Source organism: Medicago sativa, chromosome 6 (genome assembly GCF_051527215.1).
Source record: "Medicago sativa cultivar Bolivia chromosome 6, Bolivia_mono, whole genome shotgun sequence".
Classification (NCBI taxonomy): Eukaryota; Viridiplantae; Streptophyta; class Magnoliopsida; order Fabales; family Fabaceae; genus Medicago; species Medicago sativa.
The window spans coordinates 86,845,054-86,985,741 of record NC_140754.1 but is presented as its reverse complement, the minus strand read 5'-3'; the positions used below and the strand labels follow the sequence as shown (position 1 = coordinate 86,985,741).

The following is a 140,688-nucleotide window of genomic DNA, read 5'->3' as shown; positions in this document are numbered from 1 at the left end:
AAACCCTGAATGTTAAAAGTTGTCGCAATCTCAGAATTATTCCACCTCTCAAGCTGGATTCACTAAAAACACTAGAACTTTCGGATTGTCATAGTCTTGAGAGTTTTCCACTTGTGGTGGACGAGTATCTTGGAAAACTTAAAACCCTGGTGTTTTATCTTGGTTTTCGGGTGTCAAACATAGATTACATTTGAACCTTTTAACCAGTGATATCTTATTTTTTCTTGGGAAGGGAAAAAGTAAGCAAAACCCTTGAGAATCGAGGTCCGGGAGTTGTTTTCGCTACGGGAAGGTGTTAGGCACCCATAACGACTATAGTAACCTATAGGAACCGTCTTTAATTTCTACGCGCGCGCTCTATTTTTAAATGCTATTTTGAAAGATGTTGTTAGACCTAAAGGGATTCTAAGTGAAGAATTGGGGGGAGAAGAATGTGTTTGAATTTTTATTTTAATTGAATTGAAGGAATTTTGTTCCTTGCCTACGTACCCGATTAAGGGATCAAATCCACCGTAGTTCTCTCTCAAAAAATGTTTTTGTTTTGGTTGGTTGATTTTAAGTTTGAAAATGGATTTTGAAGAATAGAAAGAGGCCTCGAGGGCATGAGATTAGGAAATAGTGAGGTTGAATTAGTGAATTGCAAAATATGGTCAAAGCGGGATTAGAGTTCATTGAAGTTTGATTAAGAAAATGGAAAAGAAAATACAATGGGATGTTGGATCCCAAGGTTTATTTGGAAAAGATTTGAGTGAAGTTGTTCACATTTGTTTGGAAAATTGGTTTTTTCTAAGTATAAGTCCTAGGCATTCATCTAAACATACAATCCTAAACATACATCTAAACATGCATATTTCTAGCTATATAGTGATGTGTGTGCATGTGTCGGTGCTTGTGTCGGTGTACATCTTTAGAGTCCATTGTCCTTTACATCATACCCTAGATACATTCTATGGCCTCTTTGCCAAGAAAATTAAAAGTGCATAAAGGAAAATATTACAACTCCTAAGTGTTTACATTCTAACTTTGGTACAAATTAAATTGCATGAAAGAAATAGAGATGAATATGGGATGAAATGAAGATGCTTATGAAATGATGGAACATGAAATGAAAGGAGTTAGTAGCACAAGATATAATATGGTAAAGATAAAGCAGGTAAGATACCATAACAAGTGCAATAGAAATCAACACAAGACAAAACCAAAACAATGCAAAATATAGCCAAAATTCAAACAAACAAAATGCAAGAATCATATGGCTTATAATTCTCACAATTCAACATATTTTCCAAAGGCACAAACTCAGGTTTTAGAAGGAGAATTGAAGCAATATGATAAGCTTTGCATTTTGAATGAATTTAGGCATATTTACACTATTTATTTACAAACATGACTTGTAAACCAAGCAATTAAGAAAAATTCCCACACATGCAGTCAAAACCAAATACAAACAGTAGCAATAAACGCACAAAATTCAAGTAACATGTATCACCAACAATTATCAAGAACTTGAAGTAGAATTAGACAATTTTCATAAGACTTTTTCACATGAAACCAAGAAATAACGCAAGAAAATGTGATAATATTTTTTAACAAAATTTTCAGTAAACAAAATGCATAGAAACGTCACAAAAATAACAAGAAACATACACGAAAACTTTTAGAATTTTTGAGGGATTTTTAAAGGACTTTTAGACTTAATATGTGCAAGAAAATCACCAATTTTAACAAGAATAGTAAGAAAAATGCTACACATATTTTTATCAAATTTTATTATGCAAAAATGTTATAAAAACATCAAGAAAGTTATCAAGAACTCATGGAAACTTATTTGGAATTTCTTAAAGCAATTTTGACATGCAAGAGGTGTAAAAAGCATGCAACGTGGTGCAAACAGCAAAAAAAATGAAGAAACAGACAAAATCCAGCAAAAAAGAGACCCAGGCCCATGGTCTTTGATGGATCCTGGATCATCCAAGCACATCAGGAGCGTTGGATTGATCCAGGATGCCAAAACCCTAGATCTAACGGCTAATAACGCAAACAGACACATCAGGAGATTAAATCAGAACCACACACGTAATCCAGCAGCAAGATCTACGGTTATAGAGGCGAGGGAGTAGGGGAGTATAGCGCACGCGCGCGCGTAGGAGCAAGCAGGGAGTATATAAAGGGATTCTCTTCCCAAACCCTCATTTGAGAGTTTCTTTTCTCTCTCTAAACAAACTTACTCTCCCTTCTCTCTAGAAATGCTTGGACGGAGAAGGAGAAGACAGAAGTTCTGACGCGGCGGCCGGCCGGTTTCCGGCGGCGGCGCCACCGCGTCGGAAGGCTTAACTGGTTCTTTTTCTTAAATTTTTTTATGGAATATGCTTCTCTTCTCCTCCTCTCTTCAGTTCTGCACTCGGATCTTTGAAATCAACTATGAATTCGTCTAGATCTAATCAAACGTGTACGGAAATGAAATGAGTAATTACCTCTGGATTTGTTTGGATCTTTGAACTTCTGAGCTTTTCTGATGCGTGTTGTTCTTGTTAGGTTGCGAGTTTGTTGAACTTGCGATCCTTCGTGTTGATTTTGCGATTCTGAGACTTTGCTGGATTCGGTGTTGCAACTGGATTCGAATTCGATCTTTCTTCTTCTCTGGTTCGCTCCAAGCTTCGAATTCCTCTTCTTCTCTGATCTACACGCGCCTCTGTGATCGGTGCTGGAGTTTGTCACACTTCGTGACGAATTCGCACTTTGAATTGCAGAATTGGTGCGATTCTTGCTCGATGATGATGATGCTTCTGAGAGCCTCTGCAAATTTTGTGGAACCTTCGTAATTTTCAATCGAATTTTGTTAAAATTTGTCGAATTTGGAACCTGTTTCGATGAGATGCTTGCTGAAATGAATCTGTTATGGTTGAATTGATGAAAATTGATATGAAATTGAGAGGATTTGGAGGATTTTGTGGTGATTTTGGTTCGGTTAGGGTTGAAGATGAAGATGAATCTTCATCTTGTTCTTGAAGGTTTTTACGGTTTTGATCTGAATGAAAGAGAGAGAGAAAAGAAAAAGTTGTTAGTGCTGAGTTGTAATGTGTTGAATGGATCTGCTTGACTTTGACCATTGAGTCAGCTTTTATAGCTGATGTGTAACTGCCTGGACCAATATGAACATGACATGTGACATAACTAACTCTTGGACAAATGAGGGACTGACACATGTACTGGACTAATGACTTGGAAAAAAAAGAGGACTAAAATGCAAATTTAGAAATTTAGGACTTAAAAATAAAATAAAATGAATTAAAATTGGTAATTGGAAAATAACGTAAAGTGAAACGATTAAAATTGACAAAACGGACTAAAACGAACAAATGGCCTAAATGAGGTACTTTAAAGTACCTCTCTGCCGAAGTTTCGTGTGAAATGACAAAAATGCCCCTAGGGCTAGAACGACTGAAAAATGACTCAGATGCAAATTTAAAATGGATTTTTAACAGGAAAATGAAGCAAGAGTCTGTACAAACAAAGTTAAAAGACTCAGAGACAATTTTTAGGATTAAAGCAGTGACTTGACACTTGAAATGACTAAAATGCCCCTAGGGGCAAAACTGACTCAAAATGACTTCAAATGCAAATTTTGAACTGGATTTTGACATAGAATGAAACAAAGACTTATTCAACCTATTTGAAAGGACTCAAACAAAGTTTCGAAAGACTGAGAGAAATTTGACATAGGAAATGACTAAAATACCCTTGCATGTAAATTTTGCAAATAACATTGAAATAAAATGCAGATAAAGATGCAATTGATCAGAGACATATCAAATGGCTTGAAATGCAAGATAAGATGAATTGAGTTAGTATTTTTAGGTCCAAAATTAGGGTATAACAGCTGCCCCTATTTAAGTTTCTTTGTCCGGAGAGTCAAGAGACGAAGTCTTAGAGTTGACGGGACGAAGATACTTAAATATTAACATTTGCACTGCTTTTGGACATAAAAATATGTTTTCAGATTTTCGAAAACATGAGTGTTATGCAATACTTTGATTATGAATGCAAGACAAACAACTGGAGTCTATAGAACCTGTGATGTCACTGGGGATTCAGGTGGACATTGCCAGGGTAGACAACCCACGGAGTAGGAAATAGGGTACAAGTTGTTCTTTGGGTCGAACTAGCCACTTGACCAAGGAATACAAAACAAGAGATAGGTGCAAGCTGTTCTTGGGATTGAACTTGACACTTGACCGGAAACATAGACATATAGGCAGATACGAGCTGTTCTTTGGATCGAACTTGACACTTGGTTGAAGATACGAACAGATAGGCAGACACAAACTGTTCTTTGGATTGAACTGGCCGTTTGGCTGGAGACATAGACAAAAGGGTTGATACAAGCTGTTTCTTTGGATCGAATTTGCTTGTTGGATTATCACCACATCATGTGGGAGAGTGCAGACTGTTCTCTTAGATCGAACTTGTCGTTTGACCGATAACAAAGCATAAGCTGGGTACAAACTGTTCTTCAGATTGAACTTGCCGTCTGACTGATAACAAAGCATGAGCTGGGTACAAACTGTTCTTCAAATCGAACTTGCCGTTTGTCCGGAAGCATAGGTATATAAGCAGGTACAAGTGGTTCTCTTTTGATCGAACCTGGCACTTGACCAGTAACGAGATACAAATTGAAAGTCTGGTTTAACAAGATACCAATTGAGGGTAAAATGTCATTGACTTGATTTGAAAACAGACATGACCATTTTGGTTGGTCCAAGAGTAAATTGAGAGTAAATTGACATTGATTTGAGTTGAAAATTGACATTGGAAGAAGGATTGAAAGTTGGGATTGAACAGAGATATAGACCTTGGATTGGAGAGTTGAAATTGGGAAAGTCATTGGAAATTGGAATTGGATTGAGACATAGACATTGACATTGGATTGGAGAGTTGCAATTGGCATTGAAATTGGATTGGAATTGGAAATTGACATTGACATTGACATTGACATTGACATTGACATTGGATATTGTCATTGAAATTGACATTGGATATTGACATTGGAGATTGTCATTGGAGGTTGACATTGAAATTGACATTGGATATTGGCATTGGATATTGTCATTGAAATTGACATTGGATATTGACATTGGAGATTGTCATTGGAGGTTGACATTGAAATTGGAATTTGAAATTGGAGATTGGAAATTGCTTCGAATTTGACATCGAATTGAAATTGAGATTGCTTTGAATTTGACATTTGACATGGTTTGAAATTGAGATTGGAAAGTTGAGATTGCATCGAATTTGACAGTTGAAATTGAATTGGATTTGACATTGGAATTGGAATTGAAATTGAAATTGAATTTGACAGTTGACAGTTGGACATGCAACATGTATGTATGGTGTAGCAAGATTATTGGATGTATGAGCACACAAAAATGCATGATTATGCATGTATGGATGCTTGGAATGCATGATTGATTTGTAACTTGACAAGAAAGTTTCACAAAGGCAGACAAGACATTGGAAGATTGGGCACGTAGTGGCTCGTGCTGCAACATATTCACAGGGGAAAAACCTCTTTGGAGAGACCGTCGTTGAGAGACGTATCAAAACCATGGCTGAGGGCAATAAAACTTGTAAAGGAGGGACCCTTAGAAAGTCCTTGGATACAGGTCGCCGTTGCTAGGCGTGTCAGTGCTGGGTAAACATTGGATGTTCGCATCTATGGTCAATGCTTTTTTCAATGTTTCATTCTTTCATTTTCATTTTCAAACCCCATTTTTGCCTGAACCGCCCTTTCGGGTTTTCGATTCACCGGGGAATAGATTCTTTTCATTGCCCCATTTTTGCCTGAATTGCCTTCATAGGTTGTCAATCAGCGGGGTGCTCATTTTTGCCTAAGCCGCTGTTATACCCTAATTTTGGACCTAAAAATACTAACTCAATTCCTCTTTTCTTGCATTATAAGTCATTTGAACTATCTCTGATCAATTGCATCTTTCTCTGCATTTTATTTCAATGATATTTGCAAAATGTACATGCAAGGGTATTTTAGTCATTTCCTATGTCAAATTTCTCTCAGTCTTTCAAAACTTTGTTTGAGTCCTTTCAAATAGGTTGAATAAGTCTTTGTTTCATTCTATGTCAAAATCCATTCCAAAATTTGCATTTGAAGTCATTTTGAGTCAGCTTTGCCCCTAGGGGCATTTTGGTCATTTCAAGTGTCAAGTCACTGTTTAAATCCTAAAAAATTGTCTCTGAGTCTTTTAATTTTGCTTGTATGAGTCTTTGATTCAATTTCTGTTAAAAATCCATTTTTTCCAATTGCATCTGAGTCATTTTTAGTCGTTTTAGCCCCAGGGGCATTTTGGTCATTTCACACGAAATTTCGGCAGAGAGGTACTTTAAAGTACCTCATTTAGGCCATTGGTTCGTTTTAGTCCGTTTTGTCAAATTTTAGACGTTTCACTTTACGTTTAGTCAAATTACCTTTTTATTCCAATTTTATTTTAGTTTTTTTTCTAAGTCCTAAAGTTCCTAAAAACTGCACTTTGGTCCTTCATGTTATTTTCCCTTATTTTAAGATTTTTTTTTTTTTTTTATTTTTATCTTAGGTCAAATTTCGTTTAAGTCTTTTTGGTCAAAATTGCACTTTAGTCCCAAAGTCCCAAATATTGCAAGATAGTCCTTTTTGTGTCCAGGTCATCTTTTTTTTAAGTTCTTATTTTTTGCAGGTCAGTCCTTTTATTTCTCAAAATTGCAAACAGGTCCCCAAGTCCAAAAATAGTCCAAGGCCGAATTATTTCAAGTTCAGTTCCAGGTGTCACAAGGCTATTGGTCCAGAACATTACACTTGGCCTATAAATTGAGGCCACATCACCAATTACACAGAACTCTCCCAATTACTCAGTGACACATCACCATCAGAAAACTCTAACAGAATTTCTCTCTCCAATCACCACCGTAACAGAATTCCATCACCACCGTAACAGAATCCAAAACCACCACAACAGAATCAAAACCACCGCACAAATTCTCAGTTTCATACCAGTTCCATCACATTCATCATCAAACACACAGAATCAATATGAACTTTTGAAAAATCAAAACGGAGGCATAAAAATTCAACGAAGTTCTTTTGAGTTTGGTTCGTTCTCAGAGATTTTCTACGAAAATCATCATCATCGAACGTTTTTCTTCTTCCTCTTGCAATTCAAGCCCGAAGGCGATCACAAGACGAAGGTCAGAGAGAGAAGAAAGGGGAAATTGAAGCAAGATCACAGTTCGAAGAAGAGAAAGATCAAAACACCGATTTATTTTCGGTTCCGAAGCTTGCTCAAGGATCTTACGTTCGAATCTCCAAACAAATCCAGGTATATTCATAAAAACCTTCTCGTTTTTGCTTCGAAATCATCATCGAAGGTTTGAAATCAAGAATAAACGGTGAATTGAAGAAAGATTTTGAAAAAGATTCGAAGAAGTTCGAACGAAACCCTAGAAATATGAATCGTCCAAAATTCACCGTTTATTTCATCAATTGAGATTCAAATCCATGATTAATGAAGAAAGTAGTTCGAATTAGGGTTTTGATTCAGAAAGATTCGAAAAGAAGGTTAAAACCCTAAAAAACGTAAGGATCCAAAATCAAACCTGTAGAAACATGTAGATCGAAACGTTTTGAACGCTCGTCTTCAAAGAACTTGTAGATCAAAACGTTTCGAACTCTTGTTCTCCAAAAAAAGTCAAAATCGAACGGTTCAAACAACTTTCTTCAGAAAAGTAGCAGGATCGAAGTGTTTCGTGTCCATTCTATGTTTAATTTGAGTATTGATTCGTAGTTCATAGTCCAAAATCATGTTTGATGTGTGAATGCCATGAACGGCGCCGCTAGGGTTAGGGTGAGAAGAAGAGAGAACGAGAGAAGTCTGAGAGAAGAGAGAGAAACGAATGGGAAAATGGAACGAACCGGTCTCCAAGGCTTTTTATAAGCAGACTGAACCGGTTTGGTTCAGCCTTGGACCACTGGCTTTGCGTCCTGGCCGTTAGATCTGAGGGTTGATCCAGTTGGATCAATCCAACGGCCTTCTGTGATTCCTGAAGGATCCAGGATCCGTTCCTCTCTTGGGCTTGGGTTTGGGCCTAGTCTTACTGCGTGTTTCCTTGTTTTTTGCTATTCTTGCCACTGTCTCTTGCTATTTGCACTCCTTCATGCTTAAAAATTTAGTTAAAAATTCCAAACCATTTTTCCATGCTTTCTTGATATTTTCTTGGTGTTTTTCTAATATTTTTTCACTGGAAATTTTGATAAAAAGTATATAGACAATTTTAGTGTTGTTTTCTTGAATTTTATGTTAAAAAGTGGTGAAAATTGGTCCAACTTTGTTCCTTGTCCTTGGTGTATGTTTGTGATACATAATATGAGTGCCTATAATTGTTTAGCCACTGTTTGAACAAGGTTTTGATACTTGTATGTGAATTTTAATTAGTTACTTAGCTTACAAGTTACTTGTGTGAATAAATAATGTAAATATGCTTAAAATTTGTTTTAAAATGCCAAGTAAATCATGTTGCCTTAAGTCCCATTCCAAGACCTGGTTCTAGACCTTTAAAAATGTATTGGAATGTGAGGATTATAGGTCACTTGGTTCTTGCATTTCATGAACAAATTTTAGCCATCTTTGCACTCATTTTGCCTTTGCTTCCTATCCTTTATATTCTAATATTTCTCTTGCTTTATTTCCTTTGATATTGTCATGTGCTACTAACTCCTTTCATTTCATGTTTCATCATTTCATAAGCATCTCCATAGCATCCCATATTCATCTCTATTTCTTTCATGCATTTTAATTTGTACCAAAGTTAGAATGTAAACACTTAGGGGTTTGTAATATTCTTCCTTTATGCACTTTTAATTTCTTGGCAAAGGGGCCATAGAATGTATCTAGGGTATAATGTAAAGGACAATGGACTCTAATGATGTACACCGACACAAGCACCGACACATGCACACATCACTATAATATAGCTAGAATATGCATGTTTAGATGTATGGTTAGGATTGTATGTTTAGATGAATGCCTAGGACTTATACTTAGAAAAGACCAATTTTCCAAACAAATGTGAACAACTTCACTCAAATCTTTTCCAAATAAACCTTGGGATCCAACATCCCATTGTATTTTCTTTTCCATTTTCTTAATCAAACTTCAATGAACTCTAATCCCATTTTGACCATATTTTGCAATTCACTAATCCAACCTCACTATTTCCTAATCTCATGCCCTCGAGGCCTCTTTCTATTCTTCAAAATCCATTTTCAAACTTAAAATCAACCAACAAAAACAAAAACATTTTTGAGAGAGAACTACGGTGGATTTGATCCCTTAAACGGGTACGTAGGCAAGGAACAAAATTCCTTCAATTCAACTAAAATAAAAATTCAAAAACATTCTTCTCCCTCCAATTCTTCATTTAGAAAACCCTTAGGTGTAAATAACATTTCAAAATAGCATTTAAAAATAAAGCGCGCGCGTAGAAATTAAAGACGGTTCCTATAGGTTACTATAGTCGTTATGGGTGCCTAACACCTTCCCGTAGCGAAAACAACTCCCGGACCTCGATTCTCAAGGGTTTTGCTTACTTTTTCCCTTCCCAAGAAAAAATAAGATATCACCGGTTTAAAAGGTTCAAACGTAATCAATGTTTGACACCCGAAAACCAAGATAAAACAGCTGGCGACTTCACTGGGGACATTCGAGAGTTACGCCTAGTCTTTATTTCCACGCTTGCGCTTGTATTTTTACTTGTTCTTTTACTTGCTTTCCTATGTGAATAAATGTTTAATTTCTTGCAAACGTGTGGGGTGAGAATATCAAAAGTCCTGCACCCGGGCTGAGTGAACTTAGGATTTAGGAGGGATATAATCGACAATTCATTCCGGGGGTTGCCTCGTGTTTTGGATTATGCGATCAATCCCACATAGCTGAGGCATTTTGGAGGTGATGTTGTCGGCGCGTGTCGTCGCGTTTAGGCACTTTACTTCTAATTGTTCTATGACGCTATGAACCGTAGAAAACCAAACCCATCCATGGCCATTTTCTAGGACGTAGTGCGGAGGCTAAACCGAGTGTCGTCTCGAGTTTTAGTCGTCACGCGATACTACACTCAAGCTAGACCTTCTTACGTATAATCATGGCGCGAGTGTTGTCTCGTGGCACCATGAGATACGTCGGAGAGGTTGCAACTTGGGAACCTTTTTAGAACCCGGTTACTATTATCCTAAAACCCTAGTTTCACCGGACACCGTGTCCACCCATGGCTCCTCGACTTTGAACTTAAACCCCCCATGTTTTCTCCGAACTTGAACATAATCATGCATTCATGCACAAACCTTTTTATCATACATTGTTATCGAAGTGCTTAGACAAATTGAATTTGTAAACATTGTAGGCATGAAGATGACTAAGTCCTACAAGTTCAAGGAAGTGGATTTGGCTAGTTTGAGGGATTTGGCACTCAAGATTGAGGATCCGACTGGTTTCCGACGCCGTTACGGGGCTTTACTTCCTATTCTCCATACTAATGTGGATGAGAAGCTTGTGCACACTCTAGTGCAATTCTATGATCCGGGGTATCGGTGCTTCACTTTTCCAGACTTTCAGTTGGTGCCTACTCTAGAGGCTTATTCTTCCTTGATAGGTCTATCTATTGCTAAGGGAATACCTTTCTCAGGACCTGAAGATCCTCCTCCTCCATTGGTTATTGCTAAAGATCTCTATCTCAAGACCACCGATGTCTCCAAGAATCTTGTCACTAAGGCACGCATCCGAGGGTTCACTTCAGAGTATCTTCTTGGGAAAACCAACCTCAATACCACTTGTCAGGACACTCTTGAGGCTATTCTTGCACTTCTCATCTATGGGCTTATTCTCTTCCCGAATCTTGATGGCTTCGTGGACATGAATGCTATTATGATCTTCCACTCCAAGAATCCGGTTCCTACCTTGCTAGCTGACGCATACCATGCTATTCACGATCGTTCCGGCAAAGGTCGTGGATACATTCTTTGTTGTGTGCCTCTCCTCTATAGGTGGTTTATTTCGCACCTTCCGCAGTCTTTCCACGACAATCCGAGGAATTGGTCTATTTCACAGAGGATTATGGCTCTCACTCCTAATGAAGTGGTTTGGCTCACTCCCGCTTCCAGGGTCAAGGAAATCATCTTTGGTGGTGGAAAGTTTCTTAATGTACCTCTTCTTGGTACCCGGGGTGGAATCAACTATAACCCGGAGCTTGCTTTGCGACAATTTGGTTTCCCGATGAAAGATATACCCATCAATCTTGCTACAGCTCCTTACTTCTTTCACTACTCCAATGCCCCCACCGGAATTAGAGAAGATTTCATGCAAGCTTGGACCAAGCTTCGGAAGAAAGAGGTAAAGCATATGGGTGTGAGGTCCGGTATCGCTCATGAGGCCTATACACAGTGGGTGATAAACCGAGCTGAGGAGGCTGGTACGCCTTACCCCTCTATGAGATATGTGTCTGCAACTGTTCCTACCATGCCTTTGCCTCTACTCCCACCTACCCAGGAGATGTATCAGGAGCATCTAGCTATGGAGAGTCGGGAGAAGCATCAGTGGAGAGCTAGATACTATGAGGCTGAGAACTTGATCATGACTTTGGATGGAAAGGGTGAGCAGCAGACTCATGAGGTCTTGACACTGAAGAAAGAATTAGCTAAGGCTAAGAGAGAGATTGAGGAGAAAGATAGGTTGCTTATGAGGGACTCCAAGAGAGCTAGGGGGGCCCGTGACTTCTATGCACGATACTGCGACTATGAGTCTGAGTCTGAGGACGACGCTTCCACTTCCTATGCTTGAGGATTGCCATTTTCTGTTGTTATTTCCATTTGTTTATGTTGAAATTGTCTTGTAAAACTATGTGTTGGTTGTTTGTTTCCCGTTTATGTTAATTGTTGTTTAGTAATGTTTACAAGTTTATAATTTGTCTAAAACTCTTCGATAACATAAAAAGAGTCTTTTTTGCATGTGCATTAACACATTTCATGCATCATATGCACTCATTGGTCACAAAAAACTTCTCTCGTGCTCATTGCCTCCTGGTTTTGTCCGCCGCAGTCTGAAAAGTGGCTCGTGTTCGCAAAGTCTACCAACCAGACAGAATTCATCAAACAAGATTTCACAAGAGAAGGATGATGGCTAATTTTGAAGAAGAGAATGCTCAGCTCCGTGCCGAATTGGCTGCTATGAAAGAAGACTTGGCTAAGGCTCATGACGCCATGTCCACTATGATGGCTTCACAAGAACAGCCAGCCACTTCTGTTCCAGTTACTGCTGAGGTGATTCCCTTTATCCCACTATCTACTGTGGCTACTGATGCTCGGTTTGTTATGCCCAACAGCCGTCCTTATGGACTCCCACCTTTCTATTCTCCTAATACTGCTGCTGGTATCTCTGGTTTTGCTGGTCAGGGACAGATTCCTGTGTCCACTGCTATGCCTCAAGTAACCACTGTTGTTACCGACCCTATTGTACACACTGTGCAACAGGTGATTGATGTTGATACTCCGCGTGGACAAGATCCCGCAATGGAAGCTATGAAGAGACAGTTAAGGGAGTTGGCTGGAGAACTCCGTGAGGTCAAGGCTAGCCGAGGAAACAATGGTGCTCCTGCTAAAGCTCGTGATCTATGCTTGGTATCCCGATTTGAGGTTCCTAAGAAATTCAAAGAGCCAGAATTTGACAAGTACAATGGGACTTCTTGCCCACACAACCATGTTATCCGGTATGTCCGAAAGATGGCTAACTATGCCGACAATGATGCACTGATGATCCACTGCTTTCAGAGTAGCTTGACAGATGATGCAGCAGATTGGTACACTAGTCTGAGCAAAGACAACATTCATACTTTTGAGGAACTCGTTGCTGCTTTCGAAGGTCAATATGAATTCAATACCCGTCTAAGGCCAAACAGGGACTCTCTCAAAGCCCTATCTCAGAAACCAGATGAAATATTCCGTGAATATGCTCAAAGGTGGAGAGGGGCAGCTGCCCGTGTTTCCCCTCGACTTGATGAGGAAGAGTTAACACAAACATTCCTGAAGACTCTGAAGAAGGAATATAAGGAGAGAATGATAGTCTCTGCTTCGAACAACTTCTCTGATATGGTTACAATGGGAACTCGCCTAGAGGAGGCTGTCCGAGATGGTATTATTGTCCTCGAGAAAGGTGAATCATCAACCAATGCACCAAAGAAGTACGGTAATGGTCATCACAAGAGAAAAGAATCTGATGTAGGGATGGTGTCTGGTAACCCGTCTGCAGCAGCCATGCAACTACCTTTGCCCTATCAATACATGCAATACTCTCAACACCCTTTCTTCCCACCATTTTATCAGCAATATCCTCTGCCACCGGGTCAATCACCAATGCCCGTCAATGTTATCCCTCAGCAAACACAACAACAGCCTCCTGCTCAACAGCAACGGCAGCAACAACAGGGTCCCCGACCCAAGCCTTCTTTTCCAACAATACCAATGCGGTATGGTGAGCTGCTCCCAACTCTACTTGCTAAGGGACACTGTGTCACCAGACCAGGCAAGCCTCCGCCTAATCCATTACCCCCCAGGTTCCGTCAGGACTTAACATGTGAATTCCATCAGGGTGCTCAAGGCCACGATGTTGAAGGTTGCTTTGCTCTGAAATATATTGTGAAAGATCTGATAGAAAAAGGACGTTTGACTTTTGAGAACAGTGTTCCTCATGTCCTTGACAACCCGCTTCCAAACCATGCTGCTGTCAATATGATTGAGGCCTTTGAAAGGGTTCCTGTCCCTCAAGAGGATCCCATGTTGGATGTCCGCAATGTCGTTACTCCCTTGGTGCCATTACATGTCAAGCTTTGCCAGGCTTCTCTGTTCAAACATGATCATGATTCTTGTTCAGAATGTCTGCAGAATCCCATGGGCTGTTGTGTTGTGCAAAATGATATCCAAAGTCTGATGGACGACAAGTACTTGATTGTCAGTGATGTATGTGTGATTGTGCCAGTGTTCCATGACTCTCCTGTCGAAAGTGTATCTCAGGCAAAAAATGTTGAGCCTTTGGTGATCAGGCTACCTGGTCCGGTATCTTATACCTCTACCAAAGCAATTCCCTACAAATACAATGCAACTATGGTGGAGAACGGAGTGGAGGTGCCTCTGGTATCCCCAGCTACAGTTGATAATGTTGCTAGTGAAGTTACAGCTCTGAGAAGTGGAAAAGTCCGTCCACCCTTGTTTCAAAGACAGGTGGTCACACCCATTGCTACGGTAACTCCACCAGTCGCTCCTCCTGTTGACAAGAACACCGGCCCGGCAGGCCAATCTATTGAAGAGTCCAATCTGGACGAAATCCTGAGGCTTATCAAGAAAAGTGACTATAAGATTGTTGACCAGCTGCTACAAACCCCATCAAAGATATCCATCTTGTCTCTGCTCATGAGCTCAGAAGCTCACAGGAAGGTGTTAATGAAGATACTTGAGCAAGCTTATGTTGACCACGAAGTCTCTGTGGATCAATTTGATGGGATAGTGAGTAATATTACTGCCTGCAACAACTTGGGGTTCAGCGACGATGAGCTCCCCGAAGCGGGGAAACGCCACAACTTGGCTCTACATATCTCGGTGCACTGTGGGTCTGATATGATATCCAACGTATTGGTGGACACTGGATCGTCTCTGAATGTAATGCCTGAATCCACACTAAGGCAATTGAGCCATCATGGAATTTCCCTGAGGGGTAGCAGCTATCTGGTTAAAGCTTTTGACGGATCCCGCAAGGATGTTCTCGGGGAAGTGGACTTGCCAATTACCGTTGGTCCCGAGACATTTCAGATTACTTTCCAAGTTATGGACATCAATGCTTCCTACAGTTGTCTCCTCGGAAGACCTTGGATCCATGACGCTGGAGCAGTCACATCCACTTTGCATCAGAAGCTCAAGTTCATGAGGAACGGTAAGGTTGTCACTGTATATGGTGAGGAGGCATTTCTGGTTAGTCAAGTATCATCTTTCTCTTGTGTTGAAGCAGGGTCCGCTGAAGGGACGTCGTTTCAAGGCTTGACTGTTGAGGGTGCAGAGCCCCGGAGGGCTGGTGCTAGCATGGCCTCACTGAAAGATGCCCAGAAGGCTGTCCAAGCAGGGCAAGCTGCTGGCTGGGGCAAGGTGATTCAGATCTTGGAAAACAAGCGTAAAGAGGGCCTTGGATTCTCCCCGACATCTGCTGTTTCAAAGGGAACTTTCTACAGTGCTGGGTACATCAATGCTATTACTGAAAATGCTGCTGGAGGTGGTTACGTGCCTGCCTTTGTTATACCAGGAGGCACTGTGAGAAACTGGGAAGCCATTGATGTCCCTTTAGTCATGCATGCTTCCATGTAATGTGTTTTGTTGCTCATGTTTCTTGTTTTCAAAATAACAATCCTTTCGCTCTGCCCTAGGCGAAAGTGATATCTTTGTAAGGGCGTGTTTGTTTCGGCATTGCCGTTAATCAATAAAAGTTGTCGTCTTTCTCACGACTCTTTGTTTTCTTACTTTTTAGTGCCTTTTTCTTGGAAATAATGGTAATGCCAGAAAAAACCAAAACATCTGTATTTTCTTATTAATTTCAAAGATCTGCATAAAAAAACATTTTTCTAAAATCATCCCAATCATATTATGCAGATTGAACCACAATAAACCCGTTGAACACAGTGACCCTATGGTTCCTCCAAATTTTGAATTCCCTGTATATGAAGCTGAAGATGAGGATGATGATTATGAAGAGGTACCGTATGAGATCACTCGACTGCTTGAGCAAGAAAGAAGGGCCATTCAGCCTCATCAGGAAGAGATTGAACTCGTCAACCTGGGTACTGAAGAGAACAAGCGAGAGATCAAGATCGGTGCTGCACTTGAGCCAGAAGTGAAAAAGAAGATCATTCAGCTTCTCCATGATTATCCAGATGTCTTTGCATGGTCCTATGAGGATATGCCGGGTCTAGATCCCAAGATCGTGGAACACCGGATTCCGACAAGGCCTGAATGTCCTCCTGTCAAACAGAAATTGAGAAGGTCTCGCCCAGACATGGCTCTTAAGATCAAGGCTGAAGTACAAAAGCAAATTGATGCGGGTTTCCTCATGACAGCTGAATATCCTGAGTGGATTGCCAACATCGTGCCAGTACCAAAGAAAGATGGGAAAGTTCGAATGTGTGTTGATTACAGAGATCTGAATAAAGCCAGTCCGAAAGATAACTTCCCATTGCCTCATATTGATGTGCTTGTTGACAGTACTGCTCAATCCAAAGTGTTCTCTTTCATGGATGGTTTCTCTGGTTATAATCAGATACGAATGTCTCCTGAAGATAGAGAAAAGACGTCCTTCATCACGCCATGGGGAACGTTCTGTTATAAAGTGATGCCGTTTGGCTTGATAAATGCCGGTGCTACCTATCAAAGGGGTATGACAACTCTGTTTCATGATATGATTCACAAAGAAATTGAAGTATATGTTGATGATATGATTGTGAAGTCAAGTGACGAAGAGCAGCATGTTGTGTACTTGAAAAAGATGTTTGAAAGACTGAGAAAGTACAAGCTGCGGTTGAATCCTAACAAGTGCACATTTGGTGTACGATCTGGAAAGTTGCTAGGCTTCATTGTCAGTCAGAGAGGCATTGAAGTTGACCCTGACAAAGTCCGAGCCATCAGGGAGATGCCGGCCCCTCAAACAGAAAAGCAAGTCAGAGGTTTCCTCGGACGTCTGAATTATATTTCAAGATTCATATCTCACATGACTACTACTTGTGGTCCAATTTTCAAACTGCTCAGAAAGAACCAGCCTGTTGTATGGAATGATGAATGTCAGGAAGCTTTTGATAGCATCAAAGAATACCTGTTAGAGCCACCTATCCTTGTCCCACCAGTGGAAGGAAGGCCCTTGATTATGTATCTATCAGTGTTAGATGATTCAGTGGGCTGTGTTCTCGGTCAACAAGATGAGACTGGTAAGAAAGAGCATGCTATCTACTATCTGAGCAAGAAGTTCACCGACTGTGAGACTCGGTATACGATGCTTGAAAAGACTTGTTGTGCTTTAGCTTGGGCTGCCAAACGCCTGCGTCATTATATGGTGAATCATACGACTTGGTTGATATCCCGAATGGATCCAATCAAGTACATCTTTGAAAAGCCTGCCGTTACTGGAAAGATTGCACGTTGGCAAATGTTGTTGTCTGAATACGATATTGTGTACAAAGCTCAGAAAGCAATCAAAGGAAGCATCCTTGCCGAGCATCTTGCTTGTCAACCTCTTGATGATTACCAGTCGATTAAGTTTGATTTCCCTGATGAAGAGATTATGTATCTGAAAGCAAAAGACTGTGAAGAGCCACGGATCAATGAAGGGCCAGATCCCAATAGCAAATGGGGGTTGGTGTTTGATGGTGCTGTTAATGCTTACGGTAAAGGAATTGGAGCCATCATTGTAACTCCGCAGGGGCACCACATTCCTTTCACCGCTCGAATAACCTTTGAATGCACAAACAACATAGCTGAATATGAAGCATGCATCTTGGGCATTGAAGAAGCCCTTGACCTGAGAATTAAGCACCTTGACATCTATGGAGATTCTGCACTTGTCATCAATCAGATAAAGGGTGAATGGGAGACTCATCATGAGAAGCTGATCCCATACCGTGACTATGCAAGACGTCTATTGACATACTTTACCAAGGTTGAGCTGCACCACATCCCTCGGGATGAAAACCAAATGGCTGACGCTCTTGCTACTCTGTCTTCCATGTTCCGTGTCAATCACTGGAATGATGTGCCCGTAATCAAAGTACAACGTCTCGATAGACCCGCTCATGTGTTTACTATTGAAAATATGCCAGATCAGGCTGACAAAATTGTGAATGATAAAAAGCCTTGGTATTACAACATCAAGCAATTCTTGCAGAATCGCGAATATCCATCTGGTGCTTCCAACAGAGATAAAAAGACCTTGAGAAGATGGGCTAGCAGATTCCTTCTGGACGGAGAAATCCTATACAAGAGGAATTATGACATGGTCTTGTTGAGATGTGTTGACAAACAAGAAGCTGAGAAATTGATGCATGATGTACATGACGGTACCTTTGGGACCCATGCTTCGGGCCACACCATGTCAAGAAAATTGTTAAGAGCCGGCTATTACTGGATAACCATGGAGCGTGATTGCCACAAACATGCTAAAAGATGCCACAAATGTCAAATTTATGCTGACAAGATTCATGTGCCTCCACACGCTCTCAATGTTATCTCTTCCCCATGGCCTTTCTCTATGTGGGGCATTGACATGATCGGAAGAATTGAACCGAAGGCTTCCAATGGACATCGTTTCATTCTAGTGGCAATTGACTATTTCACCAAGTGGGTTGAAGCTGCTTCCTATGCAAATGTGACCAAACAAGTGGTTGTCAAGTTTATCAAGAATAACATCATCTGCCGATATGGTGTTCCCAACAAGATCATCACTGACAATGGTTCCAATTTGAACAATAGCATGATGCAAGCTTTATGTGAAGAATTCAAGATTGAACATCACAACTATTCTCCTTATAGACCTCAGATGAATGGTGCAGTTGAGGCCGCTAACAAGAACATCAAGAAGATTGTTCAGAAGATGGTCACTACTTACAAAGACTGGCATGAGATGCTACCTTTTGCCTTGCATGGTTACCGTACTACAGTGCGCAGTTCAACCGGGGCAACTCCCTTCTCTCTGGTATATGGTATGGAAGCAGTTCTCCCTCTGGAAGTGGAGATTCCATCTCTTCGAGTAATCATGGAAGCCAAATTAACTGAGGCTGAATGGTGTCAAAGTCGGTATGATCAATTGAATCTGATTGAAGAGAAACGTATGGATGCTATGGCTCATGGACAGTTGTACCAAGTGCGAATGAAGAATGCTTTTGACAAGAAAGTCCGACCTCGAGAATTCAAGGAAGGCGAACTTGTATTGAAAAGAAGGATAAGTCAGCAACCCGACCCAAGGGGCAAATGGACACCTAACTATGAAGGTCCTTATGTTGTCAAGAAAGGCTTTCTCTGGTGGTGCTTTGATTCTTACACACATGGATGGTGTTGAACTCCCAAATCCTGTTAATGCCGATATAGTCAAGAAATACTTTGTCTAGAAAGAAAAGAACAGCGTGGTAGGTCGAAAACCCGAAAGGGCGGCCTAGGCAAAAATGCGCTTCCCGGTGGATCGAAAACCCGAAAGGGCGATCCAGGCAAAAGTTAGGGACAAAAAAAATGAATATGAAAGAGCTCGCTGAGATTGTACGCAACTCAGGCAAGAATGAGCGCCTCGATGAGCCGAAAACCCGAAAGGGCGGTTCATGCAAAAATGAGGTCAATAAAAGACAAGTAACTATATCTGGCAAATCACCATCACCCCTTGGGGCATCTGCAACTGTCAATGATCTTCTTCATCAGAGGCTTCTGTACTTGTGAATTCAAAATTTCTATGAAATGTAGCGGTCATCGTGTTCAATGTATCACCAACCAATAAAATTACCATTTTCCAAGCTTTGTAAATCCGTGAAGCCATGCCTTTGGCTGACTTTCACTCTTCTACATCAATTTGAGCCTGTGCTATTGCTTGAAACTCTATTTTTCTTTCTACTTTCAATGCTATATACAAAATATTTTCTTTCTATTTGATAATGTCAATATCTGAAACAAACGTTTTTTAAAAAACTGAAAAATCTTTTTCTGTCTATTTTGAAAGCAAACCTGAGCAATAGGGTACATTTCAATGAAACATGCATGAGTAAATGAATGTCAATGTCTATTTCAATACATGTTACAAGCAGGTTACTCCCCAGGATGATCTGTGGTCAATAGCAAGAATGAAAAAACAGAATGAAAATGAAAAAATGAAAAATGAAAATGAAAAGCTCGCCAAGTTGAAAACCCGAAAGGGCGGCTTAGGCAAAAATGAGCACCCCGCTGATTGACAACCTGTGAAGGCAAATCAGGCAAAAATGGGGCAATGAAAAGAATATTTATTCCCCGGTGAATCGAAAACCCGAAGGGGCGGTTCAGGCAAAAATGGGATTGAAAAATGAAAAGAATGAAAAGAATATAAAAGCATTGACCACAGATGCGAACATCCAATGTTTACCCAGCGCTGACACGCCTAGCAACGGCGACCTGTATCCAAGAACTTTCCAAGGGTCCCTCCTTTACAAGTTTTTGCCCTCAGCCATGGTTGATACGTCTCTCAATGACGGTCTCTCCAAAGAGGTTTTCCCCCTGTGAATATGTTGCAGCACGAGCCACTATGTGCCCAATTTTCCAATGTTTCGTCTGCCTTTGTGAAGTTTCTCTATCCAACTGCCAATCAATCATGCATATCAAACATTCATACATGCATAATCATGCATTTTATGTGCTCATACATCCAATAATCTTGTTATACCATACATACATGTTGCATATCCAACTTTCAACTGTCAAATTCGAAGCAATCTCAACTTCAATGACAATGTCAATGTTGACATCCAATGACAATGTCAATTTCAATGTCAATTTCCAATTTCAATCCAATTCCAATGCCAATCTCCAATTCCAATTCCAATGCCAATTTCCAATTCCAATGTCAATTTCAATGTCAATTTCCAATTTCAATCCAATTCCAATGTCAATTTCCAATTTCAATTCCAATGTCAATTCCAATTCCAATGACGATATCCAATGTCAATGTCAATTCCAATTCTAATGACAATACCCAATGTCAATGTCAATTCCAATTCTGATGACAATATCCAATGTCAATGTCAATTTTCAATCCAATTTCATTCCAATTTCCAATGTCTCTGTCAATTGCAACTCTCCGATCCAATGTCTATGTCTATGTCTATGTCTCTGTTCAATCTCAACTTTCAATCTCAACTTTCAATGTCAATCTTCAACTCAAATCAATGTCAATTTACTCTCAATTTACTCTTGGGCCAACAAAAATGGTCATGTCTATTTGCAAATCAGGTCAATGACAATTTACCCTCAATTGGTATCTTGTTAAACCAGACTTTCAATTTGTATCTTGTTACTGGTCAAGTGCCAGGTTCGATCCAAAAAAGAGCCACTTGTACCTGTATACGCACCTATGCTTCCGGACAAACGGCAAGTTTGATAGAACAGTTTGTACCCAGCTTATGCTTTGTTATCAGTCAGACAGCAAGTTCAATCTGAGGAACAGTTTGTACCCAGCTTATGCCTTGTTATCGGTCAAACGACAAGTTCGATCTAAGAGAACAGTCTGCACTCTCCCACATGATGTGGTGATAATCCAACAAGCAGGTTCGATCCAAAGAAACAGCTTGTATCAACCCTTTTGTCTATGTCTCCAGCCAAACAGCCAGTTCAATCCAAAAGAACAGTTTGTGTCTGCCTATCTGTTTGTACCTTCAACCAAGTGTCAAGTTCGATCCAAAAGAACCGCTTGTATCTGCCTATATGTCTATGTTTCCGGTCAAGTGCCAAGTTCAGTCCCAAGAACAGCTTGCACCTATCTCTTGTTTTATATTCCTTGGTCAAGTGACTAGTTCGACCCAAAGAACAACTTGCACCTTATTATTCTACTCCCTGGTTTGTCTACCCTGTCAATGTCCACCTGAATCCCCAGTGACATGATAGGTTCCATAGACTCCAGTTGTTTGTCTTGCATTCATAATCAAAGTATTGCATAACATTCATGTCTTTGAAACTCTGAAAGCGTATTTTTATGTCCAAAAGCAGTGCAAATGTTAATATTTAAGTATCTTCGTCCCGTCAACTCTAAGACTTCGTCTCTTGACTCTCCGGACAAAGAAACTTAAATAGGGGCAGCTGTTATACCCTAATTTTGGACCTAAAAATACTAACTCAATTCCTCTTTTCTTGCATTATAAGTCATTTGAACTATCTCTGATCAATTGCATCTTTCTCTGCATTTTATTTCAATGATATTTGCAAAATGTACATGCAAGGGTATTTTAGTCATTTCCTATGTCAAATTTCTCTCAGTCTTTCAAAACTTTGTTTGAGTCCTTTCAAATAGGTTGAATAAGTCTTTGTTTCATTCTATGTCAAAATCCATTCCAAAATTTGCATTTGAAGATATTTTGAGTCAGCTTTGCCCCTAGGGGCATTTTGGTCATTTCAAGTGTCAAGTCACTGTTTAAATCCTAAAAAATTGTCTCTGAGTCTTTTAATTTTGCTTGTATGAGTCTTTGATTCAATTTCTGTTAAAAATCCATTTTTTCCAATTGCATCTGAGTCATTTTTAGTCGTTTTAGCCCCAGGGGCATTTTGGTCATTTCACACGAAATTTCGGCAGAGAGGTACTTTAAAGTACCTCATTTAGGCCATTGGTTCGTTTTAGTCCGTTTTGTCAAATTTTAGACGTTTCACTTTACGTTTAGTCAAATTACCTTTTTATTCCAATTTTATTTTAGTTTTTTTTCTAAGTCCTAAAGTTCCTAAAAACTGCACTTTGGTCCTTCATGTTATTTTCCCTTATTTTAAGATTTTTTTTTTTTTTTTATTTTTATCTTAGGTCAAATTTCGTTTAAGTCTTTTTGGTCAAAATTGCACTTTAGTCCCAAAGTCCCAAATATTGCAAGATAGTCCTTTTTGTGTCCAGGTCATCTTTTTTTTAAGTTCTTATTTTTTGCAGGTCAGTCCTTTTATTTCTCAAAATTGCAAACAGGTCCCCAAGTCCAAAAATAGTCCAAGGCCGAATTATTTCAAGTTCAGTTCCAGGTGTCACAAGGCTATTGGTCCAGAACATTACACTTGGCCTATAAATTGAGGCCACATCACCAATTACACAGAACTCTCCCAATTACTCAGTGACACATCACCATCAGAAAACTCTAACAGAATTTCTCTCTCCAATCACCACCGTAACAGAATTCCATCACCACCGTAACAGAATCCAAAACCACCACAACAGAATCAAAACCACCGCACAAATTCTCAGTTTCATACCAGTTCCATCACATTCATCATCAAACACACAGAATCAATATGAACTTTTGAAAAATCAAAACGGAGGCATAAAAATTCAACGAAGTTCTTTTGAGTTTGGTTCGTTCTCAGAGATTTTCTACGAAAATCATCATCATCGAACGTTTTTCTTCTTCCTCTTGCAATTCAAGCCCGAAGGCGATCACAAGACGAAGGTCAGAGAGAGAAGAAAGGGGAAATTGAAGCAAGATCACAGTTCGAAGAAGAGAAAGATCAAAACACCGATTTATTTTCGGTTCCGAAGCTTGCTCAAGGATCTTACGTTCGAATCTCCAAACAAATCCAGGTATATTCATAAAAACCTTCTCGTTTTTGCTTCGAAATCATCATCGAAGGTTTGAAATCAAGAATAAACGGTGAATTGAAGAAAGATTTTGAAAAAGATTCGAAGAAGTTCGAACGAAACCCTAGAAATATGAATCGTCCAAAATTCACCGTTTATTTCATCAATTGAGATTCAAATCCATGATTAATGAAGAAAGTAGTTCGAATTAGGGTTTTGATTCAGAAAGATTCGAAAAGAAGGTTAAAACCCTAAAAAACGTAAGGATCCAAAATCAAACCTGTAGAAACATGTAGATCGAAACGTTTTGAACGCTCGTCTTCAAAGAACTTGTAGATCGAAACGTTTCGAACTCTTGTTCTCCAAAAAAAGTCAAAATCGAACGGTTCAAACAACTTTCTTCAGAAAAGTAGCAGGATCGAAGTGTTTCGTGTCCATTCTATGTTTAATTTGAGTATTGATTCGTAGTTCATAGTCCAAAATCATGTTTGATGTGTGAATGCCATGAACGGCGCCGCTAGGGTTAGGGTGAGAAGAAGAGAGAACGAGAGAAGTCTGAGAGAAGAGAGAGAAACGAATGGGAAAATGGAACGAACCGGTCTCCAAGGCTTTTTATAAGCAGACTGAACCGGTTTGGTTCAGCCTTGGACCACTGGCTTTGCGTCCTGGCCGTTAGATCTGAGGGTTGATCCAGTTGGATCAATCCAACGGCCTTCTGTGATTCCTGAAGGATCCAGGATCCGTTCCTCTCTTGGGCTTGGGTTTGGGCCTAGTCTTACTGCGTGTTTCCTTGTTTTTTGCTATTCTTGCCACTGTCTCTTGCTATTTGCACTCCTTCATGCTTAAAAATTTAGTTAAAAATTCCAAACCATTTTTCCATGCTTTCTTGATATTTTCTTGGTGTTTTTCTAATATTTTTTCACTGGAAATTTTGATAAAAAGTATATAGACAATTTTAGTGTTGTTTTCTTGAATTTTATGTTAAAAAGTGGTGAAAATTGGTCCAACTTTGTTCCTTGTCCTTGGTGTATGTTTGTGATACATAATATGAGTGCCTATAATTGTTTAGCCACTGTTTGAACATGGTTTTGATACTTGTATGTGAATTTTAATTAGTTACTTAGCTTACAAGTTACTTGTGTGAATAAATAATGTAAATATGCTTAAAATTTGTTTTAAAATGCCAAGTAAATCATGTTGCCTTAAGTCCCATTCCAAGACCTGGTTCTAGACCTTTAAAAATGTATTGGAATGTGAGGATTATAGGTCACTTGGTTCTTGCATTTCATGAACAAATTTTAGCCATCTTTGCACTCATTTTGCCTTTGCTTCCTATCCTTTATATTCTAATATTTCTCTTGCTTTATTTCCTTTGATATTGTCATGTGCTACTAACTCCTTTCATTTCATGTTTCATCATTTCATAAGCATCTCCATAGCATCCCATATTCATCTCTATTTCTTTCATGCATTTTAATTTGTACCAAAGTTAGAATGTAAACACTTAGGGGTTTGTAATATTCTTCCTTTATGCACTTTTAATTTCTTGGCAAAGGGGCCATAGAATGTATCTAGGGTATAATGTAAAGGACAATGGACTCTAATGATGTACACCGACACAAGCACCGACACATGCACACATCACTATAATATAGCTAGAATATGCATGTTTAGATGTATGGTTAGGATTGTATGTTTAGATGAATGCCTAGGACTTATACTTAGAAAAGACCAATTTTCCAAACAAATGTGAACAACTTCACTCAAATCTTTTCCAAATAAACCTTGGGATCCAACATCCCATTGTATTTTCTTTTCCATTTTCTTAATCAAACTTCAATGAACTCTAATCCCATTTTGACCATATTTTGCAATTCACTAATCCAACCTCACTATTTCCTAATCTCATGCCCTCGAGGCCTCTTTCTATTCTTCAAAATCCATTTTCAAACTTAAAATCAACCAACAAAAACAAAAACATTTTTGAGAGAGAACTACGGTGGATTTGATCCCTTAAACGGGTACGTAGGCAAGGAACAAAATTCCTTCAATTCAACTAAAATAAAAATTCAAAAACATTCTTCTCCCTCCAATTCTTCATTTAGAAAACCCTTAGGTGTAAATAACATTTCAAAATAGCATTTAAAAATAAAGCGCGCGCGTAGAAATTAAAGACGGTTCCTATAGGTTACTATAGTCGTTATGGGTGCCTAACACCTTCCCGTAGCGAAAACAACTCCCGGACCTCGATTCTCAAGGGTTTTGCTTACTTTTTCCCTTCCCAAGAAAAAATAAGATATCACCGGTTTAAAAGGTTCAAACGTAATCAATGTTTGACACCCGAAAACCAAGATAAAACAGCCGCCCTTTCGGGTTTTCAACTTAGCGAGCTTTTTATTTTCATTTTTTTCATTTTTTCATTTTCATTCTGTTTTTCATTCTTGCCATTGACCACAGATCATCCTGGGGAGTAACCTGCTTATAACATGTATTGGAATAGACATTGGTATTTATTCATTCATGCATGTTTCATTGAAATGTACCCTGTTGCTCAGGGTTGCTTTCAAAATAGACAGAAGAAATGTTTTAATTTAAAAATGTTTGTTTCAGACATTAACATTATCAAAATAGAAAGAAAATGTTTTTGTATATAGCATTGAAAGTGGAAAGAAAAATAGAGTTTCAAACAATAGCACAGGCTCAAATTGATGTAGAAGAGTGAAAGTCAGCCAAGGGCACAACTTCACGGATTTACAAAGCTTGGAAAATGGTAATTTTATTCGTTGGTGATACATTGAACACGATGACCGCTATATTTCATAGAAATTTTGAATTCACAAGTACATAAGCCTCTGATGAAGACGATCATTGACAGTTGCAGATGCCCCAAGGGGTGATGGTGATTTGCCAGATATAGTTACTTGTCTTTTATTGACCTCATTTTTGCATGAACCGCCCTTTCGGGTTTTCGGCTCATCGAGGCGCTCATTCTTGCCTGAGTTGCGTACCATCTCAGCGAGCTCTTTCATATTCATTTTTTTTTTGTCCCTAACTTTTGCCTGGATCGCCCTTTCGGGTTTTCGATCCACCGGGAAGCGCATTTTTGCCTAGGCCGCCCTTTCGGGTTTTCGACCTACCACGCTGTTCTTTTCTTTCTAGACAAAGTATTTCTTGACTATATCGGCATTAACAGGATTTGGGAGTTCAACACCATCCATGTGTGTAAGAATCAAAGCACCACCAGAGAAGGCCTTCTTGACAACATAAGGACCTTCGTAGTTAGGTGTCCACTTGCCCCTTGGGTCGGGTTGCTGACTTATTCTTCTTTTCAATACAAGTTCGCCTTCCTTGAATTCTCGAGGTCGGACTTTCTTGTCAAAAGCATTCTTCATTCGCACTTGATACAACTGTCCATGAGTCATAGCATCCATACGCTTCTCCTCAATCAGATTCAACTGATCGTACCGACTTTGACACCATTCAGCCTCAGTTAATTTTGCTTCCATGATCACTCGAAGAGATGGAATCTCCACTTCTAGAGGGAGAACTGCTTCCATACCATATACCAAAGAGAAAGGGGTTGCCCCGGTTGAACTGCGCACTGTAGTACGGTAACCATGTAAGGCAAAAGGTAGCATTTCATGCCAGTCTTTGTAAGTAGTGACCATCTTCTGAACAATCTTCTTGATGTTCTTGTTAGCGGCCTCAACTGCACCATTCATCTGTGGTCTGTAAGGAGAAGAGTTGTGATGTTCAATCTTGAATTCTTCACATAAAGCTTGCATCATACTATTGTTCAGATTGGAACCATTGTCAGTGATGATCTTGTTGGGAACACCATATCGACAGATGATGTTATTCTTGATAAACTTGACAACCACTTGCTTGGTTACATTTGCATAGGAAGCAGCTTCAACCCACTTGGTGAAGTAGTCAATTGCCACTAGAATGAAACGATGTCCATTGGAAGCTTTTGGTTCAATTCTTCCGATCATGTCAATGCCCCACATAGAGAAAGGCCATGGGGAAGAGATAACATTGAGAGCGTGTGGAGGCACATGAATCTTGTCAGCATAGATTTGACACTTGTGGCATCTCTTGGCATGTTTGTGGCAATCACGCTCCATAGTTATCCAGTAATAGCCGGCTCTTAACAGTTTTCTTGACATGGTGTGGCCCGAAGCATGGGTCCCAAAAGTACCATCATGTACATCATGCATCAATTTCTCAGCTTCTTGTTTATCAACACATCTCAACAAGACCATGTCGTAATTCCTCTTGTATAGGATTTCTCCGTCCAGAAGGAATCTGCTAGCCCATCGTCTCAAGGTCTTTTTATCCCTGTTGGAAGCACCAGGTGGATATTCACGATTCTGCAAGAATTGCTTGATGTTGAAATACCAAGGCTTTTTATCATTCACATCTTCATTAGCTTGATCTGGCATATTTTCAATAGTAAACACATGAGCGGGCCTATCAAGACGCTGCACTTTGATTACGGGCACATCATTCCAGTGATTGACACGAAACATGGAAGACAAGGTAGCAAGAGCATCAGCCATCTGATTTTCATCCCGAGGGATATGGTGCAGCTCAACCTTGGTAAAGTATGTCAACAGACGTCTTGCATAGTCACGGTAAGGGATCAGCTTCTCATGATGAGTCTCCCATTCACCTTTTATCTGATTAATGACAAGTGCAGAATCTCCATAGATGTCAAGGTGTTTGATTCTCAGATCAAGGGCTTCTTCAATGCCCAAGATGCATGCTTCATATTCAGCTATATTGTTTGTGCATTCAAAAGTTATTCGAGCAGTGAAAGGAATGTGGTGCCCCTGTGGTGTTACAATGATGGCTCCAATTCCTTTACCATAAGCATTGACAGCACCATCAAACACCAATCCCCACTTGCTATTGGGATCCGGCCCTTCATTGATCAGTGGTTCTTCACAGTCTTTTGCTTTCAGATACATAATCTCTTCGTCAGGGAAATCAAACTTAATTGGCTGGTAATCATCAAGAGGTTGACAAGCAAGATGCTCAGCAAGGATACTTCCTTTTGATTGCTTTCTGAGCTTTGTACACAATATCATATTCAGACAACAACATTTGCCAACGTGCAATCTTTCCAGTAACAGCAGGTTTTTCAAAGATGTACTTGATTGGATCCATTCGGGATATCAACCAAGTTGTATGATTCACCATATAATGACGTAGGCGTTTGGCAGCCCAAGCTAAAGCACAACATGTCTTTTCAAGCATTGTATACCGAGTCTCGCAGTCGGTGAACTTCTTGCTCAGATAGTAGATAGCATGCTCTTTTTTACCAGTCTCATCTTGCTGACCGAGAACACGGCCCACTGAATCATCTAACACTGATAGATACATAATCAAAGGCCTTCCTTCCACTGGCGGGACAAGGATAGGTGGTTCCAACAGGTATTCTTTAATGCTATCAAAAGCTTCCTGACATTCATCATTCCATACAACAGGCTGATTCTTTCTGAGCAATTTGAAAATTGGTCCACAGGTAGTAGTCATATGAGATATGAATCTTGAAATATAATTCAGACGTCCGAGGAAACCTCTGACTTGCTTCTCAGTTTGAGGGGCTGGCATTTCTCTGATGGCTCGGACTTTGTCAGGATCAACTTCAATGCCTCTTTGACTGACAATGAAGCCTAGCAACTTTCCAGATCGTACACCAAATGTGCACTTGTTAGGATTCAACCGCAGCTTGTACTTTCTCAATCTTTCAAACATCTTTTTCAAATACACAACATGCTGCTCTTCATCACTTGACTTCACAATCATATCATCAACATATACTTCAATCTCCTTGTGAATCATATCATGAAACAGAGTAGTCATACCCCTTTGATAGGTAGCACCAGCATTTATCAAGCCAAACGGCATCACTTTATAACAGAATGTTCCCCACGGAGTGATGAAGGACGTCTTTTCTCTATCTTCCGGAGACATTCGTATCTGGTTATAGCCAGAGAAACCATCCATGAAAGAGAACACTTTGGATTGAGCAGTACTGTCAACAAGCACATCAATATGAGGCAATGGGAAGTTATCTTTTGGACTGGCTTTATTCAGATCTCTGTAATCAACACACATTCGAACTTTCCCATCTTTCTTTGGTACTGGTACGATGTTGGCAATCCATTCAGGATATTCGGCTGTCATGAGGAAACCCGCATCTATCTGCTTTTGCACCTCAGCCTTGATCTTAAGAGCCATATCTGGACGAGACCTTCTCAATTTCTGTTTGACAGGAGGACATTCAGGTCTTGTCGGTATCCGATGTTCCACAATCTTGGGATCTAGACCCGGCATATCTTCATAGGACCATGCAAAGACATCTGGATAATCATGGAGGAGCTGAATAATCTTCTTTTTCACCTCTGGCTCAAGTGCAGCACCAATCTTAATCTCTCGCTTGTTCTCTTCAGTACCCAGGTTGATAAGCTCAATTTCTTCCTGGTGAGGCCGAATGGTTCTTCTTTCTTGCTCAAGCAGTCGAGTGATCTCATACGGTATCTCTTCATAATCATCATCCTCATCTTCAGCTCCATATACAGGGAATTCAAAATTTGGAGGAACCATAGGGTCACTGTGTTCAACGGGTTTATTATGGTTCAATCTGCATAATATGATTGGGATGATTTTAGAAAAATGTTTTTTCTATGCAGATTTTTGAAATTAATAAGAAAAATACAGATGTTTTGGTTTTTTCTGGCATTACCATTATTTCCAAGAAAAAGGCACTAAAAAGTAAAAAACAAAGAGTCGTGAAAAAGACGACAACTTTTTATTGATTAACGGCAATGCCGAAACAAACACGCCCTTACAATGATATCACTTTCGCCTTGGGCAGAGCGAAAGGATTGTTATTTTGAAAACAAAAAACATGAGCAACAAAACACATTACATGGAAGCATGCATGACTAAAGGGACATCAATGGCTTCCCAATTTCTCACAGTGCCTCCTGGTATAACAAAGGTAGGCACGCAACCACCTCCAGCAACATCTTCAGTAATAGCATTGATGTACCCAGCACTGTAGAAAGTTCCCTTTGAAACAGCAGATGTCGGGGAGAATCCAAGGCCCTCTTTACGCTTGTTTTCCAAGATCTGAATCACCTTGCCCCAGCCAGCAGCTTGCCCTGCTTGAACAGCCTTCTGGGCATCTTTCAGTGAGGCCATGCTAGCACCAGCCCTCCAGGGCTCTGCACCCTCAACAGTCAATCCTTGAAACGACGTCCCTTCAGCGGACCCTGCTTCAACACAAGAGAACGATGATACCTGGCTAACTAGATATGCCTCCTCACCATGCACAGTGACAATCTTACCATTCCTCATGAACTTGAGCTTCTGATGCAAAGTGGAAGTGACTGCTCCAGCGTCGTGGATCCACGGTCTTCCGAGGAGACAGCTGTAAGAGGCATTGATATCCATGACTTGGAAGGTAATCTGAAATGTCTCGGGACCAACGGTAATTGGCAAGTCCACTTCCCCGAGAACATCCTTGCGGGATCCATCAAAAGCTTTAACCAGATAGCTGCTACCCCTCAGAGAAATTCCATGATGGCTCAGTTGCCTTAGTGTGGATTCAGGCATTACATTCAGAGACGATCCAGTGTCCACCAATACGTTGGATATCATATCAGACCCACAGTGCACCGAGATATGTAGAGCCAAGTTGTGGCGTTTCCCTGCTTCGGGGAGCTCATCGTCGCCAAACCCCAAGTTGTTGCAGGCAGTAATATTACTTACTATCCCGTCAAATTGATCCACAGAGACTTCGTGGTCAACATAAGCTTGCTCCAGTATCTTCATTAACACCTTCCTGTGAGCTTCTGAGCTCATGATTAGAGACAAGATGGATATCTTTGATGGGGTCTGTAGCAGCTGGTCAACAATCTTATAGTCACTTTTCTTGATAAGTCTCAGGATTTCATCCAGATTGGACTCTTCAATAGATTGGCCTGCTGGGCCAGTGTTCTTGTCAACAGGAGGGGCAACTGGTGGAGTTACCGTGGCAATAGGTGTCACCATCTTCTTTTGAAACAAGGGTGGACGGACTTTTCCACTTCTCAGAGTTGTAATTTCACCGGCAACATTGTCAACTGTAGCTGGGGATACCAGAGGCACCTCCACCCCGTTTTCAACCATGGTTGCATTGTATTTGTAGGGAATTGCTTTGGTAGAGGTATAAGATACCGGACCAGGTAGCCTGATCACCAAAGGCTCAACATTCTTTGCCTGAGATACACTTTCAACAGGAGAGTCATGGAACACTGGCACAATCACACATACATCACTGGCAATCAAGTACTTGTCATCCATCAGGCTCTGGATATCATTTTGCACAACACAACAGCCCCTAGGATTCTGCAGACATTCTGAACAAGAATCGTGATCATATTTGAACAGAGAAGCCTGGCATAGCTTGACATGTAATGGTACCAAAGGAGTGACGACATTGTGGACATCCAACATGGGATCCTCTTGAGGAACGGGAACCCTTTCAAAGGCCTCAATCATATTGACAGCAGCATGGTTTGGAAGCGGGTTGTCAAGGACATGAGGAACACTATTCTCAAAAGTCAATCGTCCTTTTTCTATCAAATCTTTCACAATATATTTCAGAGCAAAGCAACCTTCGATATCATGGCCTTGAGCACCCTGATGGAATTCACATGTTAGGTCCTGACGGAACCTGGGAGGCAATGGATTAGGCGGAGGCTTGCCTGGTCTAGTAACACAGTGTCCCTTAGCTAGTAGAGTTGGGAGCAGCTCACCATACCGCATTGGTATTGTTGGAAAAGAAGGCTTGGGTCGGGGACCCTGTTGTTGCTGCCGTTGCTGTTGAGCAGGAGGCTGTTGTTGTATTTGTTGAGGAATGGCATTGACGGGCATTGGTGGTTGACCCGGCGGTAGAGGATATTGCTGGTAGAATGGTGGGAAGAAAGGATGTTGAGAGTATTGCATGTAGTGATAGGGCAGAGGTAATTGTGTAGCAGCTGCAGATGGGTTACCAGACACCATTCCTACGTCAGATTCTTTCCTCTTGTGATGACCGTTACCGTACTTCTTTGGTGCACTGTTTGAAGATTCACCCTTCTCAAGGACAATAATACCATCCCGTACAGCCTCTTCTAGCCGAGTTCCCATTGTAACCATATCAGAGAAGTTGTTCGGAGCAGAGACTATCATTCTCTCCTTATATTCCTTCTTCAGAGTCTTCAGGAATGTTTGTGTTAACTCTTCCTCATCAAGTCGAGGAGAAACACGGGCAGCTGCCCCTCTCCACCTTTGAGCATATTCACGGAATGTTTCATCTGATTTCTGAGATAGGGCTTTGAGAGAGTCCCTGTTTGGCCTTAGACGGGTGTTGAACTCATATTGACCTTCGAAAGCAGCAGCGAGTTCCTCAAAGGTATGGATGTTATCTTTGCTCAGACTAGTGTACCAATCTGCTGCATCATCTGTCAAGCTACTCTGAAAGTAGTGGATCATTAGTGCATCATTGTCGGCGTAGTTAGCCATCTTTCGGACATACCGGATAACATGGTTGTGTGGGCAAGAAGTCCCATTATACTTGTCAAATTCTGGCTCCTTGAATTTCTTCGGAACCTCAAATCGGGATACCAAGCACAGATCACGAGCTTTAGCAGGAGCACTATTGTTTCCCCGGCTAGCCTTGACCTCACGGAGTTCTCCAGCCAACTCCCTTAACTGCCTCTTCATAGCTTCCATTGCGGGATCTTGTCCACGCGGAGTGTCAACATCAATCACCTGTTGCACAGTGTGCACAATAGGGTCGGTAACAACAGTGGTTACCTGAGGCATAGCAGTAGACACAGGAATCTGTCCTTGACCAGCAGAACCAGAGACACCAGCAGCAGTATTAGGAGAATAGTAAGCTGAGAGGCCATAAGGACGGCCGTTGGGCATAACAAAACGAGCATCAGTAGCCACAGTAGATAGTGGGATAGAGGGAATCACCTCAGTAGTGACTGGAACAGAAGTGGCTGGCTGTTCTTGTGAAGCCATCATAGCGGACATAGCGTCATGAGCCTTAGCCAAGTCTTCTTTCATAGCGGCCAATTCGGCACGGAGCTGAGCATTCTCTTCTTCAAAGTTAGCCATCATCCTTCTCTTGTGAAATCTTGTTTGATGAATTCTATCTGGTTGGTAGACTTTGCGAACGCGAGCCACTTTTCAGACTGCGGCGGACAAAACCAGGAAGCAATGAGCACGAGAGAAGTTTTTTGTGACCAATGAATGCATATGATGCATGAAATGTGTTAATGCATATGCAAAAAAGACTCTTTTTTTTGTGTTATCGAAGAGTTTTAGACAAATTATAAACTCGTAAACATTACTAAACAACAATTAACATAAACGGGAAACAAACAATCAACATATAGTTTTACAAGACAATTTCAACATAAACAAATGGAAATAACAACAGGAAATGGAAATCCTCAAGCATAGGAAGTGGAAGCATCGTCCTCAGACTCAGACTCATAGCTGCAGTATCGTGCATAGAAGTCACGGGCACCCCTAGCCCTCTTGGAGTCTCTCATAAGCAATCTATCTTTCTCCTCAATCTCTCTCTTAGCCTTAGCTAACTCTTTCTTCAATGTCAAGACCTCACGAGTCTGCTGCTCATCCTTTCCATCCCAAGTCATGATCAAGTTCTCAGCCTCATAGTATCTAGCCCTCCACTGATGCTTCTCCCGACTCTCCATAGCTAGATGCTCCTGATACATCTCCTGGGTAGGTGGGAGTAGAGGCAAAGGCATGGTGGGAACAGTTGCAGACACATATCTCATAGGGGGGTAAGGCATACCAATCTCCTCAGCTTGATTTATCACCCACTGTGTATAGGCTTCATGAGCAACACCGGACCTTACACCCATATGCTTCACCTCTTTCTTCCGAAGTTTGGTCCAAGCTTGCATGAAATCTTCTCTAATTCCGGTGGGAGCACTAGAGTAGTGAAAGAAGTAAGGAGCTGTAGCAAGATTGATGGGCTTATCTTTCATCGGGAAACCAAATTGTCGCAAAGCAAGCTCCGGGTTATAGTTGATTCCACCCCGGGTACCAAGAAGAGGTACATTAAGAAACTTTCCACCACCAAAGATAATTTCCTTAACCCTAGAAGCTGGAGTGAGCCAAACCACTTCATTAGGTGTGAGAGCCATAATCCTCTGTGAAATAGACCAATTCCTCGGATTGTCGTGGAAAGACTGCGGAAGGTGCGAAATAAACCACCCATAGAGGAGAGGCACACAACAAAAAATGTATCCACGACCTTTGTCGGAACGATCGTGAATAGCATGGTATGTGTCAGCTAGCAAAGTGGGAACCGGATTCTTGGAGTGGAAGATCATAATAGCATTCATGTCCACGAAGCCATCAAGATTCAGAAAGAGAATAAGCCCATAGATGAGGAGTGCAAGAATAGCCTCGAGAGTGTCCTGACAAGTGGTATTGAGGTTGGCTTTCCCAAGAAGATACTCTGAAGTGAACCCTCGGATGCGTGCCTTAGTGACAAGATTCTTGGAGACATCGGTGGTCTTGAGATAGAGATCTTTAGCAATAACCAATGGAGGAGGAGGATTTTCAGGTCCTGAGAAAGGTATCTCCTTAGCAATAGACAAACCCATCAAGGAGGAATAAGCCTCTAGAGTAGGCACCAACTGAAAGTCTGGGAAAGTGAAGCACCGATACCCCGGATCATAGAATTGCACTAGAGTGTGCACAAGCTTCTCATCCACATTAGTATGGAGAATAGGAAGTAAAGCCCCGTAACGACGTCGGAAACCAGTCGGATCCTCAATCTTGAGTGCCAAATCCCTCAAACTAGCCAAATCCACTTCCTTGAACTTGTAGGACTTAGTCATCTTCATCCCTACAATGTTTACAAATTCAACTTGTCTAAGCCCTTCGATAACAATGCATGACAAAAGTTTATGCATGTATGCATGAATGCATGATTATGTTCAAGTTCGGAGAAAACATGGTGGGTTTGAAGTTCAAAGTCGAGGAGTCACGGGTGGACACGGTGTCCGGTGAATCTAGGGCTTTAGGATAATAGTAACCGGGTTCTAAAAAGGTTCCCAAGTTGCAACCTCTCCGACGTATCTCATGGTGCCACGAGACAACACTCGTTCCATGATTATCCGCGGAAGGTCTAACTTGAGTGTAGCATCGCGTGACGACTAAAACTCGAGACAACACTCGGTTTAGCCTCCGCACTACGTCCTAGAAAAATGGCCATGGATGGGTTCGGTTATCTACGGTTCATAGCGTCATAGAACAATTAGAAGTAAAGTGCCTAAACGCGACAACACGCGCCGACAACATCACCCCCAAAATGCCTCAGCTATGTGGGATTGATCGCATAATCCAAAACACGAGGCAACCCCCGGAATGAATTGTCGATTATATCCCTCCTAAATCCTAAGTTCACTCAACCCGGGTGCAGGACTTTTGATATTCTCACCCCACACGTTTGCAAGAAATTAAACATTTATTCACATAGGAAAGCAAGTAAAAGAAACAAGTAAAAAGAGCGCAAGCGTGGAAATAAAGACTAGGCGTAACTCTCGAATGTCCCCAGTGAAGTCGCCAGCTGTTTTATCTTGGTTTTCGGGTGTCAAACATAGATTACATTTGAACCTTTTAACCGGTGATATCTTATTTTTTCTTGGGAAGGGAAAAAGTAAGCAAAACCCTTGAGAATCGAGGTCCGGGAGTTGTTTTCGCTACGGGAAGGTGTTAGGCACCCATAACGACTATAGTAACCTATAGGAACCGTCTTTAATTTCTACGCGCGCGCTCTATTTTTAAATGCTATTTTGAAAGATGTTGTTAGACCTAAGGGGATTCTAAGTGAAGAATTGGGGGGAGAAGAATGTGTTTGAATTTTTATTTTAATTGAATTGAAGGAATTTTGTTCCTTGCCTACGTACCCGATTAAGGGATCAAATCCACCGTAGTTCTCTCTCAAAAAATGTTTTTGTTTTGGTTGGTTGATTTTAAGTTTGAAAATGGATTTTGAAGAATAGAAAGAGGCCTCGAGGGCATGAGATTAGGAAATAGTGAGGTTGAATTAGTGAATTGCAAAATATGGTCAAAGCGGGATTAGAGTTCATTGAAGTTTGATTAAGAAAATGGAAAAGAAAATACAATGGGATGTTGGATCCCAAGGTTTATTTGGAAAAGATTTGAGTGAAGTTGTTCACATTTGTTTGGAAAATTGGTTTTTTCTAAGTATAAGTCCTAGGCATTCATCTAAACATACAATCCTAAACATACATCTAAACATGCATATTTCTAGCTATATAGTGATGTGTGTGCATGTGTCGGTGCTTGTGTCGGTGTACATCTTTAGAGTCCATTGTCCTTTACATCATACCCTAGATACATTCTATGGCCTCTTTGCCAAGAAAATTAAAAGTGCATAAAGGAAAATATTACAACTCCTAAGTGTTTACATTCTAACTTTGGTACAAATTAAATTGCATGAAAGAAATAGAGATGAATATGGGATGAAATGAAGATGCTTATGAAATGATGGAACATGAAATGAAAGGAGTTAGTATCACAAGATATAATATGGTAAAGATAAAGCAGGTAAGATACCATAACAAGTGCAATAGAAATCAACACAAGACAAAACCAAAACAGTGCAAAATATAGCCAAAATTCAAACAAACAAAATGCAAGAATCATATGGCTTATAATTCTCACAATTCAACATATTTTCCAAAGGCACAAACTCAGGTTTTAGAAGGAGAATCGAAGCAATATGATAAGCTTTGCATTTTGAATGAATTTAGGCATATTTACACTATTTATTTACAAACATGACTTGTAAACGAAGCAATTAAGAAAAATTCCCACACATGCAGTCAAAACCAAATACAAACAGTAGCAATAAACGCACAAAATTCAAGTAACATGTATCACCAACAATTATCAAGAACTTGAAGTAGAATTAGACAATTTTCATAAGACTTTTTCACATGAAACCAAGAAATAACGCAAGAAAATGTGATAATATTTTTTAACAAAATTTTCAGTAAACAAAATGCATAGAAACGTCACAAAAATAACAAGAAACATACACGAAAATTTTTAGAATTTTTGAGGGATTTTTAAAGGACTTTTAGACTTAATATGTGCAAGAAAATCACCAATTTTAACAAGAATAGTAAGAAAAATGCTACACATATTTTTATCAAATTTTATTATGCAAAAATGTTATAAAAACATCAAGAAAGTTATCAAGAACTCATGGAAACTTATTTGGAATTTCTTAAAGCAATTTTGACATGCAAGAGGTGTAAAAAGCATGCAACGTGGTGCAAACAGCAAAAAAATGAAGAAACAGACAAAATCCAGCAAAAAAGAGACCCAGGCCCATGGTCTTTGATGGATCCTGGATCATCCAAGCACATCAGGAGCGTTGGATTGATCCAGGATGCCAAAACCCTAGATCTAACGGCTAATAACGCAAACAGACACATCAGGAGATTAAATCAGAACCACACACGTAATCCAGCAGCAAGATCTACGGTTATAGAGGCGAGGGAGTAGGGGAGTATAGCGCACGCGCGCGCGTAGGAGCAAGCAGGGAGTATATAAAGGGATTCTCTTCCCAAACCCTCATTTGAGAGTTTCTTTTCTCTCTCTAAACAAACTTACTCTCCCTTCTCTCTAGAAATGCTTGGACGGAGAAGGAGAAGACAGAAGTTCTGACGCGGCGGCTGGCCGGTTTCCGGCGGCGGCGCCACCGCATCGGAAGGCTTAACTGGTTCTTTTTCTTAAATTTTTTTATGGAATATGCTTCTCTTCTCCTCCTCTCTTCAGTTCTGCACTCGGATCTTTGAAATCAACTATGAATTCGTCTAGATCTAATCAAACGTGTACGGAAATGAAATGAGTAATTACCTCTGGATTTGTTTGGATCTTTGAACTTCTGAGCTTTTCTGATGCGTGTTGTTCTTGTTAGGTTGCGAGTTTGTTGAACTTGCGATCCTTCGTGTTGATTCTGCGATTCTGAGACTTTGCTGGATTCGGTGTTGCAACTGGATTCGAATTCGATCTTTCTTCTTCTCTGGTTCGCTCCAAGCTTCGAATTCCTCTTCTTCTCTGATCTACACGCGCCTCTGTGATCGGTGCTGGAGTTTGTCACACTTCGTGACGAATTCGCACTTTGAATTGCAGAATTGGTGCGATTCTTGCTCGATGATGATGATGCTTCTGAGAGCCTCTGCAAATTTTGTGGAACCTTCGTAATTTTCAATCGAATTTTGTTAAAATTTGTCGAATTTGGAACCTGTTTCGATGAGATGCTTGCTGAAATGAATCTGTTATGGTTGAATTGATGAAAATTGATATGAAATTGAGAGGATTTGGAGGATTTTGTGGTGATTTTGGTTCGGTTAGGGTTGAAGATGAAGATGAATCTTCATCTTGTTCTTGAAGGTTTTTACGGTTTTGATCTGAATGAAAGAGAGAGAGAAAAGAAAAAGTTGTTAGTGCTGAGTTGTAATGTGTTGAATGGATCTGCTTGACTTTGACCATTGAGTCAGCTTTTATAGCTGATGTGTAACTGCCTGGACCAATATGAACATGACATGTGGCATAACTAACTCTTGGACAAATGAGGGACTGACACATGTACTGGACTAATGACTTGGAAAAAAAAAAGGACTAAAATGCAAATTTAGAAATTTAGGACTTAAAAATAAAATAAAATGAATTAAAATTGGTAATTGGAAAATAACGTAAAGTGAAACGATTAAAATTGACAAAACGGACTAAAACGAACAAATGGCCTAAATGAGGTACTTTAAAGTACCTCTCTGCCGAAGTTTCGTGTGAAATGACAAAAATGCCCCTAGGGCTAGAACGACTGAAAAATGACTCAGATGCAAATTTAAAATGGATTTTTAACAGGAAAATGAAGCAAGAGTCTGTACAAACAAAGTTAAAAGACTCAGAGACAATTTTTAGGATTAAAGCAGTGACTTGACACTTGAAATGACTAAAATGCCCCTAGGGGCAAAACTGACTCAAAATGACTTCAAATGCAAATTTTGAACTGGATTTTGACATAGAATGAAACAAAGACTTATTCAACCTATTTGAAAGGACTCAAACAAAGTTTTGAAAGACTGAGAGAAATTTGACATAGGAAATGACTAAAATACCCTTGCATGTAAATTTTGCAAATAACATTGAAATAAAATGCAGATAAAGATGCAATTGATCAGAGACATATCAAATGGCTTGAAATGCAAGATAAGATGAATTGAGTTAGTATTTTTAGGTCCAAAATTAGGGTATAACACCTGGTTGTTACAAAATGTCGCAGTCTCAGGAGTATTCCACCTCTCAAGTTGGATTCACTAGAAACACTTGACCTTTCATGTTGTTATAGTCTTGAGAATTTTCCACTTGTGGTGGACGGGTTTCTTGGAAAACTTAAAACCATGCTTGTTAAAAATTGTCACAGTCTCAGAAGTATTCCTCCTCTTAAGTTGGATTTGCTAGAAAAACTTGACCTTTCAAATTGTTTTATGCTCGAGAGTTTTTCAAGTGTGGGGGATGGGTTGTTGGATAAACTTAAATTCGTGAATATTGAATTCTGCATCATGCTTAGGAGTATGCCACAACTTAGTTTGACTTCATTGGAAAATTTCAATATTTCATGTTGTTATAGTCTCGAGAGTTTTCCAGGACTCCTCTTGGATGTCACTCCCGGTAAAGAATCACCGTTTCCATTTCAGAATCTTACTCAGCCTCCAACATTTCACCCATGTGACTGTGAGTATTATAACCGATCAGATGGAAATGATCCTAAGCTTACCATCATGAACGAAAAAAAAGTGAAATCAATGCAATCTTCAAATGTAAAGTATATTTGTGTCAGGAATGCTAAACTTTCAGATGAATTATTGTCAAAAACTCTTATGTTGTTTGCCAATGTGAAAGAATTACACCTAACTAACAATCAACTCACAATTATTCCTAAATCTATAGAAAAGTGTCAATTTTTATGGAACCTTGTCTTGGATGATTGTGAGGAACTTAACGAAATTAAAGGGATTCCTCCATGCTTAAGAGAGTTATCTGCACTAAACTGCAAGTCATTGTCTTCGTCGTGCAAAAGCAAATTACTAAATCAGGTTATGATTTATTTTGTTTTTATTTGTAATGCATTTTATATTCTTCTTGATATAGTTAAACTTACACTAATTATTTATGACTAATAGAAATTACATGAGGCTGGAAATACTCGGTTTCGTTTGCCACGGGCAAAGATTCCAGAGTGGTTCGACCACCAATACGAGGCAGGAATGTCAATTTCTTTTTGGTTTTGTGGCAAATTTCCAGCCATAGCTCTCTGTGTTGTTTCTCCACATACATGGAGTTATTCTTACCATCCTGTAAAAGTAATCATCAACGGAATTACATTTTTCAATACACTTGGTTGGAAGACTGTTAACAGACCACGGACATATCATTTGCATCTTTTGCATATGCAAGTGGAAAACTTCAATGATAATATGGACAAAGCTGTTGGAACACTAGTTAATTCTAGTGAAGAAAATTGGAAAGAAAAACACTATGAAAAAACTAGTGTGTGGGTGTGACTTAAAAATGTCCCACATTGAAGGGTCACCCCAACTAGTAAGTGTTTATATATGGGAAAAGTGACCTCCAAGGGTGTGCCCTTGGGGTACCCAATTTTATGAACGGGTGAACGCTTAAAAAAAAATTGATATATATTTTTTTGTCACTTGAAAATGTTAAATTAATTAATTAATTAATTTAATCATTATCCGTAAGCGCTACGCGTAACAAATAAATTTGTTACGATCCGATCCGATCCAAAAGCATATCCAGAAACTTCCGGATATATCCAATTAAGAAACAAAACGCGTTTGCTTAAGGATTAAGCAGACTTAATCCCCAAGTCACTCGTTTTTTGTTACAAACTCTCCCTATAAAAGGAGAGCTCGCCCCATTTGATTCTTTGCACCGAAAATTCACAGTCGATGCTTCCTGTGTTTTTTCCTCTCTTCTCCCTCCGACTTGTTTTTTAACAAGTTTCTTCTGCTTCTACTCCTTTCTGTCCCTTCGGTATTAAGAGTGTTCTTAAGACCATAGTCCCTTGGTCTTAAGTTCATATTCCCTTCGATAATATATGATTCTTCGGAATATAGAGTACTATTAAGATCATATTAAAGAATGATCTTAACAATATATATATTATTTTAATAATTTTAAGGAGAAATGGTGGTATCACCATATTTGAGTGGTCGTAGTGCCATATTCATGTTTTGGAGAAGTTAGAATGGTGGTAACACCATATTTGAGTGGTCTCAGCACCATAATAGAATGGTAATAATACCATATTAATTTGAACGGTTTCGAATAGAGTGGTTACGTACCGTATCGAGTGGCTTCGATCAAACGATTGAGCCATATTTTGAGGGTGTAATTCTCGAACGATTTTTCTACAGTGCAGTAGTTAATCGAACAGTTGTAGCTGGGCTTGTTTTATCCTGGAGGCGGCGTGGTTGATAGTCTACCTTGCACAACTTTGGGTAGTGCCACGAAACGTCTTAAAGAGAGCGACCTGGTCGTGACTCAACCTAGTAACAACTTCGGTAGATGATAGAATTTGGAAATTCAAATTTAACAGTTTGGAAATCCAAAAACAACAATTTTAAGACGTTTCGATATGCTATGTCTACCGGAGAAGTTACTTATTGAGGTTAAGTTGTCCCTAAATACATTAAGGATAAATCAAGCTATAGATTTACATCTTTCGAATGAAACGATGAAGTGATTGTTGTTTCAATCAACAACACTAAAAATTTATTTGATGAAAACAATAATTTGTTACAAAACAAATTATTAGTTACTAAAAATTTATTTGATGAAAACAATAATTTGTTACAAAAACAAATTATTAGTTACTAAAAATTTATTTGATGAAAACAATAATTTGTTACAAAACAAATTATTTGTTACAGAACCAAACAAGTTTAGTTTGTTACAAAACATAAAAAAAATTGTTTGGAGCGGAAAATAAAATAATGCAAGGTTGTTATTTTGTTATGGTGAATTCTAAAAGTGTTTTGTTAAACATTGATATCACGTACTGGTTTTCAAATCTTTAACAAGAATTGATAAACATATGCATCGATCGCTTTACATAATCCAAACTTGTAAATATGCAATAAGGAAAATAAATGGAATTGTGAAATTCTATTTATGTTTAAGAAAGAATCTGAATTTCAGATTTCTATTGAATAAGACTGAGTTGACTCAGACTTAAAGAGAGACTTGTGTACCATGCACTCTTGTGGAAAAAGATTGCACTTTGATGGTATGTTAAAAATTAAATTCTCCTTCTATGTTATTAGTTGTGTGATTTTAATATTTGACATATCAAAATTGATCACGAACAAGCGTTTAATATTAAAACTTGAGTAACTTGGACTTAATTCCAAAGTTATATAATTAAACAATTTTATTTATTGCAGTCAAGATATATGAATCAAAAGTTCATATAAATTAGAATTTAGAGGATATGAATCTCTAAACATAATGATATGTGTTAATTTGATGACACATAAAATAGAAATGATAAAATAATATTTTTATCATATTTATTGATGACTGTGAACTTTGGAAAAATAAAATTGATATGCTTGAATGTTCAATTTTTTATAACGAAAATTGAAATTTATAGAGTACCCAAGTCTAAGAACAAAAATTCTAATTGAGAAATTTTTGAAGAAAAGACAATCCAACTTGTCTTATTTTTCGAACTTGGGATTGTCTGGACTATATTAAGATCCTGGACCCCAAGAGAGTTGAACTCACTAGTAGAGCCTATGAATGTGTATTCATCGGGTATGCGATAAATAACGAAACATATAGGTTTTATGACCTAAATGTTAAAGTGATCATAGAATTTAAAAGATGTCGAATTCTATGTAAATATTTACCCCTTTAACTAAAGAATAGTGGGGGCACTAGTGGGGGCTCTAATGGGAGCACGACATTAGTGGGGGCAAAATAAATTTCCCTTTAAAAATTAAGAACTAGTGGGGGCACTATATCTAATCACATTCATGTAATTAGAAATAGTTATGAAAACATCATACAAGATGTTATAGAACCTCAAGGAGATAAGAAAGCTAAAATTGCTAAAGAGTATGAACTTGGTTTATACATTGGAAGAAGATTCATTAAGCCTTAAATAAGTTATATCCTCATTGGATGCTGAATTATGGCAAAAGCAATAAACGATGAAATGAATTTTCTAGAGTCTAACAAAACATGAAACTTGGTTGACTTGTCTCATAGTTGCAAAACCAATCGGTTGTATTTGATTTTTGAAAAAAAGGAACTAAAACCTGATGGTACGGTTTATGAATACAAGGCTTTCCTTGTAGTCAAAGGTTTTAGACAAAGAGAAAAATATAGACTTCTTCGACATTCATTCACCAGTCACTAAAATCATATCCATAAGAGTACTAGTCCCTTTAGCCGCCGTTTATAACTCGATAGTACTCCAAAAGGATGTGAAAGTTGCCTTTTTATGGTGAACTAGAAGAACAAGTCTATATGGAACAACCTGAAAAATTTTGCAATTCATGGACAAGAAAACAAGGTCTGTAAGTTAGATAATTATTTGAATGGTCTAAAATAAACTCCTGAGGAATGGCATGAAAAAATTTGACATTCTAATGTTATCGAATGAGTATAAATTGAATGAAAGTGACAAATAATATTTGCACGATCATATGTCTCTATGAAGACGACTTGCTCATATTTGATTTAAAGATTCATGTTATGAATGATGTGAAATCATTGTTTATCAACAACATTGATAAGAAAGACCTAAACAAAAATTGAAGTAATTCTTGGTTTCAAGATTACTAGATCAGAAAAGATAACTTTTTTGATAAATCTCACAAGTTGAGAATATCTTAAAGAAATGTAATTATTTCACCGTAAACTTGCAATCATATATTATGATCCAAGTGTAAGAACACTTGAGATGGATTTAGAAAAACAGAATATACGAGCATCATTGACAGCACTTAGGTATGCCACTGAATGTATTAGATCCGACATTGTCGATGTCGTGAAACTCTTGTGCAAGTTTACTAGTAGACGGATGGAAAGCATTGCCATGCTATAGAAAGAGTCATGAGAAGACTATGACTCTAAGATTACTTCACTAGGAGTAACATATTGAACCTAAATGGTACAAGATATAAAAATAGAACGTCTTTCAGATGAATATTTAGCGACTAGTGTTTGCACATTGAGCATCACTAGAGGAGTTGTTTGTTAAAACAAATGATATTGACTCAGTCCACTATGGAATGAATCTGAAATGAGAACACTAGAGAAAACTAGTGAAGAAGCAAGTTGGCTAAGATTCTTGCTAGCTGAAATCCCTTCATGGGAGAAACCGTTACCGGCTGTGTTAATTCATTGCGATAGTACCGCGGCTATTGCAAAGATTAAGAATCGTTATTACAATGGTAAGAGACGACAGATAAGGCGAAAACATAGCACGATTAGAGAATGTATCTCTAAATGGAGCGGTTAGAGTTGATTTTGTACGTACGAATGAAAACTTAGCTGATCCTTTGACGAAAGGACTTAATAGAGAGAAAGTCCAAGAAACATCCAGTAGGATGGGACTAATGCCTATAGCCCACAAGTGATGGTAACCCGACCTACATGACTGGAGATCCCAAGAAATAGGTTCAATGGGTAAAAACAAGTCATGAAGTGGTAGAACATGCTATGAGAGAAAGAATATAGAAAGCATGATCCTGCAGCGAAAGAAGGATGAGGTAATAGTAACTCTCAATGAGATCTATACTCTATGTTGAGTGGGGTACACAGCTACAGGAGTACCCTTGATAGACTCACCTATACGAATGTGGAACTTAGGCCAGTCCTATGGAATTTCGAGGCAGAATTCCTAGAGCATTCGTTAAAACCGGGATACACGTGCAGGGCCTTAAAACGCACGGGCTTTTAGAATACACCTATGAAAAGGTTTGTGTGTGGATTCTATGTCTGAGATAGAGTTCAATGCTGTAAGCAACTCTTGTTAAATCAGAATACCTTCCACTATGCTAAGGTTCAAGTTGTTGGCGACACCTTTGTATATTAGCAAATCTTATGGAAACGTTTTACGTTATTTCTCGAAACCATTTTGAAGTCAAGTGGGGGATTGTTGGAACACTAGTTAATTCTAGTGAAGAAAATTGGAAAGAAAAACACTATGAAAAAACTAGTGTGTGGGTGTGACTTAAAAATGTCCCACATTGAAGGGTCACCCCAACTAGTAAGTGTTTATATATGGGAAAAGTGACCTCCAAGGGTGTGCCCTTGGGGTACCCAATTTTATGAACGGGTGAACGCTTAAAAAAAAATTGATATATATTTTTTTGTCACTTGAAAATGTTAAATTAATTAATTAATTAATTTAATCATTATCCGTAAGCGCTACGCGTAACAAATAAATTTGTTACGATCCGATCCGATCCAAAAGCATATCCAGAAACTTCCGGATATATCCAATTAAGAAACAAAACGCGTTTGCTTAAGGATTAAGCAGACTTAATCCCCAAGTCACTCGTTTTTTGTTACAAACTCTCCCTATAAAAGGAGAGCTCACCCCATTTGATTCTTTGCACCGAAAATTCACAGTCGATGCTTCCTGTGTTTTTTCCTCTCTTCTCCCTCCGACTTGTTTTTTAACAAGTTTCTTCTGCTTCTACTCCTTTCTGTCCCTTCGGTATTAAGAGTGTTCTTAAGACCATAGTCCCTTGGTCTTAAGTTCATATTCCCTTCGATAATATATGATTCTTCGGAATATAGAGTACTATTAAGATCATATTAAAGAATGATCTTAACAGTATATATATTATTTTAATAATTTTAAGGAGAAATGGTGGTATCACCATATTTGAGTGGTCGTAGTGCCATATTCATGTTTTGGAGAAGTTAGAATGGTGGTAACACCATATTTGAGTGGTCTCAGCACCATAATAGAATGGTAATAATACCATATTAATTTGAACGGTTTCGAATAGAGTGGTTACGTACCGTATCGAGTGGCTTCGATCAAACGATTGAGCCATATTTTGAGGGTGTAATTCTCGAACGATTTTTCTACAGTGCAGTAGTTAATCGAACAGTTGTAGCTGGGCTTGTTTTATCCTGGAGGCGGCGTGGTTGATAGTCTACCTTGCACAACTTTGGGTAGTGCCACGAAACGTCTTAAAGAGAGCGACCTGGTCGTGACTCAACCTAGTAACAACTTCGGTAGATGATAGAATTTGGAAATTCAAATTTAACAGTTTGGAAATCCAAAAACAACAAAAGCACTTTTAGAAAATAAGTGGAACCATGCAGAGGTTGACTTTGGGTTCCCATTCATGTATAGTGGAATCCATGTATTGAAAGAGAAAAGTAACATGAAGGATATTCGATTCATCAACCCAGAGAATGATGCTAACGTTGTGTTCACTCGGGATGAAGTAAGTATATCATTCATTTGACCCAAATTGCCATAAACTTTTCTTCCTGTAATATTGTACGATGTTAGTATGTTTCATAATTTTACGATAGACTTTTTATGTATTCACCAATTCACAATTATACGTTTTTTAATGACAAGTTGGCATCTGCATGCAGAAATATTGATTTTTTTCCTAGTTTTGATAATTACAATGTACAATGATTCTTAGTGATTATGTCTATTAAACAGAGATCTAAGTCTTTCTGTTTACGGAAGATTTGAGTTTTTCAGTGCATTTAGAGAGCTAGTCTCTTGTAGTGAAATTAGATAATTCTGTTGGTGGCTAATATTAAAGAGTTAGACCTGTTTATTAAATTTAGAATTCTATCATATGCACATGCATCATAAAAATTATCTTCTTGAGGATACACATCTTTATGGTAACAGGATAAACCACTTATCATAATAAGCGCTTATGTATGAGCTTGCGTAACCTATTTTAGTAACAAAAGATAAAATAACGTTTAATTGCCTTTTTATAAACTATATTGGAGAACTTATAAAAATAAGTTGAAAAAAGCCTATGAAATCCAAACATGCCATAGTATTTGTCTTGGGTAGATAAGTTCAACTAATCCAAACAGTGTCATAAAATGTATGCCAGTAGATAAGTTCAACTAATGTAATCCAAACATGCCATAGTGTTTGTCTTGGATGTCACAAATTTTGAAAAGATCATTAAAGTACAAATTTTGTTGGCTAGCTTTACATTAGAGAAAGTATATGAGAATTTGTGGCTACTAGCTAAGCTTACATTTTTGTAACTGATTTTTGTAAAAGAATTGATTTCATTACTTTAATTTTATTTTTCGCTTTTCATTGTTGATAAGGTTTCCGATCTTCCACAGGTCATGCTACCAGAGCCCTTTAACTTGTCAACAGAATTTTCATCAACTTCAGATGAAATTGAACCGTTGCCGAACAACTTATCTTTGAGTTCATCATCTAAAAACTTCCTAGACAACCAAGAAATTGAAGCACACGGTAGAGAGAATGTACACTGTTGTTTGATTTTGTGAGTATTCTTAATGCAGAAAGAGGCAACCAGAAAGGAATAATTGTCATTGTGTTTTCAACCAAAAGATATTAATACACCAGTGCATAAGATCTCACCTCCATATTCTGTAGCTGCAATAGTTCGGAAAGCCCTGATTTGAAAATTGTCTCTTGTACTCATAGTTTCTTGACACACACACCTGTGCAGTCAGTTGTTGCTCGGTTCTTATGTTAATCTTCAGAAAATGACTATTACTTTTTGATAGCTATGTACCGGTGGTGTCTTTCTGGAGACACTATGTACCGGTGGGTCTCTTACTTTTTTCGCTGAATAAATATTTGTGCTTTTAAAGTATCAGTCTCGTTAGTGATGCGAAAGTTTGAGTCAGGCTTAACATGAAATTCCAGCCTTCTTTGGACTAAAAAAAACATAGAATTCTGAATTTATGTTTGATATAATGGAATAGCAGTACTTAGCAGTTTGATGACATTACTTAGTGTTCTTGTGAGCCAAAATCCTCTCATTTACTTAAAAGTAGTTATTTATTAATTCTCCTTATGTTCTTATTCTTATAGTTTATGAAACCTGTAACATTTGCAGGGTTAAGAATGTGTTGGATTTAGACGCTGTTTGGTCAAGGCTTCTCAACAATGTGACCAAAGAAGATGAGTGAAGGGTCTTTGTTGAATGAGATAAGAGATTGTAAGATAAGTAAACAGACATTCCGAGAGGGATTAGAACACCATACACACAGCTATAGTGAATTGCTCTGGTCCCTCATTATATATAGTAAGATTTTCAGTAACACTAATTCGATCTTTATTCGCACACAAGTTTTCCTTCTATTATTGGATTGATTTTTATGTCAAGGCTTTTTGTGTCATATATTATATATTATATAATAGTACTATTTTTACGATTCTCTAGGTAATATTATCTTGATTTCCATTTTATCGCGTAACAAATTAAATTTTCTACTAGGACTTGTTATGATATTTTTCCATCTCTATTGGTGATGGAAACTGAAAACCAATGAACCTATTAGAGCAAATGTCATGCTGATGTTTTACTCATGCTTGATTTTATGTTTTATTTAGAAATAGTTGAATTAATTTGGATTTTTAGTTTGCATGACATTGTGGTCAGTTTAACCCTGAATGTTCTCTCTATCTCTTTACCATTTTTATCTCTCCTCATTATATATCCATTTCCTCTTCACTTCTCTCTCGTCACACCCTGAATGTTGTGTAATGATTTAATTACATTTGATGACTCCATTGGGATGCTGGGAAAACTTCAAATTTTGAATGTCGAATATTGTTCAAAGCTCAAAACTATTCCACCTCTCAAATTACCTTCATTGGAGAAACTCAATCTTACAAGTTTATCTAGTATTAAGAGTCTTTCTCCCATGTTGGATGAGGCATTGGATAAACTTAAAATTTTGAGTGTCCTCGATTGTCCAATGATCGAAACTATTCCATCTCTCAAATTAGCTTCATTGGAAGAACTCACTCTTTCAGAATTACATAGCATTAAGAGTCTTTCTCCAATGTTGGACGAGTCATTGGATAAACTTAAAATTTTGACGGTCTACCGGTGTTTTGATCTCATATATATTCCACCTCTCAAATTACCTTCATTGGAAATACTCACTCTTTCCTATTTATATAGTATTGAGAGTCTTTCTTCCATGTTGGATGAATCATTGGACAAACTTAAAATTTTGGAGGTCAAAAGTTTTAAACATCTCATATATATTCCACCTCTCAAATTAGCTTCATTGGAGGAACTTACTCTTTCAGACTTACATTGCATTAAGAGTCTTTCTCCCTTGTTGGATGAGTCATTGGATAAACTTACAAGTTTGAGGGTTGACTGGTGTTTTTTTCTCAAATATATTCCACCTCTCAAATTACCTTCATTGGAAAAACTCAGTCTTACCCATTCATCTAGAATTAAGAGTCTTTCTCCCATGTTGGATGAGTCATTGGATAAACTTAAAATTTTGACAGTCTACTGGTGTTCTGATCTCATATATATTCCACCTCTCAAATTACCTTCATTGGAAATACTCACTCTTTCATATTTATCTAGTATTGAGAGTCTTTCTTCCATGTTGGACGAGTCATTAGATAAACTGACAAGTTTGAGGGTCGACTGTTGTGAACATCTCAAATATATTCCACTTCTTAAATTACCTTCATTGGAAAAACTCTGTCTTACCCATTCATCTAGTATTGAGAATCTTTCTCCCATGTTGGATGAATCATTGGATAAACTTAAAATTTTGGAGGTTCAAAGTTGTAAACATCTCATATATATTCCACCTCTCAAATTACCTTCATTGGAAATACTCACTCTTTCATATTTATCTAGTATTGAGAGTCTTTCTCCCATGTTGAATGAGTCATTAGATAAACTTACAAGTTTGAGGGTCGACTGGTGTGAACATCTCAAAACTATTCCACCTCTCAAATTACCTTCATTGGAAAAACTCAATCTTTATTGTTTACCTAGTATTGAGAGTCTTTCTCTCATGTCGGATGAGTCATTGGATAAACTTAAAATTTTGAATGTCGGCTACTGTGCAAAGCTCCAAACTATTCCTTCTCTCAAATTAGCTTCATTGGAAGAACTTTGTCTTTCAAATGTATATAGCATTAAGAGTCTTTCTCCCTTGTTGCATGGGTCATTGGATAAACTTAAAATCTTGAATATTAAAGGTTTGTATAAGCTGTGGAGTTTTCCATCAATCATGTTGCCTTCACTAGTAATCCTTGATCTTTCATTTTGTGAATGTCTCGAGAGTTTTCCAAGTATCACCAGTCAGTCAATGGCTAAACTTAAAATATTGAGACTTACAGGTTGTAAAAAGCTCAGGAATATTCCAGCTATCAACGTGGCTTCCTTATATGTATTCAATCATTCAGGATGTGAGAGTCTTGAGTTTACCACCTCTGATATGAAATGAAAACATGTTGAGTTTTTGGAGAAATTTGTGCTGGACTGGATCTGAAAAAGGTTGGATATTTCTACCGGCGATATACTATATCCTGCAGGTCTCTTTTACTGTCAATTAAATCTTATGGATTTTCTAAAGGTTTAAATATTGATTTATGTATTTTGCCTCAATCACAATTTTGATCCTCCCATTTTTATATCTACGATTTTAATAATCTAACTTCTAAAATGAATGACTTTTTTTCTACTTGTGCATTTTGAAGCTGAATTTTGGTGATATGATAAGTGAGATGTTTACGTGACAGTGTCTTGATAGATTCGTACTCTTTTTTTGGTTATATAAAAACTAATTTTCATTGCAATTTATACTGGTTCTTGATTTTTGTGTGTTAATCGCATACCTGGAGTAATTGCTAACAGTTTTTGTTGTTTTTGTTGTTTTTGCTGCTAACAATTATTAATATTAATTTTGTCTCTATAGAATGGATCAAAAAGCGTGTGATGAATCTGTCAAAGATGCTTCGGATTTCAAGTGTGAGAAGATTTTCCACTCCAGAGGAGCCATTATTACGCATCAATTTCAAGGGTCCACAAACCCACCTTCCAGAAAAGTATCAACCCTGATTTAATCCATCTAATTTCGTATTTTAATAGAAAAAATTATTTTTGAATTTTTTGTAGAAATAATTTTCCACTATTTTTTTTTAAAACAGGTTCAAGATCATTGCTGATTTGTTTAGTGATATTAGTTGTGCACTTAGATTGTTGCATCTGCATAAAAAGTCTCAAACTTTTCAAAATCTTTGCAACAAGAGGTACTAACCATTTTATGGTTGTATTTTGACATTTTTTTTTTATCTAATTAAAATAATATTTAATTTTTTTATTTCTATAAAGTACTAACACACACAATAGTTACATATCGACACCGGAATTTAATTATTTGAAAAAAAAGTGACAGTGTCGGACATTGAACACACCTTCTATCATAAGTGGTTATGCTAGAGTTGTGTGTGTCAGACATTGAGCACACCTTCTATCATAAGTGTTGGTGCTAAAGTTGTGTGTGTGCGGGCGCTATACCGTAGAATTTTAACAAACCACACGGTTTAGTACAAAGTGTTGTCAAATAGAGGGTAATGCCATAGCACTGTAACTTAGCTAAATTTGAACAACCGGCTATTTTCTGAGATCCGTGATTGACTTCACTAAAGTTCATCATATGTATTCAAAGTTTTGATTGTAGAGGATCCATTTCCTTTGATTGATTGAGTAATTGATTGATTAATGAAGTGACTGTAGTGTGTTTTATTTTCAGAAACTTCTCTTATGCTCATCTAGCGCAGATGAAGTATATACTTCCCAAAGGTATAGAAATTGAAAAGGTGGTTGTTGTTGATAAGAAAAACTTGTTGTTGAAAATCACTTTGGTATTTGAAGTTGTAGAAGATCGCTCCAAACAATCTGCTGATTTGGCTCTTATACGATATTTGAATTCCAGGGTGATTAATTTCTTTAATCTGCATCCCGAGGTAACATTTTTTGATTTCGGGGTGTTACTCTTATTGATTGTATTTTCTGTATTTGAAGGAGCCATTTACGCTATCTTAACAGTGGTATATCTTATTTGACTGTTATTTTTTATTTGGATTATTGTTTTAGATGTCGGAGTCCACATTTCTAAATCCAATCTGAGTGAGTTCTAGAACTTCATACACAATTATTTTAGTTTTTCCAGGTCTTCCTCTACCTCTTATATTATGAAAATGTATTGACGATAATAAAAACTTATTATATGAGATTTAGTCGAATTGAAAATGTTGTTGATGATTATGATTTATGAGATTTTCTGGCTACTGGTTATGCTTATCTTTTGACAACTGCTTTTCTTTGGGTCTGGTTCCGCTATATTTATTTTTGTTCTTAGAAGTATGCAGAAGAATTGATTTCATCACCTTAATTTTGATTTTAATTTTAATTTTTTGTTTTTGCTTTTTGTTGCGGATATCAGGGGACTGATATTCCAGAGGCCACACTATCAGAGCCCTTTAGCCGAAGACCTTATAACTTGATTTTCAAAGATGGAACTGTAAATTTGTCAACTGAACTTTCATCAACTTCCAATGAAATTGAACTGTCACTGAACAACTTACATCTGAGTCCATCCTGTAAAAGTCATTTTTCTCAGAAGAATGTTGCTCGCGATACTGAGCAAGTTCAGAGCTTTTCATCATCTGAAAACTCTCTGTCGTCGCACGAATCTGACTGGCTGGATTACCAAGAAAGTAAAAGCACGCGGCAAAAAGAATGTACACCATTGTCTGATTGTGTTAGTAATAATGTAGAAAGAGGCAAGCAGAAGGAATCACTGTCCATGTGTATTCAACGAAATGTTATTAATACACCAGTACATAAGATCTCCCATCCACATTCTGTTAGCCGCATTGAAAGCCCTGATTTGAAAACTGTTTCTTGTACGGATAGTTTGTTGACACACACTCCTGCACAGTCAGCACCTGAGAGATTGTTGCTCGGTTCTGATGTTAAGCTTCAGAAAATGACTGCCCAAAAGTTTGGGTCGTTTTATAAATCTGCAAAAAGAATGCTTAACTTTACACTCACAGAAGGCGGTAATGATTTGGATGATAGAGTATACATGTCTAAACCTAGCAGAGGATGTTCTGAGGACTTCAAATCTTTTGATTCTGTTTCCCCACCTCAGGAGGTATGAGCCTGCTATCTAGTTTTGGTTTTAATTTTCGACTTATCCCTAAAATCATACTTTGATACTCACCTATTATTCTATTTTGTACCTTTCAATCTATCCTTTCCAGAGAGCTTGCAAAGAAAGCAATTTGTTTTTCTGACATTTAGTAGTTCATGTTAAATTGTAACTAGTAAGAGGGGTACTCATCATATATTTATGCACGAAAAAGAGGAGCTTTAGATATTGTTATAAGATAATGAACATATTTGGTGCGAAACTTGTCGAAGATTTAGAGTGAAACATTGAGGATGGTTATACAAAAACAGTAATGTTTTTATTTATAACACACTTGTAATATCGTAGTTTAGTCGATTTCTTAGATTGGCTGTGTCAAATAGTTTGTTTAATAGGTTTTATAGTGGAGATGGTTTAAATTTTTATAATACTCCTTTCTCTCTAGATTGACGAAAAGAAAGGGAATACTATTCTCCCGTGTTTTCACTTATTAAAATCTCTTGTTTATTCACAGTTCACAAGAATATGCTTGTGCTGTGTTTATAATTGTTCATACTTAAGCATATTCTTGATATCTAATATCCCTTACTTCCACACTTTGCATCTGATCAACATTATTTACCATAAAAAATTTTCTCGTGAAAGTAATTGATTTCTTGTTAATTGGTTTCTTGATGCAGGTGGATGAGAGCCTTAGTCATTCTTTTCAGAAAATCAATGTAGATCAACATTGTTTGGATGCATCGGATAACAATCCTTCATCATCGGTGGAACTGGTTAATGTTATTGACTCTATATTTGACTCTGTCAAAAGAACTTCAAACACAAAAGAGGAGCTCTTGCAAAAGATAATGATGAACTGTTTAGATTTTGTCGAGATTAGTACGTTCTAATTCTATTACTATAAAGCAGATGATTTCTTAGTAATAAACAACATAGCTAACTAATCTTAATCTTGTTCTCCCAATAGGAGAAGCTGAAGAACAGATTGAGATTTTGGAAAAGACTGTGCCAGACTGGCTTTGCAAGAAGGTGGTTTCTTCTGGAGACACTATGTACTGGTGGGTCTCTTTGCTTTTTTTCACTGATGAAACCTTTGTTCTTTTAGAGTATCAGTCTCTTTTAGGGACGTGAAAATTTCAGTCCAACTTAAAACATGAAATTCCAGCCTTCTTCGGATATAATGGAATAGCAGAACATTTGATGTTATTGGTTAGTGTTGTTGTGAGCCAAAGTCCGTTGGTGTTTACTTCAAACTAGTTATTTATTAATTCTCTTTATGTTCTCACACTTCTAGTTTATTAAACATGTTATATTTGCAGTGTCAAGAATGTATTAGATTTGGACTCAGTTCGATTGCGGCTTCTCAGCAGTGTGACCAAAGGAGATTAGTGAAAGGCTTTTGTTGAATGATATATATTGTTGGTAATGCTCTGCATTACTTGGTAATTGTGGGTTGAATTTTTGCACTTATTGTTTTAGTTACAACAACCAGCTATAGTGAACATCTTGGCTGGCACACAAGGGATTGTAAGAACCGGTTTTATAAATTGTTCTTAAGCTTTTTAGTTCCACATATTGTATTCTCTGTCTCAGTTTCCTTTTTGGTTACTTTCTTTCTCACAGTTGGTGAAACGCTTATTTCACACAGATTAATGAATATTATAAATGAAAAACGGGATAGTAATTTTTTAAGCGAATGGTAATTTTATTAAATTAACGTTACTTATTATTGGTGTATTAATACTATTAATATATAAAATGAAAGATATGAGTAGACTTATATTGATTTCCTTATGAGACTGTGCATAATGCACGAGTTACCTAACTATATAATTTTTTAGAGTACAAAAATAGAAATAATGTGTTGAAAAGTAGTGAAAAATATTGAATTTCAACTTTTTAAAAGTTTAAAAGTTGATTAAAGAGTAACACAGCTAAGACCTAATAAGGACGGTAGGAAGTAAAGACAATCAATCATCTACTTTTAATGCGGGAACAAGCAGCCACATGACTTGCATGATTGCAAATAGTTGCTCAATAGACCTTTTAATTTAACTCCCGACTGAATCATAATTCTTGATCGATTGTTTTTTGTGGCTAAAATTTGATTGAGTCATAATTTTGGATCTACTTTTTTCAACAAGATGAATAAATTTGAGGAGCCTATTGAACAACCATCATGATTGTGTTTATTGTGGTTGATTTAGTATATGAATTAGCCTCTAATTTGCTAAAATTAGATGAGTGAACTAAACAATTATTTTTCTTTCTATCTATTTGATTTAGAAATTGTTTACGAGACTTGATAAAACATATAATGTGACTAAAAAAATTATGTAATTGTTTAGAAACAATAATGAATACATTAACACACACATTTTATACATCTGCATGATATCTGGTAAATCCCGTATAAAAATGTGATTAACCAATTTAGTAAATGATTGATTCAACAATTCACAGTATCACGATATATGAAAAAAAATAAGTATCTAATAGTATAATGATATTTAGGGTGCATTTGTTTAAGATTTTTTTAGGAAAAAAATCTATTTTTTGTGTAAAAAAAAATCACTTTTGTCATTTTTAAGTGCTTGTATAGGATTTTTAGAAAATATCATTTTGTCAAAAAAAATCTATTTTGACTTTAAAATGAAAAGCTATTAAGATTAGCTTTTATCAAAATCTATTTTTTCAAAAACAAAGAGGTAACACATGAACTAGTTAAAAATCATTTTTTTTAAAAAAAAAAAATCACTTTTTTGTCTAGTTGACAAACAAATAGCTTTAGATTTTTTTTAAAATCTCTAAAAAAAATCTCTGAATTCTTGTAACACAAAATCTATTTTTTTTAATGTGAAAACAAATGCACCCTTAAACCATCTTTTGGTAATAATCTTTGGTACATTTTGTTAATTTCTCTCCTTATTGGACTAAATTAGAGAAAAGAAAAAAGAAAAAAAAGGACAGAAAAAGTAAGAAAATAACAAAAGTATGAGAGAGAGAATTAAAAGTTAAAGTACCAAGCGCGTCCCAGCAAGGTAGTCCCAAGAAATTGCCTCCACTGACAAGGTAGTCCCACTTTCATGACTTTAGATACTCCAAAGTCTTTGAAGTCCTCCACACTCTACATTTCATATTATTCCTAGCTCAATTTTCTCAAACAACTGTTCTTTCATCTGAATCTACAAAAAACTAATATTCATCAAACCACTTTCATTCACTCATCATGGCTCCCCTTACAGTCACAAATCAATTCACGTATGATGTTTTTCTCAGCTTTCGAGGTGAGGATACTCGCTATGGTTTCACTGGCAATCTCAAGAAAGCTCTTGATGACAAAGGAGTAAAAACTTTCATGGATGAAAAGGATCTTCAAAAAGGCGAAGAAATCACACCATCACTTCTCAAAGCAATTGAAGACTCCAACATGGCCATAGTTGTCCTCTCTGAGAATTATGCTTATTCATCCTTTTGCTTACAAGAACTTTCTCATATCCTTGATTCCATCAACGATAGGGGTCGGTGTGTCCATCCGATATTTTACAAGGTAGATCCTTCTGATGTACGAAAGTTGAGAAATAGTTATGGAAAAGCAATGGCTAAACATGAGGGTCGGTGTTGCTGGCCAGTATCCAACCCTAACGTGGATAAATGGAAGGCTTCTCTTCACCAAGTTGTTAATTTGTCCGGCTCTCATTACAAAGGGTATGTATATTCCTATCTTTTGATATTCATTTCATTTGTCAAGTAAAATGATTCAGATGAATTGAGTATAAGACTTATTAAAAAATTTTAGATAATTTTCTTTTGGTAGTGTCCGACCTTGCATATATTATGATTGTGCATTAATCTTACCAACTGAACTAAGTTTGGTGAACAGATAAATTATTTACCAAAGTTGTCTTCTGGTCTAAAAAAAAATTAAATGTAATCTTTACCTCTTTACCACCTACACCAACTATTAGAAAGAAAAAAATATTAGTTTTATTTGATTGTGATTTTATAATATCAATTAACTAATAATTTTTATCTTTTACCATTATTTCTGTCTTTCTTTATCACGTATTTCTTTAAAGCTTAATTATATGCTAGATAGTAAAGAGTAATTACTCAAACAAAAAAGTAAAGAGATTTTTTTTTCTTACACAAAATAGTAAAGGGAATGTAACAAAAAAAATAGTAAAGGAAGCGATAAGCAGCTAAACAATACATTTTTTATTAAAAAAATATACGATAATTATATCTCTCAATTTATTTTTCAAAACCTTAAATGATAAGCCAAACAAATGACAAATTTTAGTTATAAATAAATAGACTTATGAGCACTTTTGACTCTCCATATATCATAATTGTGTTTTCAGCTAAACAAATGACAAATTTTTGAGCATTTTGAAACCTTAAACTTTCCTTCTTTATGACTTTGCAGTCTCTCTCTCAATTTTCCTCCAAATATTGAAATATATTTTGTGGTGATATGATTTATTGATGTGACACTCAACTTGTGACTTTTCTTAAAATTAAAAAACAAAACTAAAACAAAATGCCAAAATGTTTGGCACCCTAATTAAAAGTTTGATTCACTCTTGAGTGTACGAGCTGATTTTTGGCATTTTTTTAATTTAAAGAGAAGTCACACGATTATGAGAGTTGAGTGTTACGTCAATAAAATATGTTACATCAACGTAAATTTTGGGAGAGAAACTACCAAATTATGGGGAAAACATAAGCGGACAAAGTTCCTAAAAAAAGTGGGGGCTAAAAGCATACAATCGTGATAAGTGGAGTGCAAAAAACACAATTAAGCCTAATACATGATCAGTGTTAAAAACATAAACATATGCTCTTAAGTGACCTCTTTTCTCTTACTGGATAGGGATGAGTATGAATGTGACTTTATTAAGAAGATTGTTGATCAAATCTTAAGAAATACAAAACCTATTGTCTTACATGTTGGTGATTACCTAGTTGGACTGGAGCACCAAAAACAATTCTTGACTTCGCTTTTGAATATTGGGTCTGATGATACTATCCACATGGTCGGGATCCATGGGATAGGTGGAATAGGGAAAACTACTCTCGCTCTTGAAGTTTATAATTCGATCGTCCATCAATTTCAATGTTCCTGTTTTTTAGAAAAAGTCAGAGAAAATTTTGACAAAAATGGGTTGATATATTTGCAAAAGATCCTTCTATCGCAAATTGTTGGAGAGAGGAACATGGAGATAACAAGTGTTGGACAGGGAATTTCAATATTACAAAAAAATCTTCCACACAAAAAAGTTCTTTTACTTCTAGACGATGTTGACAAGGACGAGCAATTAAAGGCTATTGCTGGAAGTTCCGATTGGTTTGGTCTAGGGAGTAGAGTCATCATCACGACCCGAGACAAAAGGTTGCTAACATATCATGGTGTTGAAAAAATATACGAGGTGAAGGGATTGAACGATGAAGATGCTTTTGACTTGGTGGGATGGAAAGCTCTAAAAAACAACTATAGTCCAATCTATAAAGATGTTTTATTAGAACAAAAGTATGGAAGAGAAGTGAATGTTGACGAATTGCGTAGGCTGAGAGATTTAAAGAATGACAAAGATTTTTCAGATTATGCGAATGTTTTAAAACGTGTCGTAGCATATGCTTCCGGCCTTCCGCTTGCTTTAGAAATCATAGGTTCTCACCTTTTTAATAAGACAATAAAACAATGTAAAGATGCACTGGATCGTTACGAAAGGGTTCCTGATAAAAAGATCCAAACGACACTAGCATTGAGCTTTGATGCTTTGGAGAAAGAAGACCAATTTGTTTTTCTAGACATTGCTTGTTGTCTCAAAGGATGTAATTTGACAAGAGTCGAAGAAATACTTCATGCTCATCATGGTGATAACATGAAACACCACATTAATGTGTTAGTGGAAAAATCTCTTACTCCCTCCGTTTCAAAATGAGTGTCGCTTTAGCCAAAAAAAATTGTTTCAAAATGAGTGTCGCTTTCAGTTTCCAATACAATAATAACTTTTTCTTTTCAATTGTACCCTCCAATTAATACTCTGTACACTACTTCCAAAGTATTACTTTTAAAACTAACCAATAGTTAATAAGGATAATTTGGTAAAATAACCATTCTCTTTCTCTTAATCATTGCATTTCTTAATATGTGTGTAAACACCTAAAACGACACTCATTTTGAAACGGAGGGAGTATAAAAATAAGTGAGTTTGGTGTTGTGACATTACATGATTTGATAGAGGATATGGGAAAAGAAATTGTTAGACAAGAATCACCTCAAGATCCTGGAGAACGCACTAGGTTATGGGCCTATAAAGATCTAAAGAAAGTTTTTAAGGAAGATACGGTGAGTCATAATGATATGGATGGTTTGACTTTTCATCTTTTAACTTTCATTAATGTTACTAATACTCATGTCACCCTTCTGGCCTTATGAATTATTAATTGTCACCATATCTATCATAATTTTTTTATCTTTACATGAGTATAATTTATATGTATCGTCAATGTAATTTTTTTTTACACATATATTTAATTATGTGTGACTACATTGGTTAATGAATTAAAAACTGATGAATGATTTAACACAGTTTAATGGTGTTAGATCAACAGTCGAAAACAACTTTGCATATACAACTAATCATAACATTTAGAATTGCTACATCAATCAATAATGTGACAATCTGAATGTTTTGATTGATTGTATGTGCAAAGTTGTTTTGGATTGTCGACCCTCTACCATTAAACTCTTTTAACATATTGATGTGATGATGCATAATTGAATACATGTGTAAATTTTTTTAACATTATCTTTGTTTAAAACTTAAAATTTTGATAATATTTAATAACATTATCAACTCTATTTTCAATGCTAACGGGCCGATTGCATAAAAAATATATATTTAAATACTTGGTATAAAGTTCTACAATATATCTGTCCTTTTTTGTTTACAGGGAACAAGTAAAATTGAAATCATACATTTCCAATTGGACCGTTCGATTGAAGAAAATTTCCAATTGTACCGTTCGATTGAAGAAAAATCAGAAGATTGGGATGGAAAAGCTTTCAAGAAGATGAAAAATCTCAAAACACTAATTTTTAGTAGTCATGTTTGTTTTTCTGAAACTTTTGAGCATATTCCAAATAGTCTACGAGTCCTGGAATATCGCATTCGCAGTTATAGCAGTTATCCCAATTTCAATCGCTATCGCGCATCAAATCCATTTGAGTGGGACAACTTTCTCACAAAGGCAAGTGTAACCTATTCATATCTCTTTTCCTATATTAATAAATCCGGTTTAATATTATTCATTAATTTCTTATTTATTTTCATTTTTTTTTTTTTGCAGAAGTTTGAGAATATGAGAGTTTTAAATTATTATGATTGCGATATACAATTAACAAGAATACCTGATATCTCTAATCTCCCAAATTTAGAACAATTTTCAATTCAACATTGTCCTAGTTTAATTACAATTGATGAATCTGTTGGCTTTTTGAGTAAACTTAAAATCTTGAGATTTATAGGTTGCAATAACCTCCAGAGTGTTCCACCACTCAATTCAGCTTCACTGGTAGAACTCAATCTTTCACACTGTCATAGTCTAGAAAGTTTTCCTCCCGTGGTGAGTGGATTTCTTGGAGAACTTAAAATCTTGAGGGTTATAGGTTGCAGCAAAATCAGACTTATTCCATCTCTCGTGTTACCTTCTCTAGAAGAACTCGATCTTTTAAATTGTACTAGTCTTGACAATTTTTCACATATGGTGTTTGGTGATAAGCTTAAAACCATGAGTTTTAGAGGTTGCTACGAGTTAAGGAGTATTCCACCTCTCAAGTTGAATTCACTTGAAAAACTTGTCCTTTCAAATTGTTATAAGCTCGAGAGCTTTCCAAGAGTGGTGGATGGGTTTCTTGGAAAACTTAAAACCCTGTTTGTTCGAAATTGTCACAATCTTAGGAGTATTCCAGCTCTCAAGTTGGATTCACTTGAAAAATTTGACCTATCACATTGTCGCAATCTCGTGAGTATTTCACCTCTCAAGTTGAATTCACTTGAAAAACTTGTCCTTTCAAATTGTTATAAGCTCGAGAGCTTTCCAAGCGTGGTGGATGGGTTTCTTGGAAAACTTAAAACTTTGGTTGTTCAAAATTGTCCCAGTCTCAGGAGTATTCCAGCTCTCAAGTTAGATTCACTTGAAAAACTTGACCTATCACATTGTCGCAATCTCGTGAGTATCTCACCTCTCAAGTTGGATTCACTAGAAAAACTTGTCCTTTCAAATTGTTATAAGCTCGAGAGCTTTCCAAGCGTGGTGGATGGGTTTCTTGGAAAACTTAAAACTTTGGTTGTTCAAAATTGTCCCAGTCTCAGGAGTATTCCAGCTCTCAAGTTAGATTCACTTGAAAAACTTGACCTATCACATTGTCGCAATCTCGTGAGTATCTCACCTCTCAAGTTGGATTCACTAGAAAAACTTTACCTTTCACGTTGTTATAAGCTCGAGAATTTTCCATGTGTGGTGGATGGGTTTCTTGGAAAACTTAAAACCCTATTTGTTAAAAGTTGTCACAATCTCAGGAGTATTCCAGCTCTCAAGTTGGATTCACTTGAACAACTTGAGCTATCACATTGTCACAATCTCGTGAGTATTTCACCTCTCAAGTTGGATTCACTAGAAACACTTGACCTTTCAAACTGTTTTGAGCTCGAGAGCTTTCCCAGTGTGGTGGATTGGTTTCTTGGAAAACTTAAAACCCTGTTTGTTAAAAATTGTTACAATCTCAGGAGTATTCCAGCTCTCAAGTTGGATTCACTTGAACAACTTGACCTATCACATTGTCACAATCTCGTGAGTATTTCACCTCTCAAGTTGGATTCACTAGAAAAACTTGACCTTTCAAATTGTCATATGCTCGAGAGCTTTCCAAGTGTGGTGGATGGGTTGTTGGATAAACTTAAATTCATGAATATTGAACATTGCATCATGCTTAGGAAAATCCCACGACTCAGGTTGACTTCGTTGGAACATTTGAATCTTTCACATTGTTATAATCTTGAGAGTTTTCCAGAATTATTGGGAGAGATGAGAAATAAACCAGGACTCCTCTTGGATGAAACTCCCATAAAAGAATTTCCATTTCAATTTCAAACTCTTACTCAGCCTCAAAGAATCGGCTGAACTTACCATCGAGGCTGAAGAAAAAGTGAGCCCAATACAATCTTCACATGTAAAGTATATTTGTGTCAGGAACTGCAAACTTTCAGATGAAAATCTGTCAATAAATCTCATGTTGTTTGCTAATGTGAAAGAATTACACCTAATTGAAAATCAATTCACAGTTCTTCCTAATTCTATTGATGAATGTAAGTTTTTATGGAAACTCGTCTTGGATGATTGTAAGGAACTTCAGGAAATAAAAGGGATTCCTCCACGCTTAAGAATGTTGTCTGCACTAAACTGCAAGTCGTTGACTTTGTCGTGTAAAAGCAAATTACTAAATCAGGTTATGATTCATTTTATTTTTGTTTGTAATATATTTTATATTCTTTTTGATATAGTTAAACTTAGATTAATTATTTTTGACCAACAGGAATTACATGAGGCTAGAAACACGTGGTTTCTTTTGCCATAAGTGCCAATGATTCCAGACTGGTTCGACCATAAATGCGGGGCAGGATTGTCAATTTCTTTCTGGTTTCTTAACAAGTTTCCTCCCATAGCTCTTTGTGTTGTTTCTCCAATGAAATTGAATTCTAGACATGGTGAAAGTGTGATCATCAATGGCCATAAATCGGTCTATAGATATATTTCAGAGATACATTCGACGTCACGGTTCGATCTGTATCATTTGTAGCTTATTCATATGCAAATGGATAACTTCAATGATAATATGGACAAAGCACTTTTAGAAAATAAGTGGAACCATGCAAAAGTTAATTTTGGAATCACATTCACGCGTGGTGGAATCCATGTATTGAAAGAGAAAGTAACATGAAAGATATTTGATTCACCAACCCAGACGTGTGGTGGAATCCGTGTATTGAAAGAGAAAAGTAACATGTAAGATACTCGATTCACCAACCCAGAGAATGATACTAACATTGTGTTACATTCGGGATGTTGAGGTAAGTATATCATTTCTTTTACCCAAAGAGTCATAAAATTTTCTTCCTGTAGTGTTTTAGAATGTTAATGTGTTTCATATTTGTTTCACCCAATAACAGTTATAGGTTGGACTATTCATGTTTTAATGATAAGTTGGCATGTTTTTGCATAAATACTGAATTTTTGTATGTTCAACCTCACCAAATCACTGGGGATGAATCGGTGAAAGAAACTTCATATTTCAAGTGTGAGAAGATTCTCTACCCAGTTGATAAATCAATTGTATGTCCAACTGTAAGGAAGAAGACCGAACCATTATTATCCATCAATTTCAAGAATCCACAAACCCAACTTCCAAAAGAGTATGAACCCTAAATTAAATTAACCATTTTTCAATGCATATAGATTTTTTTATTTTATTTTGATATATTTGTTTTTGAATATTTTACAGGTACAAGACTTTTGCTGATTTGTAAAGTGATATGAGTTGTGCACTTAGATTATTGCATCTGCGTACAAAGTCTCCAACTTTTCAAAATATTTGCAACAAGGTTGAAGTTCTTGCAAAGAGGTGATTGTTTTGTTTTCAAATCCCCCAAATTTAATTTATTCATTTATGGATACTAACCATTTTAAGGTTGTATGTTGATATTTTCCCTCTAATTAAAATAATCTTTATGTGTGTATATCTCCGAAGTATTGCTGACATGTCGACACTAGTAATTATTTTAAAAAAGGACATAATTGAAGGTAATCAAATGTGTCGGTGTCCACCTTTGATCAAAAGTGTTGGGTTGGTGCTACAAAGGTGTATGTGTGTTTGAGTTTGTGTGTAACTGTGTCAGAGTTGTCAAGTAGTGCATATAGCGGCACTATGCTTTTCTGAGATCCGTGTTTGACTTCACTAAAGTTCACCATATGAAGTCAAAATTTTGATTTCCTTTGATTGATTGATTGATTATGGAAGTTACTGTGGTGTGTTTTATTTTTAGAAACTTCTCTTATGCACATCTAGCACAGATGAAGTATATACTTCCCAAAGGTATAGAAATTGAAAAGGTGGTTGTTGTTGATAAGAAGAGCTTGTGTATGAAGCCTGATTTGAAGATCACCTTGGTATTTGACGCTGTACAAGATCTCTCCGACCACATTTCTAAATCCAATCTAAGTGAGTTCTAGAACTTCATCGTTTGCGTCTGAGTTATACATCTGAAAAGTCCAATGTAATCAATGTAATACTGTCATTTTTTGGTAACATAGTCAAGGGGGTGGCATTTAGGTTTGCATTCTCTGCATAGTACTCTGCTGTGATTTGTGATTCCATATGGTACGTAGATAGAAGCATGTTATAACTAGTTGAAAATGTATTGAATATAATAATAATGTGTTGTATGATATTTAGTTGAAAATATATTGGATCATTGTTGATTACATAAGCATGTTAGACATGGCTGTAAATGTATTGATGATTATGATTTATGAGATTTTTTTGCTACTGGTTATGCTTATCGTTTGCAACTGCTTTTCTTTGGGTCTGGTTCCACTATATTTATTTTTGTTCGAAGTATGCAGAAGAATTGATTTCATCACCTTAATTTTGATTTTAATTTTAATTTGTTGTTTTTGCTTTTTGTTGTGGATATCAGGGGACTGATAATCCAGAGGCCACACTATCAGAGCCCTTTAGCCAAAGACCTTATAACTTGATTTTCAAAGATGGAACTGTAAATTTGTCAAAAGAACTTTCATCAACTTCCAACGAAATTGAACTTTCACTGAACAACTTACATCTGAGTCCATCTTTTAAAAGACACTTTTCTCAGAAGAATGTTGCTAACAAGACTGAGCAAGTTCAGAGCTTTTCATCATCTGAAAACTATCTGTGAACCCATGGATCTGACTGGCTGGATAACCAAGAAAGTGAAAGCACGTGGCAGAAAGAATGTACACTATTGTCTGATTGTGTGAGAAATAATGTAGAAAGAGGCGAGCAGAAGGAATCATCGTCCATGTGTATTCAACAAAATGTTATTAATACACCAGTACATAAGATCTCCCCTCCACATTCTGTTAGCCGCATTGAAAGCCTGATTTGAAAATTGTTTCTTGTACGGATAGTTTGTTGACACACACTCCTGCACAGTCAGCACCTGAGAGATTGTTGCTCGGTTCTGATGTTAAGCTTCAGAAAATGACTGCCCAAAAGTCTGGGTCGTGTTTTAAGCCTGCAAAAAGAGTGCTCGACTTTACACTCACCAAAGGCAGTGATGATTTCGACAATGGAGTATATGTCTAAACCTAGCAGAGGATGTTCTGAGGACTTCAAATCTTTTGATTCTGTTTCCCCGCCTCAGGAGGTATGCGCCTGCTATCAAGTTTTTATTTTAATTTTCGATTTATCCCTAAAATCATACTTTGATATTCACTTATTATACTATTTTGTACCTTTCAATTTATCCTTGATGGAGAGCTTGCAAACAAAGCAATTTATTTTCCTGACATTTAGTAGTTCATGTTAAATTCTAACTAGTGAGTGCGACACTCATCATATATTCATGCATGAAGAAAGAGGAGCCTTAGAGATTGTTATAAGATAATAATGAACATACTGGGTGAGAAACATGTCGAAGATTTTGTGTATGGTTGTCAGCAATGGTGGTTGAACCCGTTGTCTTGTTTGGGTATCGGCTAACCGGTGTACTTGTAATTATATCTTGAATCGGGTAGCAAGTTAATCATTAAGCAAGGGAAATAATATAGAGCCTAGACATAGCTTGTCGAGAACTAGATAGTTAAGCATAGAATCAAGTATACTAAGATTTGAATGATTAGATATCTATTCATAAAGTAAGTTAAGCAATCAATAAGTTTACCTGTAGTTGGATTGTTTAAGGAATCGAGGTAAAGAGATAGCATGTTTTAGGTATAACCTTCATACATGCATAAGACCAAGTTTTAAGAAGAGTGTTATGTCTCTTGAAATCCTTCCAAGGTTGGATTCAAGGGGTTCCCCACGGGGAATGGTTAAGCCGAAAGGGAGCCGCATTTCACTAAGTTAAAGTGCCGTGTCTTTTGTATTCCATCCAAGGTTGGATATAAAAGGTTCTCCAAGGGGAATGGGGTAAGCCGTAAGGGACCCGCACGTTCACTAAGGGAGTCCGGTGCGCTCTTGCTAAGCACTTCACCGGTAGTAAGGGATTAGCTTCTGGGGTTACTCCACTCGGGACTAATCCATAAAATGAATTCAGATAAAGTTGTTTGTTACACGCTAACATAATCAATGAAGCTAACTATGCATAATGTTCATACATTTATATGTTATGTCATAGAGCCTTGACGTAGATTGTCAAGAACAAGTAGAGACTTGGCGTAGTTCGTCAAGAAGTAGTAAGATAGCAAGGATCACTTTTGTGATAAGAGATGATATGTTATAGAAACAACATATTAAGCAAGTAGAAGCAAGTAAAGAAAGATATGCCGATGACGATCTTAGGTTTCCCCTAATCGTCCGGTTTAGAATCGTGTCATGATAGGAGTATGAGAGACTTGATGCATAGAGTGTATTCTTGGCAAAGCGGTTTTAGTTTCCCCTTGATCGCCATGACACGTATAGAAGAGAAGCCTATAACAAGTTAAGATGGAATTATGACGGCCCTAGTATGCACGACCGTCTAAGAAAGCAAGTCCCCACACACGTATAATCAACCGACAGGTTGTATTGTAGACACGTGGTGACCGTAGGTTTCCCCCGTGGTTGCCTATAGCCTAGGATTAAGTGGAACTCACTGAGACATTATGTCTCATCCCAATCCTTATTTGTTTCAGATATCAGGATGGTTTAGCAAGCTAGTAGCCGGATGGAGGTTGCGACAAGTGTTCGTTCGTACCTATTGCCGGGAGATGAGGATATTCAAGGATGCATATTTAATACTTCAGAAAAGTTGAGTTGTAATTTATTGTACGAACGCATTTGTTGTATAAGAAATCCATTTGAAGCTTTTTATGTTGGAAAGTTTAAGTATCCAGTACTAAACTAACTCACATGCTAGACTTTCTAGATACGTCTAGTATGGGTGTTACATTTGGTATCAGAGCAGGTCGTTTCAGACTGTGCCTTGGGTCATTAAGTTACAACAAAGGTTGTGGGACCATTGGGTTCCGGGTAAATGTTCTAGTTGTCATTGTTAATTGAGCCTGATCAACTCAATTTAACATTCGACGATTAGAATGGATGCCTGAGAGCTGAATAAGACCCTGGAGGAACGAAGTGTGTGATGAAGATGCATTAGAAAGTATGAACTCAGAAGGAGTATTAGTAAGAAGTTTGATTGTGCCAATAGGTGGCCGGTGAACTAAGTAATAGAAGTGTGAACTCTTCGGGAATGTAAGGTAATGTTAAGAAGGGACGTTCCGACGTTGTTGGGTAAGATGTTGTAGATACTTCGTATACCCGTAAGTAGAAAGTTTGGAAATATCTACGTATGATCTGAAGTTTCAGTAAGAGCTGTTGTTTAAACAGATTTATTGTACAGGAAGGAATTGTATTCTAGAACATAAGTGCAAGGCTATAAGTTGGAAAGAAGTCGGCGTGGTTGACTGAATTAGTAGGCTGTCAGGGATTTTGTTAAGGATTTAAGCGAAAGTTTACGTTGTCAGAACTAAGGCATTGATTTCCGACGTGCTGAGAACTTTATCGAAGTAGGTTGATGTTGACGTGCATATGTAGTAGAATATTTTACGATGATGGGAATGAATGATATGCATTGGATTACTAGAGAAATAAGAATATTCATGTAAAGAATGTTATTAGGAAAATTGAGCTGAAGAAACTCGCCAATAGCGAACCTGGAGCGAAATTTGAGTTTTTCAAAAATTGCCAATTCGTTCCTAGGATCTATAGTGGCTAATGGGGAGTTGTCTTCACACTCTTTTACGCAACAAAAAACCTTTTATGATATCAAGTAATGAATGCATATCACATCCTAAGATTTTCAAAGGAAAAGGCATGAGCAACTATTAACGAAAATCGGTACGATTAAGGTAACTTTGGAAGTTAATGTGTCAAGGGTCGAGGAAATGATCAGATCAAGAGTTTAGAGGTTCTGGTATCGAGAATGGACGTCACGGAAGTGAAGACATGAGTAAGAATTCAAGTGGTGCGGAGTTATAAGAAATCAGAAGGTTCATGGATTTTGTGAAAATATGACGTATCCCCCGAACCTATGCTTTGCTTAATTAACTTGCTAAAGCTCGTTAGGATATTGAATCATAAAATTTACAAGATTTTAGAAAGACATAAGCATATGGGTGGTTGAAGTTGATATTTGGAAATTCAAAAGAAATTTTTGCAGGTACCGATTGTTACGACTCGCGTAGAGTATACGAAGCTCACTAGGACTATGATTTGATGGCACGTATGTGTTGTCAACTTGTCCTGTGAATTTAGAGTAACAACTGGGGCTTAGGTTCAGTATATTTTATAAATGTATACAGTGGAAAATCATCAACGTCAATAACCCATGTGCCAATTTACAAAGTTCCATTTGAAAGAAAAAAAAATCAACGAGCAAACATAGGTCCGATTAAGCAAAATGTAGTAACAGAGAATACGAAGATACCGTGTTAGATGCATAAGGCAGATACGTTCAATGCGAGATGAGTTTGCCATGGGAATTCGGAAGGACAAATCATGGAAATAGTAAGTATGTAGTAACAAAGATGTACTCTATGAGTTGAGATTTCTCGAGAATAAGTGTAAGTAAGGCATTTATATGTCAAGAGAAAAGTCTATCTTGAGATATCTTACGAGCAAAGGGTAGAGCAAGGTTGCAGTGTTGGTCGCAACATAGAAAGTTTTGAGAAGAGTTCAAGAAGATAGTATTGAAATGATAGAAGGAGTGTGAAGTTCACTCGTCTCAACGGATTAGAGAACTAGTCAAAGCCAACCGGTGGGAATCAGAGTAGCGCCGCAGACATTAATCGGTAAAAGATTTGAACGGTGACCATGGAACATGGAACTTTGGTTGTAAGAATCTTCACGGAGAATGTTTGGGAAAGTAATACAAGTTTTAATAAGAAGTACTATGAGACGAACGGGGAATTCTCGATGTAGCAAGTAAGTATTGATGTTTATGCGGTCAGTGATGATTAAATGTAAAAGAATGAGAAATGTATCTTCACTTAAGCAAGACAAAGAAGACTAGAGTTACCACAGATGAAGTAGTCAGGTTGTTTAATCGATGTTGTCGAATGTGTAGAAGAGCATATGCTATAATATTGGAATAAGGTACACAAGATTTATACGATGAAGTGCATACCCTCCTGTATCAAACTTGTTAAATGATAACGATACTTGTTGGAATAGTGTCAAGTTATGAGTATAACTTTCTTAAAGTTAAGATTGGTATCAAGGAACTTGGGAACGAAATTGTTTTAAAAATATGATATTAAACATTGATGAAACCGATGAGTTGCGCCGTAAGTGAGCAAGCTCACTTAAGACGTACGGACTTCAGGACCAACTTGATATAGACAAGTTTAGGGCGAGTGTAAAACCTTTTTAATAAAATTTAGAGACTCGTCCTGTGGATCTGAGTACCATTACAAACTCGGTTTCAAAATGAGATTTTCTTTATTCAAGAAAATGTTCGTTCCAAGAACCTATGTACCAAAGTTTAGAAATTTCTTGAAGTAAAGTACTAGTTTGGGTATCGTTATTAACTAACAAGAAGCGATATTCAGAAGTATGCAAGTATTATAGAGATAAAGTTTTAAAAGGAGATGGCAATATTCGTATGATATTAATATCGTACGGGATGCACATATTTTTTTTTGCTAAGAGTATTCAAGTCCAAGTGTAAGCAGACATATTAGAAGTTTCAAGAGCAAGAGAACCATAAATTGGTTAATAGATTTTCTGGAGGATCGGCGTAATGGATTTCGCTTCTTCGTGTCAAGTTAGAAAGGTTTTTGAAGAGCTTGAAAGAGTTAAGAGATTTATATAATTATCAAGATAAGTAACATGAGTAAGAGATATAAATCGCAAGATGCGGTAAGAAAGATTATGTATGCATAGTAAGATGTATGCATGATAAGATGTTTCAGATGCGAGAAAGAACTGCAGGGCAAACCTGGATTCCGGTAGGACCCCAGTATAAAGGCAAATCCTGAGTGTTTTAGTTAGTGAGAAGTTACTTATCTGAATAGTTATGTTAAGCGGTTGAGATATGGAATAGAGGCAACTAGTCCACATGTAGCAAAAGTGTGTTTCAAACACAACGTTCTATGATAGTTTTGGGACTTTAAGGAAAAGAAAAAGACTAAGGAGACTATATACGTTTATGCGAATAAAGATAGAGGATGAGTTATATACTTCGAACCCTTTGGAGTGAGTACGAACATATTTTGTATAATTGGGAATCAAAGAAGACGAGTTTAGTTTCAGAGATTGGTAGATGGTTTCTAAATTTCAAGGACGAAATTTATTTAAGGGGGGTAGAATGTAACATCCCGCCTGTCAGTATCGGTATATTACCTGTTAAACGTGCCAGAGGAAATAATTCATGGTAAGTGGGTTAATATTTAATATTTTATGACATGTCAGCATAACACGGGAAAAGTATCGGTGTCGTATTTAACACGCTTAAGGCAAGGGCAATTTGGTAATTGCATGTGAAAGGATATTTATTTGGTTGTGGTCACAAATATCTCATAATCTTTTCCCTTTCTCTTTCCAAGAGTTGACCAAGTCTTCCTTCTCTCTTTTTCTTCTTCTCCCATCGCCCTTCCTCTCCTCTCCACCAAATCTTGCAAAATCTTCTTCCCTCCATGGTAAGCTTCTAGACTTTGTTCCTTCATGATGCATTAAGCTTAAAGAAGTTTGGGTTTTGTTTGATTTCTCTTTTCTTCCTCTCAAGAGATGGATTCAAAGTTAGGGTTTTTGGGTATTAAGTGAAGATTATGTTGGAAGCTTGAACTTGTACATGATAAAGTTTCTTCAAGATCAAAGAAGCAATATTGGACTTGGATTGAGTTTGTTTTCCAACTCCATCATCACAAGGAATGAATCTTGAAGCTAGTGTTTGGATGGTGGAAGCTTTGAGTTGGAATAGGTAATTAAAGATGGATGAGGAAGCAAGGATTATGGAGCCTTGGATTGCAAGAAAAACAACTAGTTTGATATGGTATGATCAAAGGGAGCATGTAGATCAAGAGCTAGGGTTTTGATTGCTTGAGCTTAGGGCTTGAAGGATTGTCAAGTTTATGTTAAGGTGAGTTCCTTAGATAGCTATCCTCCCTTTGGGATCATGTGTTTATCTTGTAAGGATAATATGCATTTTAGGGTTTATAAGTTTGAGTTTAGTTGCCCTTTTCTTGCCATGCTTTCTAATCATGCTAATACTTGCCATATGAGTGTTTTACAAGTATCCTATGATCAAATATGTTCCAATATACTTAGAGACACTTGGTTTGAGGTCTTTGGGGTTAAAATACCAATTTTACAAGTTCTGGACTGTCACAACTCGCCATAGCGAGCTAGTACTCGCCATGGCAAGTAAACAGAACAGAACCAATGTTTTACTCGCCTCGCGAGCAAGTTTACTCGCCATGGCAAGTAAACAGCACAATCTGCCCTGTGTACCCATTTCAGGCAGATTTGATGTTTTGGTGCCGGATTTTCTCGTGCAGTCTTTTATGAAAGTAAACCCCTCAAACCAAGGTCCCATATGATGATCTTTTTAAAGAGACTTTCTCAAGAATGAAGCAAGTATTTACATGCTTAGTGATGCTTGGCAAACGAGAGAATTATATCTTGAATCGGGTAGCAAGTTAATCATTAAGCAAGGGAAATAATATAGAGCCTCGACATAGCTTGTCGAGAACTAGATAGTTAAGCATAGAATCAAGTATACTAAGATTTGAATGATTAGATATCTATTCATAAAGTAAGTTAAGCAATCAATAAGTTTACCTGTAGTTGGATTGTTTAAGGACCCGAGGTAAAGAGATAGCATGTTTTAGGTATAACCTTCATACATGCATAAGACCAAGTTTTAAGAAGAGTGTTATGTCTCTTGAAATCCTTCCAAGGTTGGATTCAAGGGGTTCCCCACGGGGAATGGTTAAGCCGAAAGGGAGCCGCATTTCACTAAGTTAAAGTGTCGTGTCTTTTGTATTCCATCCAAGGTTGGATATAAAAGGTTCTCCAAGGGGAATGGGGTAAGCCGTAAGGGACCCGCACGTTCACTAAGGGAGTCCGGTGCGCTCTTGCTAAGCACTTCACCGGTAGTAAGGGATTAGCTTCTGGGGTTACTCCACTCGGGACTAATCCATAAAATGAATTCAGATAAAGTTGTTTGTTACACGCTAACATAATCAATGAAGCTAACTATGCATAATGTTCATACATTTATATGTTATGTCATAGAGCCTTGACGTAGATTGTCAAGAACAAGTAGAGACTTGGCGTAGTTCGTCAAGAAGTAGTAAGATAGCAAGGATCACTTTTGTGATAAAAGATGATATGTTATAGAAACAACATATTAAGCAAGTAGAAGCAAGTAAAGAAAGATATGCCGATGACGATCTTAGGTTTCCCCTAATCGTCCGGTTTAGAATCGTGTCATGATAGGAGAATGAGAGCTTTGATGCATAGAGTGTATTCTTGGCAAAGCGGTTTTAGTTTCCCCTTGATCGCCATGACACGTATAGAAGAGAAGCCTATAACAAGTTAAGATGGAATTATGACGGCCCTAGTATGCACGACCGTCTAAGAAAGCAAGTCCCCACACACGTATAATCAACCGACAGGTTGTATTGTAGACACGTGGTGACCGTAGGTTTCCCCCGTGGTTGCCTATAGCCTAGGATTAGGTGGAACTCACTGAGACATTATGTCTCATCCCAATCCTTATTTGTTTCAGATATCAGGATGGTTTAGCAAGCTAGTAGCCGGATGGAGGTTGCGACAAGTGTTCGTTCGTACCTATTGCCGGGAGATGAGGATATTCAAGGATGCATATTTAATACTTCAGAAAAGTTGAGTTGTAATTTATTGTACGAACGCATTTGTTGTATAAGAAATCCATTTGAAGCTTTTTATGTTGTAAAGTTTAAGTATCCAGTACTAAACTAACTCACATGCTAGACTTTCTAGATACGTCTAGTATGGGTGTTACAAGGGTTGTCTATGGTCCATCCTCGTCAGCTTCGTGATCACTTCATTCAGGTTTCCTTCTTGGCAGGGATGCCGCGTAGTACTCATTCGTTCTTTAAGGTTATATGGTTTGTTTGTGTTTGGGTACTCTGGAAGGAACGGAATAACCGTATTTTCAAAGATACGGTGTCTACATCCTTGGTCCTCTTAGAGAAAGTCAAATTACTATCTTTTCTATGGCTGAAAGCAAAACAGGCTTCTTTTCATTACTGTTATCATGATTGGTGGAGATACCCGCTCCCTTGTATGGGTGTCTGCTGATTTTTATTTTTGTCTGTTTGTTGGATCTACTGTAGGACTTTGAATATGTAACTTTGTTAGTGGTATCCTTTGCACTTCTTGTGCATGGAGCTGCACTGTCATTATATTTATATATATATTTCATTTTGATTTCTCCAAAAAAAAAAAATGTAATATTGGAAGAATTCTTACAACTGTCGTAAATTAAACATATTAATGAATTTCAATTATTTTTTTTTTTATTTTTTCTGTAAACGCATCCCTTATTTTCGGTTACGGGAATACCACTATAGGCTTAGAATTTTCTTAGTAGTTAAGGCAAATAAATATTCCTTAAAAAAAATGGTTATTGTGATCATCAGATATCTTCGTGTCAAATTATAACGGTTAATTTACAATGCATTTAAGATAATAAAATACATATTTTCAATAATAGTATGGCTATGATTTGTTGACCATTTAAAATTAAAGAAAAATCGTTTCAACACTTTTTAGTAAAAGATCAAATTGATGCAATATGATTGGTTCAACAAAATAATATCGACATATGTTAATATATTATGGAAGGAATTTGTTCAAATGACGCAAACACACGTTGACTCAGTTGGTAAGGAACGGGCCACTTCCCCTCAGAAGGTACATGTGTTCGATTCCCGCTGTCGATGTGAGGACGGTGTTGGTGGGTGATCTGTAAGTACCTCTATAAGTGCCCTTTGGGCCCGGAGGCCTGCCCTGACCCTGGTGGTGACCGGAGCCGAATCCACCTAAACTTTTTTGTAACCAAAAAAGAATTTGTTCAAATGACGTGAATCACATATTACTAGTTTGAGACCCGTGCCCGCACGGGAAATGTTTTACCGAAAAACTATTTTTTATATTTTAAGTAATATAATTTTTTAAATGAAGATATGCATTATTAATTTTTTTTTGCCAATGTAAATTATTATTATTTTTTTTTTTTGGAAAAAAAAGCTTAGATGCATTTCTTTAGCTACTCTTCACATGGTTCTTAATTTAAAATACAATTTTTGTGGTTGTTAGAACTAAACTGTCTAAAAACAAACCTTAAGGATGAATCGATTATGATACACGTGCGATGGAGTACAGGAACGGTGGAGGAGATGCCCCGGTGAGTGTATTGTTGATGGTTAAGGCGAGTGACGACGGTACCTGCAAAACAGACACATGATACATGGCGTGGCAGAGGTATCATGCTTCTATGGACATCAGGGGCCAGTAATGATCGTGGATATGGTAAGATAACATATGAGGTCGTCCAGAGATCCCGTTATGTGTTGTGATGAGCCTGAATTGTATTATGCGAGAGCCTTCAAAAGACGTTGTTCATCTGCATATCTTGAATAGATGGACCGTCGTAAGGCCTTTGATGAGTCACTATATAAAGTGACATAGTTTGACTTGTAACCTCAAATGACAGAGTTCGAATCTCATATGAGACAGTTGTAATTTAGTCATTAGTGTCGCTATTATTTATATAATGCTCCCTTCTAACTTTTTTTAATCACTATACAAAAGAATACCTAAATAAATGCACCTAAAGTTCTCTAAAAAAAACAGACTTAAGTTTTTTCTTTTTATTTTCTTTTTAAGCGTAATACTAATATAAAAAACATAAAAATAGACCCAAACATCTCCTCTTCCCCTACACATGAAAGGGTAAAATAATGCAAAACAGTGCATATTTTTTTGGCATAATTTGAAATCAAATTCAAATTTACAATAATTGCAATTAATGTCTATTTATAAAAGGAAAGTATGTGATGGTCTAATTATTGTTTTTGACAAATTTAACAATAAAGTATTTGTTTTTTTTTTAACTAAAATAAAAGTACAAACAAAGGTTTGCTTTAACGGAAGAGGAAAATCTTTAACAACATGAAAGACCAAAACAAACCCGTATAAAAAGCAAGACAAATGAAGTCATAGCCTAAGGCATCACAACTTAATTATCTCCCTTAACATGTGTGTGTGTGTATATACTCTTAAAAAAGACTATACTATTCTAATTAAATATTGAGAGTAAGTACCCTTTTCATTTTGTCAAAAAAAAAAAGTACCCTTTTCATCCAAAAATGAGTGATCAATTTGCAAAATGAAATCGTTTTAAAATGGTTCTTTTTTTAATGTTAATACAACATGAATTACGTTTTTTTAATTATACACTCTATTTAATTTTATCTGCATCGCTCTTCGTTAACATTCCACCATGTTTTGACTTCTTCAAACACTCCCATGACCTTTAAACATTTGTCCCATGTCAAAAAAAGTACATGTCTTAGAAAAATAATAAACTTATTTTCCCTAGAAAAAATTCCTAAACTTATTTTATTGATTTTTCCTTATCTATCAAATGACAATGCCGCTCCCGCTCTTATATTTTTATACGTTAACAGTTACATTAGCCGTCAACAAAATGTGAATTTACCCATTTAAGTTGACACTAATCAAAATTATTATGTCTTACGCTAACATAAATAAATGATTTTTATTGGTGTCAACCCATAGTTAACATATATGAATGATTTTTATTGGTGTCAACTCATATAGGTTAATTCACATTTTATTGATGGGTAAATAAGAAATTTCTTATATTTTACTCTACATTTTCAATGTATTCCATTCTTTTTAATGAAAAATGTGTTCCTTTCCTCTCTTTATTCAAAAAAGTAAATGTGAGAAAGAAAGATATATAAAAAGAAAATAGAAATAGAATTTTTTTTGTATAGAGAAATTTCATTCATAATTTAATTGATTAAGAGGCAATGACTTAATGTAATGATCTAATTGATTCACAGGTATTGACACAACTTAAAAGCTATGTCTCAATTAAAACCCTCTTGATTTTTGTGTGAAACAACAATTTTTTATTAAAATAAACAGAATATTAGTGATACCGTTAGAAATATCAATTCACATTCTGATAGAAAAGATCTAAATTACAATAGCATAGGCGTTAATCCATAGTCCCTTATACATAACCAACATTTGTATTATGACATAGGATACATTTTTTCTTCACCAACTGTGTCATATTCATAAGCTTTGCACCTTAACTTTACATTGATGGTAAAATAAGGAAAGACATTGCAAAGACATCAAATGTAGATATTCCATCCAAAAAAGTCTCCAAATCAGGGTTGCATAAAAAAATGCAATTTATTTTCCATATACAATTGCAGCTAGAATATTGAAAAAACAATACATTTGTCAATTAATTCAATGACTACAACGCAAGTTCCTATATGTGCAACAAAGCCAAAATATAATATAGAAAAATAAAAAAATAAATACATGTGAGAAACCCTATGGAAACACAAATTAAATAATAGCTTTTAAGTAAATTGGTAAGTAATCCTTATATTTACTTTTGCTTTGATTTCATACATATTGTAATTTTAAAGATTTTCGATCAGATTCAACGATGTTTCATGTATAATTAGGACTATCTATCTCGACAACACCCTAACATTTAAATATAATCATTATTATATAAGAACAATTCATACAAAATCAAGCTCTCGATACAAAAATGAACAGTAAAGTATCCACCAATATAGAATGGTATAGCCCTGCACATGAGGTTAGGAAAAAAAAAATACATCTTATACTTAGTTTCATAACACATCAAAAGACTATGGGACATCAAAGTGTAAGAATGCGATAGCTAGTTTCACCATATGCTTAGGAAAATGAGAGAAACCCATTGCTCCAAGAAGTGAAATCCCACCAAAAACTCCTTGATACATTGCAAGGTATATTTTGATAATTTTGAAAGCTTGCATCAAATCAAGAATATTTTGATACTTTTGAAAAAGAGACGGAAGCAATGATATGGTGGAAAATGACTGCAGACTTAGCCTATTTATGGGATAATCGAGAATGTTGTTTTGTTAAGTCAATTAAATTGTAGTGATAAGATTTTAATGAAAATGAATATGCATTAAATTTACATCATGTGACAGTTTTAAGTCAAACAATTCTCTCCCATTTTGCTACACGTTTTTCTAATAATTTTCACTAATATTTTTTTGCACTTTTTTTCCCTGAGTCATTTTCACCAATATTTTGCTAAATGTTTTTCTAATAATTTTCACTAATATTTCGGTACACGTTTTATTAGCTATTTTCACTAATAATTTGATTCATTCTAATTAATATTATCTCCCTAATTTTTTGGTGTACACTATTTATCTAACGGTTATTCGTAGACTCATTTTTTTTTTCAAGTGATTCACATGGATTGTTAACCTTTATATCCATTTCAACAATAATTTAATTTCTATTTTGAAATAAAGAACCAATTGCAAAATAATTATTGGTGGTTAATGGAGAGTCAACTCATTATGAGACATTCAAACTGAGAATTTGTTCCATTATTTTTTTGCTACATACATCTAAATTAGTTATGTTGTAATTGAATTATTTATGTTGTCACTAATCAAATCGTGAGTAAAAAAATTTGGTCCTGATTTTTTATTTAATTTTTGAAACAAAAATGGTCCTAATTTTGTAGGGCCTATTATATTTTATCTAAGTGATTATAATGTATTGTTAGAATATTTTATCTAAGTGATTATAATTTATTGTTAGTATTTGGGCATTTTTTTGTTGAAATAAAAAACTAATTATTTTATATGCTAGATAGACATATAAATTATTGTGACTCTTTTTTTATTTGTGTACGTTAGGTACCAATTTTTCCAATTAAACAAAGAACAAACTGTTATATTTTATGGTATTATTCCATGTGAAAATAATATAGGGGCTTTTTCCTCTTTTTTTTTCCTAAGGATTATCAAGCATTCCAAGAATTACTATTTTTTGTTTGATGAAATAAACAAAAATTAACAAATTTAAATGACGACAGAGAAAAGTTAAATGAGAAATTTAATCTTGCCAATTAACATTGCCTTATATAATTAGTGCCATGAAAATTTAGAATTTTAATCATCATTTGCCAAGTGGCACAATGCACATGTGGAGAGTCTAATAGAAAAGAAGCATTTAATATAGGTCAAGGTAAAACATTTGCATTTGTATATAATATAGATATAGATATAGATATAGATATAGATTTAGATTACAAAGACGATGCATTCTAATTTTTTTCTTAGATTTTTAGTAAGAACAAAATTTGAAGTTTCAATTCAAAATAAAAAATAAGGCGTAACAATACAAAAATGATGTAATAACAAAACAATAATTTCATATGTAAACTTTTGATTGAAATCATGGTGCATTAAATATTCCTACCAAATAGAGATAACATTTTAGGTTAATTCACCAAATTATGATTGTTGTTTCTATTATAAACTTTTTCATATTTATTGTGTACATAAAAGAAAACATTGGTGCATTAAATACTCCTCTCAAATTCTGACTTTTTGCACACAACATTTTCCTCTTTCATATCTTGTGTGTACATGAGAAATAACATTAAATGAGCCTTTCACTAATAGGTTGACACGTGTACTTTTAAAAAAAAATTGTGCAAATGTATATAACTAGCTTGGAAACCCGTGCCAAGCACGGGCTAGAATTACGACTATTTTTTTATATAAAATCTAATTAAATGACAAATTCATTATTTTATACACAATATATTAATAAAACACATCGTTATCGTATTTTCGATTGCATATTATATACAAATATCAATGCGTATATAGTTATTTGGATTTTCGTATCGATAAACAGGAATGATTTAACGGATGTAACGTTGAAATATTAGTGTTTAATGTCGGAATATTTTACACGGATGACTAAAAGTAATCACGGAGACATCATGAGTCTTGTTTTTTTTTTTTTTGGCTATTATGCATATAACTGGGCATATACAGTTTCTACCAAATGCCCTTATATACAGTTTCTTTCAAATTCCATAATTTCTATAGCGGATACCCTTATATATACAATGTTAATATCGTGCATACACTTGATTCATCTTAACATCCAACACGAATTTGTAATTATTCAATCGTGTAACAAATAAGTATAACAAACAACGACAAAGACACCAACTATCTATCACTTTTTTTAACTAAGCATATTATAAAATAACTCATCAACAAAAACACAACAAAAAATGCTTGAAAAAGGGACTACAAAATTCTCTTGTGCATGCACATAAACATAGGCACTCCAAAGAACAAAGAAAAAAAAGACGGATATATAGCTGATTGTATAAAAAAATGAAGCAGAACATATAGCTGATAATATGGTCACTGGAAGAGTACGGCTTACATTAGGAAAAATGAGAAAGATCAGAAGGATACTGACATTATAAATAAAATTAAACTGAGTATGAGAATATTGGAGTTGCTCTATCAGATAATAGAAAAACTGAAGTCTCAGTAGATAAACACATTAATGTATCAGACAGTGTTAAGTTCGTTGTTGAAAAGAAGGTATTGCACCTATTGCAATTGGTCAAATGATATTTTAATGCCATAGAAATTCCATTAACGTGAGCCTGTGTACATCTAAATGATATCACGTCACCTGAAGCACAAAACCAACACCTGAAGGTACATGAGACCAAAAATATTATCAAAAAAGGATCAAATGTAACACCCATACTAGAAATTACCTAGGATATCTAGTATGCTCGTTAAACTTGGCATTGGATACATTAAAATTACAATAATAAAATTTCTTCCGAACATATCATAAAACTACTTGTCTATACATTTAAAATAGTACCACTGACGTGTACAACATACATGCAATGACAAGTAAATATAATTGTCCAGCTTCTTCTTCTACTTCATCACGAACTGCCCTGCTTGCGATCCACCTGTGTCTCTGAAATAAAATAAAAGGGATTGGGGTGAGACGGGATGTCTCAGTGAGTTCCACCTATCCTAGGCTGTAGGCAATCTCAGGGAACCTAGGATCGCCATTTGTCTCTAAACTCAACCATTTTTGGGTTTATGCAATTTATCATGCATAACTGCGCGATCGGGGGATAATTAGGATCGCTGTCTAAAAGATTGATATAATCCTGATACTAATACTCAACTCATAATCATAATTATAATCATAATGTCTGTCATATTATGTTAGAAATGTTAGCGTTGAACAAACAATATTATATGAGTTGATTTTACGGAATAAACCCAGGTGGAGTAACCCCAGAATTTATTCCACTCTGACCGGTAATAATTTCCAACTGGCGGGAACCCAACTGACGGGGATACCGGACTCCTCTTATTGTCATGGGGTCATCCTTACGGATAGTGCCCGTTCCAACTGGCGGGAACCTTTCGTATCCAACTGGCGGGAATAGCGAAAGCCATGACTTATAAATTATTTAATATTATAAACTGAACTGATTCTCTGATAACTGAGTTAATCCTCAACTCCACTACTGACGGGGAGCTAGAGAGGAATAACTTATCTTAACTGATTTTCTTATAATGATAATTTTCCTGAGTCAAATAATAAAGACGTGGTAATTTTGTCTTTATTCTGAAATTAATTCTGATACTAACCTATTCAGGTTCTAGGCATATCGTTGTCATATGCCATTCCTAAAAGGTTATAAGATTTCCCCATATCCTGATAAATTAAATTCGACTAATTAAGTCGAACTTTCATACTTAGAATTCTTTTCTTTCCAATGATTGGAAATCTACTCATGAATGATTTGTTTCAATGGCTAATTTACTCTAAACATTCTTTCACACAAATAAATATAAACTATGGTAGTATATGATTAGAGGATATTCATAATACAATTTCGGCTAATATTCGATAAAAATGAGAATTTAGAGTCTTAGCCAAACCAAACCATCATATCACTTTAAAAATATAATTTATGTTAGCTAAGAGTCGAAATAAAGTAATAAAATTCAACAATTTTCACTTTCCGGAATGTTAGCCGAAATTGCATATTTATTCATACTCACGTAAAACTTATCATAATAATTTTCCTCTAACTCCTACATTACCATAAGCATATTTATCAACATAAAAACTATTTTAGAGTACACTAGCAAGGGTGTGAACCTTAATCATAATGTTACTAAATTATGTTCTAATGTACCAAATCATGTTCTATTATTCTAAAATCATAATTTTAACTACCCAAAGGGAAGTTTCTAACTAAAAGGAACTCACCTTATCTTATTCCAGACTCTGGAACAATTATAAGCATCAATTGAGCATCTTCGCCACTGCCTCTATTCAGTCATCCGAATAGCAGTCCAAAACTGCAACCGCTTAATTCATCACCAACTTGAATCTCGGTTCAGCACAAAATCCTACTTCTGCCCTCAACTTCAAAATTATCTACAGACTTCAATACTGGACCAAAATCAGTGAAACGGGTGCCAAAACGTCCGAAATTTCGTTAGCTAACCATAGCAACAACAACCACTTGATTCGGAGTTACAGGGAGAGACTTCTTACCATTTTAGTGGAGTCCTGTTCCAAACCCGTAACAGTTTTTCCAGCAGAAATTCACAACTTCAAACGCACTTTCTGAGTTCGTTCCTAATCCGAAACATACAAAATTTATATCCAAACTGAAGGGAATTAAGCGTAGAATCCAAAAATCCAATAGTTACTCAATTATGGATTACACAACAGCATATATGAGCCAATGAAGATCTTGCGAATATTCGTCTCAAAATCATGAATTTCAATTATAACTACTTATAGCAACAAACACAACTCAAAATACATCAATAACAACTTATCAAGGTTGTTAAATCACTTTTCCATAATAATTCTCTTAAGTTCCATGCTTCTACTTTCAATCCATTTCTCCAAAAATTCAACTTACTAGTAAACTCACCATGAATGTCATTCATAAGCTCCTTATGCATCAAACAACTCACCACCAGCACCACCACAACATATATTGCATTCCTAGACATTGAATTAAACAATTTTAACAAAAGTAGCATTAGAGGTGAGGTGGATAGATTGATTTTCATGGAAAAGGAAGAGAAGAAAGAGCTTGACACTTACTTAATGTTCATTCCATCATGGGTACTCCAAAAGCTAGCTTATTTGATGATTTCCATGAGATTGGGGCCAAAATGAAGATTATGAATGGCAATGGGAGAAGGGGCTGTTTTTGCTTCAAGGAGAGGGAAGGATGAATTTTGCTTGCCAAACACTTGTAATAGCACCACAAGGAACCTATTTGTTGCTTAATTTTGATGATTTCATGAAGAAATGAAAAATTTGTGATAGAGAGGGTTGAAGAAGATGATGGCCGATGGGTTTCAGAGAGAGAAGGGGAAGAAATTATGGAAATGTTTTAGAGAGAGAAAGGGATGGAATTGTGTGGAAAATTTTAGAATTTTCCTATTAAACAATCTCTTGGTTGGCAAATACCCATTTTGCCCTTGCTTAAAATCTCATAGATAATTTGAAAAATAGCTAACACAAATAAATGACAAATGACAGTGTTGTTAAGCGGGATATTACACTCTACCCCCCTTAAGAAAATTTCGTCCTCGAAATTTAGATTTTACCTGATAATAAGTACAAATAATTCCTCGATACTTTCGATCTTAAACTTCCACATACGTCTGTTACCAACTGATTCTCTTTATTCGACTAAATTATCGGTTTCCCTTGTTACATAAAGTCTTCCGACTACCTAGCCATAGATACAACTGACTTGAATTAATATGTTAAACCGATTTCAGGTCATCTTTTCCAATCTCATATGTCGAAAAGGTTCGATAATAACCTTCTTGTCTGTGATTTGTGGAATACATTATACACATTCCGAACATAGTGGATTGTAAAGCTAACCGATGTATCTGATATCTTTCGAGTAAATTCCTTGTTCCACATACTCTTTATAAATTGTCTTAGGTTACTCCTACCTGTTTACCTTTACTGAATTCTTGAAAAATCTCATACGTTTACTAAAGTAACACTTCTATCGACTTCGTCAACTTTTATCTTGTCTTGGACAGATATGACCTTTGAGTGATCTTTCATGGTATATGTCTGGTCCCAATAAAATTTTATTTCTGAACTATGCCCCAAATAACGAGGTCTTATAATGATAATCATATCATACTCTGTATAAGATCGTCCCTACTCTGAGTAATATCTAACGTCAAGTTTATTTCATCGAAAGTAAGAATTATTCCAACTTTCTCCGTTAATCAATACATAAATAGGTAAATGTTACTTCTGATGTCTGTTATGTTTTATATGAATAAACTCAACATTGTGCTACCTCTAACATCTGTTGGAAGTACTAACTGACGAGTACAATCCATAAATCAGATTTAAATACATAGTGTACTAACTGGCGAGTACATTAAATATATAAATCTTATATGAGAATGGTGCACTGACTGGCGAGTACACAATACACGAGGTAGTACAACTGATAGCTTAATACATAACATATATTTGTAGTCATTCAACTTTGCTTCTTCTATACCAGAATTTAAATCAATCACGATACACCTTGATCATATTAGGATGAGTAAAAAGTATCATCATAGATCTTCTCTTGAACTTATATGTTCAAAATATACATTTCATTCTTGAACAATATTGTTATAGCTGTTACTCTAGGGAATGTCTTATCATCTTTTTCTTAATTCCATACTCATAACCTGAACATGCGTAGTCCCATTTGTGTGATATCAATCTTTTCTTTACCTCAAAAATATGGAGTTTAGATTCCTAAACTTCAAGACTAAAATTGCATTCAAGCATTTGCATTCATATTCTGAGTAGTATCTGTTCCCTCAGATACATGTTAATATACCTGATATTTCATGATAGTATTTCAAACCAAAATAAAAATAAAATCTTCAAGATACAACATTTATATCTTTGCCTCATACATGACTCCTTTTAACTAATCTGATACTTCTAAGTCATTCTTCGAAATCACGGCGTCGATTAACCGGGTTACATACTATAGGTGATTCAAATTTCTTATATTTAATAAGGTGGGAACACCTTCATCCTACTCTTACTACTTGAACTTTTTATATCTGTGAATTATGCGGTTTGGAAAATTGTTTAATTCGTCTCTTAAGATTTCCCATGAATATCTCATTCAAAGTCTTAAACTTTTGCACATTATGTTACTTCTTGCTGATTAATATCTTGCTGCGCTACTCTGATTTATTAGTTCACTTCGCTTAGGCGTACTGCTCCAACCATACTGTAAATTTCTCCATCTCATTACTACATGTTATGAACATGGGGCTAACTTTACACTTCTTGCTATTTCGAGCACCGACTTATAATCACTGACGAGTCATTTTCAAATACTGCAAATTTTTCTTTAAACATGCACTACATACTTGTTTTCGCAAAGTGTTCCTTGAATGATTCTCACATTCACATTAGTTATGAACTAAAACATACTTGAATATTCGAGGCTTATTTCCATTTAGTTTGTTCTTGTCTGTGTTGACAGATACACTTATGATCTCCTCTGTAGTAACTTCGACTCCCAAAATTCGATTTAGTTAACAAAATCATTCTTTTGGTTTTCAAGACATTTGCATCAGAAAAATCATCAGATAAAAACGTTTAATTCCTCAATACTTTACTTCATTCTTAACTCTTTTACACTAGCGACAATTTTTTCCTGTAGCAGAACCTTAAAATAATTTTCAAATTCAAAAATCTTGATTTAATCTTTAACACATCAACGTATTGTATTCATGCATTAATACATTCTTATCCTCGACATTCCGTTGAAAGAGCTTGACATCATTTGTCCATTAGTTCACCGAACTTCCGCAACTTATTATTATTAAATCTTTATTTTCCATTCCGATCAAAAATTTACATCTTGTCTCTGACCATTACCGGGATCTCTTTCCACTTACTGTTATACTTGTATTTCTTAGTTCGAAGAACAACTTAATATCATGATAAATGCAAGAGGTCTTATTCAATTTCCTTAGAGTACAATCCTTATTAGTTTAACTTTTCTGCAATTCCTTGCTAAAAAATGCATCTAATTCATGCTCTAATCCGTAAGGATCTTTCCACTACTATTTATTCATCCTTCTTGACTCTTATGCGGTATAGCATCTTCACTTTCTAATTCATAAATCTAGCACTTTAGATTCGGGAGGTTTGACTAATCCGACATAGTTTATCTAACTTACGTCGTCCATTCATTGCTCACATCGGGGTTTCCTTGTCTGCTCCAAAATAATTTACTTATTCCATAATTAGTTCACCTAACAGTTCAAGCATCAAAATCCAGCTCGTTTCGGCATTCAAGTCTTTCACTTCTTACATACTCTACACCCACCGAGAGTTTATGAATTCCATTGTTCATCAGATAATTTTCTCATATCAAGTTCATCTTCTGATCCCGCAGTTCTAGTTACGCCTTTAGAAATACTCATTTCTTCTATACCTTACTTATGCCTCTTATATTGCGGTTCCTGTCAAAGTTGCAATTATCCCTTAGTCACCCTGAATATCTTACTTCTACGGTATCCACATAAAAAGTGTCGTTCAACAATACATAGTACTCCGTCTTAATCTTAACATTTCCCTTATGTGCTTGAAGAATCTTCAGCTTCACAGTTTATCAGCCACCATCTGGCGTCGAATACTTCCTTAGCAAAATTCCCTATAAACCTGACACCCTGACTTTCCTTCTTCTTATGCTTCATTCCTCCTAGGTCCTATTCAGCTCTCAGACATTCGTTCTAACTGTCATATACTAGATTGAGTTGATCAGGCTCAGGTAGATATGACATTTAGAATAAACATCCGGAACCCAATAGTCCCACTGCATTTTATTGAATTCTAATGACCCAAGGCACGATCTGAATCGACCTGCTCTGATACCAAATTGTAACACCCATACTAGAAATTACCTAGGATATCTAGTATGCTCGTTAAACTTGGCATTGGATACATTAAAATTACAATAATAAAATTTCTTCCGAACATATCATAAAACTACTTGTCTATACATTTAAAATAGTACCACTGACGTGTACAACATACATGCAATGACAAGTAAATATAATTGTCCAGCTTCTTCTTCTACTTCATCACGAACTGCCCTGCTTGCGATCCACCTGTGTCTCTGAAATAAAATAAAAGGGATTGGGGTGAGACGGGATGTCTCAGTGAGTTCCACCTATCCTAGGCTGTAGGCAATCTCAGGGAACCTAGGATCGCCATTTGTCTCTAAACTCAACCATTTTTGGGTTTATGCAATTTATCATGCATAACTGCGCGATCGGGGGATAATTAGGATCGCTGTCTAAAAGATTGATATAATCCTGATACTAATACTCAACTCATAATCATAATTATAATCATAATGTCTGTCATATTATGTTAGAAATGTTAGCGTTGAACAAACAATATTATATGAGTTGATTTTACGGAATAAACCCAGGTGGAGTAACCCCAGAATTTATTCCACTCTGACCGGTAATAATTTCCAACTGGCGGGAACCCAACTGACGGGGATACCGGACTCCTCTTATTGTCATGGGGTCATCCTTACGGATAGTGCCCGTTCCAACTGGCGGGAACCTTTCGTATCCAACTGGCGGGAATAGCGAAAGCCATGACTTATAAATTATTTAATATTATAAACTGAACTGATTCTCTGATAACTGAGTTAATCCTCAACTCCACTACTGACGGGGAGCTAGAGAGGAATAACTTATCTTAACTGATTTTCTTATAATGATAATTTTCCTGAGTCTAATAATAAAGACGTGGTAATTTCGTCTTTATTCTGAAATTAATTCTGATACTAACCTATTTAGGTTCTAGGCATATCGTTGTCATATGCCATTCCTAAAAGGTTATAAGATTTCCCCATATCCTGATAAATTAAATTCGACTAATTAAGTCGAACTTTCATACTTAGAATTCTTTTCTTTCCAATGATTGGAAATCTACTCATGAATGATTTGTTTCAATGGCTAATTTACTCTAAACATTCTTTCACACAAATAAATATACACTATGGTAGTATATGATTAGAGGATATTCATAATACAATTTCGGCTAATATTCGATAAAAATGAGAATTTAGAGTCTTAGCCAAACCAAACCATCATATCACTTTAAAAATATAATTTATGTTAGCTAAGAGTCGAAATAAAGTAATAAAATTCAACAATTTTTCACTTTCCGGAATGTTAGCCGAAATTGCATATTTATTCATACTCACGTAAAACTTATCATAATAATTTTCCTCTAACTCCTACATTACCATAAGCATATTTATCAACATAAAAACTATTTTAGAGTACACTAGCAAGGGTGTGAACCTTAATCATAATGTTACTAAATTATGTTCTAATGTACCAAATCATGTTCTATTATTCTAAAATCATAATTTTAACTACCCAAAGGGAAGTTTCTAACTAAAAGGAACTCACCTTATCTTATTCCAGACTCTGGAACAATTATAAGCATCAATTGAGCATCTTCGCCACTGCCTCTATTCGTTCATCCGAATAGCAGTCCAAAACTGCAACCGCTTAATTCATCACCAACTTGAATCTCGGTTCAGCACAAAATCCTACTTCTGCCCTCAACTTCAAAATTATCTACAGACTTCAATACTGGACCAAAATCAGTGAAACGGGTGCCAAAACGTCCGAAATTTCGTTAGCTAACCATAGCAACAACAACCACTTGATTCGGAGTTACAGGGAGAGACTTCTTACCATTTTAGTGGAGTCCTGTTCCAAACCCGTAACAGTTTTTCCAGCAGAAATTCACAACTTCAAACGCACTTTCTGAGTTCGTTCCTAATCCGAAACATACAAAATTTATATCCAAACTGAAGGGAATTAAGCGTAGAATCCAAAAATCCAATAGTTACTCAATTATGGATTACACAACAGCATATATGAGCCAATGAAGATCATGCGAATATTCGTCTCAAAATCATGAATTTCAATTATAACTACTTATAGCAACAAACACAACTCAAAATACATCAATAACAACTTATCAAGGTTGTTAAATCACTTTTCCATAATAATTCTCTTAAGTTCCATGCTTCTACTATCAATCCATTTCTCCAAAAATTCAACTTACTAGTAAACTCACCATGAATGTCATTCATAAGCTCCTTATGCATCAAACAACTCACCACCACCACCACCACAACATATATTGCATTCCTAGACATTGAATTAAACAATTTTAACAAAAGTAGCATTAGAGGTGAGGTGGATAGATTGATTTTCATGGAAAAGGAAGAGAAGAAAGAGCTTGACACTTACTTAATGTTCATTCCATCATGGGTACTCCAAAAGCTAGCTTATTTGATGATTTCCATGAGATTGGGGCCAAAATGAAGATTATGAATGGCAATGGGAGAAGGGGCTGTTTTTGCTTCAAGGAGAGGGAAGGATGAATTTTGCTTGCCAAACACTTGTAATAGCACCACAAGGAACCTATTTGTTGCTTAATTTTGATGATTTCATGAAGAAATGAAAAATTTGTGATAGAGAGGGTTGAAGAAGATGATGGCCGATGGGTTTCAGAGAGAGAAGGGGAAGAAATTATGGAAATGTTTTAGAGAGAGAAAGGGATGGAATTGTGTGGAAAATTTTAGAATTTTCCTATTAAACAATCTCTTGGTTGGCAAATACCCATTTTGCCCTTGCTTAAAATCTCATAGATAATTTGAAAAATAGCTAACACAAATAAATGACAAATGACAGTGTTGTTAAGCGGGATATTACATCAAAAATATTACTCCATATAACATATTAGTCCCTATAACAAATCGATCACTCAACATGTTCTTTGCACAACAATAAATGTCATTGGATTTTATACAATGAAATAAGAAGTGTGATCTCAATTGTTAGTTGCAGAATTGTAGTTTATCTACATGACCAATCCATTAATCTTTATTTACGCAACTATTAGAATGGTTGCAAGTAGCAACAACCAATTCATATCCAAATAACACACACACACACACACACACACACACACACACACACACACACACACACACAACGAAGTTCAAAAGAGAAAAAAAAACTCATACCCACCTGCGTCATCAGGAACGACCGATTAAATGTTCCGAAAAACATCACGGTACACAACATTAGTGGTCTCAGTACACACGCGATTTTCTTCATCCAGTATAAGCATTTTCAATCCCTTTTTGGAAGTGACTCTCGACACAGCGACGTACAACTGTCCATGAGTAAAAACCGGTTCGGAAAGATAGATTCCAACATGAGACAACGACTGACCCTGACTTTTATTTATTGTCATTGCAAAACACAAAGCCAACTGGATCTGTCTCATAGTAAATTTGAAAGGCAGTTTAGGATCACTCGGAACTAAGTTCATTCTTGGAATAATTACTTTTTCACCAACATTTTTTTCGGTAATAACAGTTGCACCGATAAAGTTCTTCCAAAGATTGTCTACGATCAACCTAGTCCCATTGCACAACCCAGTTGCTTGGTCAATGTTCCTCATCAACATAACTGGACATCCAACTTTAAATCTCAACTTGTGGTTTGGAATATCGGAAAACTTGATATTGTTTAAGAATTCGGTGGTAAACCATTCGCTTTGTACCTCATTATTCTCGTCTGATTTGCAAACCAAATCAAAACTGATATATTCCTTTTCGTCTCTTGGAACCAATGATAGGAGGAATTTTTTACGTGTTCAACTGCGTCCAGTGTAGGACCAAGTATCCCCCACTCTTGGAAAAAATCTGAGATCTTCATGTTTTGCAAAAAATCCGGATAAACAAAATCAACCAGAGAACGCAACGGATCAGAGGAATCTTTTATCAACAACTCATCAGGAATGAGTACGTTCATTTCTGCACTCTCGTTGGCGGATCCTATTCCATTTCCAATTGAAAGCATCCAATCGACAAACTTTCTTATCTCATCTTGCTCGGCACGAACGGTTGAACCACTTAAACACATATTTGTTGTAAGTGTGAGAACCTTACAGTGACTCCACAACTTTGATGAGTTGATGGATGAAGCAAGTATATCTTGTCTGCATCCCTTTCTTATCACTGGCAAAATTTGTCTGAAATCACCGCCCAAAACCATAGAAACACCCCCAAATGGTTATATCGACCATCATAAGACATTATATCGCGCATGGTTTGGTCAAATGCCTCAAAACAATAACGATGTATTATCGGTGCCTCATCCCATATTATTAATTTTGAACATAGCAGCTTTGTCGCTCTCTTTATCAAATCCACAACTTGACGCTTTGTACCTCATTATTCTCATCTGATTTGTAAACCGAATCAGAACTGATATATTCCTTTTCGTCTCCTGAAACCAATGAAAGAAGGAATTTGTTTGCGTGCTCAACTACGTTCAGTGTGGGAGAAAGTATCCCTCACTCTTGGAAAAAATCCAAGATCTTCATGTTTAACAAAAACTTCAGATATAAAAAAAAAAAAAATCAAGGGACTGAAAAAAAAAATCTTAATATTTATGGGAAACATTTACTTAATTAATCATTTTTACCGTAAAACTTTGTTTTTGGATGTCATTCACTTTCATTCTATTTTTGTATTCAAACTCTATTTTTTCAAAGAGCAATGCTATATCTCTAGAAAAATAACATCAAGAATTCTTCAAGAATAAAGAGTAGCCAATCACAATGCACTATTTGCCACAATTCAAGGAGGTGTGGCTGAAAAATAGGAAGTGGACAAATAAATCATCCAGTTAAAATTTGCCAACTGTGTCTTGAAAAATTCTTGATGCTATTTTTCTAGAGAAGTAGCATTTTCCTTTTTCAAATTCATTTGCATATGATCTATGATGGGGTGTGACAATGGAAAATGTACATGTGTCATGATGAATTTACAAAATACATGTTTATTAGAAATTTTAAAATGGTACAACGTTTTTTTAATTAAGTCTATTTTTTTTTTGTAATAATTACCCAAAAATCTTCAACTCTTTCAACAAAACCACATAATTACTGATAATTCAATCTATTTTTTATAATCTCATGAACAAAACACACACTATATATTTTTCACCTTAATGTTTCTCCCATGTTCAATTTTTTACTTCTTCATATTTGTTTTATTTTTCTATCTAGTTTCCTTTCTCTATTCTCATGGATGAAAGGAATATAAACATCCCTTCATGAAATCACCACCAATCAATCTTTTTGAACATGTTGTACCTAATTTTGACCTTATTTGACTACATTACATAATTATGGACGCAGATAGTTACATTATTGATTAAGATATGTTATTGTGTCGAATTTGAGTTAACGTTATACATTGGATGGGAGAGTAGATTTTGAACAACATATAAATGAGATGACCGAAATACATAATGTCTTAAGGTTTTATGTAAAGATGTGGTGTCAATCTCACTTGTATGGTTGTTACTGACGTAATACGATCATCCAACCCGGTGAAGACTCACCCAAAAATCCCAACATTTTGATAATTTATTTTGCTAGTTTTCAGTTGTCAATTGTTTATTTATTTATCTTAAACTTTAGTTATTGGATGTCATTCTCTTTCATGCTATATTTTTTTTGTTATTCAACCTCAACTACTTCAAACTCCTTCACTTTTATTCTTTGGTAAAATTTGACAACGGAAGAAAACACATATGTGTTTTGTTAATTTGACAAAAATAAATACTTATTAGAACCAACTCCTGAATGTTGGTTAAATATGTGTGTTGGTTAAATATTTACTAAAAAATGTCCAACTCCTGAATCGAACCAGTAAAATTATCGACAATTCACTCTATTCCTTATACGCTCCCACAAAAGTACACACTCCTTTTTTTCCTTATCATTTCTCTCATGTTCAGATTATTTTTTTATTTTCTTTCCTTTTCTAATTTATTTCGTAGCTTCTCATGAAAGAAAGGAACATAAAACTCCCTCCATTAAATCACCACCAACTCACCATTTTTACCATGATATGTCTTCATCTAATTTTATTTAGCTTTGTTACCAAATCACAGATGTGGAGAGTCTCACACTTAAAGAGAGATATGTTAACATGTCTTATATGAGTTAAAGTTTTAGATTGGATGCAAGAGAATATAGTGACAAACATATAAGTGAGATGACCCATAAATCCAATGCCTTTAGGATTTGGATGAAGATGTGATGTTAATATCATTTGAGTAGTTGCTCTTAGTCTAATGTGTTTATCCAACCCAGTTTACGCTCCCGCGAAAGTCCTAACGTTATGATGAAATGTTTTCTTCTATTTTGGATTTCATTTTCTTAATTCATTATATTTATCATGAAAGAAAGGGATAAAAACTCTTTGTATAAAGCCACCATCAACCCACCTTTTTAGCATGGTGTGCAGTCGTCTAACTTTATATTATTATGTCTCTATATCCCAGTCGCAAAGAGTCTCAAACTTAAAGGAGAGATATCAACGTGTCAAAGTGTGAGTTAAAGTTTTATATTGGATGCTAAAGTAGATGTTACGTATAAGTTAGATGGCCAATATACCTGATGACTTAAGGTTTTGGTTCATTTTGTGGTGTCATTTTTTCAACTCCTTTAAAAAATCCATAAAATTACCAACAACTTTTGGACAATATGTTTGACCGAGAAATCCCAATTAGCATGAACAATTAAACCAACAAACTCTTTTAGTAAAAATCAAGATGATAGATGGTTTGGGTATAAGGGATATTTCATTTGTCATTATTAATTTGAAATAAAAACTCATTTTCTTGTTCAATGCGATTTTCCAACTTAAGAGTTTAATCTAGTAGTAGAAGGACAAACTTTGAATTTCGAGATTTTGAGTTTCGAACTCAGCTTGTATCCTTTGAGAAAAGTAAACATAAATATATTTATAAGTGCTCTTTTGTCTCTAAGACTATCCACAATGGTGAGTGTTTCACCTATTTAGCACCATAATAAATAAACACCCCCATTTTGAAGCAAATAAATAAGGTGCTTGCAAAGAAGGGTGGCTATAGAAGCACCCTATCTCTCTTCACTTTTGTGAGGGACCCCAAAATAAATTTTATAAAATAAATTGTTGAAAATTTGTAAAATTGAAATTTACAAATCACTGAGTTGTTGCTAAAATTTAATTTTGGATATCATTCAATTCTCCTTTTAAATTTTGATTGTTATTATCATTTCTTTTCATAAAAAAGTTCCTTTAGAATATGTCAAAGAGACTTTAGGCCTCAGGGTGTGTTTATTTCAAGGTTTATAATATGATTCCTAGGAACATGAGATTAGAAATATGCAACATTCCCATGTTTGTTTCAAGTTTTGAAAATTTGTTCCCTTGAATATTATATTATGAGGAATGTTATTTACATGTTTTCTTCTATTGTTATTCTCATGCTTAAAGGATGTGAATATAAAATTCCCATGGTAATAAAACTCAACTTGCCATAAATTCTCACTACCATTAACATTTATTTCCATTTTTATTTTTTTAATTAATTAATTTATAAAATATTCCAGGAAATCTAAATTTTTACCAAACAAATGGGTAGGAATGTCGTTTCAAGGAATGTAATTTTTTGCCTTGAAACAAACACATCATTAATTTTTCATAAAGTAAATTGAGGCATTTCAAAGACTACTATCATAATCTACAATTTAAAAAAAAAATTGTTTTTTTATTATAAAAAATTTAGGTGAGTTAGGCTCTGGAGGATACATCAAGATCAAGATATGTCTCATGACTCAATGAGCACTTACAAAGTTACTCCCGATCAAAGAGATCCTCACGCTAATAGTGGGGATTGAATCCACGCCCTTGAGGTTGAATCAACTTGTTATTAGCCGAGTTAACCTTGATTAGGAATGCTATTATTAGTATTAATAGCAAAAATAGTGATTCAAAACATGATATCATAAAATGGTATCATTTGTCCTCGTGAGCTTAGCTCAGTTGGTATGAACAATACATAAAATATGTAAGGTCTGGGGTTCGAACCCCGACCACCACCAAAAAAAATATAATGGTATCATTTAAATAACATTTTTTTCATCTGAACCAATAAATGAGACATTTAATAGAATCATTTTAATTTAAATGGTCACATTAATGACTCTAAATTTATTTTATCATGATTATACTTAATAACTAAAAAAAAATCACAAAAAAAAAGAAAAATATTAAATTATTCAAATTGAAGTATTCGAAATTTAATAATTTTTTTTTTTGAAAATTTAGCGATAATTTTTTTAAGTACATGAAATATTCCTTTTTAAAGAATGGATGTGAAACAATAATAAAAAACTTAAATTTTTTTTTAGTTTATTAAAAAAATAAAATATTCAATAGGTTTTTCCTAAGTAACCTCAATTATTTAAATTTCGACAGCACATCATTTTTTCTGCAATATAATTTAATATTTTTTATTTCGTTTAATTAAGGGTTACAATTAAGGATCTTATTTAAAGAACGTTTTATTATTTTTTTGACCTATTAAACAACAAAGTCTAATATTTATAGAATCAACCCAATTGAAATGACACATAAAATTTAATTATTTTAAATTATAAAAATATAAAATTTCAAAATTTAATGACAATTTATATTTTGGAAAATTTGTCAAAAACTTTTTTGTAAATTAAATATTCTCTTAAAAGAATTGAATATAAAACATTAATAGAAAACGTTAAAAGATTCAAATAATTCACTTTTTTTTATACGGATAGAAACATGAACTATTGGAATTTTAAATGTCTTTGATTTATTTGTTATAATATACTTCAATATTTGTTTGTTTCCATATTTTTTTGGTTTAGTTGTTTCCTTTAATTAGGGGTTAAAACTAACACTATCATTTTTTTTCTTTATCCGTCTGATCCATCGATCAAGGCCTTTTCATTCTAAATAATTACATGACACATTTTAACCTTTATAAAATCATTTTAATTTAAATGACATTAATTACTTTTAAGTTTCTTTGTCATTATTATCCTTAATAAAAAGAAAAAAACTAATATTTCAGAATTATATTAATTATACAAATACTTGAAACTTTTGTGTTAGCATAATTCATTTTGCCTTGTTGAAAATACCAAATACGTGAAATTTAGAAAGACAAAAAAAAAAAAAAAGACATGACATTGATACAAAAGATTTAAAAAATACAATTTTTGATTGAAATGGTGCATGAAATTGCTTACAAATGGAAGCTATTTATAATAAACGGTATATATTTATTTAATAGTAACTATCTCATTGACAAATTAAAGTAGAAAAAGTCATATATTGATTGTCAAATAAATAAGATAAAATGACACTTAAAGGATTGTGTTTTATCCGGTCAAAAGAAATAAAATAGAAACCATGATTAATGCTCAATGGCTGATTGAAGATTTTGATACATTCATTATATTGAAGAAATTATGATAAGTGAAAAACAATCATTGTAAAACATGATGATGTTAAGATGTCTTCTTATTAGAAATGGTTTGTCCAACTTAGATGATGTGAACCAATTGTATGCAACTTTTACGGTGACGTTTAACATGTCCGGAGATGTGCTTAAAAGCATCAATTAAGATTCATCAAATAAGATTTCATGTGTAATATACCCATTGTGCAAGACAAATATTCATAAAATAAATATAGATAAAGGCTAAATCAATTTATTGAGATTAGCTTTTCTACATAACAATTCATTAAAAATTAACCTAACGTATCTAAACTCTAACATCTTGATTATATATCAAATACAAAACATTGCCTTGACTAAAAATTATATTGTTGATGCTGAACATCTTGAAGTTGTAGAACGTAGACACATGCTCTCCAATGGAACCCTGAGAAAGTAGCATTAGCAATAAACAATTAGATACAAATAAAAAATAAAATCAACATCATTGCCTTGACTAAAAATTATATTGTTGATGCTGAACATCTTGAAGTTGTAGAACGTAGACACATGCTCTCCAATGGAACCCTGAGAAAGTAGCATTAGCAATAAACAATTAGATACAAATAAAAAATAAAATCAACATCATAGTCTACAACCAAGTGATTAAACTAATATGCTTTTAAAACACATAAAATACTTGTTTTTATAAAAAAAAAAAAAAAATTATGGGGGGAAGAGACACATGAAAATAATGAAAAACAAAGTGTCGGTATATAGAGAGAGAGAAAAATCATTGAATAATCAAGATCCAAGATTCGCAGCCACACCAAAACCACTCATAGAGTAGACCTTTCCCTCTTGCAGGTCCTTCTCAAATTTGTAGATCAGAGTTCTTCGTACAGTGGCGTGAATCTTGTTTCCCTGAAAACGCAAGGAATAAAACAATAACACAAAACAAAACATTAATAATAAAAAAAGCAACGTAATATGCTCACAGATGCATCCATGAGAACCATGTCGAGAGAAAACGGATGAGCATCCCGATTGACATCACGAACAAATCAAGCACGAACAATTCGTACAACTATGGTCCAAGATTCCTTCACCGGACTGATCTCAGATATTATATCTGATCTTGGAGCCATTTGAATATACCTTTTTTTCTAGGTTGAGAGGGAAGAGAAGTAGACAGATGATTTAACAGAAGAAAACATTGGTATAAATAGGCTAATTGCACAAATGAAATATTAATGGAAGCAATGTGAAAATAAAAAATAAGATCAAATAGTTGCAATGATTGGTTTAAAAGAATGACATTGACACATGTCAATGTAATATTGGACGAATATTTACAAATGAAATGAATTAATTTTAATAATTCTATTTTGTGACAGAGGTTTTTTTTTTTAGAGAAAAAAGCACTATATGCATAAAATAGTATAGAGAATAAGGATTATATCAGTTCTATCGATTTAAAAACAGCTACACAAAAGGCAAAAATATTTTAATCCTTAATCTTCCATAATCTTCTTGCACGGGAAATGTTCTAGTGAAATATTCATGCCCATTAACATCATCAAATTAGGAAATCCGCAGGAAATAACAATAATCCTTCATTATTTCCGTAATAGGAAAAAATTAAGGAAATACGAAAAAATTGATACTATATGCATAACATACTCCTATAAAATTCTGTTAAGGAAATAACGATAATCATCTTTTTTCAAATAGAGATAACTTTTGATTGAAATCATGTGCATTAAATACTCTTATAAAATAGAGATAACATTTTAGGATAATTCATCAAATTATGATTGTTGTTTCCATTATAAACTTTTTCATATTTATTGTGTACATAAAAGAAAACATTGGTGAATTAAACAACAATTTAAAATTCTGACTTTTTGCACAACATTTTCGGTTACCATACTTGGATTCCAATTTTGTTTGTTTTTTTCCTATTATAAACTCCATCATACCTTGTGTGTACATGAGAAAAATCATTAAATGAACCTTTTCACTAATAGGATGCCAAGTGTACTTTTAAAAAAAAATAGTGCAAATATATATAATAGAGATAGAGATAAGAAAATGAATCAGGTTTGATAACATAAATCCTAATTTCTAAAATTCATAATTTCTTCAATATCCATCTACTTTTCCCTGAGTTATCCATCACAACCCCCATTTGCATATCGTGAATTCTTTGAATAGAACTGCTACATTCCCGTTGTTAGAGACATTCTTCAAGTATCAAGTTGGTTAGTTAATGTTTTAATTTCAATTATGTATAGGTTGGATATGCATTTATGCTTGACTTAAGTTTTGGTTATGTGAGTGAATTTGCATGTTGGATTCCGTAGATTGTTTCAAAAAAGTTGTTTAAGAAATTAGGGTTAATATTATCAAACCTAATTCATTTTTTTATTATAATTTAATAAAAAAATGAAAAAGTTGTGTTTTTCTAATTATTAGTCAATTAGTTTTTACATTTTGTATGTAATTAGTTATTTCAGTTAATGACATGGAAACTTAATTACCAACACACATTGCCACGTCACCAACATGTCATTAGTAACAATGACAAATCACTAAAATTGGTAGGAGGATAAAAAACCCAAAAAAAATGTAAAATAGGGGGATGATTATTTTTTCTTGGAAAATGTTAACTAGTTCCCTGGGGTACTGGTTAAGGAATCAAATGTAAAAAGTCTTGCATTGAAACTTGTGTTGTCAACTCATCAAAAGCTTAAAAAGTGTTATTTTTACTTTGAAACTTCCTTTTGTAGTTTACTTAACCAGTGCCCCGGGGCACTGGTTAACATGACCCTTTTTTCTTACATTTTTTTTAGTAAAGGGAATGATAAGAAGCTAAACAATATACGATAATTATATTTCTTAATTCATTTTTCAAAAAACAAATGACAATTTTAGTTACAATAAATAGACTTACGAGCACTTTTTTTACCCTCCATATATCATAATTGTGTGATTTCAGCCTCTTATATTTTTGAGGAATTTTGAATCCTTGAGCTTGCCTTCTTTATGATTTTGTAGTCTCTCTCTCTTGTAATTCTCCTCCAAATTTATGTTGTGGTGATATGATTTATTGACGTGACAATCAACTCACGACTTTTCTTAAAATTGAAAAATAAAGCTAAAAAAAATGCCAAAATGTTTGTCCCCATGGATAGAAGTTTGATTCGAAGTGTACGTACAAGCTGATTTTTGGCATATTTATAATTTCAAAAAAAAGTCACACGACTATGAGAATTGAGTGTTACGTGAATAAAATAGGTCGCATCAATATAAATTTTGGCAGAGAAACTACCAAATTATGGGGAAAACATAAGCAGACAAAATTCCTAAAAAAATGGGGGTTAAAAGCGTACAATTGTGATAAGTGGAGTGCGAAAGACAAAATTAAGCATAATATATGACCAGTGTTAAAAACATAGACATATGTACTTGAATGACCTCTTTTCTCTTACTCGATAGGGATGAGTATGAGCGTGACTTTATTAAGAAGATTGTTGATCAAATCTCAAGAAATATAAAACCTATTGTCTTACACGTTGGTGATCACCTAGTTGGATTGGAGCACCAAAGGCAACACTTGACTTCGCTTTTGAATGTTGGGTCTAATGATACAATCCACATGGTCGGGATCCATGGGATTGGTGGAATAGGGAAAACTACTCTCGCTCTTGAAGTTTATAATTCGATCGTCCATCAATTTCAATGTCTCTGTTTTTTAGAAAAAGTCAGAGAAAATTTTAACAAAAATGGGTTGATATATCTCCAAAAGATCCTTCTATCGGAAATTTTTGGAGAGAGGAACATGGGGATAACAAGTGCTGGACAAGGAATTTCAATATTACAAAAAAAGCTTCCCCAAAGAAAAGTTCTTTTACTTCTAGACGATGTTGACAAGGATGAGCAATTAAAGGCTATTGCTGGATGTTGACAAGGATGGGCAATTAAAGGCTATTTCGTTAACCACATCAGCTTGTAATCCAACTGATGTGAAATCGCTTTTTTTTCCAAATATGAACATGTATTTCACAACGGCAGATTTTTCACCCCCGAAGTGAAATCTGCATATTTCACATCAGATATTATTACCACTGACGTGAAATCCGTTTTTATTTTAAAAAAAAATTATTCTTGATTAAACAACAAATATATTTTTTATTCATTGACTTCATTTTCTTGATGCGATAAAAGTCATATAACAAAATAATATAAATTCAATGAAAAATCCAATAATTTTAACAAGTACATAAATTATAAGGACATATAATCTAACTCTAAAATAAAAACAAGAAAATTCTCTTATATACACACGTGCTTATCTTTACATAAATTATCATACACATGTGCTTTCTTGAATGATTCTTCTCCAATATCATGTATCATGTCTTCAAGTCTATCATCCATATCTACATTGCCTTCCTCTCTTTGGTATACACTTGGCATCATAGTTTCACCAAGCCATATCCATTGGGTATAATTTTGACAAATCCCTATCGAAACTAGATGGCCCCTAATTTCTTCCTTGCTAAGTTTTGGGTCCTGATTCCCACAAGAAATACAAGGACATGGAAAAACTCCCTCGGTGTTAGGAAGATTCTTTTCAGCAAATTGTAGAAATTCAGTCACTCCATTATCATACTCACGACTTAATCGATAAGCTTTCATTCACCTACGATCCTTGACTACATTCTGAAAATTAACACATACTAAATTAAAGAATTGGGATGCCTACTAAGCTTTCATTCTACAGAAGCAGTTAAAAAAAATCTGCATTCTCTATTTTACCAAAAGTAATAACAACTAAGAAGAGAACAAAAGTAATAACAACTAAGAAGAGAACAAAAGTAATTAAGAATAACATGAAAAGGATAATTTACCTCGGGGTTTTTACCAAAACAATGAATCAGAGCTTGGTATTCCTTAAGATCACCAGATGGGGTTGATGTAGCATGAGCATTTATGTAATTCACATCCTCTTTTGAAACTCCCGACTGGACCAATGCCCTTTCAATGCAAAGTATTACACCAAAAAATAAAAAATAAAAAATAAAAGAAATTACCAATTGGAATAATAGCAGAGTCTGAGCCCCCACAAAGCATCACATCCTACAGAAAATTTCATATTTATCAAAACTGTTGGCATCTTTTAATAAAAAGGAAATATCATTTAACAAGAAGTCACACAAAATAATGAAGATAACTAAAAGGTGGTTAAAATATGATAAATGCTGTTTATTTCCCAAGAACTAATATATTAAAGTAAAATACTTACAGCTTCAACTCTGATGATATGGTTGGCTGCATTCAATATACAATAGTTACTTGTCGCACAAGCTGTAGAGATAGAATAATTTGGGCCCATCCATCCCTGCAATCCATAAGAAAAATCATTTACTGGACATGGCCCAACAAAAAAAATTGAAGCTTATGACAAACACCAAGACACCCAATTATGGTATCTATAGTAAACTCCAAGAACTAATTAAACGAACCAGGTCCATTGCAAGCATGTATTGCAATTTCTGAAAGACAAACATGTGCTGCAGACAAACCAGGTCCATTGCAATTATGGCAGAAAATTGAACTCGCAAGACAAACATGTGTTGCAAGTTCTGAAAGAAGTTATGGTGCTGTTAGTTGTAAAATCAAACTACCTTGAAGTCACCTAATGCTGAGCCGATTAAAACTCCACATTTGGTTTTATCTAACTCATCCATCACATCTTCAGTAATTCCAGCATTAACCAATGCTTTTTTTCCCGCTGTTAGCAGATAGAGCATAAATTTATCCATTCTCTTTACAAATTTTGGTGCTTCCCATCCGTCAGTTGAAAAAGACTTAATTTCACCAGCAATCCTCTGAAGAAAGAAAATATTGAGAACAAAATCTGCAGCACGCGACAACTGGAAAATACGATTTTGAAGTCACCTGAATATGATTTTGACACAAGAATGTTATATTCAATGTCTTGTCAGGACTCATAGCTTCCTAATACTTTCAATCACTTGAGCACTTAAATTGAACGTATACGGTGTCGACTTTTTATGTCTAAATATCATTGCTCTAAATTTTACCATAGACGCATTAGCTTCCACTGATCACTAAGTTGTTGTTCAGCCTGCAGAAAATAACATCCATCAGTCCAAAGCAGTGCTTCATCCTTTGTTATAAGTGCCAAACCTGAATGCTAAAGATGTTCAAAATTATAATAGGTAAATTATCTGTTGCAGGTCATTGATATGTTGATAAAAAATTATAGATTACAAATGCACATACAAATTATAAATTCTAAAAAAATAATAATCCATTGATAAAAAAATTACAAATTACAAGTGTAGGTACAAAAACAGAATACCAGAAGAAACAAAGTTTTGGTTGATACTAAAATAATTCAACAACTATGAAGCATGGACTCCGACACGGACACCTGACACGACACTGACACGGAAACTTCGACATCACTAGTGTACAAATATCATTTCTCTTTTTTCTTTTAGTAAAATAACCATTCAACAATTTTGGCCTTGGGGGTAAGGCCTACGCAACTTAGGCACAAATCCATTAATATTAAGTATTTTATATCATAATATGCTAGTAGGTCTATATTGTAAATAATAGTGCAGCTCACATTTCTAATTATCATCCCAATCCTACATTTCTAATTATCATAACAGAGGCAAGGAGGAATTTTAGCCTTTGTAATGACCAAATCCACGAGAGAACTTTGACCTACTCTGTCAAGTAAAACAAACAAAAACATTTCACCACAACGAAGAACAAAATCCGTCACTTAAAATCCACAAATACATATATGACATTGCTTTCAATGTTACTATTATTATACTTTATGGACAACAAGTGTGACTCAGGGATGGTCACATTACAATACTCATATTTAACAAACATCAAGTTATTAAAATCATTCAATCACTAGTCACTAATATCACACTTGGTTTCATTATCTCTTCATTAGTACATTTAAACATTCAAAAATTCAATTAAGTAAAAACAAAACTAAAATAGCAATCCCATAACCATATAATAAGCCTTTAAATTGATAATGTTTTACAGATCTCACTCAAATACATAATTCAATTAAATCACAACAAAAACCATGAAATATATAGACATTATTTCAAAGTCACTATTAGTAACATACACATAACCAATGACAAAAAATCAAACAAAAATCAGAGACACGACAGATTTATAGAGATAGACAATATACCAAGTGGCTGGAAGGGATGACTTTGGTACCATAACCAGTGAAGTACTTGATGGTGGGAACAACAACGATCAAAAGGAAATTTCGAAGAAGAAAAATAAGGAAAACCCTTTCTCCCTTCAATTCACCTTCCTTCCATGTTCCAACACTTCTCTTTGTCCCCATTTGCTTCTTCTTTTCACGAATCTGAATCAATCAAAAGCCTTTATAAACAAAGAAAAAAATGGACCAGGATAAAATTAGGGGGAAAACGTGAAGATTGAAGAGATTGGTGGTAGAACTTACAATGGATGAAATAGATCAAAGTTCGAACACAGATAGTGAAACAAGTAACGTTTTGGGTCTCGATTTTTCTTCATTTTCTCTATGGGTTTAGGGTTTAGATCTTCAAACTTCAAAGTAACAAAACAAATATTCGTAATGGGTTTGGGCTTCGATTGACCAACAAGAAGGGTTTGGGGTTCTCAGTAAGAATCATCATTGATAAAGAATGTGTTTTAGGGATTTCTCATGAGGATGGAAGAAAGAAAAGTGTGAGAATGAAATTGTTTTTGGATGAATGGAGAAGTGTGGGGATGAACGCCTTTGTTTAGTTATCTCCTCTTTTCATTTGCGATCTGAAGCCATAAGGGAAGAAAATTGTATCGAATGTAGTGTATGGAGGACGACGGAAAAAAGAGGATTTGGGAAAGAAAGATGAGATGGGATCTAAAACAAACGCAAACCAATCCTTATCCTATTGGTGAAGAGAAGTTGCACAAAATTGCGAAATTGCCACCGCTTTGATTTCCCCTCGGTTCAAAATTCCACTGAAGGGAAATGTTATAGACTATTTAGTTTTCCCTTCAGCTACTTGTGTCCACTGATGTGAAATGCCACCGTGTTATCTTTCCCCTCAGTTATTTGTCCACTGATGTGAAAACTCTGATGTGAAATGTACAATTTCTAGTAGTATATCATAGAATTTAATGGTGGTAGATCGACAATTAAAATCTCCATATGGGAAATGTATGATTTTAATGTTGCTTGTTCCCTATAAACAAAAAAGGACAAATCAACCGGATATATAGTAGAACTTTATACCACATATTTAAAGATTTTTTTTTTATGCAATCGGTCGGTTCTCATCAGAAATAGAGTTGATAATTGAGATTATTAAATAAGTATAGTTTGGCAAGATTATTAAATATTGGATACAACCAATCAAAATAGTCAGAATTGCCACAACTAATGTGTTACTAATGTTTTGATTAATTATGTGTGTAAAGTTGTTTTGGATCGTCGACCCTCTACCATTAAACTCTTTAAAATATTTCATTAATTGATGTGATGACGCATAATTAAATACATGTGTAAAACTTTTTAACATTATTGGTGTTTATAACTTAAATTTTTTATAATATTTAAGTAGAATGCTAACCAATGTCGCAAGGACATTGGTTAACCATTCAAAACAAGTAAGTTTTTATGAAAAAGTTGTATAATCATTACTTGATCAAAAGTAACATCTTACATTTTCAAGACAAAATTTCTATTTGTAGATTTTTTAACCATTACTCTGAGCACACTGGTTAGAAGACCCAATATTTAATAATCTTGCCAAACTATACTTATTTAATAATCTCAATTATCAACTCTATTTCTGATGAGAACCGACCGATTGCATAAAAAAAAATCTTTAAATATGTGGTATAAAGTTCTACTATATATCCGGTTGATTTGTCCTTTTTTGTTTATAGGGAACAAGCAACATTAAAATCATACATTTCCCATATGGAGAAAAATGGGAAGACTTGAATGGAAAAGCTTTCAAGAAGATGAAAAATCTCAAAACACTCATTTTTAGTAGTTCTATTTGTTTTTATGAAACTTTTGAACATATCTATATCTATATCTATATAATATAAATTTACGGCCGATTCCATAGCCCTTTATGGAAATGTTTTTTCTCTTCCTATTCTTATGACACGTGGCATTCTCAAATACTCTCACCACATTCATCCTCACAAAATACTCTCACCACATTCATCCTCACAAATTTGTATTTAATGTTTATGTATAAAAGGAAGTTTAACAATTTCAAATTCTAATATTTGAAATTAAATTAGAAATCAAACATTTCGTATTCAAAAAATACAAACTTTAATAAAATATGCTTTTTTTTTAATAATCAAATAATTTAAATTAAAATATTTGAATTCAGATATTAAAATAAAACAAGTAATATCTAATTAAAATACGATTAATGGAATAATTATTTAAATATCAAAGAGATCAAATAATTGATATATGTCAAATGATAAAAATATGATTTGATTTGTCAAAAAAAAAAATATGATTTGATAAAAGTGTAACTTTTTAAAATAATTTAATTAGATTTGGTAGTAACCATTAATTTTTTATATAATTTAAGTTTATATTCTTTTGATTCTATTTTCAAAATATATATTGTATAATTTAAGTTTATATTCTTTTGTTTCTATTTTCAAAATATATATTGTATAGTAACATAGTAAGAATAACGTATAATAGTGGTTATTAAAAAAAAACCAAATAATGTTAGATAAATTATTTTTTTGACAAATGATGTGAAACAAAATCAGAATTGATTTCAGTTGATTGTATTTGATGGACTTGCTAAAATAAACGTTAAACCTTCCCTAAAAAAATAAACCTTAAACCAAAATAAAAAATGGGAATTGGATATATTTAATTGGAGTTAGAAACGTATCATTAGTGATAAATGAATGAAATAATGTTCAATAATAAGTATAACTCCTAATATAACAAATCAACAAATTGACTTCTTATATTTTTTATTTGACATGTCAAACTGATTTTCTTTTTGAGTGAAACCGATTAAACTAATTAGATGACATTAAATTAATAGTCCTATTATTTTTTTTTCCAGCATTTGTTTGCATTATAAAATGGTAAACATGATTTTTTTTCGAATGCAGTATATAATGATCTTGCCTCTCAATTTGACCTGCAATCACATAAAATCACATAAACATGAATTTGTAGCTTTTTTATTTGACCCAAATAAATACAGGTTATTGGAATTTATTGGTATTAAAATCAGATTAAAACTTTCTAAACTAAACAACCTATTGAGCAACTTTCTATGCGATCCGAACAAAAAAAAAACATTACGACCTATTGATTTTCTATTTTCGACTACAAACATATTGATAATAAACTTTTTTCAAAACAAAAAAAAAATATTATATATTGCTTAATAGTTAAGATATGAGCTTGCATTTGATTGGTCGAATTGAATGTGGTTATTTCTATTTTTTTTTTGTTACATTGCAAGGCTTTAACCAAACAAAAAAATAATAATATATTTTGCTTAATAGCTAAGATATGAGCTCAAATTAAATGTTGTTGTTTTACGAAATTGTCCTGAAAAATCCACCATAAATTAGACCTGTTAGCCAGCAGTTTGTTCACATTACAACTCCAATTCTGCAGTTGCCTTCATTTCTGTTTTGTTTCTTTTTCTTTATGTCATCTTCGTATCTCTCTCCAATCCGAATGGCTCCGAAGATTGACTTTGTTTCTGATATATCCCCTTCTTTGTGTCATTTTCTATAGAAATCTCTTATCTTTTTTAATATTCATTATATTTTTTTATTTACATTTATTATTGTTGTTAAGTCTTAAGGATTTGGAATTATTTATTTTAATCACAAGAGCTTGAACAAAATTTGATATTTTGAATGCGTGTATTTTGATTTATTTTAGGTGGACATGAGCGGTGGTGCGTGGATTCAAGATATCAAAGTTCATTCTAATTGGATATGGAGGAAACAATATAAATGACTTGCAATATCTAGATTGAAGAATGAACGTCATTGAAAATCACTCCATTGTATTTTATATTTTTCTTTTAAAAAAACGTCTCTTTAGGCAGAGATTCAACATGTTCTATATTGAATAAAAGATTATTATAGTGATATCATTTGATTATGGTAATCACAGTTTATTGTATATGATTCCAAATTTACTTTCTTTTTGTTGCCTACATTTGTTACTTTTTTTTCCTTTCTAAAATTAATTTCGTTTTTCAATTAGAAATTTAGATATGGCATAGAGAATCAAGGATGGGTTTGTCATGGTCATGATGAAACAGGGTCGTATGTCTATTTTTTTTTATTTTTTTTATATATTTATCAAATAGCCTTTAAAACAATTTGGAATAAACGTGTAACAATATTAAAAAACACGTGTGATGTCTATTTTTTTTTGTAAATATCTATTACAATTTTGTCTCTTTTTTTAATCACGCTATGACTTTTGATGTATTTTTTTTTTTTTGATAAAGTCATTTCTTTTCTTTAGTATCATGCAATAAATACGACCTTCTATTTGGTTAAAAAATAATGTGTGTAAATGTCAGATATAAGATCATCAATATTCATCTTTCAAGAAAAAAGATCATCAATATTCAATAACAGAAAAAAAAATCATGGATTTGAATTTGTATAATTTTGATTCTAATATATAAATTGATGAATATTAATTGACAATTATTTTCATTAGTTGCCGCATTCATATTAATTTAATTTATGAAAAAGCAATCATTTCAAAATATAAATTTAAATTTTTTAAATCAATTTATAATTAAAATCTAATTTTTTTATCAAAATACAATAAAAATACGAAATACATATAAAAATTAAAAAATACAATCAAAATATATAAAAAAAATGAACAAAATTACTTTATTGTTGATAAAATAAGTTTGATCAAATTTTTACAATTCTTGCCTGCATTAAGAGCATTTAATTGATTTAAATCGAATTGGTTTATATTTTATGAGATTCTTAATTTTCTTATCTTTTTTTGAAATGCATTAATATCCTTAAATTGATTCCGATTTTAAGATATTCTTAAATTTCCTAAAAAGTTTGTATATTAATTTATTGGTTTCCTATACAAGTTTACACATTAGTTAAATAGAAATAGAATAGATACAAAATAAATATATTAAAATAACTTAGAAAAAGGTTAAAATCTTAAAGATTAAGGAAAATTGGTGAAATAGTCAATTATCTTTAATGATGTATACCTATTGTTACAAGTGAAGTTTTAATTTCATTTGAGTCGGATAATTTTAATGGCGTATATGATTAATTAACTGTTGTTACAGCGGCAATTTTAATTTACACTTGATTGATGCAATCATAACATTCAAGAAGGAAATCGAAGATCAATTGAGTCAAATAAACCATGCTTCATGGGAGATATTTTGTATTTAATGCAAATGAAAAACGAAATATGTTTCTCCAATCATCTAATGTATATCATCAGGTGAAAAATTGGAATCCGATGAAAAAAGATCCTATCTCAACAATCACCAAATATATTTATCTAATGATTATAATTGCAACTACTTTGTTTTTTTTTTGACAGAATTGCAACTACTTCGTTGGTTAGTTAATCAAATTTTTTTTTTGTGTGTGTAAAATGTACATATTTTATATACCAATTTTATTTTTTTTTCACTTTGAATCTTTGTTATTTTTAACTAAATTCCATTGATTTACTTGAATCATGTGTTTGCAGAAGGATATTTCGAGATGGTAGAATGTATTTTTTTTTTAAATATAACAAACATGTTCTCAATATTTCTCTAATGTTTTTAATTCATTTTGTTATTAAGATATGATGCTATAAATATGTTATAAAATATGTAAACACTTTCAATTTATTATATTAAAATTTAAATCGACACATGTACAATGTGAAGTTAGAGGTATTATTTCTTCAAGGTTTTTAATTCTTAGAATGCAACTTTTGTCATATATGACATGTCATGAAATATTTTTTCAAAAACCTTGTGCTGAGATGGTTCGTTCCAACGGAATGGTAATGACTTGAAGTAACATATAATCAACTATTGTAATTTTTTACCCAACTCTATGAGGTTGACTTCTATTATAGGTTGAATATATAATATTTGATTTTTTTATGCAGATGTTGATAGGATTGACCACGTATCTGTATACGATAAATAAGACTCTTCTTTGCAAATTGGATGAGTTGTCTGATGGTACACTTTATCCAAGATTGACTGATGTTGTTTCTTTGTATATGATGCATGGGTCATGTGGTTATGCTAGACATAAATCTCCTCGCATGAAAGATGGCAGATTTTCAAAATATTATCCTAAGAGATTTCAAGAAACTGCCACGATAGATGAAGATGGTTAACCTAAATATAAGTATCACGATTTTGGGATAATATTAAGAAACTGATTGTCAAGTTAGATAGTCGTAACAAGTCTAACTCCATTAAGTACCTTTTTAATTATGATTATGTAAGAATGCCATCTTAACATGGAATATCGTAACAAGTCTAACTCCATTAAGTACCTTTTTAATTATGTGAACTAAGGTCCTGATAAGGCAACAATAAAGATGCAAGTTGATGGTGAAAATCATGACAAATTTAAGCCAGTGGATGAAATAAATCAGTGCTATGATAGTTGATATATTTCACTCTACGAGGCTATTTGAAGAATATTTTCTTTTGATATGCACCAAAAATGGAATATTGTCCTTAAGTCGACAAATTTGCATAATGAACAGTGTTTTTCATTTGGAGATAATCGCGACATTAAGTTAATTATGGGGTATAATGAACAAGCATCCATTAGGTTTCCTATTTGGTTTCGTGGAAATTGTCAATATGAATAGGGTCGAGACCTAATATATGTTGAATTTCCAACGAGATTTACATATATTAAGGACAATAAACAATGACATCCATGTAAAAATATTGTATTGCAAGACTTGGTTATACGCTCACATGTGTAAGTGAACTATACTACATGAGGATACAATTAATCATTCAAAAAGGCTGCATGAAATACAAATGCATAAAAATAGTTGATGGTCCTACACATGACACCTTCCCAGAAACATATTATGCTTTGAGATTACTTGAAGATGGTAAAGTGTTTATATATTGAATTACAGAATCAAGTGTTTTGGGTTAGGATCAACAATTGTGTACGTTATTTTTGACTCTGTTTTGAGCATAATGACACACATTAGTGTTGCATGGGATGCAACGTGGCAACTATTGTTAGATGATATTCCATATGAATAGAGGAAGCAACACTAATGTTGTATGGGATGCCACATGACAACTATTGTTATACGAGATTATGTATGAAAGGAGGAAGCAGTTGCAAATTAATGGTTATTTCTATTCATATGTATTTTTACACTTTTTTATCATTCATTTTTGTATATACATTTTTAAAATTAATTTTTCAAATTTTATTTATAATTTGTAGATCTTCGATCCGTCACAATTATTTGAAAAATTTATGTTTAATCGATATTGAAAAGCTCCATCTACTAAACAAAATGTTGCTTAAAAAATTTAAATATATGTCATGACGAAACACTAATGATATGCCAACCTTCATGAAGAAGCTTATTGTTGATGAGCTAAGTATGACAAAGTTGAATCGGCAAAGACACATGAGGATCTACAATTTATGTTGAATTACGAACTTAGATGTGTATATGATAAGATCACGAAGTCTGTTCTTTCTGGAAGCAGTGATTTATTTTTCATATATAGTTATGGTGGTATATTAGGAAAACATTTATATGGAAATGCATGCACCTGTTAGATCTAAAGGGATAATTTTTTGAACGTTGCTTCCGACGATATTGTAGCTCTATCATTACTGGGTGAAAGAGCTCGACACTCATTATTTACAATCATGATTGAGATTAAGAAGTCATCAATGTTAACCATGAAAAAGGATAGTCCTAGGGAAAAACTACTTTGTCAATTAAACTTATTAATTGGGATGATGCATCAATGATGCACCGCTTTTATTTTTGAGTAGTTGGCCATGGAGTACATAACATCATGTAAAAAATAGATCATCACAATAAGTATCAGCAGTTTGGTGGAATCATAATAGTTTTAGGTGGCGATTTCGGACAGACATTGCCTGTAATCAGGAAAAGATCATGACATGATATTGTTGTTTCTTCAATTAATTCACCCATTCTATATGAAAACTGCATTATGTCGAGAGTTACTGTGAATCTGAGTTTGGGGGCATATATTGTATTAGCAGAGCACGAAGAAATTGTAAAGTTTGGAAAATGGATACTTTCAATTAAAGGCGGTGACAACAATGCAAATGAAAATGGTGAAAGAAAGATAGACATTTTTTAACCTCATAGATTTTGCATATTTTTTTTTGTTACATATTAGTTTTTGTGAGTTGAGCTCTTGAGGCTCTTATGGGTCAAGACACACCTCAAGGATCAGCGCTTACAAAGTTACTTACAATCACTCATAAAAGAGGTTCTCGCATTGACAACATGAGTTGAACCCACGACCTTGCAAGTGATTCAACTACTTACTAAATGAGGCAACTTTCAATGACATACGTTAATACAATTATATAATACTTCCTTTTACAAAAAATAGACAATATTACAATTAACTTTATAATTTATACAAACTTCACTTTAAATTTATGCTGACTTATATGACAAATAACTTAAATGTACACTAATTTTGCTCGAGAGATATTTTTTTGTGTCATTTACTTTTCAAATTTATTTAAAATAATATTTCTGTTATTAAAATTTTATCGCTACGCTAATTTCCCATGCTTAGCACGGGTATCATACTAGGGGGAAAAACTTAGCACAGGGAAAACACTCTGCTAATTTCCCATGTTAACGAATATATTATGTCACTAATTCTAGGTGAAGAGAAAGAGTATTTAAGCGCTGATTCTGTTTGTCGATCAGGCGAAAATTCTGATGTCTAGAGCGAGTGGTTCACAACGAAATTTCTTAACGTATTAAGAGCTCTGGAATTCCAAATCACCGGTTGAAACTAAGGGTAGGATGTCCAGTTATGCTGATGAGAAAGATCGATCAGGCCAATGGACTGTGTTATGGTACGAGGCTGACGGTTACAAATCTAGGGAAGAGCACGATAGTTGCTACCGTAATTACAGGAAAAAGGGCAGGTACTAGGGTGTTCATTCCCATGATGAATCTTATTCTGAGTGATCCAGGACTACCCTTCAAATTCAGGCGCAAGCAATTTCCATTTACGCTTTGTTTTGCAATGACAATAAATAAAAGTTAGGGTCAATTTTTATCTCGATTGGGAGTTTATCTTCCTAAAGCCGTGTTCACGCATGGACAACTCTATGTCGCTGTCTCTCGAGTTACTTCTAGAAAAGGTTTTAAGCTGTTTATCTTGGATGAAAATAATAATGTTTGCAAGGAGACCACAAATGTTGTGTATCGTGAAGTTTTTCAAAAAGTATGATCATTGGTTATGTTTTAGAATTGTTGTTGCTATAATTTAGAAAACTAAGGTTGCGTATTGTTTAGAAGTCATTTTTTTTTAATTTCTTTGTAAAGCGTAGGGATGACAATTGGACCCAGGCCCGGTGGGTACCCGCAAAAAATACCGACAACGGGTAGGATAAAACCCCGCTTTCATGGGTCTGGGCACGGGTCCGGGTAATATCCACAGATTTAAATGGGTACGAACACGGGTAAGGGTGTTATACTACCCAGCCCCGCAACCCACATATACGAATTTATATAATATGATAAATAATTTATTTACTTTTAGTGTACAATTAATTAATTTATTTAGGTATTTAAGCCTAAACCTGAGACTAAAAACTGCTTAACTTATTTGAAATTTTTTGGATCGTAGTTTTATTTCAATTGTGATGTTTTTTTATTGTTTTTTCATAGTTAAAGTGCGGGTAATGGCCACTTAGATGCCCAAAGGGTATGGGGAAGGGTATTAAAGTTGTTGCCCACATGGGTACGAGTTAGGGTACATACATTTTTTACAAACGCGGGTATGGAGATGGGTACTATAGTACCCTACCCATGGGGTACCCATTGCCATCCCTAGGCGTACTGGTCATTGCATGACATGCAATTTCTATATAAGTAGATCCTCCTGTCATTGACTTTTAATTGATGCACTTTTCAGGTATAACAATGCGCATAACTTTTTTTTTCATCGTTGTTACCCTAAAATACAATATTTACATTAGACCATTGGTTTTGTAAAAAATAAAAACAAATAACAATCGGCGTTTCTGTATCCCAAACTATATTTATACACATCCGTAAAAAATTTAATGTTTGCATTCACAGACTAGGTGTATACATCTGACACTGACTATTATATAAAAAAATACAAATTTTTTAGTTTTTATGATTAATAAAATACGTTATGTCAACAAATAATAACATACAGTACGTCAGCGTATTTTTGCAAAAATATTACATATGCTAAGTTTAACAATGAGTACATCTTATACTACAAATAATTAGTATAAATATAAATCTAAATACTTTAATCGTTATGTGCAATGTTTAAATATTTCAAAACATATACAAAATTAAGATGATATTTTTTTTCCATGTCAAATTTAAAATTATAACCACACTTATGACTTTAAGATAACATAATATAAAAACTATAAATTTGATTAAAAAAGTTTTTTATTTTCCCGTGCTTGGCACGGGTCACTATACTAGTTATATAAATTTACGACCTATTTTTCAAGTTTCAATATTGTAGTGACATGTGGCGCTCTTGAGAAACACTCTTGAAAAACCAAACATCCTCAAGCATTTGGATTTCAATAACCTTCCATATTTATATTTATAACCATATATATCATTTATATTATAATTTAATGCAATATTAGTATTAATAATAATTTTTTCTAATACAAAATATTATTGTAACATTGACCAATTGATACCCTATTAATTTTTTTTTTCCAATCCATGAATTTTTTTTATGCGGTAATAAATTTAATAAAATGAACTAACTTTTATTCTTATTTTCATATTGATACCATGTTAGATTTTATTTTTGCCAGTCCATGAATTTTTTTTTATGCGGTAATGAAATTAATGAAATGAACTAACTTTTATTCTTATTTTCATGATGATAATATACTAATATTATTGTGAGACAATTTTATTATCGTATATCTATAATTGATATCAAGGTATCTCTATCTCTATCTTTATCTTTATTATAAACATTTACCTTACATCAAATAAAAAGTACACATGGCATTTTTACATTTTCCATTGCATTTAATGTTTTTTATCAACCAATTAGAATGGATTATGACTCATAATTTTTTTATTAGCCAATCAAAATAGATCATGACTCATTTATTTTTTATGAGTCAATCAAAATTGATCATGACATGATTTTTTTTCCTATATATAGACAATTTGTTTTTCTTCATCTTCATCTACCATCTTCCTCTCATAAAATAAAAGACATTTTGTGTCCATAATTTAGGTTTTGGGTATACTTTTTATGATTGTTTTTCACTGTGGTTGTATTTATGTGCTTTTTGTTATAGCATGTAGGTGTGAAAATTATGTATTTAGTTTTCATTCATTTTTTTTTTTATCTAGAGTCCTTTTTTTCTTCTAATTAACTATTTGCATTTTCAGGGTAACAAAATTCATGTTATTGTATGAAGAAATATGATCTGCAAATTTGAGAAGGATTTGAAGGAAGGAAAGGTCTACTTTGGTGTTGCACTACAAATCTTGGATCTTAGCGAACAACGAAACATATGACTACAAACAAAATTTTTAGTTTATCACAAAAGTGAAATTATGCGGAGTGAATAGTGTACCTTCATATATTTCAGTTTAGATATTGATTCGGTGTTTCTTATTATGTCATTTATATGTATAATACTTTTATTTTGTTCGGATTAGTTTTTTCATCACAACATTACTTTCGATCTTAAAGAGGTAGTACAATCTATTTGGAGGCTTTGATAAACTTTTTTTTTTAAAGAATGAGACTTTGATAACTTGTTATTTATACAAGTACAAAAAAGCAACCATTTTCAGAAAACGCCAATATTGTTTTAAACAATTGTAAATTTGAAACAATTAATTGGACTCAAGTGGTTAATAAGCTCTACTAAAAGATGAATTATTTAAGAAAACTTGAGTTCGATTATTTTATGAAATAATTTTTGTTAAGACTTTAATTTCCTCTTTGCTCGAATTACTCGGGTCCTTTTCCTCTACGACCAGAGGGTTAACCCCAATGACAAACAACATATTAGATTTTTTTCCACTATATTTTTAAACAAATTTATGAATAACAAGATTATGGCTAATTAGTCCCCTTAAAAGAAATATAAATTAATTTAGGCATAAATGTGACCGTCCTTTTGTTTCTAAATGATACACATAAATGTATCAATCATGCAAGATAAATGTCTTTTGTTACTAAATGATTAATGATACACATAAATGCATCAATCATGCAAGATAAATATGGAAGCTATTTGTTTGACCAAATAAATGAAGGATATTATTATGAATGTGTTATGAATAATTGAAAAAGACATTTGTACTTTATATGTGTCATCACTTACTCCCTTCGTCCCTATATAACCACCCTTTTATTAGAGGTTATTAGAGGCAAAAGGTGCTTACATATAGGGATGGAGGGAGTATATTATAAGTCATTCAAATGTTAACATATGTCAATGATAATTTCCAAGCCAAACAGATTCAAACACTTTAAAAAGGAACAAGATGTAAAAAAAAAATTAGCATTTATCTACAATATTCATTTCTTTCTTTTTTTCGAATATTACAAGTTTTTTTTTTTTTTTTATGGTATATCAATGTATGCAACAAAATAATAGTAAATGCAAAAAAAAAAAAAAATCAAAATTGTGTATATTAATGTATATGATCTTTGCTAAAACCATTTATTATTATTGAATGAATATGCATGTTTTTTTTTTGCAAACGAATTTTTTTTTGTTACTGCTAACGAATGAATATGCATGTTTGAACCAAAAAAAGTAGTATAGAATATGAAAGGCATACACATTTAAGAAAAAAAATTGTATACTATCTATAAAAATGAATGAAATGAGCTTTCAAAACCTCTAAAAAGGTAGTATTATAAAAAGAGAAATGATAGCAACACACATTTTAACACACACTTTTCAATATACTTTTCTTATTGGTTGCATTTCGCACGGGTTCCACCAAATCATGTGAGACCCATATAAATTTGGTGGAACTCAAGTGAGTTTTAATCAATCAAAAGAGTGTGTTAAAAAATGTATATTAAAATGTGTGTTGCTAGCATTCCTCATTATGCAAAAGGAATGAAATTATTTTCCATGAAACCGGTAAAGGTTATTGTGGATCTGGATCCTCTCAATCCATCTTTTCTCTCAATCCTCTCAACAATTAAATCCAAACATTAGATTAATCCAACGGATGGAAGATTGAAAGAACAAATTACTAAAACAAAAACACGTTGCACAAAATAAAATACAACCTTAATCTCACCCAAATTGGGATTTCTTCTTCCTCTTGAGTGTGTATCTTCTCTATTTACTTCTTATTAATTCCTTAAAAGTTATTTGTGGCTTCTTCTAGTATGTATCTGCAAATCCAGATTGGGGTGTCACAAAGCAATTCCCCATTCAACTGAATTTGTTGATGTCACCAACTATAGTCTTTTGATATCATTGATATGTTTCCTCTTCAAATTTTAAAACTTGTCCGTAAGCTTGAATTGTGTGATAACTAATTTGCAATTACAAATGAGAGCACGAAAATAGAGTTGAAGGAAAAAGCAGTTATGATCCTACATAAGAAAATTGGAATTGCCAACAAAAAAAAAAGTGAAAGGGAACAGGATGCATGTAGCAAAAGCTGAGACAATGCTTTGTCCCTCAGCCATTAGATTAATCTAAAGCCCCTTAATAATGCTGGAGAGATTGATGGAGAGAGCACGGAAGGAGAGGATCTGTGTGCGGTTATTGTCCCCTTTTTCTTATTTGATTTCTTCAATTTAATTGCAATCAACATTTGGTCTTCACAGTTTTTTTTGCCAATCATAGACATTGATAAAATCAATTTTACATATTTTTCAAATGGAAAGGAATTATTTAGGAAAAACCTTGCATTGAATTATATCATCAGAATGAAAGTTGGAAATTAATATATTTTAATGTTTTCATAACAATAAAAAATAGCACAAGAAAAAAGCGCACCATAAGAGTATGTTCATTTTTTTACTCATTTAAACATACTATCTTTTCCCCTAAAAAAACATATTCGTTTTTTTTAATAGTTTTATTTAGGTGAGATTTTTTTTTGGTCAATATCTCTTTTTATTTAGGTGAGTTGAGTCCAAAGAGAAAACCTCAAGGATCAAAAAGATATTACAAAAGTATATATATATGTATTATCCATCGAGGATGTCCTAACGCTGGTATTGAGAATTGTATTCACGCTTTAATGGGGGATAGGAGTCAATTTATTATCAACTAAATCAACATATATCGACAATATAAGCACATTCTCAATCACACTACATATCTTTATCTTTATAATAAACATTTGTCTTACATTACATATAAAGTACACGTGACGGTCTCTCATTTCCTACCTCTTTTAATGCTATGATATTTCATTTTTATAAAACAAAATATTCAAATAAATATTTAAAATTGTCCATGATGATTATGGTACCCTTCCAAATTAAATGTTTTTATAACAACATTTGCACAAAAAAATCAATTATGTCTATATTTGTTTTTTTTGGGTCAAGTTATGCCCATATATGTTAATTGTGGGTGTTTACTAATTTGTTTAATAAATGTCTTTCAAGTGGTACTAACATGTTTTCCTAATTCAACTTTCAATTTATGGATTTCTCCCATTTAGTATCAAAAACATATATTCTTGCTCAATGAAGATTTGGTTCAATTGTCGTGAGTTTAGCTTTTACCGTTAACATGAAAACTTCTTGATGGGTGGTACGTAAGTATCTCGATTAGAGCTCGATAAATCTCAAAATCTATCCTAATTCAGATGAGTCCTTGGAGTCTGACTTACTAAACTTTCACTTATAAAAAATAAATAAATTAAAAATAACAAGTTTATTTTGTGAGAAAAACGTCCGCAATGCAAAATATATTCTTTTATTTTTTTCAAATGTATTTGGTAGTTTTGAATATGTCCACCAACAAGCATATTTTTCTTTTGGTGAATTTTAACGGAATGCTTACTAACAAGTATATATACATCATCGTTCATAAAAAGATAAAAAAATACACATCATCGTAAATATAGATATTTTCTTCAATTTGATGTAAATATGATTTATTTTCAATTTAAATTACTGAATAAGTATATCACTTATTTTTACGATCACACCCCTTAATTAAGGGAATGTTTAATATGACGTTTCTTTTTACCATTTCTTTTTTACTTAATTAAAAAAATATCACATCATTTAAAATGTTAAATAAATATGTAATTTATCAGTTCAAGTAACACATCAATATTTTTCCATGGTTAATTTTCAGCAAATACCAAAAGTCTTCTGGATAATCACATTAGACTAAGATTAACCATAAAGATGAAATTGACACAACATCTCCGTCCTAATCTTTAACGCCCTAGGTATATAAGTCATCTCATTTATATGTTTCTCACCACATACTCTTGCATCCAATATGAAGTTTCAACTCATATGTGACATATTAACATATCTCATTTACGTGTGGGACTTTGTACATTTGTAATCTGGTAACATAACCAAATAAGATTAGAGAAAACATGACATGCTATAAAAGTGGGTTGGTGGTGATTTAATGGATGAATGTTTTTATTCTTTTCATTCATGAGAAGAGAGAAAGTAAATTAGAAAAAGAAAGAAGACATAAAAGCAATTCAAACATGAGAGAGATGATAAGGAAAAAAAAAGAAATGTTTGTGCTTTGTCTATGAGAGTATATAGAATAGAGTGAATTTCTGGTGATTTACGGGTTTGTTGAAGGAGTTCGAAATTTTTTAGTATATATTTTACCAAAAAATTAAACTAAATAAAAAAATGTCACATTATTTTAATAATAAATGTAACAACCCTTATTTTGTCAAATTAGCAAAACACATGTAATTTTCCATTGTCAAATCCAACCAAAGATCAAAAGTGAATGGATTTGAAATAACAGAGGTTGAATAAAAGATATAGCATGAAAGTGAATAACAACCAATAACTAAAATTTAAGATAAAAAATTAACAAATGTCATCCAATACCTAACAAAGCAGTTTATCATAATCTTGGGATAATGTTCGGACTTTCAGATGAGCCTACATTGAGTTAGATCATCATATTAGCTCAAAAGCAACCATATAAGTGAGATTGGCACACCACATCTTCACAAAAAATCTTAAGTCATTAAGTATATGTGTCATCTCACTTATATGTTGTTCAAAATCTACTATTTTATCCAATGTAGACTGTCAACTCACACTTGATACATTAACATATGTTAATCAAGTGTGTGACTATCCACATCCTTAAATATGTGACACAGTCAAATAAGGTCAATCGGAGGCACATCATGTTCAAAAAGGTAGTTTGATAGTGATTTCATGGAGGCAAGTTTATGTATATTTATTTCATGATAGTAGAGAAAGGAAATTAAAAAGAAAAAATAGAATACAAAAAAGAATTTGAACATGATAAAAATGATTAGGAAAAAAATATATGTAGTATGCTTTATCCGAAAAATTATTGGGAAAAAACTGAGTTGCCCGTAATTATATGGGTTTGTTGAAGGGGTTGAAGATTTTTGGGTAATTATTTTACCAAAAAATTAGACTTAATTAACAAAGCGTCACGTCATTTTCAAATGTCTAATAAGCATGTGTTTTATCAACTAACATAACACATCTGCATTTTTCCATTGTAACATCCCACTAAAGACCAAATGTAAAGTAATTTTAAATGATAAAGGTTGAATAAAAAAACGGCATGAGAGCGAATGACATCCAAAAACTATATTTAAGTTAAAAAAATAAATAAACAAATGACATCTAAACACCAGCAAAATAGTTCATCTTAATGTTGGGACGACACATGGAGCCTATATTGTGTTTGATCCTCATATTATGCAAAGAACAATCACACAATGGAGATTGACACCACATATCAATTTAAAATATCTAATGAGCATGTATTTTTTTCAACTCAGCATAACACTTCTACATTTTTCAATTCTTAGATCCCACCAAAGACTAAAAGTAAAATGATTTCAAAATAATACATTTATCTTTTTTCATTATCAGAATTCACAAAAGATCAAAGTCAAAGAATTTGAAATAAGGAACGTTGAATAAAAAAACAGTGAATGTGAATGAAATTCAATAACTAAAATTAAGATAAAAAAGTTAGAAAATGACACATAAAAACTAACAAAACAGTTCATCATGATTTTGGGACTTCTAGGGGATTCTGCATAGAGTTTGATCACCATCTTAGATTAAGAGAAACCTCACAAGTGAGATTGATATCATATCTTCGTCCAAAACCTTTAGGCATCAGGAGTCATCTCACTTATATGATGTTCAAAATCTATTATTCCATCCAATACAGAACTTTAATACACACTTGATAAATTATCATTCAACTATCCACCTCCGTAATTACATGACGTATTTAAATATGGTCAATTGAAATCACAAAATGTTCAAAAATTTTGGTTGGCGGTGGTTTCATGGAGAGGGGTTTATGTTTCTTTCTTCCATGAGAAGAAATAAAGAAAATTAAAAGCAAAAAAAAAATCAAAAAAGGAATTGAAACACAAGGGAAGATAGGCTAAAGAAAATAAGTATTGTGCATTTTTTTTTTTCGTGAGGGTATAGAGAATAGTGTGAGTTGCTGGTTATTTTATGGGTTGGTCGAAGGAGTCCGAGATTTTTGGGTAATTATTTTACCAAAAATTTATATTCAATTAAACAAACGTCACATGATTTTTTTTAAGGAAAACGTTACTTGATTTTAAATTGTCTAATAAGCATATATTTTTGTCAACTCAGCATAACACATTGACAATTTACCATTTTCACCTGCCACAAAATTCCAAAAGTGAATAAATTGAAATAATAGACATTGAATGAAAAAAAAACATATAGAAGAGAATGCCATATAAAAACTAAACTTTAAGATAAAAAATAAACAAATGACATCCAAAAACTAAGAAAACGGTTGATAACAATATTGTGATTTTTGCATAATCCTACATTGAGTTTGATCATCTCAACATACAAAGAGAATCCACACAAATGAGTTTGACACCACATCTTAACCTAAACCTTAAGAAATTATGTATATGGATCATATCACTTATATGTTACTCAACATCTACTCTCACATCCAATGTGAAACTTTAGCTCACACTCGACACATCAGCGTATCTCACTTAAGTATAAGACTCTCCGCAGCCGACATCTGTCACTGGGATTCACCCATGCTTCATTCGCAAAATCGAACCGAGTTATACTATCATCGTTGGACCTTATGGAAAGAGCCAACACTGGTGCTGATCTACTCATTAGACATAGAGCAACCACATAAATGAGAATAATACATCTTCATCCAATGTTTTAATTACGGCGAAATTCTAGTCCGTGCTTGGCACGGGTGTCCATACTAGTTCCAAATAATCTACGAGTGCTGGATTATTCCAATCGCAATCGCGCTCATTTCCATGCAATGGACGGCTTTCTCACAATGGCAAGTGTAAAATATTTATATCTTTTATCTTATATTAACATTAATACATGCGGTTCAATATTAATTATTTATTTGCATGTTTTTTTATTTCCATTTTTTGTTTGTTTGCAGAAGTTCGAGAATATGAGAGTTTTAAATCTTCATCATAGTTACGGTTTAGCACAAATACCAGATATATCTGGTCTCCCAAATTTAGAAGTATTTTCAATTCGATATTGTGGGGCACTAATTGCAATTGATAAATCAATTGATTTTTTATGCAAACTTAAAATCTTGAGATTAATAGGTTGCCCTCAAATCAAGAGTGTTCCATCTCTCAGTTTGGCTTCGCTGGAAATACTCGATATTTCATATTGTGAATATCTAGAAAGCTTTCCTCTCGTGATGAATGGATATTTTGGAGAACTGAAAATCTTAAGGGCTATAAACTGCCGCGAAATCATAACAATTCCGTCTCTCATGTTACCTTCTCTAGAAGAACTTGATCTTACAGATTGTACTGGCCTTGAGAGTTTTCAACCTACGGTAGATGGATTTGGTGATAAGCTTAAAACCATGAGTCTTAGAGGTTGTCACAATCTCAAGAGTCTTCCACCTCTCAAGTTGGATTCACTAGAAACACTTGACCTTTCAAATTGTTATAAGCTCGAGAGTTTTCCACTTGTGGTGGACGGGTTTCTTGGAAAACTTAAAACCCTGCTTGTCAAAGGTTGTCACAATCTCATGAGTATTCCACCTCTCAAGTTGGATTCACTTGAAACACTTGAGCTATCACATTGTCGCAATCTCAAAACCATTCGACCTCTCAAGTTAGATTCACTAGAAACACTTGACCTTTCTGATTGTTATAAGCTCGAGAGTTTTCCAAGTGTGGTGGACAAGTTTCTTGGAAAACTTAAAACCCTGCTTGTTAAAAATTGTCACAATCTCATGAGTATTCCAACTCTCAAGTTGGATTCACTAGAAAAACTTGACCTATCACATTGTCGCAATCTCAAAACCATTCGACCTCTCAAGTTGGATTCACTAGAAACACTTGACCTTTCTGATTGTTATAAGCTCGAAAGTTTTCCAAGTGTGGTGGACAAGTTTCTTGGAAAACTTAAAACCCTGCTTGTTAAAAGTTGTCACAATCTGAAGACTATTCCACCTCTCAAGTTGGATTCGCTCGAAACACTTGACCTTTCTTATTGTAATTGTCTTGAGAGTTTTCCACTTGTGGTGGACGGGTTTCTTGGAAAACTTAAATCTCTGAATGTTAAAAGTTGTCGCAATCTAAGGAGTATTCCACCTCTCAGGTTGGATTCGCTAGAAAGACTCGACCTTTCAGATTGTGATAGTCTTGAGAGTTTTCCAAGTGTGGTGGATGGGTTTCTCGGAAAACTTAAAACCCTGAATGTTAAAAGTTGTCGCAATATCAAGAGTATTCCACCTCTTAACTTGGATTCACTAGAAGAACTCAACCTCTCCGAATGTGATAGTCTTGATAGTTTTCCACTAGTGGTGGACGGGTTTCTTGGAAAACTTAAAACCTTGCTTGTTGAAGGTTGTCACAGTCTCAAAAGTATTCCACCTCTCAAGTTGGATTCGCTAGAAGAACTCGACCTCTCCGGATGTGATAGTCTTGTGAGTTTTCCACTTGTGGTGGACGAGTTTCTTGGAAAACTCAAAACTTTGAATGTGAAATATTGTCACAATCTTAGAAGTATTCCACCTCTCAAGTTGGATTCGTTAGAAACACTTGACCTTTCTTATTGTCATAGTCTTGAGAGTTTTCCACTTGTGGTGGATGGGTTTCTTGGAAAACTTAAAACCCTGCGTGTCAAAAGTTGTCACAATCTTAAGAGTATCCCACCTCTCAAGTTGGATTCTTTGGAAAAACTTGACCTTTCAAATTGTTTTAGTCTCTAGAGTTTTCCAAGTGTGGTGGATGGCTTGTTGGATAAACTTAAACTCTTGAATATTGAATGTTGCATCATGCTTAAGAATATCCCACAACTCAGGTTGACTTCGTTGGGATATTTCAATCTTTCACATTGTTATAGTCTTGAAAGTTTTCCAGAAATATTGGGAGATATGACAACTATACCAGGACTCCTCTTGGATGAAACTCCCATAAAAGAATTGCCGTTTCCATTTCGAAATCTTACTCAGAGCCTCAAACATTTGTTCCATGTAACTGTGGATATTCTTGCTTTCCAAATATGATGTCAAAACTGGCTGAATTTAGCCTCCAGAATGAAGAAAAAGTGACCCCAATCCAATCTTCACTTGTAAAGTATATTTGTGTCAGGAATTTGAAACTTTCAGATGAATATCTTTCAATAAATCTCATGTTGTTTGCTAATGTGAAAGAATTACATCTAACGAACAATCAATTCACATTTCTTCCTAAATGTGTCGAAAAATGTCATTTTTTATGGAAACTCGTCTTGGATGATTGTAAGGATCTTCAGGAAATTAAAGGGATTCCTCCATGCTTAAGAATGTTATCTGCACTAAATTGCATGTCGTTGACTTCGTCGTGCAAAAGCAAATTACTAAATCAGGTTATGATTTATTTCGTTTTTATTTGTAATGTATTTGATATTCTTGATATAGTTAATCTTACACTACTTATCTATGACTAACAGGAATTACATGAGGCTGGAAACACTTGGTTTCGTTTGCCACGGGTGCCAAAAATTCCAGAGTGGTTCGACCGCAAATACGAGGCCGGATTGTCAATTTCTTTCTGGTTTCGTAACAAGTTTCCTGTCATGGCTCTCTGTTTTGTTTCTCCATTAACATGGGATAGTTCTCGACGTCGTTCTGTAAGAGTGATCATCAACGGAAATACATTTTTCTACACAGATGGTTTGAAGATGGGTACGAAATCACCACCGAAAACGTATCATTTGCATCTTTTTCATATGAAAATGGAAAACTTTAATGATACTATGGACAAAGCACTTTTAGAAAATTCGTGGAACCATGCAGATATTGATTTTGGATTACCATTCCAGAAAAGTGGAATCCATGTATTGAAAGAGAAAAATAGCATGGAGGATATTCGATTCACCAACCCAGAGAATGATGATAACATTGTGTTCACTCGGGATGAAGTAAGTATATCATTCATTTGACCATAATTGCCATAAACTTTTCTTCCTGTAATATTGTACGATGTTAATTTGTTTCATAATTTTACGATAGACTTTTTATGTATTCGCCAATTCACAATTATATATTTTTAATGACAAGTTGGCATCTTTATGCAGAAATATTAATTTTTTCCATGTTTTGATAATTGTTAAAAGTCATCCTACCACTAGATAATGGGAAAACCAACCAAAACCATGCAGATTTTATATACAGTTTGTATTTTGTTGAGATTGATATTTCGTGATGCTGCTATTTATCAAATGTACAATGTTTTTTGTTGATTGTGTCTATTAAACAGAGATCTTACTCTTTCTGTTTACAATAGATTTGCGTTTTTCAGTGCATTTAGAGAGGTAGTTTCTTGTAGTGAAATTAGATATTTCTAGGCTCCATTTAGTTTTCGAAAACATTTCTGTTTGTTGGATAATATTAAATAGTTAGACCTGTTTATTAAATTTAGAATTCTACTGTCTGCGCTTGAATCATAAACATTATCTTCTCAAGGATACACATCCTTATGGTAATAGGATATGGGTCTGTTTGGTTAAACCACTTATTTTTAGGTGATAGCACAAGTTCTTATCATGATTAGTGCTTATGTATAAACTTGCATAAACTATTTTAGTAACAAAAAATGAAAAAACATTTAATTTCCTTTTTATAAACTATATTGGAGAACCTATAAAAGTAAGTTGAAAAAAGCCTATGAAATCCAAACATGCCATAGTATTTGTCTTGTTATTGAAAAGATCATGCCATAGTATTTCCTTGGTTATTGAAAAGTAAGTTGAATAAAGTGGAACAAGGGTAAAATTAAAGAAGGAATGGTTATTGAAAAGATCATGCCATAGTATTTCCTTGGGTCGGAGTCCTCTATATTTCTTTTTGTTGTTCTTAGTTAAGCAGAGATATTTGAAATACTGTCTTGTTTGAAATACTGACTTGTGCGAAAGAATTGATTTCATTACTTTAATTTTATTTTTTGCTTTTTATTGTTGATAAGGTTACTGATTTTCCACAGGCCATGCTACCACCAGAGCCCTTTAACTTACCAACAGAACTTTCATTAACTTCTGATGAAATTGAACCGTTGCCAAACAACTTACATTTGAGTTCATCTTCTATAAGACACATTTCTCATAAGAATGTTTCTAACCAGACTGAGCAAATTCAGTGCTTGTCATCATCTGAAAACTTCCTAGACAACCAACAAAGTGAAGCACACGGCAGAAAGAATGTACACTGTTGTTTGATTATGTGAGTAATCTTAATGCACATAGAGGCGACCAGAAGAAATAATTGTCATTGTGTTTTCAACCAAATGATATTAATACACCAGTGCATAAGATCTCACCTCCTCATTCTGTAGCTGCAATAATTCGGAAAGCCCTGATTTGAAAATTGTCTCTTGTACGGATAGTTTGTTGACACACAGACACCTGCACAGGTCAACACCTTAGAGGAGATTGTTACTCGGTTCTGATGTTAAGCCTCAGAATATGACTGTCCAAAAGTCATATTCCCAGGATTGCTTGAATTTACACTCACAAAAGGCAGTGATGATTTGGACACTAGAGCAGACTTGTCTAAACCTAGCAGAGGATGTTCTTAGGACCTCAAATCTTCTGATTTCGTTTCCCTACCACTGGAGGTATAGCTGCCATCTTGTTTGGTTTTAATTCTGGACTTACTCTTAGAATCATACTTTGATATTCACTTATTATTTTATTTAGTATCTTTCAAAAGCAATTATTTTGTAAAAGCAATTTTTTATCTTGTTTATATAATTGCTTTCTTGTTAGTTGGTTTCTCAATGAAGGTAGAAGAAAGCCTTGGTCATTCCTTTGAGGAAACCAACGTAGATCAAACTGGTTTGGATGAATCGGATAACAATCTTTCATCATTGGTGTGATTAACTCTATATATTTGGTATGTTCTTATTCTATTTTAGTATAATTCACACGATTTCTTAGTAATAAACAATCTAGCTAACTAATCTTATTCCTCCCTCCCTCGTTTCAAAAAATCTTATTCCTCCCAATAGGAGAAGCTGAAGAACTTGTTGAGATTTTGGAAAAGATTGTGCCAGACTGGATTTGCAAGAATGTGGTTTCTTCTGGAGACACTATGTACTGGTGGGTCTCATTGTTTTTATGATTAAACCTTCGCGCTTTTAGAGTATCAGTCTCTTTTAGGCATGTGAAGATTTGATTCTGGCGTAACATGAAATTCCAGCCTTCTTTGGACTACAAAAAACATATAATTCCGAATTTATGTTTGATATAATGGAATAGCAGAACTTAGAAGTTTGATATAGAATAGCAGAACTTTTGATGACATTAGTTAGTCTTGTTGTGAGCCAAAATCCTCTGTCGTTTACTTCAAAGTAGTTATTTATTAATTTCCTTTATGTTCTTATTTTTATAGTTTATGAAACCTGTAACATTTGCAGCGTTAAGAATGTGTTGGATTTGGACTAAGTTTGATCATGGCTGCTCAACAATGTTGACCAAAGGAGATGAGTCAAGGGTTTTTGTTGAATGAGATAATGAATGTTAATTGTGTGTTTCAAATGACTGTTGGAAATGTTGTGCATAGCAAGGGAATTGTTTGGCAATATTTTTGCACTCATTGCTCTGTGAGGAATTGCAGTGAAAATGCACGACAAGGTCGAAGCACCAAATTGTAGCGTCACAAATACTGCAGCAAAAAGTGCATTGGGACATATGACATTTCTGGGTATGATTAATGTGGTTCACTTTATTTCATTCTTCCAAAATCACTCCAATTACTACAGAGCTCTTTCAAAAGATGATTATGAACAATTTAGTTTTTTCTTATAAGATTTGTATGTTGTGATTCTGGTTATCAAAGTATTACGTGTTTTCTTGTTGATTATTAGTAATAAACTGAGTAGCTAACAAATACTTACAAGTCCAGCTGAAAGTTACAATATTGTTCATATGGCTTTTCGATGGATGCATTGTTGTAAAGTGAAAGCTTTTCTTTATATGTCATGTTTCTAATTTTTAAGGCCGCAGGTTTTCATAGTTTATTTTCCTTACCATGCATATATTTACAACTATTGCATATCCACTTACCTGTTATACAATAACCACACACATCTATACTATAAAGAGAACTGATAGAGCAACTACCAATTTTAGTCGGGTATTCATCTGTATAAATTTGTCCTTAGAACAATAATTTTTTTTCTAAGTTTAAATATAGAAACATACATGAATATTAAAAATAAAATTTACAAAAATTCAGAAGCAAATATGTCAACTTCATTTGAATTGATATGTTGTTCTATCTCATCACTTTTCTCCATCAAGGCTAACTCTTACAAATTAACTCATCTGAGTACCAAGACTATAAAGATCTAATTTCACTACTAAGAGACACACCGGTTCAAAATATCTCTGATAGAAACCAACTTCTTACAGATCGAGTGACGTATAACTTATAGTAATCCTTGAAACTACAGGAAATGATAACAGCAGTCATTATGCATAACTGACGTAAACTCCAACCAATGAAGACATAACCATCAGACTTGCGCAAACCCAGGGCATTCAAAGAACAAATGGGTAGCTGCCTCCACTTCACACCTCCTCTTTGATAAGAGGCAACAATCTTCGATCAACAAGGTTTTCCTTCGTTGGCATTTTTGAAAACAAGACAAGACACCTTCAACGGGTCCAACTTGTTCCAAATTTTTTAAAAGAAAGGATCTCTACAAAGAGGCCGTCATGTATAATTACCGAATAAGGCATGACTCGCAGAATATGTTCCTCCAATGTAATGCTTCCATATCCATCTATCCCTAAGACCCTAAACCCTTTCACAGCCATGTTGGCTAAAGCCGCCTTTAACTCAGTGAACATGTCCATCTCTCACTGAAATAACTCCCTCCTCCATGACCCCACCCACTGCCCCTCAATCCACTCCACCATCTCCTCCACAATGCATTGCAAAAACTTGAAACCGATAAAAGCCGACTAAATCTTGAAGCCAATGAACTATCATCAATCCAACTATCATACCATAAATATGTTTCCCCTATATTTCATACCAATTTGATATCGAGTTTGTTTCCAACGAGTTGATATCCTTCCACCAAGTGGAGCACTTAATAAGCACCCTTAGTTGTTAAAGTTTCGTCTTCATTGCGAAATTGCGATATTTACTTCGTAATAGTTTTGCCCACAATGATTGGCTTTCCTCTTATAATAGCCAATGCCTTTTAATCTAACGCCCTTAAAATCGTAACCTCTAAACCTCAAACCTCTATTGGCTAACAAAATAGGCTTCTAAGAATCCAATAGTGAACCTTCCTCTTCCCCTCTGTCCAACCAAAAGGAAATTTTGAAGTAGTGATACCAAGTATGTGATAAGCAAAAACAACATGAAACAATATACATGTAATAAATAGCATCACGAGTCACGGCATATTAGTCTAAACCAAATACACATCATAATTTCTTTTGCAGGAACTACTGATCTTTTAAGATTGATGTTCTTTTGACAGTTTAAATTTTAACTTGAAAAAAAAAAACTGTGTTGGTATAGGCAAAATTGTATAGAAAAGCCCGACCAAAGTAACGGAAAAAAAAATAAAAGCCGGACCAAAATTGATAGTTTTTTTTTTTTTAGGAAAAATTGAAATAGTACGTAACAATAATTGGGATGAAAAATAATATTATAGTTGATAATATAATAACAGAACAAAAGAATAAATACCATTTTAGTAAATTGAAATAATCACATGGAAGAAATTTATAATGAAAATTGGCAACCCCAATCCCCCGTCTTTTTCCTCTTCCCATAAAATAAAAATAAGGACGTGACTAATTGGTTCCTGTCCAATATGTTAGGTACATTGTATTGTTATAATTTAAAAAATACGTTGTTTGAAAAAATCAAAATACAAACAAACTCAACCAATTATTTTAATATTTAATGGTGTAGTGGATATTATATTAACCTGAATTCCAACTTCAATTATAATATATGTTTGATTTTTCAAATAACGTGTGTAGTAAGAAATCGTTTGGTTTGAAACGGTGTATTATAATGAGTGATAATTTATTTAGCAGCGTCCGTGATGTTACTTGCAAAATAATTTATTGTTATTTTTTTTTTTTGAAGGAAATAATTTATTGTTATTGTTTATTTATATTTTTTTTTATCTGTTTTATTTAAAAATCCATCATGAGGCCTGATAAAACATATGGCAAGTGACTGAATAAAAACATAAATTCATGTAGTTTTTCTTTTTTTGATAAAAAAATTATGTGGTTTTTAGAAACAATAATGATACATTAACACCCACTTTTTATACATCCACGTAACATCTGATTAATCATGTATAAGAAAATATATATCCTTTCTCATAAAAAAAAAAAAAGATTTTTTTTTGACAGAACATAAAAAAAAAGAGTTTAACATGTGCAATTCCGGGAAATTGATCCCTATTATTACGAGAAATTATTTTTTTTCCTTCTCTATTCACAAGTGCGAAGGTGAGAAAAATATAAAGGAAGAGTTGAATTGTGTTAACTTTTTCAAAAACTTTTATAAGTGTTTTAAGTACTGGTCATAGTCTGATGAGTTCAGAGTCTTATAGCAGCGGATAATATGAGAGAGAGAGAGAGAGAGAGAGAGAGAGAGAGAGAGAGAGAGAGAGAGAGAGAGAGAGAGAGAGAGAGAGAGAGAGAGAGAGAGAGAGAGAGAGAGAGAGAGAGCAAATACAAAACAATTATACTAGTTCCTCATACAATCCAGGAGTAGTCCAGTCCCCTTGCACTTTCAAGGGATTTCACTATAATCACAACTGATTACAAATTGTTCAATGACACAACCAAGAGACTTCCAAATGCTCAAGGACACAAGCAAGAGACTTCTAATGCTAAATTACTACTGAAATAGACTTCCAATGCTCAAACACAAAGCAAGAGACTTTCAAATGATCAATTACAACTGAAAGAGACATCTAGGTGTTTACAAATAAACAAATTTGTTCTTACACTTGACATACAATCCGAGGTGTAAATAATACAAATCAGAATATACTCTTAAGACTTAAAATTTCTAAAATACAATATTTGATATAAAATTCTTAAGTATTCCATGCACTTTTTTATTTGATAGAGTAAGAGCACAATAAAAATAGCAGAGTCTTGTTGGTCTTGTTCAGGTCTTCAACTCCTTATATAGGCAAGGATTTGAGAGACGTTGAAAAAGAGTGTCAGCGTATTAAAAGTCGTTAAGAAACTTTAAATCCAAGACGTTAGACCTTTGCATGATATGGATAATTTCGTTGTTTAGACATTTGAAATTCCTTCGCTGAAACTGGAATTTTCTGTTCATTTTCTTTGTCTGTATCGACACGTGGTCAGAAGAAAACAAATTGTACTATCAGAGTTTGATAGATATGTTGGAATAAAATATGTTTAACATTAAACCCTTGAGAGTTTTGATGATAACAAGGTATTAAAAATTGTCAATCGGATAAGCTAATATTTGTTCAAGTGTACAGGACCATAGACAAAAATTTGACATCTTAAATAGGTTCTGGAAGAACAAAAGAGAGCTAATGAATCAACAAAAAGGAAGCTTGAAGCATCTGAAGAGAAGTGCTCCTGAAGTCAAAGTGCTCCTGAAGTGATGACGTCATCAGAAGCAAGTTCATCAGAAGCATCTCATCAGAAGCTAAAGATCACCAGAAGCTGAAGTTCATCATGAAATGCAAGACTTAAAGCTTCAAAGGTTGTTCAATGGATTTAATCTCGTCTAAGCATTGCAGAAGACTGGAAGTGAAGCAACGACTAATTTGAAAGGATTTGAAGGCATTGGATGCTTGTTCTTTAAAGAGCGTTGACAAAGTACAATTGTACGAAGTGTACAACCACTACCTCCACTACTCTGTTGTGTCTTTGCTACAAGACAAGAAAAACAGCTCTGCCTGCAACAATGTTCCTTCACAATTGGAATGGATTTGAAATTGATCCTTCATAGGACAATAACCATATCAGGCAAAAGATCATTGGCGATTGATCAAAGCTTCAAACGACTCTATTTACAACGTCTCTTTCACACCTCTATATAAAGGAGTGAAGACTTAGAGATTGGCAAGGACTCAACAACAATTTACAAGTGCCAAAACTCTGCTGAAATTGTTCTGCATTCAAAAGTTCGCTTAGAATTTCTTATCAACTTTCATATCTTAGAAATTCTAGAGTCTTAAGAGTTTGTATCTGATTTGTATTGTGAACACCACTGATTGTATATCAAGTGTTCAACCTCAAACATTTTTCTTTGTAATTTTGTTTGATTAGAAGTCTCTTGCAGTTGTGCTTGAGCATTAGAAGTGTTTTGATTGTGTTCAGGAGCATAGAAAGTCTCTTGCTTGTGTGCTTGAGCAGTTTGAAGTCTCTTGCTAGTTTTAGTAGTGAGCAGTTGTAATCAGATATTACATTTTAGTCAACTCTCCTTGGAAGTGCAAGGGGGACAGGACTACTTCCGGTTTATGGAAGGAACCTGTATAATTGCATTGTGTCTTTCTTCTTTCTCTCTCTCTCTCTCTCTCTCTCTCTCTCTCTCTCTGTTTTTATCCGCTGCAAGTTAGTCCTGAAATTCACTTCAGAAGTAGAACTCTATCTGCTCCTGATCAGTGTTTTCAGCTTAGGAGAAAACGAAGAAAAAGCTAACACAATTCAACCCCCCTTCTTGTGTTTTTCTCACCTTCAATTGGTATCTAGAGCCTTGGTCTGTTGTCTTAACACTTAACAGTGTAACAGAAAAAGATCTGAGAAAAACATGTCTGGTGATACTTCCAGTTCTGGATCTAGGCACAACCATATTGTTCCATATGATTATGGTGACAACAAGAAATCTGACTTTGGAAAAATTCCTAAGTTCAATGGAGATCCTGAAGAATTTTCTTGGTGGAAAACCAACTTCTACAGCTATGTCATGGGTTTAGATGAAGAACTATGGGACATACTTGAAGATGGTGCTGGTGACTTGGTCCTTGATGAAGAAGGAGCTGCTGTTGATAGAAAGAAACATACTCCTGCTCAGAAGAAACTTTACAAGAAGCATCATACTATCAGAGGAGCACTTGTCACTGCCATACCTAAAGCAGAGTATATGAAGATGAGTGACAAATCCACTGCTAAGGCAATGTTTGCTTCTCTTTGTGCAAACTATGAAGGCAGCAAGAAGGTCAGAGAAGCAAAAGCTGTTATGCTTGTTTATCAGTATGAGTTGTTCAAGATGAAGGATGATGAAATTATTGAGGAGATGTACTCAAGGTTTCAAAACCTAGTCTCTGGATTACAAATACTGAAGAAGAGTTATGTTGCTTCTGATCATGTTAGCCAGATACTAAGAAGTTTGCCTGCTAGATGGAGACCTAAGGTTACTTCTATTAAGGAAGCTAAAGATTTAAACACTTTAAGTGTTGAAGATCATGTCAGCTCTCTCAAGGTTCATGAGATAAGTCTAAATGAACGTGAGCCTGCTAAGAAGAGTAAATATATTGCTCTACCATCTAAAGGGAAGTCATCAAAAGCTCTTAAAGTTATTGAATCTGAAGAAGAGTCACCTAATGGAGACTCTGATGAAGATCCTACTGAGAAGATGGCTATGCTTTCCAACAAGCTTGAATATCTGGCAAGGAAGAACAAGAAGTTTCTGAGTAAGAGAGGTGGCTACAAGAGCTCCAAGAAAGAAAATCAGAAGGGATGCTTCAACTGTAAGAAGCCTGGACATTTCATTGCTGATTGCCCTTATCTTCAGAAGGAGAAATCAAAGGATAAGTCAAAGAAATCAAGTTTCAACACAAGGAAATTCAGAAAGCAGATTAAGAAGAGTTTAATGACAACCTGGGAAGATTTAGATAGTGAATCTGGGTCTGAAAAAGGAAGAAGCTGGAGATGAAGCAAATGCAGCTATGGGGTTAGTGGCTACTGTAACTTCAGAAGCAGATCCTGACTCAGACTCTGAAGATGAAAATGAGGTATATTCTAAGATTCCCAGAGAAGAACTTATTGAGTCTCTTAACGAACTCCTTACACATTTTGAACTGAAAACCAATGGGTTGAAAGATTTAAAAGAAAAATATGTTGATTTAATGAAACAACAAGAATCAACTCTATTGGATCTGAAAGCTTCTGAAGGACTTAGAGGCTTTGACTTCATTTGTAAAACTTATGAAGAGAAGCTTAAGTATCTTTGTCAGAAGCTACAAGAAAAGTCTAATGGAAAGTCTTTAAGCAAACATGAAATTGCTCTTGAGGATTTTATTATGTCTAGTATTGACAGAAGCAAAGTTGCTTCAATGATTTATAGCATTTACAGAAACAATGGTAAAGGGATTGAATTTTTAGGAGGGAAACCTAATGAAATCAGTCTTAAAGCATGTTGTGAATGCATCAAGGAAGGATTGAAAACCTTCTTTGTACATGAAGGTGCTAAATTTGAAACTGTAGTTCAATCAGAACCCGAAGCTTCCAGCTCTAAGGCTAAGATTATTTCAAAGCCAAAGAACTCTAAGCCTAAGGCAATGATAAACTCTGATTCTAAGACCTTAAAGATCAAGATTCTGAAGAGATCAGAACCTGTTCCTCAGAGTCTGTTGAAACCTGAATCTGAGGTCCTGATGTCTAAGTTTCAGAAGGACAAAACAGTTGTTTCTCGTGGGGAGTCAAAACCAAAAGGTGTTAAACATAAGGTAATGATTAATTAGAAGCTACCAAACTTACAGCACAAGGTAGAAGAAGTGAAGAGTAAAACTTCTAGTACTAACCTGAAAGGACCCATAAAACAATGAGTACCTAAATATGAAATTGTCAATGCTACAGATATGTCTAAGAGCAAAGGAAAAGAAAAAATCATGGTACCTAGACAGTGGTTACTCAAGGCATATGACAGGAGAGAAGTCTATATTTCTCACCCTCACAATGAAAGAAGGAGGAAATGTGATGTTTGGAGGCAACCAGTCTGACAAGATCATTGGTACAGGAACTATTGGTAACTCCTCTATCTCAATTAATAATGTGTGGTTGGTAGATGGTCTTGAACATAACCTTTTGAGTATCAGTCAGTTTTGTGACAATGGTTATGATGTGATGTTTGAAAAGACCAACTGTACAATAATCAACAAAGATAATAAGTCCATAATATTCAAGGGAAAAAGGATGGGGAATGTCTATAAAATTAATTTCTCTGAACTGGTTGACCAGAAGGTAATTTGTCTTCTGTCAGTGAATGATAAGAAATGCATGTGGCACAGAAGTTTGGGACATGCTAACTGGAGATTAATCTCTAAGCTTAGTAAGTTACAACTTGTTAAAGGCCTACCAGACATTGACTATCATTCAGATGCAATTTGTGGTGCATGCCAGAAAGGGAAAATTTTAAAACCATCTTTTAAAACAAAAGACATTGTCTCAACCTCTAGACCCTTAGAACTACTTCATATTGATTTATTTAGACCAGTTAGCACTGCATACTTATATGAAAGTAAATATGGATTAGTTATTGTTGATGATTACAGCAGATGGACTTGGGCAAAATTCCTGAAAAGTAAGGATAATGCTTATGATGTATTTAGTAACTTCTGCACTCAAATACAGTCTGAAAAAGAAATGAAGATTTTAAAAGTAAGAAGTGATCATGATGGAGAGTTTGAAAATGAGCCATTTGAAATTTTTTGTAAAAAACTTGGAATTGTCCATGAATTCTCTTCTCCTAGAACTCCACAACAAAATGGGGTTGTAGAGAGAAAGAATAGAACTTTACAAGAAATGGCTAGAACCATGATTCATGAAAACAATTTGGCTAAACATTTCTGGGCAGAAGCAGTGAATACAACATGTTATGTCCAAAATAGAATCTATATCAGACCTATCTTGGAGAAAACAACATATGAACTCTTTAAGGGAAGAAGACCCAATATCTCTTACTTTTATCAATTTAGATGTACATGTTACATTCTAAATAACAAGCTCTACCTAAAAAAATTTGATGCCAAGGTCCAAAGAGGAATCTTTTTAGGTTAATCTGAAAGGTCAAAGGCATACAGAGTGTATAATTCAGAAACACTTTGTGTTGAAGAATCAATGCACATTAAATTTGATGACAAAGAGCCTGGAAGTAAAACTCTAGAGAAAGATGAAAGTTTTGCAGATATACAGGTTCTTGAAGAAACTCCAGAACCTGATCAGATAGCTGAATATGAAGAGAGTCCAGAAGCACAAGATGAAGTTGCTTCTGATGAATATGAACCAACCTCAGAAGCACAAGATGAAGTTGCTTCTGATGAAGCTCAAGACGGCTCTCAGCAAGCTACTTAATCCAAGAACACATTCAAGTACAAGTCTTCACATCCTGAAGATCAAATCATTGGAAACAAAGAAAGTCCTAGAAGAACAAGATCATACTTCAGACAATAAGAGTCTATGATAGGACTGTTATCAGTGATTGAACCTGCTACAGTTGATGAAGCACTTTCAGATGATGGATGGATACTAGCTATGCAGGAAGAGCTTAATCAGTTTCAAAGAAATGATGTGTGGGATCTGGTACCCAAACCTCAACATAAGAACATTATTGGAACAAAATGGGTATTCAGAAACAAGTTGAATGAACAAGGTGAAGTAGTCAGAAACAAAGCAAGACTTGTTGCACACGGTTACAGTCAACAAGAAGACATTGATTATACTGAAACATTTGCTCCAGTTGCAAGATTGGAAGCAATCAGGTTACTTTTATCCTATGCAGTAAATCATGGCATAATATTATATCAAATGGATGTCAAGAGTGCATTTCTTAATGTAGTCATTGAAGAAGAAGTGTTTGTGAAGCAACCTCCTGGTTTTGATGATCTTAAGCATCCTGACCATGTTTATAAACTTAAGAAATCACTATATGGCTTGAAACAAGCTCCCAGAGCTTGGTATGATAGACTAAGTAATTTCTTGATAGAAAATGATTTTAAAAGAGGTCAGGTTGACACAACACTCTTCAGGAGGACTGTTGAGAAATACATTCTTGTTGTGCAGATATATGTTGATGATATAATATTTGGTTCTACTAATGCATCTCTTTGCAATGAATTTTCTAAGTTAATGCAGGATGAATTTAAAATGAGCATGATTGGAGAGTTGAAGTTCTTCCTTGGAATTCAAATCAATCAAAGCAAAGATGGAGTATATGTTCATCAAACAAAGTATACTAAGGAGCTTCTGAAGAAGTTCAAGCTGGAAGATTGTAAATTGATGAACACTCCAATGTATCCAACCTGCACCTTAAGCAAAGAAGATACTAGAACAAAAGTAAACCAGAAGCTGTATAGAGGTATGATTGTGATGGGGATTTGAGTATTGACGTCATTGTTGCTAAAACAAATATTCATGTTTGTGGCATTTCTGTAAGATGTTGGATACGATGTTCCAACATCCTGGCACGGTTCAGTGTGCCTGGTTTTATGCCTATTTGTACGCGCGCCTTTTCTTATTAAGGAAACCTCGTTTTTCATATCTTGGTGGCTAAGCAACGCGCATATCTGTACAGAATCAGATTGTTTGTGATTTCCTAAGATTGTGTTATTTAATTAGGAAAGTTTTGGAGGTGATCAGGATGTTCCTAATTATGTGCCTACATATTAGGAGTTTCCTTTTCTGGTTCTGTTGTTCGTGAAATGGATCACCAAATTGTTCTGAAGTCCAACAAGTTGTTCTGACCAGTATTGCCTCAGTATATATAGAAGACTACAAGACCTAATTCACCATCGAAGCCGCCGCACTAAAAATGTAGATTTTTAGGGTTGAGTCTTTGTGTGTTCTACTCTTGTATCTGTCGATGCAAGTTTAGTTCTGATTATTTGTGAGCCTTTCGTGTATCTTCTTGATGCATGTTTAGGACTGTTCTTTGAGTTGTATTTTGTTCACTCCTCTGAAGCTTTTAAGCAAAGAGGTAGGTAGATTGTGTACTACACCGAAGTTGTGAAACAAGGTGTTAGTTGTTGTGCTTTGAAGGTAATTTCACATTTTGATAGAGTCTGTAATCTGAGAATCACAGAGGATGTGATCTGTTGTAAGGGAGTGAGATGGGATCTCAGATCTAGGAGTTCCTATGTTGAAGTCTAGATGGGTAGGTCCTAGGTCATATAGTGCAAATGTGGTTTGCTGAGAGCTATTGAATATGGACTACACTAGTGGATTTCCTTCCTGGCTTGGTAGCCCCCAGATGTAGGTGAGTTGTGCTGAACTTGGTTAACAAACTCTCTGTGCCGTTTATTTTCCTGTCGTTTATTTTGATGTTTGTTTATGCTTACTGCTAGTATGATGTTGGAACATTAAACAGAATATCTGCCTTCTGCGCATCTGGAATTAAAAACAACTTCTAACTATTGCGCTATAATTCAACATCTGTTATATTTGTCTTGATCTGTCTGTTTTCTCCTAGCTCGATGTTAAAACATCTTACTCTACATTATGTTCGTATCTAATGTTGAAACATCGTATAAAACATTTGAAAGCTAGCCTGCCAGAATTTCAATTGGTATCAGAGCAGGCACCCGACCTGCTACTGGGTGAGCTCCAGGGAAGATAAATTCTGGACTCATGGACAGATTCAAGGAAGGAGGTAATTGAGTTGTTTATTATTTATATATGCCTATTAAAGGGGAGTATTACCTGAGAGGGAGCATTATTTTTAACTAGTCTGATGATGTCATGATGCTAGTTTATGTGATTAATGTATGGATAGATGTGGGTCTGTTATGTTTTTGTTGTACTGATGTCTTACCAGATGTTCTGACATCCTATTGTGAGAATTTATTTTTCTCTGAAGTTGGTTGTTTGTGGGAGTTTATTTCTCCCTTGATTTTTCTATGAGGCTGTGTTTCTATCTCTATTCTATTGTATATGCCTCTGATATTCTTGGAAATGTTCCAGCTTGTCCAACTATGCATTACTATTATTTTTGAAGATGTTCTTTTGAGGTAATGCTGAAGTTTGTTACTTTCTTTCCAGATGAATTCTTGTGTTTAAATGAAAGAAGGTATGATTGTATCCCACTAGTTTGTCTATATGATCTCATATTGTTCTATTCAAGAAATAATCAAATCTCTTTGTCTGTGAGAATCATTTTGGTGTGTCCCAATCTACTGCTGGATCTGAGTACTCAGAAGCTGGTGGCAATTGTTCTAACCGTGTGTGGATGAAGGAAATGTTAAAGAGTATAATGTTGAACAAGATGCTCCAACACTGTGTTGTGTCAATTTGAGTACATTTGATATTCTCAAGAATACTGTGCTGAATAGTGGGATGCTGGCACTGGAAAGAAAGCTGGTGAAGGAGTTTCTGATGTATATCTCTCATGTTTGTGACTATCCTCTTAGCAATAAGTATCTTAAAGTCTATGTTAGAGGAGAATGTGTCAACTTCTCTCTGAACACCATCAACAAGGTTCTTGGGGTTGGAGAGATCAAGATGCCTGAGCTAGAGGTGACGATTAATCAGGTGTGAAGGAAGATCACTGCCAATCAGATCATAATGTGGCCTAAGAAGGTAAAGATTTTCTCTGGCAAATTGTCTGGGAAATATGCTATTCTCAACAGGATTGTTGCAGCCAACTGGTTCCCTACCACTCATTCCTCTTATATTGCCACATGGTTGGGTAAGTTTATTCTAAGGCTAAAATGAATTTTGATACTTATATATGTGAACAAACTGTTAAGCATGCTGCTGTTAAATCCCCCATAGCTTTTCTACCTTGTTGAGTAGTATTATCTTAGACCAGCACCCTAGTATTAAGACTGCCAATGTTATTGCTGAGAAGAGGGAATCTCCTCTCATGTTGCACTATAAGTTGGTTGGTGCGGATTATGTTCCAGACATTGTTAGAACATCTGGAAGTGTTCCTGTTACATGTCTGATATCTTCTGGAGGTAGATTGTTGG

At 34.8% G+C, this 140,688-nt stretch overlaps 1 protein-coding gene, 6 long non-coding RNA genes and 6 pseudogenes across 17 annotated transcripts; 8 read left to right on the top strand and 5 right to left on the bottom strand.

The window, feature by feature from the left end:
• The first annotated feature begins 39,673 nt into the window (after positions 1-39,673).
• LOC146917786 (uncharacterized) lies at positions 39,674-47,168 on the top strand (annotated as a pseudogene). The gene is made up of 3 exons (XR_015015885.1): positions 39,674-40,603; positions 40,691-41,018; positions 46,854-47,168. The product of XR_015015885.1 is annotated as an uncharacterized LOC146917786 (transcript).
• Positions 47,169-48,320: 1,152 nt separating this feature from the next.
• Positions 48,321-48,972, top strand: LOC146917785 (uncharacterized). The gene is made up of 2 exons (XR_015015897.1): positions 48,321-48,351; positions 48,647-48,972. It is a non-coding gene; the product is annotated as an uncharacterized LOC146917785 (long non-coding RNA).
• A 2,500-nt stretch (positions 48,973-51,472) lies between these two features.
• Positions 51,473-55,306, top strand: LOC146917784 (CDT1-like protein a, chloroplastic; annotated as a pseudogene). The gene is made up of 7 exons (XR_015015873.1): positions 51,473-51,621; positions 51,724-51,825; positions 52,329-52,542; positions 53,022-53,735; positions 54,413-54,614; positions 54,703-54,793; positions 55,055-55,306. The product of XR_015015873.1 is annotated as a CDT1-like protein a, chloroplastic (transcript).
• Positions 55,307-56,868: 1,562 nt separating this feature from the next.
• LOC146917783 (uncharacterized) lies at positions 56,869-63,381 on the top strand (annotated as a pseudogene). The gene is made up of 6 exons (XR_015016687.1): positions 56,869-57,443; positions 58,612-59,685; positions 59,937-60,090; positions 60,699-60,995; positions 61,095-63,252; positions 63,340-63,381. The product of XR_015016687.1 is annotated as an uncharacterized LOC146917783 (transcript).
• Positions 63,382-64,336: 955 nt separating this feature from the next.
• Positions 64,337-66,451, top strand: LOC146917782 (uncharacterized). The gene is made up of 3 exons (XR_015015898.1): positions 64,337-64,425; positions 64,847-65,022; positions 65,501-66,451. It is a non-coding gene; the product is annotated as an uncharacterized LOC146917782 (long non-coding RNA).
• Positions 66,452-71,374: 4,923 nt separating this feature from the next.
• On the top strand, positions 71,375-73,964 carry LOC146917781 (uncharacterized). Its single transcript, XR_015015894.1, has 2 exons — positions 71,375-72,124; positions 73,778-73,964. It is a non-coding gene; the product is annotated as an uncharacterized LOC146917781 (long non-coding RNA).
• Positions 73,965-80,935: 6,971 nt separating this feature from the next.
• On the bottom strand, positions 80,936-84,278 carry LOC146917780 (uncharacterized). The gene is made up of 5 exons (XR_015015887.1): positions 83,308-84,278; positions 83,132-83,205; positions 82,744-82,827; positions 82,453-82,638; positions 80,936-81,135 (listed from the first exon to the last, which is right to left on the bottom strand). It is a non-coding gene; the product is annotated as an uncharacterized LOC146917780 (long non-coding RNA).
• A 2,913-nt stretch (positions 84,279-87,191) lies between these two features.
• Positions 87,192-90,019, bottom strand: LOC146917779 (uncharacterized). Its single transcript, XR_015015886.1, has 5 exons — positions 89,565-90,019; positions 89,389-89,462; positions 89,001-89,084; positions 88,710-88,895; positions 87,192-87,391 (listed from the first exon to the last, which is right to left on the bottom strand). It is a non-coding gene; the product is annotated as an uncharacterized LOC146917779 (long non-coding RNA).
• Positions 90,020-90,369: 350 nt separating this feature from the next.
• Positions 90,370-91,435, bottom strand: LOC146917778 (uncharacterized; annotated as a pseudogene).
• Positions 91,436-97,157: 5,722 nt separating this feature from the next.
• On the bottom strand, positions 97,158-98,330 carry LOC146917777 (uncharacterized). The gene is made up of 3 exons (XR_015015895.1): positions 97,649-98,330; positions 97,481-97,574; positions 97,158-97,238 (listed from the first exon to the last, which is right to left on the bottom strand). It is a non-coding gene; the product is annotated as an uncharacterized LOC146917777 (long non-coding RNA).
• Positions 98,331-100,880: 2,550 nt separating this feature from the next.
• On the bottom strand, positions 100,881-104,709 carry LOC146917776 (3-oxoacyl-[acyl-carrier-protein] synthase II, chloroplastic-like). Of its 8 annotated transcripts, none has more exons than XR_015015882.1 (7): positions 104,200-104,709; positions 103,918-104,117; positions 102,764-102,807; positions 102,344-102,617; positions 101,962-102,057; positions 101,567-101,795; positions 100,881-101,378 (listed from the first exon to the last, which is right to left on the bottom strand). XR_015015882.1 is itself a non-coding variant. In XM_085719578.1 (5 exons), the coding sequence occupies exons 1-4, from the start codon at positions 102,669-102,671 to the stop codon at positions 101,616-101,618; spliced, it is 432 nt and encodes a 143-aa protein (XP_085575704.1). In that variant the 5' UTR covers positions 102,672-102,756; the 3' UTR covers positions 100,881-101,378; positions 101,567-101,615. The 8 variants fall into 8 exon arrangements, 1 of the variants encoding a protein (XP_085575704.1); XR_015015881.1 differs by having other exon boundaries at positions 102,764-102,876; positions 104,200-104,708; XR_015015878.1 differs by having other exon boundaries at positions 102,182-102,617; positions 102,764-102,869; positions 104,200-104,708.
• A 17,981-nt stretch (positions 104,710-122,690) lies between these two features.
• Positions 122,691-125,723, top strand: LOC146917775 (uncharacterized; annotated as a pseudogene).
• A 7,812-nt stretch (positions 125,724-133,535) lies between these two features.
• Positions 133,536-140,688, top strand: part of LOC146917774 (uncharacterized) — a 7,350-nt pseudogene continuing 197 nt past the window's right edge.

Coding starts and splice junctions, on each gene's coding strand:
- LOC146917776 (XM_085719578.1), bottom strand. CDS start 102,671: ATGAGTCCTGACAAGACATTGAATATAACATTCTTGTGTCAAAATCAT. Junction 102,058..102,343: donor CAGCATTAGGTGACTTCAAG/GTAGTTTGATTT, acceptor TATGGATTGCAG/GGATGGATGGGCCCAAATTA. Junction 101,694..101,961: donor ATATCATCAGAGTTGAAGCT/GTAAGTATTTTA, acceptor TTGCATTGAAAG/GGCATTGGTCCAGTCGGGAG.